Genomic DNA, 144,179 nt, shown 5'->3' with positions numbered 1-144,179 from the left:
CCAAAACGTTTTCTTGTTAATTTTTTCTTCTTCTTTCATACACTATACAATGTGCACAAAGTATAGATAACATACAACATAAAGGAAAGTGGCCTTCTAAGTCAAACAGTGCATAACTGACTACACTAATCGACTGGCGTTATATCTTTGCCAGCTGTAGGTAGGTGTAACAAACTAAATATAATAATTGATAAGTCAGTGGCCATGTGAGTATCATAATGACCACCAACGTGCTAAGTGTAGACATGCAGACTCATCTAGCCAAGTGTTCCATCATCAATGTCTGCACGTGTTGAGCTTGCTATCTCAACACTCCCCCTCAAGCTTAACTCTATCTCTGCAACTCCAATAAAGCTTCGGAACTTTCGAAGCTTCTTTGCACCCAATGCCTTTGTGAAAATGTCAACTATTTGATCCTGTGTGCTGACATATACCAAGTCAATCTCTCCTGCAAGTACCTTCTCTCTCACAAAGTGGTAGTGCACATCAATGTGTTTTGTCCTAGCATGGTATACTGGATTTCCTAGCTAACTGTATGCTGATCATGTTGTCACAATGAATGACAACTGAACCATCTCCCTGCACATCCAAATCACCTAATAACTTTTGCAGTCATACCATCTCACATGCTGCCATAGCATCACTTCTATACTCAACCTCCGTACTCGATAAAGCAACTATAGGTTGCTTTTGGCTGCTCCATGTAACTGCTACACTACCAAGGGAAAACATGAATCCACTAGTAGATCTTTTGTCTGACATGCTACCAGCCCAATTTGCATCTGTGTATCTAAAGACTTGTATATCCTTACCTGCCTCATAAAAAAGTCCATAATGTAAAGTGGACTTCACATACCTCAATATACGTCTAACTGCATCCAAATGAGGCTTTCTAGGCATCTGCATAAACTTACTGACAAGACCAACAGCATAGCTCAAGTCTGACCTTGTGATAATCATGTAAATCAAACTCCCTACTATCCTCCTGAACATAGTAGGGTCTTCTATCTCATCCCCAACATCGGCACTCAACTTCACATTTTGCTCCAATGGTACTGAAAGAGGCTTACACGTTGTCATACCATACTTGGATAACATATCCAAGCCATACTTCCTTTGGGATAGCCATATACCATCATCACATCTGATCACCTCAATACCAAGAAATTATCTCAGCTCACCCAAATGTTTCATCTCAAACTTCTTCTTCAAGAATTCATTAACTTCAGCAATCCCATTGTCACTGTCACCTGTAATAATCAAGTCATCCACATAGATGACTATAATGACCAAATTTTCATCTCCCTTTCTCACATAAAGTGAGTGATCATCATCAGAAATAAAAAATCCAATATTGATAAGATACTCTCCAATCTTGTCAAACCATGCTCTAGGTGCTTACTTTAGCCCATAGAGTGCCTTCTTTAACCTACACATATATGTGGGATACTCTAAATCCTCATAACCTACTGGCTACTCCATATACATTTGTTCTTGCAATTCACCATGCAAGAAGGCATTCTTAACATCCATTTGCTGCAAACTCCAACCTTTGGCTGCTTCCAAGGCAATCACACACCTAACAGTTGTCATCCTAGCAACTGGACTGAATGTCTCTTCATAATCTATGCCATATGTTTGAGCATAGCCTTTTGCAACCAGCCTAGCCTTATACTTGCTAACTTAACCATCTACATTATGCTTGACTTTTTAAACCCCCTTACAGCCAATAGCTTTCTTACCCTTAGGTAAGGGTACCAAATCCCAAGTCTTATTGGCTTCTAATGCAGCCATCTCCTCATCCATTGCTACATCCCAATGAGCATGACCAACAGTATCCTCAAAACAAGTGGGCTCAACATCATCAACTAGTTTCATCATATAAGCAGAATGGTGAGCTACATAAACTTCAAAACCAAATCTTTTAACAGGGTATCTGACCCTGCTAGATCTGCGTACCACCAGATCACTCAATGGAGTCTTTACATTACTATGAGCTCTATGTACACCTGGTGTCGTAACTGAAGGAATACCAATCTCATCATCCAAACTCTCCAAACCACTAGAATCTCCATAAAATCCCAAATGACTAGTAGATGCATCATTACCATCCAGCACTTTATTATTTCCTTTGTCCTTCCTTGCAACACTTATAGATCCACTTGAAGATATGGGGCTACTCCTTAGTCTCCCAGACCAAGGGCTCACTGTAGGTATAGTACCAAATGATGTTTCTGGTCCACTAAGACTCCGTGATTCTTATTTTTCTTTTTTTCACATAGCTATCATGATCATTATCATCATCTAATGCATCAACATTAGGTGTATACTAGCCGCCCATCTCATCAAAGATAACATCCCTGCTCACTCTAAACTCACATGTGACAAGGTTATAACAGTGATTCCCTTTCTGCTCTAAAGAGTATCCAATAAAAATACATTTTTCTGCCTTTGGACCAAGCTTCTTGCGTAGCTCATCTAGCACATGAACATATGCAACACATCTAAATACCTTCAAGTGCGATACATCGGGCTTCTTGCCAATAAAGCATTCTTTAGGAGTCATCCCATGAATTGCAACTGTGGGAGTTCTATTCATAATGTAGACGATAGTATGGACAGTCTCAGACAAAAAATGTTTAGGCATATTCTTTTCATCCATTAATGCCCACGGAACTTCTGCGATATGCCTATTTTTTCTTTCTGCAACCCCATTTTGCTGTGGGGTATACCTGTAAGCAAATTGCCTCTTTATTCCATGAGTCCTCAAGAAGCCACTAAACTCATTAGAGAGGTACTCTCCCCCTCCATCTGATCTCAAGCACTTCACTTTTAAGCATGTTTCTATTTCAACAGCTGCCTTAAAGGATTTGAAGTGCTCAAACACATCACTCTTTTCCTTCATGAAGTATACCCATAACTTCCTTGAACAATCATCAATAAATGTGACAAAGTATTTGCTGCTCCCAAATATCTGTATGCACTACATCAAGTATTTTTCTACTCACTTCTCTGTCATGTGAGAAGGGTTGTCTTGCCTGCTTACCAAACATGCATGCTTCACAAAATTTATGCAATTCTGCAACTCTAAAAGAAGACAACCGTGTAACCAATCATCTGGACTGCATTAATTTTAGCCTTTGCACATTTGCATGTCCAATACGTTTATGCCATATTTCAATATCTGCAACTACTCCTTTTCCTTTAGCATACATAGTAGCATTCATTACACGATGTCCGCACGTGTTGAGCTTGCTATCTCAACAATATCATGGTATTTAGGCTTTAATTTATTCAATTTTGAAGAGGAATAGTAGTAGGGCTTGGCCCGATACTATCCCTTTGCAACGCAATATAACGTTAGATGAAAGAAATCATAGAAAAACTATTTTTTCATAACGCTTGCCTGATTTATTGTTAAAATTGTTTGAGCATAATGAGTCATACATGTTGTATTTGCATTTAAGAATGGCATCAAAAGGAAGACTCATAGATGCATAGCACCTATATGCCTAGTTGTGACCAATGCTGAGCATGTGAGGTTCCTTTGCTATAGGGTAGCATGGTGCTCTTTGGGGAGATGTTATGTGAGGCTAACATATTCTTGGATCATTATATATATCATGAGAGGATTTTATCACACTTGTTCTTTAGGTTTGAGATGGCACATTATGGGGTCAATCCCTAGATGTAGGAGAGTCATAAGAGCCACAACAATCAACTAGGGGGGCTCTTTTTGTGTGTATAAAAAGGTGTTAGTCACTATATGTATGGGATACTCCCTCTGCTTGGAGTGATGATGGGTAATATATTGGACTATAGTTTAAAACTCATTTCTACAAACACATTTGTTAGATAAATCATTTCATAGCATCTAGAGGCTCCTAGTCACGCAAGACCATGGAGATTGTTTGGTATCTGTAGGAGCCTGGCTAGAGCCTTAAAGCTAGTTTGGGCTCATTTTTGGTCATGATAAGTGGTGCATTTGCTAATAAGTAGCAATTTTGGAGCCTCAACTAATAGGTATTTGGTTAGTTAGTGTATGCAAGAAAGGGTTGAGATAGATCCAATATATCTTGATAGAAACCATCAAGTTGAGCTTCAACATCAAGAAAGAGCTGAAAGGGCTAGATGGAGAGGAAAGGTCCTTAATAGGTATTATCCTAAGTGCAATTGAACCAATTAATATCCCAATTAGTCCGTCAAGGGGAGAAGGAAGCTTTAGTGTTTCTCTTTTTTCAAAAAGTTAGTCTACTTTGAGTGGGAGTGTAACCCCCTCGGTACAAGCCCCTAGAGAAAACTTCTTGTTATGATGGCACAACCAATTTGAATATCTATGGGAACGACAGATTTGCCAATGCTTGGTTTTCTCCCACCCCTTTGTAATGGGTTAATATAGGAGGATGTGGAAATCCATATTAGTGAGTTCTAAAAGTTAATGTTTAATTGCTGAATTTAGGAATGAAGAACATCTATGATGTTCCTTAATATGACTTTGAAAGGAAGAGATATAGTGTGGTATCATGGCTTGGAATCTTCAACCATAACTATGATAGATCTATTTTATGCAAATTTTTGAAGAGAGTTTTCCCCTAAGAGATGTGGTCAATATCAGTTGCATATTTTTAATAAGACGTTAAGAGCCTCATGAGAGTGCTCGAGCTTATGCCAAGAAATTGAATGAGGTATTCCGCAACTTGCAAGCCTCTGCTCCCATTCCACATGTTATCCAACTATAGTACTTCCTACATGGATTGAATTTCAATATCCAAGTATAGTTGAGTAGTGTTCATTTTATTAATATTGATACTGCCCCTACATGAGCGAAGGAGAAAGAGAATTACAAGAGGCCTATGTATCTAGGAAAAATCTCTATTCAAGTCTAGGTTCTAATAATAATTTGGCATTACCTAAAGCTAGTGGAGGTCAAGTTGCAATAAGTCCACCCATAACAAACCCTCATACAAGATGAAGCATCTTGTAAAACATACCCATGTTGCCAACTCCTCCTAATTCTTCTATGCCAATGGTTAGCCAAATGTCCCGTTAAACAGTGGAAGCCAAATGATGAATCTCAATATAATCCCAACTAACTAGCCACCAATATGTGACCAAGTGGTTAAGCCATTACGATACCAATGGATGATTACACTTATGATGAGTCTAGTACATCAAATGTTCTTGGGGAAGTCAAGGACATGATGAAGCATTATATTGACATGATAACTGAATAGTATAGATAAATAGCCATAGTGTCCGACCGGCTCGACACTGGCTCTAAGCACTAGCTGAGCCTCTCTATACTCAAAGAACACACCCCCTCAGGCTCACGGCCAGGAGCATCTAAGGGACACACTTCGTTAACTTCTATTGTACATTTTACATTTTTTAAAAGGTGTAGTCCAATGGTTAAGACTTCCCCTTTGATGTACAAACACCTCGTAAGCACAAACAAAAGGAGGCACCCCTCAACTAAATGATGTGGCCCCATTACAGCTCTCCTACACCTCGAGGATTGGCCCCTGGATGCGCCACTAACACAAATAACACATGTGTCACAAACTCCACTCTTATTTTAAAACATTCTAGGAGATAATATATTTTCTCACTTAACAATTTCCCAAGGAACCCAATCCCTAAACCTACAGCTTAGGTATCTCACAACTCAGTGTGGGTCATATGTATAAGAAACTGATTGCAATGCACCCAAAGATTACACCATGTGATATGCGCAATGCAACTATGAATGTTATAGTGATCAAACATTTTATGATGTATAAATCAGCGTAGTGAAGTGCAACAAACATTTCTTTCAATGATTTTAGCCTACACATCATGCTGTGTTGCTAACGGTTAGCAACGAGCATCCTTGTGCTGCTTAACCCCTTTAAACTGAATTTATAAACATTTTATATGGTATGCAAAAACAAATAGATCATAATTTTAAATGTTATCAGCAACTAATCAGCATCAAAACCCCTCTTTCCCCCTACCTTTTAGATTATGCATTGTTGATAGGTGTAAAGAGCGGATTTTTCATGTGTTTTTCTTGTAAAAAGCGGTAAAAATGGACTTTAACATGAAGACAAGCCTGAATTAAGGCTTATCCCTCATGCTCCAGTCATGCCATACATTCCCAAACATAAAGCATGTTTTTTTTTAATTTTCTAGTGCAAAACACTAAATTTTTCTATTTTTTCACTATTTTCTTCATTTATTTAGATAAATTTTTTGATATTTCTAATTTATGGATTGAGACTAATCAAAATTACTGAAAATTGATTTGATATTAATTTCTACTCCATATGAAATCCAAAATCACAACAAAACCCCCAAAATTGATCATTTCCATGAAAACTTTATAATTGCAGATTTTGTGTGTTTTGATATAAATTGTTAAGTGACTAAATTTTCTAGTTTTCTTCAAATTTTTTAATAAATTTCAGCATTATCAAAATCAAAGGCATCCATTTACAAACAATTTCATCAAACATCTTTCATGAAACAGTTGAAATGATTGCTTACACTAGGAACCCGGTTTTGGAGGTGCGTATTTAATGGTTAGGAGGTCACTGACACTCATTTTTGATTGCTGATGCTCTCTCCAACTTTGATCTATGATCTCCTTTTCTCCAGTTCCATTGTTCCATCTGCAACTTGCATCCAACTCCTTCTCCTTCTTCCATAGAATCATGTGTGTGAACAGCCATCAAGAGGAGAGAGGAGAGAGAAAGAAGGATTTTGCAGCTTCTTCATCGAGAGGAGAGAGAGAATCATGCGTGTGAACAGCCATCAAGAGGAGAGAGAAAGAAGGATTTTGCAGCTTCATCGAGCAGCCATTTTCTGATCCGAGACCAGCAATGAAGAGCAAAAAATTCCAGAAGATGATTGCCATTATCTATTGTATGTCTTTCTTTCAGACTTCAATCCCCCCCAAGAAAATCGTCGCCATGTGTGGGGAGGGGGGGCGTCGTTTTTTTTGCACGCCGTTTCAAAAAATGCCCTCCCTCATGATTTTTTTTTTTAAGGGGGCCTTTGGACCGGGAGACTAAAGGCCATGCCCATTGCTTTGGTCACTTTTGACCTTTAAATTACCTGGTCACTTGCATCTCTTTCGTCCTGATGCCCGATTCCAAATCCGAAAAATCTTGCATGTCCGACTTGACATCCTGAACGGCTAGGAAGCTCTCTCTTCAATCCGACTATCAAAAAAATTACTAAAAATTCAAAATCCACAACAGCCAAATCTCCATGTTTCACTTCGGTTGGCTTTAAATTCTCGCATAAAATTTACATTAATCTACTCCTTTTTAGCACTTCACGGGTCTTTAAATGGTGCTCTCATTGGCAACCATGGGATAGGGTGACTCAGCCCATCGAATCCCACGAATTGATCTGCACAAAGAACAACAAAAGAAAGCATCAAGCTGCCAAAAAAAAAACTCAACAAAGCATAAGAGCAACTCTCACCCTACCCCTTGACATAATCAAGGCATGAGAATCCACAAGGGATAGGTCTAGCATAATCTAACAAAAAGCCAGCGTGAGTCGCTAACCAACTGCACTAACACGGACTGGCTAAAAAACCTATCAAAGAGGTCATCGTAGTAGTGGTCTAAACTACCTACCCAACTTAAGACAATTTGAACCAAGACCTCCTACTAGGCAAGGACTACTATAGTGTGGTCATAATATTTTTCTTGTAGCACATCTCCTTCCAATTTTTCCATACTCGAGCTTCTAAAAAGGAGGAAGCTAAGTGTAGAGTGACCCAAAGAGAACAAGGCATCAGCCTCAGGTCCTAAATTAGTACCCAAGAAAAGCTCTCACGAGGTGACACTTAATCCTTTTTTATTTCGCTCACTTTTATTTTGAACACCATATTGGGAAATATGAAAATTTCCCATAAGTTTGGGACACGTGGTCAAATCTTTGGATTTGTCATAACTTGAACGCTATAACTCCAAATCAAGCACTCTATAGCTCAATATATTTCATTTTTCAAGTGTTTTCCAATGATAGGTCACATCATATGGTTTAGAGAAACTTATGGGCATATTATCCGTGTGCCACCTTTTTAGTATTTAAAAAATGGAAATTGGGAGATTCCCAAACTCACTAATATTGTATTTTTGCTCCAACCTTTCTTTTTTTTTCAACTAGATGCTACCCTTAGGAAGGTGGAGCCCCGAGAGGAACACCAAGGAAAAGGGAATTCTCTTGCAAGAAAATCTATCTTGTAACATCAACAAGCTTGTTTATCATGTTTCATATGATCACAATGAAGAAAATAACACCAGGCACAACAAATCTTCATGCAGCATCATGTAGATCTCCCACGGTTTTGATAGAATCAACTATATTCTTCAATATCTTCACAAAATCCATCAATAGAACAAAGAAAGCAAAGGAATACACCATCTTTGAGTGGAAATACATCACATAGTATTCATCTTCAATATCTTCATAGTCTTCTCTCTCAATCTCTCATATACGATCACTCTGTTTCAGTAGAATTGACTATCTCTGACTCTCTCTCTCTCTCCATCAATAATACATCATATCCTCACTACAATCTCTCAAAAATCACTCTCAATGATCCTTCTTAGGTCGTGGATACCCCTCCCAAGAGGTATGTCTGATATGAAGGGTCACCAGAGCCACTATAGTGTCCTTTCATAGCTCACTACTGTTACTTCACTCTAGTCTTCACTTGAGTCTTTGGCAGCTACTTCTTTCACTTCTTTCAGCTCTTTTGCACTTGTATTCACCTCTTTCCAAGGCTAGAAAACTTTCCCAAGCTACACTCTCATTCATCAGAACACATACAGAAGCATACAGAATAGTCACAGAACAGCTACAATACAGAACAGAATAGAACAGAGACAGAAGCTCTACAGAAGACCTATAGAAGGTTACAGAAGATCATCAAAACCTCATAACTCATTCTCAAACCATTCCAAACTCTCATAAACCATTCAATAAGCTTTCACAATATCTCAATCTTCATCAATCAATACTCCATCCCTCCTTACAGAAGACAATCAGAACAAAACAGACCAAAACAGAGCAAAACAGAACAAAACAGAAGGTATACAAAACCTATCAGAACATCACAAAACCACCAACAAACATCATGAACTTCCAAAACACCATCATTATCATCCAAAACACTCTCAAACCACTTCCAAACCAATCAATCATCTCATAAATCAACCATTCAACTCTCAAAAACAAAAAAAATCAGCCAAAAAAAACAAGTCATTTCAACACTCAACATATCCCCACACTTAATAAGGAAACGTCCTCGCGACCCAGGAAAAAGGGAATACAAGTTCGGTTAAAAGCTCAACTTTGATCTTCAATATCTTCTAAAAAAGAATCCATCCACCACGACCCCAACTTATAACCTGTCTCTAATATAAAAATACAAAGAAAGGAAAACCCTTTATACATTAACACCGCTTAGTAAACTAAAAATCACAACAAATTTGTAAAGGATATAAGAATTTGCTTCTTGTTCATCTGCATCTGCTTCAACTCTCCATCCAGGAACCCATCACTACAAATCTCCAAAGCGTAGCTCGTACACAAAATCCAATAGGAAACCACCACGTTCGTTTGACATAAATGAACTCACAACACAAACACTAATACACAACACAACCATCTGAATGACTCCTTCAAAAATAGAGTTTTTCATTAAAAAGCTTCCACCATACATTGGAAAGGTATCAATGAAGATGATCCCTCTTAAAAGATTGATGTTGTCGGAAACGATCCATAGATAAGGATTCATCGACAAAGTTTTTGGGAGGATTTTGAAAAAATTGGAGACATCACATCCTTTCCAACAGGACCAGGTATCTGCTAGGCAAACGGAGGGCATGAAAATACAATATGTCCAGCTGCTGGGAATCAATGCTTACATTAACATTCATGCACAACTTTGGAATAGGCTTAGAATCATTATGAGAGTGCCTATGCATATACGCCAGGTACCAAGTAAAGTGAGCAGTTAATCTCACTGAGGGATCTGCAGACCGTGAATACTGCTGGGCAAAATGAACATAGTTCTGATAAGCTTAACTGGAAGCTGTCCATTCTCCTGGAATTACTGGCCAATTGATATGTGGTCCTGTAAGGCAATCATCCGAACTCCATCCCCTTCTTCTGGAAATCTGATTATCAAACCCGTCACAGTCACTAACCAACTGAGGTGGTTGAGATAAAGAAGTGTTAGGAGAGGGTAGTGGAATAAGGAAGAGTGGATGAAGGGAGGGATAGGAAAAATCATAAAAAGAAGAAAAGGTTAAAGAAGGAGTGGCAGAAATTTGTAAGGAATCACTAAGGAAGGTTGTTAACTGATAAATAGGAAAGGTTGGAAAAGAAGGGGTAAAGTAGTTGTGGAATTAGATTGACAAAGGGAAAGATATATAGCATAGCGGTGAGCCATTTGTTGGTAATAGAGGAGGGTAGGAACAGAAGGTCCTAAGAGAGATCGTCGATGATAGGCATCAAAGAAGGTAGCATCAAATGGATTATATTTTGAAAGATAGGCTAAGAGATCCATCCTCAGTTGATTAGTACTCTGGGCAAAGGTAGGAGCTGTGTTTTGTCTTTGATTTAAGACCACAGAATCAATTATGGGATGCCACGAATTATCATGACAATCAGGTACTTTGGAGGAATAACTCTGAAACATGTCAGCTATGCGCAACTCCAAATGATTGACATACAAAACAGCCTGTAAGACCACATCCCCCACATACCATGCCATATCCACCTCATCTGGAATTAACAAGTCTCCTCGTAGATACATGTATGACATTAACATGGTATCTGGTATGACAGAATCTTCAAAGACCATTCTGACTACCTCTGTCAATAACTCAGCAGACCAAGCCCCACTCCAGCCATCCTCTGGAAAAGGTAAATCCATCGTGGAAAGCTTCATGTAGAAAACCATCTTCTGTAAGTGGTAGTGGATAAAGAAAGAATGGTCGGGTAGAACATATTTCTGAAACTGCTCAAAGGTAGACCATAACAAGTCCATTCTGGACTACAATCTTTCCACTTTATCTTGGAATAGAGGGCACAAAGTAACCTGTCTCTGAAGAGCAGCCAAGTCCTGCTGTGAAAGAGAAGGAATCAATGGAACATTAGGGCTTGGAGGAACAGAGCGGGACTTTGCAAGTTGATCTTGCAATTGCTTGATTTGGGAGGCTTGGGATGCCACTGTGTCATTAGCAGTCTGTAAAGCTGAAAGTTTGTTATCTAAGATAGCTTGGAACTCTGTCGCTTCTCTGGACATCCTCTCCTTCTCTTTTGAAAGGCTAGTAACCTGGGATTGAGCCTCTAGTAACTGGATCTTCAAAGAAGAAATCTCATCGCTTTGGGTGGTAACCAGTTGGGTTTGCTGTTCCATTTGCTTAAATAAATCTGCTAGGGTATCCTTAGCACAAGCTAACTCAGATGTTGCCTTATGCAACTGGTCCTTAGACTGCATGAGCTCTTCATAAAAAGACGCGTACAGCTGTTGAACATAGGCTATCACGGACAATTCAATGGAACTTTGAATATCTTTACAGAGGAAAGGAGTGGCATCTCCTGAGACTAAATTGTTCAGGGAGGGAACTGAGATGTCCAATGATCCTTCTCGATGTGCTCTGAACAGGTTATTGCAAGTGAGATACCCAGGGAGTTCACTGCCAGAAGTAGCAGGAATAGGTACTGAAGGAAGTACGGAAGGAGCTTTATCCGCTACCCTCTTCAAGCGTTTGCGCTGTATGACCAGGGAAGGCGGAGAATCATCATCCTCTATGTCAATAGATTCTGACTCATCTGAAGGTGGAGGAGGAGGTAATGGATCTGATGGAGGAGGTGGAGGCACAGTCTTCTGTAAACCTGAATAGGTCAAGAAGGCAGACAAATATGATCCATATGTGACATTGGTAACATTACCCCTAGTGACTTTGACAAAATGCTGATCCATTTTAGTGAGGAGGTAAGTGCTCCAATCAATAGCAACTCCTTTCAGCACCATCCTGGAAGCTGTGAAAAGCTCTTTGGACAAATACTGGGATGGCGTTTTGGCAGGCATAAACCTATCCTGAAGAAACTGACAGATCGTCTTCCATACGGGATCAGTGATCATAGAAAAGGAAACTCCTGAAGAGTATATCACCTTCTTAACATCGAGGATTTCCCTTGTCTGCTTTTGCAACAGCTTGAGAATCTCTTCATTAGAGAAAAGCTGACGAGTGGTCACAAAAGGTTCACCTTTGAAGGGAAGAGACAGAGCCTTCCCTAAGCCTCGAGGTGTCAAAGTCATAGAAATTCCTTGGACTAGTCCTGTCTTCTTGCTGTAAGAGGCCAGGAACTCATCACATAACGACGGATCCTCTGGAAGCAGTGGAAAGGAAGTAGCCACAAAAGCAGCGAGGCCCGCCTTCGTGAGAGGCTCAAAAGTAAGTAGGGAAGAGTAATCCCTACTAACTAGTGGGACGTAATGGATAGGGGGAGGAGCATGAGAAGGCGCCATTCAGATGGTTACACACACACCACAAACACAGACAATCAAGGAGAATGCCTGCAAAGCAACAGACAAAAAACCAAGGATAAGAGAATAACCAATAAAACGTGACACGACCAACGAACCCCAAGCAAACCACATCCTAGAAAAAAAATTCGACATGACCTTGAGACAAATGCGACCGAAAGCTTCATGCGATGCATCAGACAAACACCCTGAACCCCGTATCAGGCAATAAAAGAAAAAAAATGCATACCGTACCCGTAACCATAACAAAGACAATAAACCAAAACAATACCACATCCGACACATATCAAGACTACATCGGTGATAACCCAGTGTTTGACTATGGAAAATAACTGTAAGGACGGCGCAAACCCATCCCACGAAATGGTTCATTAAAAAGGGGAATTAAGTGCAGTGAGGGGGAATTAATTTAATGAAGGGTTCATTTTAATAAATTATTAAGAATGGGTGAAGTTTTATTAGGTGATAAACCTTAGCAAGAAAATGGCGGTTCCTTATTATAAAGTTAATTACCAATTATTAGGTGAAGCGGTGCATTAATTCGAATCCCGGACTTCGATACCCAGACTGGGTCTCTAAATGCAAGTTCATTGATTACAAGTTAAGGTGATGTGGAGCGCTTTTTTGCCAGCGCGTGCTCATGTGACGGCTCGTTCATTTTAATTAAAAATTAAAGTGCCTCTTTAGCGCACGTAGCGCGTGCTAAGTGAACGACGGGTTTATTTTAATTAAAAAGTACGTGTATGTTGAGCGCGAATGTGCGTGGAAACTGTGGGTGAATAAAGAGTGGATTTTAACAATTAATTTGTGATTAGGGGGGAAATGAAAATAAATAAAACACATAAAATAAATACCTAGAAGGGGTGTGTATGTAATGCAGAAAATGCGCACGGAAGAGTCTCCCAAAAGAAGTGAATCCAGTAAAGGAAAAGTAAAGACCATTGATGAACAACAAACACAACACATTAGCGAATGTGTTAATGTGGTTTTTGTTGGTTTTTTAATTTTTGTAAGTTGTGATTATTTATGGTTGAATAAATGAAAAATGATCAAGGGAGGTGAGGGGAATTTTTTAGAATTTTTATTAGAATTTTTACTATTTTTAAATGAAGTTTCTACATTTGTTGGCAATTTGGGGGTAAAATTAGGAAATGTTTAATTTTCAGAAATTTTAGGGTGGGTAATTTCTAGTGGACAAACTCCCAAAAATTGGCAAAAAGCAAAGGAAATTTTTAGAATTTTTTTTGAATTATTTTGATGGAAAATTTAATTTAGAAATTAATTAAATCATATAAATCATGTTAATCAGATAAGTCAATTAGAAGTAAGTCAGTTAATTCTGGTTAATCTGGGTAAGTCATGTAAGTCTGCCCAAGTCAAGTCAAGTGAGGTTAGTCAGGTTGGATAAGTCAGATAAGTCCAGTTAGTAGAAACTAACCTAAAGGGGGTTAGGTAACCTAAGGTGGGTTAGGGTTAGGGTTAGTGGGATCCTAGTTAGGGTTAGGGTTAGGGTTAGGGTTAGTGGGGTGGCAACTAAGGTTAGTAACAACTAAATAGGGTTAGTTGGTTAGGGGGTGGGGTTAGGGGTAACTAACCTAACTAGGGTTAGTTGGAACTTAAGCAAGGTTAGTTTAACTAAAGCTAGGTTAGTTTTAACTACAGCTAGGTTAGTTGCTAACCTGGTAGGGAGGTGGTGGAGGAGGTGTAGGTGGAGGAGGAGAGGAGGAGGGAGGGAGAATGGTGGCGTGTCCGGCAGCGGGTGGCATCGGCGCTGCAGCGGCGGCGTCGGATGTGTCGGCGGCGGCGCGGTCCACTCCAAGCGGCGGCGCGTTTCCAGGCGGCGGCGGGGCAGTCCGTAGGCGGCAACGGCGGCAGGCGTGGAGCGGGCAGGAGACGGGGGAGGGAGAAGAGGAGGGGTGAAGGTGGAGGAGGCGTGGGCAGGCGGAAGAAGGGGAAGAAGGGGTCGGAGGCGCGTGAGGCGCAGGTGGAGGCGGTGCTGCAGGCGGAAGAAGGGGAAGAAAGGGAAGAAGGGGTCGGAGGAGTAGGAGGAGGGGAGGAGGAGGTAGGAGGAAGGTGGGAGGAGGAAATGGGGCAGGGCACGCAGAGGGAAGGGAGATGGGGAGGGAGGTGGTTGGGGGTCGGGGAGAGAAAGGGGGGTGGGGGGGGGATAGGGGAGGGTGCCCATGGGGGAAGGATGCCCATGGGTGGGGTAGGGGTCATGGGGTGGGTAGGGCCAAGAGGGTAGGGGGTTGGGCAGGGCCAAGGGCGCGTACCCCCATCGCGCGCACGTGCGCGGGGCGGGGTAAAAAAAATTTGCCGTGACGGGATTGAAATGGCACCGGGATGACGGTACGGGTCATGCGGACACGACCAGGGCGCGTGGGGATGCGTAAAATCGAAAAAGGGCGCGTTCACGCGCAAGACGGAGCGCGTGAAAACACGTAAAAATAAAGAAAAATTAATAACTCCCAATCCGGACATCAAAACGAAATAGCGTAAAAACAAAAAGTGGGCCGGACGGTAGGCGAAAGAGAAGAAAAATATACGACGGAGATTCCGGGAGGGGTAAAGGGTGGTCACGTGCAAAAAACCCAAAAAAGGAACCAAAAAACGCAATTAAAAATTAATATCGAAAAATCCGTGCATCGGAATGAGGTGCAGAAAAAAGAAAAACTGTACAAAAAGATGTGCCCGACAATCCTATCTCATCAAAACATAATTCCGACGGAGATAAGACGCATTCACGTGGGAAAAGCCCAAAAAACAAACCCGAAAATGGGATCGGAAATTAATATCGGACGAACCGTACACCGGAATGGCAGGCAGTAAGAAGGAAAAATGTCCGCGGGAAGGAGTGGCACAGAGTTATCACGTTAAACCACAGTTCTGGTGGAAATAGGAGGGGTTCACATGTGAAAAATACCAAAAATACTCCCGAAAACGTAATTAAAAATTAATAAGTAAAAATCCGAAAGTCGAAAGAGGGAGGAGGAAAAAGGGAAAAGGTAGGGAAAGATACGGAGGACATGACGGTCAAATCAAATTGGATTGTCGATGCCAAGAGGGCAGGTTCACATGGAAAAATGTCAAAAATACGCACGAAAAAGTTGTGAAAACTCGAAAAATTAATAAGGGACAAACCGTGTATCGGAATGATGCGGAGGAAAAATAAAAAATGTCAGGGGAAAAGTGGTTGGCAAGGCTATGATGTCAGAGCATGGTTCCGAAGTAATAAAAGCGCGTTCACATGGAAAACCGGCTAAATTATGCAAAATGCTTCAAAAATTAATAACTCAAAAACCGTGCACCAAAACAAGGGTAGGTAAAAAGGAAAAATGGTCAGTTCAACAAAAGGAACAGGGCTATAAGGTTGGATTTGGACTTCGGTGAATGTAGGGTGCATTCACATGGTAGGACCTCAAAATCAGGGAATGAAGGAAAACTGCAAGGGAACAGTCCCAAGGGTGGGTGGAACATGAACGGTCGGGTGGGAAGGGACCCCATTAGGGTAAAAGCAAGTCATGGCATACATGCATGAACAGGGTAAGGCATATGCAGAGGGGTATGCAATGTAGACGCGCAGGGACGCGTCCCCACACTTAAGACCTTAACGGATAGGGTTAACCGAACAACACGGACCTAGGACCACACCACAAACCATCCACTAACGTCCCCACACTTAAAACATGACTGTCACAAAGAAACAGAAGTGGGAGGGTTAGAAAAACTTGGCCCATTTCGTCAAGAAGCAGGGTTGAGTGTCGATGGCACGTCTAGTGTGGTTGTCGGCGCTGGAGGGACCAAGGCATCTTCTCGGCACCCGTTCGTCATGGCAGGGACCATGCGGCAGCACCCAGGGAGGTAGCTGGTTGAAGGAATCACAGGAAATCCGTCGATGATGAGGGATACTACACTCAACTCGCAGTCACTCAATTGGAATGAAAGAACAGTCACTCGCTCCATGACTAATATCACTCAAGGAAGAATGATTAAAACCCATATCTCGTACCCGATTGAGGAATCAACAAGGGGGAAATGGTGTAGAAAGAGTATGCCAGGGTGCACATTTGATGGTGCATTAGTGCGTCCAACCTGTCTGGCATAGGTGCAAGGAGGAAGGCAAGGGAGCCTTACAGTGCAGTGTATAGAATAGGGTGGCGTGTCTTGTGATGACGGCAAAGACCCATCCCGTGGGTGCACAGAGAAAGTGGAACATACTTGACTCCAAGTGTCGTAACGTCCCTCAATCTCACCTCTCGATATTTGATTGAAGAAACTCCAGTCACACTCAACCCACCCTCTGTCTCACTCTCTGTTGATAGATATAAGAGGGCAGCCTTTTCCTGAAACCCGTTGATGTAATCCTCACAAGCACTTGTGTAAAGGTTGTATGCCTTGTGCGCATTTGATAGTGTAACAATGCATCCCGCCCTGTGCCGGCATACGGTGCAAGAAGGAAGGCCAGGGAGCCTTATGGTGCAGTACGCCGAAACAAATTGTGCTTTGCGCATTGAGAGGTCCATCCCGTGCGTGCAACACTTCATTCACACTTCTCACCTCTCATTTGATTTGAAGGGAAAAGACTAGTCTCTCGCCCCACCCTCTGTCTCACTCTCTATCGATAATTATAGAGGGCAACCATACTCACTTCCCCATCCGGTTAGGATGAAAGCTCACGTCACTCGATTGTTTGTCGATGAGGATCGCGTCATTAGTTGTTGAAGAGGCGCACCCAGGGAGGTAGCCACCAAATCGAACGTTGTAGTGGACAGGAACATGTCGTCTGCTAGAGGACAGGTAGTCACTTTGCAGAGAGACCCAGGATGCAACGTACCAAGGGAGGCAGCTTCGGAATTGAATCCTGGAAATATCAATTAATGAATCCACTTTTTGGACTGCTGGGTGTTACCACCTTTTCCACAGCCAGCTTCCCGCCCAAGGGTGTTGACCACCTTTTCTTGGAACGAGGCCTGCTATGACAGGGAATTGCTTCCTTTTCTCTCATAACGGATTTGTTTTTCTTTTGTTTTTTTTTCTTTTCTTTTCTTTTTCTTTTTCTTGTTTTCCCCTATTCCCGAGGGTGTTTCCACCTTTTCTTGAAGAATAGGTCGGCATGACAGGGGCCTTAGTCCTTTTCTCCCATAACCGATATGTATATTTTTCTTCTTTTTTTTTCGAATTGAGCAAGGGAATGGTAGAACTACCATTTGTCAGAACCAACCTCGCCACTGTCGCTGGTGGAAAATAGAGGATAAGAGATCAAGGCTGGAAGGTGGAGTTGAGGGGACAGAGGGTTGCATCCACTTCATCAGGAGTGACTGAAGAACGGCTATCAGAAGTAGCATCATAAGAAGTACAGTGCCGCGCCAATGAGGGAAAGGATCAAGTGTCCGTAATTGTCAAGATCCCCAAGGAGGGAAGTACTTCTTCAGGCGATATCCATTGATCAGAAAGGGATCATCAGATGCATCAACAGTCTGCACTTGGACAGAGCCATTAGGGTTGACGGAAAGTACCTTATAGGGGCCCATCCACCGCTGTTGAAGCTTGCCAGGAAACTTGCCAAAGCGTGAATCATAGGCTAGGACCAAATCACCTTCTTTGAACTCCTTGTGCTTGATAAAGCTATCATGGTAAGCCTTACGTCGAGCTTGCGTGGCTTCCATGCACTGTAGAGCCATCCTACGAATTTCGTCCAAACATTCCAGGTGCAGGAGACGGCGTTGCAGTGAATCATCATCCCCCAAACGCTCTTTGATAGCTACTCTCAAAGAGGGTAGTTCCAATTCAACAGGAAAAACAGCTTCTGTACCATACACCAACTAGAAGGGTGTCTGTCCTGTTGCTGCTTTATGGGAGGTTCTGTACGCCCAGAGGGCCTCTGTAAGTCAATCATCCCAATCACGACGATGTGCGGCAATTGTTCTTGTCAGAATCGAGTAGAGGATACGATTGGTGACTTCGACTTGGCCGTTGGCTCTGGGGTAATACGGAGTGGACTTGCGATGGCGAATCTTATACAACTCCGTTAACTCTTCCATGACTTTGTTGAGGAAATGAGTGCCTCTGTCACTTACCAGCTCTAAGGGACTACCAAAACGGGTGATGATATTCTCATACATGAACAGGGCCACGCTGTTACCATCGTCCCGCTTTAGGGCTTTAGCTTCACACCACTTTGTGACATAATCCGTACATACGAGGATGTATCGGTTCTGTTTCCTTCTGGTGGGAGGATCGATCAGACCTACGAAGTCAATGCCCCACTTCTCAAAAGGCTTCAAAGGAAGGATAGGTTGCAGTGGCATGGCACTTGTCTTCGTGGGTTTCCCCATTCTTTGACAAGCATCGCATCTTTTACAGTAATCATAGGCATCCTTGTGAATGGTAGGCCACCAATAACCTGCTAGCAGAGCCTTCCTGGCTGTAGCTTCTCCTGCAAAGTGACCTCCACATGGCTCGTCATGGCAAGCCTTCAGAACAATCCCAATCTCATCTCCTGCAACACATCTTCTGAGCACTTCATCTTTGCCTTTCTTGTACAGTGCGCCACCTAGCAGGGTGTAGGGGGCTGATTCTAGCATGATCTTCGTCCTTTCCCGACTAGAGATACCAGGAGGGTACTGCTGGGTTGCCAGCAGATTGGCAATGTCTGCATACCAGGGAGTTACAGTTTCTACCAAAAATAGGGAAGCATCAGGGAGGTCTGGATCATCTTGCTCCTCGTCTGTAGTTTGTGGGATCCGCGACAGATGATCAGCCAGAACATGGGAATGACCAGGCTTAGTAATCACCTCAAAATCGAACTCCTGGAATAAAAGGAGCCATCTCATCATTCGTCCTTTCACATCTGCTTTGTTCATCAGGAAGGATAGGGCCTCATGATCCACATAAAATTTAAAGTGGGTGGATAGAAGATAGTGGCGAAACTTCTCCAGGGCAAACACCATTGCCAAGCACTCCAGCTCTGTCACTGTATAGTTCCGTTCCCTATCAGTGACTTTTCGACTTGCGTAATAGATTGGTTGATCCAACTTCGAGGAGCCCTTCTGGCAGAGGACAGCACCTAAGCCTTCAATTGATGCATCCGTGTGTACATGGAACTCTTTCGTCCAATCAGGAGGTTGCAGAATGGGTGCCTCAATCAGACACTGCTTCAGAGTGTGGAAGGCCTTGTCACATTCTTCCGTCCAAATATACTCTGCATCTTTCCTCAAAAGCTTGTGCAAGGAAGTTGCCTTTGTTGCAAAATGGGCTATAAACCTTCTGTAGTAACCCACATGGCCTAGGAATCCCCTCAACTGTTTGAGGTTGGTGGGTGCTGCCAGAGCTGCGATCTTTTCGATCTTTGCAGGGTCTGTTGATATCCCTTGTGCAGAGACAATGTGGCCCAACAAAACTCCAGAAGAAACCCCAAAGATGCATTTTTCAGGGTTGAAGGAAATCCCATACTCCCGGCATCGGTCAAAGCATTGTTCCAGGTGTTCCCAGTGTTCACGGATCAAACTATAGACACAGAAGTCATCTAGATATACCTCAATAAAGTCATGCAGATGATTTTGAAATGCGGCCATCATGACTCGTTGGAAAGTAGCAGGGGCATTGCAGAGCCCAAATGGCATCACTCGGTAAGCGTAGATCCCCCATTCTGTGGTGAAGGTTGTTTTGGACTGGTCTTCTTCTGCTATCTGCACTTGGTTGTATCCGCTGAATCTATCCAGAAGAGAATAAAGCTCATGTCCTGCCACTGTGTCCAACAGTTGGTCTGTGAAAGGGATAGGAAAGTGATCCTTCTTTGTCTTGGAATTAAGCTTTCAGAAATCCACACATATTCACAATTTGCCATTCTTCTTGGGTACAACCACGATGGGTGAAACCCATTCACTATTTGCCACTGGATAGATGAACTCGGCTTCCAGAAGCTTCAGCAGCTCCGCTTTCACCAATGTGGAATAATTGGGATTCATTCGCCTCTGTCGTTGCCGTACTGGCTTGGCATCAGGCTCCAAGTCAATATGATGTTGACATATTGTGGGATCAATCTCCTTTAGGTCTTTGTAGGACCACGCAAACACGTCCAAATTTTCTTTCAACAAGTTGTACAAGGTTGACAACTCCTCTTCTGGGAGGCTGCTACCCACCTTCAAGTGGCGTTCAGTGCCTTCTGCATCCACATAGGTTAACTGCCTTTCACCTTCTACTTCACGGATGAAGGTCCCGCGGACTGCTTCTGGGTACAGATCCGACTCCTTCAAGGGAGTAGTGTCCTCTTCTGATGTCCCACTAGAACCAATTTCTTCTTTTGGTGGAGACTTAGGTTGCTCTTTAAGACGTTGGAATGGGATTAGAGCCGTTTCGGGTTTGGTTTCAATAGTAATTACCTCTTGGCTTGAAGATTCATCTTCTGATGATACATCCAGGAATGTCACATAACAGGGACCCTCTGATGCTTGTTGGATTGGTGGGACTGGTGCTTGTTGGCACGGTGCATCATCATCATCTTTCTTTGGCAAAAATGGGTTAGGACGGCATGAGCCACTGCTAAAAGATGGTTTGTTCTTCTTAATCCACGTCTTATAAAGATTTTGTATATGAGAAGATCCATTTACCAGCCCAAATGGTACCATCACCATTCTGTCCCATAGCATGAGCTCGTCTGTTTCTGATGCTTCTGGAACTTCTTCTTCAAATGTATCCTCTGCAGGTGGGATAGATTCTTCTGGCTCACTTTCATCACCTTCTTCATCCATATCATATTCATCCTCTTCTGTCTCTATCTCTGTCTCTGCTTCTGCTTCTGTAGGAGCTCTGTAACAGAAGAACAGATTCTCTGTTTCCTCTCCTGTCTCTGTCTCTGTTTCTGCTATGGCCATGTAACAGGGAGAGCAGTACATCCATGCTTCTATCTCACTATCAGAAGTGATTTCAGAAGTGATTCCCGGTTCAGGCACGAAGTATTCACCCATTGATAATGGCTTTGCATCTTTTGGAAGTCGGCTTACAGTATCCACTATTAAGGAATATGCCACTGTTTTCTTGGGAAGGATCTGTTTGACAGCATCTTCGTCTGCTGATGTTCCATCTGTAGCCTCATTAGGGGAGTCAGAAGATAATTCCAAGGAGGTGGATCCATGTCCTTTTTGAGAACCATACAGTTTCAGCACCACTTTATTGGGTCCTCTACCCAAGGTCAAGATTCCTTTAAACCAATCCATCCTTGCTCGGGCTTCAAAAAGCCATGGTCTGCCCAGTAACAGAGGATAGGATGTACCATAAGAGTTTGGATTCACCACCAAATAGGTTAGCCAATAATCTTTTCCAGCCACTGTAGTCTTCACATATGGAAGAATGCCCAAAGGCTTGATTCTACTCTGATCCGCCAGTCTGATGAGCCATTGGGTGGGTTGCACACCTTGTAGGCCTAGATCTTTCATTGTCACATCCGTCATAATGTTCACTGATGAACCACCATCAATCAGTGCATTTGAAATGAAGCAACCTTCTATCCATACGCCAGTCTCTAGAGTACCTGGATCTAGGAAAGCATTAGCCACATCCACTTCTTTTACAGGCTCTGAAGCTTTGTTGAGCTTTGTTGTTGTTGAGGGAGCAATCCTTAAACCACGTCTTCTTGTTAGTATACTTTTGAACCTTTTCCGGTAACTGGGAGACAACATCAATAATTGTCGGAATGTAAGATTTGGTCTAAAGGTATCTAGATCTCTAACTAGATCGTATTCCTTAATAGGATCCACTGGCTTCTCTAACCGGTTAGGGAATGGGGCAACACCCATTTTCATTTTCCCTCTTTCTTCCAACAGAGGAATTACAGGAACTTCTTCTGCCACTTGTGGCACTTCCTCCTCTTCTATCTCCTGGACCTCTGGTCCTGTCTCTGCAACTATCTCTGTAACTCTCTGTGGCACTCTAGAGCTCTGTACGGCACTGTTAGGCTATGTTCTGTTCTGTTCTTCTGGTGGAAGATTGAACTTCACTGTTTTGGCTAAAGGGTTATTTTCTTTCTGGACAGGTGGTTCCTTCTGCTTTGCACGAGTGATGGCAGCAACTTCCAATTCCACTAAATTGGAGGTAGGCTCTTGAGCCTTGGCCGGACTGTCAGTAGCACAGTTTTTCACTGGGGCTGGGCTTGAACAGTCCTTTGCAGTGTGGCCTTCTCCTTTGCATAGACTGCATAAGGGCTTGTAATCCACTGACCTTCGAGGATTTGGACAATTTGGTGAGATGTGTCCCTTTTCTCCGCATCTGTAACATTCCACTTCTGATCTCTGACCACCGCCAGACTGTCTTCCTCTGTAACTTTGAGAGGGAAATCTTCTGGGTCCGAAATTAGGACCAAACTCTCTAGGCTTGGGTCCAATATCTTGTGTTGTCATTTTGGATTCTAGCAAGTTAAATCTTGCGTCTTCTTCCTTCCTTCTCCTATCATGCATCTCCTTCAGAGAGCAAATGTCCTCGGTATGGTTCTTCCGCAAACAGTAGGAACAAAAGGCTCCAGGGATGGTTGGTTTTCATGTACATTCAGTGGCTAAATGGCCTGCTTGATGACACTTACCACACCAAGTGTTTGACTGCATCACATCTCTTCCTGCTCCTGCAACATTGGATATGCTAGCGGTATTCACTTTCAGCGTCTGTAGTTGTTCTGTAATTACATCCATCAACTCCTTTTTTATGTTTGCAACTGAGTTAGATAAGTAGTCCTTCAAGCTTTCACCTCCTGAGGCACTGGCAGGAGGGTTTTGAGGAGTCTCTGCAATCACTGCATAAACGGGTTGGGCTGGTACAGAGGGATCTTTGTTCTAGTTCTGATTCAGAGCTCCTGTTTGAACTGTTGGCTATTGGCTCCAGTTGGTAGGATTCCACTGTTGCTGCTGATTTGGCATTGAGAAAATTGGTTGGGACCATTGTTGTTGTGGTTGAACCACCATTTGAGGCATGGATTGTGGCCACTGTGGATTTGGTGCACTGTACTTTGATACCGGGGACATCTGTTGGTAGGGATAGGGAACAGTCCCTGGGACTGCATTTGGTGAATACATCATTCCTGGCATCAGAGGAGGTAGGACTCCTCTTCCTGTATTCATCGCTAATCGAGCTTCCACTTCATCGTACAATCTTGCACCTTCTGTTGCAGTTTGCAGTGTGGCTGGTCTTTGCAGCTCCACAAACTTACGGACTCCTGGTTGTAATCCTCTGAGAAACACCCCCTTCTAAATGCCATCATCTAGATTATGGTTAGTCCATCTCTTCAGGATGGATTCCATTCGTGAGACATAAGCTTCCACTCTTTCTCCAGAGGATTGACTTAGATTCATAAATTCCTCTCGCATCCGCTCTTCAAAACCTTCACGCCTGAATTTCGTGAGGAAGGCCAACTTCAGGTCATCCCATGTGCCAAAAGTTCCTGCTGCTTGTCTCTCATACCACTGAAACGCCGCACCCTTGAAAGTGGCGGGGAATATCGCTAACCAATGCTCAGGGGTTCTGGCATTGTTAGCCACACATGCTACCATAAACTCTGCTACATAAAGATCGGGGTCTTCATTGTACTCTCCCTTAAAAACTGGCAATGGGACTACATTCGCTGGCCTGTCATCAATATTTCCAGGATGGATCTGGCTTGGAAGTGGACCTCCAGCAGGAGGAAGGGCTTGATGTGCCATTGGGACTTCTGTAAAGAGTTCCGCAAGGGCGTCAAAGGCGGATTCTGCTGCGAGCTCGCTCTTGGTTCTGATTTTTGCTTTCTCTCTTCTCACGTACCTCTGGACTCCTTCTAACGCTTGCCTCTTTATTGCGTCATTCATCAGGGGGTTGGCTCCACTAGGTTGTTAGTGCTCCACAGAGGGTTAACAAAAGGCTTCAGTCTCTGGAGGATTCTCTTGCCAACATTTCTTCTACTTCTTTCTTTTCAACGTCCCTGAATTCTGCTTTCATGCCACTGCACAGGGGAAGGTATTCGGTTCGGAAGGTGTCAAAATGCATACGTCTGAGCATTGTGGTGGTGCCATCATCATAGTAATGCCAGCTTCTGATGGTTTCAACAGTGTATGTTGTGAAAAACACTCTATCTACCAACTTCCAGTGGGTTGCTAATTGAACAAACAGAAGATTATCAATACACCAAGCATCCCATGTATCTTGCTATTGAGCGTCCACGAACAAATTCCAACTTTTTTCCTTCTTGTCTTTGTGAATCTCTACAGACCAAGACTCCTGAAGCTTCTTCACAATCTCCCACTTGATGTTGTCTGGAAACTTTTCAATGAATGCCAAATCTTTCATGGATGGTCATTCTCTCTGTTTCTGCTCTTTAGTTTGTTCCCAAACAGTTTGCCACCAAGATGCAAGTTTCTGCTGCTTCAACAGGAAGAGGAAACTGTCCACCACATAGAGCATGCATCATGATGGTGATGTGTTTCCGCCATTGTGGGATGAACTTCTTGTGGAAGGTGGCTTTGATTATGAGAAATTCCAACTCTTCAGTGAAAGAAGGAACTTTACAAACATCCATTGAATACTTCTCTTCTTGGCAATGCCATTTCCTTCATTTTCAGCCTCTTCTGGTGCTTGTTGATGGCAAGTTTCCCCGGCTGCGCACCAAAAACATGGAGCCCCGAGAGGAACACCAAGGAAAAGGGAATTCTCTTGCAAGAAAATCTATCTTGTAACATCAACAAGCTTGTTTATCATGTTTCATATGATCACAATGAAGAAAAGAACACCAGGCACAACAAATCTTCATGCAGCATCATGTAGATCTCCCACGGTTTTGATAGAATCAACTATATTCTTCAATATCTTCACAAAATCCATCAATAGAACAAAGAAAGCAAAGGAATACACCATCTTTGAGTGGAAATACATCACATAGTATTCATCTTCAATATCTTCATAGTCTTCTCTCTCAATCTCTCATATACAATCACTCTGTTTCAGTAGAATTGACTATCTCTGACTCTCTCTCTCTCTCTCCATCAATAATACATCATATCCTCACTACAATCTCTCAAAAATCACTCTCAATGATCCTTCTTAGGTCGTGGATACCCCTCCCAAGAGGTATGTCTGATATGAAGGGTCACCAGAGCCACTACAGTGTCCTTTCATAGCTCACTACTGTTACTCCACTCTAGTCTTCACTTGAGTCTTTGGCAGCTACTTCTTTCACTTCTTTCAGTTCTTTTGCACTTGTATTCACCTCTTTCCAAGGCTAGAAAACTTTCCCAAGCTACACTCTCATTCATCAGAACACATACAGAAGCATACAGAACAGTCACAGAACAGCTACAATACAGAACAGAATAGAACAGAGACAGAAGCTCTACAGAAGACCTATAGAAGGTTACAGAAGATCATCAAAACCTCATAACTCATTCTCAAACCATTCCAAACTCTTATAAACCATTCAATAAGCTTTCACAATATCTCAGTCTTCATCAATCAATACTCCATCCCTCCTTACAGAAGACAATCAGAACAAAACAGACCAAAACAGAGCAAAACAGAACAAAACAGAAGGTATACAGAACCTATCAGAACATCACAGAACCACCAACAAACATCATGAACTTCCAAAACACCATCATTATCATCCAAAACACTCTCAAACCACTTCCAAACCAATCAATCATCTCATAAAATCAACCATTCAACTCTCAAAAACAACAAAAATCAGCCAAAAAAAACAAGTCATTTCAACACTCAACAGAAGGCAAGGCATCAACTGACTCATCCCCAGGAATATACCAGCCCTCCACAAGGCTTTTATTGTTGCTCCAACCTTCATTTTTTTAAAGCTAGCCGCTACCCCTAGGAAGACAAGGCATCGGCCCTGGGTCTTTGACTCATCCCTAAGAACCTACCAGGCCTCCGCAAGGCGATAATCAACTACTTGTAGGAATTTCTTTCCTTTTTTTCATTTTCTAATTAAGGGCTTAGAATTCATTTACACACCTCTATAATTTTCATTTTTAGACATATTCAAAACTTGCTCTTTGTTTCTATTTTGGCAGGCTTCTCTAACGGCCTCACACTAGCAGGGACTCCTAGGATAGCTACCTAGCAAGCATGAAGGAGAGGGTCACAAGGACTACCCTCTATCATAGGTCTTGAATGCTTGACAATGTCCCAACAAGAGGTAGGACAACTACTCAAATCCCCCCCAAATATACCTAACCAAACCCTACTTCATGCCTTGATTTATGGTCCGCACAAATGAAAAGAAAATAATCCCCACATACACATGTAACACTATTAGCTTAAGGGAAAACTCAAAAAGGTGACAATACCACCTAGAATGGCCACAAGACGCTCCTACGTAGGAAAGGCTCCCTCCAAGCACTTCATCCAACCTATGTGATGCAATCACTAAAATAAAAAGCCATTAAACATACCCACACAAAATAGACGTATGGCCCTCTTGGCCTAAAGAGATATGAAAATTCATAAAGGAAATGGCCCTCTTGGCCTAATATAAATCATTTTGTTCTAACCAAATATTGTCTACTTAGCATGTAAATTGTATCTTGTCAAACTAACCAAGCTAAACCAAAGTCACAAGTCCAAGCCTTCCTACTGATATAACCTCAGTATGGGCTATTTGATGGGACCTGAAATGGGCCGGCACTGGCTATGGCACTAACCGGACCTCATACTCATAACAGACAAACACACCCTCACGGCCTCGCGGACCAGGAGCATCTATCTACTACTAAGGACAACCTACCCTAAAGCCTAATCTATGCGTTTATAGTTTTGTAGTATTGTAGTCCAACGTTTCCCTTTCTATAAAATCCACAAAGGGAGAACCCATACACATTGGCATTAAATGCCACGATAATCCCATACATGGAGGCAACCTCTCGGTAGAGACACCATGGCCCCACTGCGACTCTCCTCCATCTTAGGGATTGGCCCTCCAATGCGTCGCTAAAACATATAGAACATTCGAACACAAACTCCTCTCTTTTATATTTCTCATATTTCTAGGAGATACCATGTGTCCTTACTTAACATCCCCTTAGGAAACCGACCCTCTATCCTACGGCAAGGGATAACCTTATGCTCTCAATCGTGGGTCAAATTCCTAAGAAAACAAGTGCTATGCACTCCAGGAGCTTTTCCGTTGATACCATGAACTATGCATAGTGCATAATGTGAACGGTTTAGTGCACAAACAGAAGAAAATCAGCATTGTGCAACGTGCAAAACCATTCTTTTCATGATTTTCATGCTAGCGTTTATGTGCTGCAATGAGAAAAGACACCGAGCCTTACGCTCATGCTACCTTTCCCTTTATTTTAAAACAACGTCCTATAGGCATGATGCAACACATAAGCTAGATTTTTGTTTATGTTTTGATGCTTAACCTCCCCTCTCACCCTACCGTTTAATGTTTTGCATTCGTTGATAGGTGAAAGGGTTGTTTTATGTGTGTTTCCTTACAAAGAAAGCGATAAACATGAACAGAAACATAGAAATGAGGGTAAACCAAGGCCAACCTTGTGCTTTACCTTCATTCTACGTTGCACAAATACACATGTAATTTTCTGGAATTTTCCTTTTACCGTTTCCTAATTTTCTCCTATTTAAAATCCGTTTTTCACCATTTTTTGGTATTTTTTCTCTATTTTCTTCAATTAAAAAATGACTAAAAATTAAGATTGATTGTGGGTTGTGGTCCTTAGGTTCCTTGACAGCAAAATTTCAGGTTTTGTAGGCGTTATGTCTCATCTTTCCCATTTATTTTGCAAAAGCCCCATTTTTACCCCTTAAACGCGTGTTTTTCGGGTTTTATAACATTAATTGCAGCTATATCGCTTATGATTTTCTGATTTTCTGATTATAAACTATTGAAACTCATAGGAAACAACATCAAAATGTATATTCAGCCCATGGGAACAATGTTTCATCAATCAAATGGCATAAAAACTCATTTTTCTTCATAAAAATTGAATTACCGCTTAGGTTTCGTGTTTCAGGATTTCGGTTTTGCTGCGGGACTGCGGGTCAGCCCACGTTCAATGTCTAGCATCTTCACAATCAACAATCTTCATGTCTTCATCGACCCAGAAGCAATCCGGTCCGGACAATCTTTCCTTCACCGTTCTTCATTTCCTCTTGCACGTAGAAACAACCCTTTAGAGGAGAGAGATGGAGGAGAGAGAAAGACTAGATATGGTTCTCTTCATTCAGTCCATCATTCCACTAGTGAAGGGCGGCAATAAGACTAGCAAAGGGAGAGAAGTTCAGCCCCATGATCAGTTGTATGGGTTGCATTCAGCCTGCATACTCCATCTTCATGAATGAGGGCACATTTTTCGGGGCGCAGCCTATCACCATATCTCCACGCCTACATCCCACGTTTTTCCTTCATCTTGATCATAAAATTTTTGGGGGGGTCCAAGGCTCCAAAAGGCACCACCCCTTTTGCCAAACTTTGGTCCACCTTTTCGAATCTTGATCGTTTGTTGGCCTCTTCCTCGTCCGGCATCCGAATCGAGCTCTGAAAAATCCTGGGATTCGGTTTGACATCTCGCATTGACTGGTAGCTCCTGACATCCCACACTGCAATCGGAAAAATTATCAAAAATCCACAAGTGTCGCTCTGATGCCTTTTAAAAGTCGTCTTTCACTTGGTGCTTAAAATCGTCTTAGAGCTGCAGCCGCCGCCTTCAATATTAAATATTTTTCCCCTAAATTCTGGATTTTTTGGCAAATTTTAGACACATCACGGGCTCAAAACTCCGCTCTCACTATTCCTCTTTGTGTGCAATTCCCTGAATGACTAACCTCCTTAGTCTCGAGTGTCTTATCATCCAAATAGACTACTTGTTCCAGCTTTCCAAAGGCCTCTCCTATAGAGAGATCCATGGATTTTTACTCATTTAATCCTTTCCTATTTGGATTTTTGAATGTGTTGTAGGGATTCAATCCTAGGCCCATCACAAGATGCATCCTAGAGTAGTGCACATTGCTAGATATATCATTATGGCCTCTAGACTCATCCACTTGGGAATTGATCATAGTATATCCACCTGGGACTCTTTGATTTTGATCCAGCACACTAGCCACATTGTTAGTTTTTGGGGGCTCCAAACCCATCTCTTTCTAATCTTTACATGGCTTGATTGGCTGCCACCACTCCTTCTATTTGTGTGATCTTCCATAATGACCGATCTATCTTGGCTCACTTGCTATCTATCACTTCCCTTGAAGTAGATCCTTCTACTAGATTCAAATCTAGGTGGATCTTTACCATTGTATATCCCAGGTTCCCTATTACCTTGGTTCTCAATGGTTGAGACAACCTCCACACGGTAGCACATATCAGCTATGTTTTGGGGCGACATCCCATTGACATGATTTTGTTTCAAACTTAGGCCACTAAGGGTTTCTTAACTACTCTGCTTTCCCTATTAGGTCTACACCAATTTCCATCTAGCTCATGGCTTTGGAACATGGGATTGGCTACACTAGGATGCCAAGGTTCCTGGGCCTCAAAATCATTATAGTTAATGCCAAGATTCTCCCTAGTATACTTGTCATTTGCACCTGCAACATGACTAACATTCAAAAAATGTTGCCAATCCTTATGGATTTCAAGGGTGCAGGGAAAACTCCAATTTTTCTCCAAACATCTCTGAATACATTGCTCATAATCTCTTGCTTGAACCTTTGTCTCCTTCAGTAACTTAAGGATTCTCATCCTAACTTGGAACTTCATATTTGTTTCCAAGCCACTCACAAAGAGTTCACCAAGCATGTCTTCTAGTAATTGACTAACTTTCCTTGGCCAAAGCTTCAGAATGTCATCAAAGTCTCTTGTGTACTCTTTGACAGAGGTATACAACTCTTGCCAAGTATGCATAAGCTATCCCAAGACCTGAGTCATGGGAACCTTCTTCTCATATTCATCCAAAAATCTATCACATAATTCCTCGAATGTTTTGAATGACCCTCTTGGGAGGCTCCAATACCATTTCTTGGCCTCTCCCTTTAGGGTATTTGAGAACATAAGCATCTGATGTAGATAGTCAAACCCACTTGCAAGGCAAGTCATGCCATACTCTTTCAAATGTAGCATCAGATCCTCATCTAATAGCCTGTGAAATACTGAGAGATCCCTCTAATGAGAAGGACATTTAGTCGTCTTCTTTGGGATCACAACGGGGTCATCAAAATATTCATATTCATCTTGACTTAATACCTGCATGTCAAGGTCTCTAATCTCTTCCATTTCCACCTTTATTGGTGTAGAAGATTCAATAGTTCCTTGGGCTTCCTTTTTTGCCAACTCACAAAGTGGTTTAGGGAGTCCAACATGATGCAATAGGGAATCTACCCTATCATTGACTAGTGGTACTTTAGGAAGGCTATTCTCATCTACCACTACTTTGCTAGAACCTAGGGCATGTCCCAATAGAACCTTTCTTGCTAACAATGGTCTTCCACATACATAGACATCATCCAATGCTTTATGGATCTTAGCAATTGCATTAGGGTACCCAACTATGTCGGCACTAGCATCACATGTATTCTCGAATTGGAGTCATATATTATTGTGTGCATATTACCTATTTTTATCACAATTTTTTCATCTAAAGAGTCATCATCCTTAGTGGATGATTATGCCCTCTTAGCCTCACTTTTGCTTTCTAATGTTTTCTCTAAATCCCATGACCTATTAATCTCAAATGTTGTTCCATGGGTACTTTCCCAAAGTGGCCCATGCTGCATTGCTAAGGGTCAGCACCCAAGCATCCTTGTGCTGCTTAACTCCTTTAAACTTAATTTATAAACATCTTATATTGTATGCACAACAAATAGATCAGAATTTCAAATGTTATCAACAACTAATCAGCATCAAAACTCCTCCTTCCCCCTACCTTTTAGGTTATGCATCGTTGATAGGTGTAAAGAGAGGGTTTTTCATGTGCTTTTCTTGTAAAAAGTGGTAAAAATGAACTTTAACATGAAGACAAGGCTGAACTCAAGCTTATCCCTCATGCTTCAGCCATGCCATATATTCACGAACATAAAGCATCAAATTTTACAATCTGTGCCTCGTAATTGTGTACCTATGTGGCATCCATGAGCCATTCAAACCTTATCTCATTCACTAATTCATTTTTCTTTTAAAGTCTTTAGACCACCAATACTCTGAAGAAAATATTTTCAACATTTGACCTCCTCTATGGCACATTCCCATGGCATTCTCTTTCTATCCTAACATGACCTTCCACTAAGATCATTATGTTCCAATCACACGACTATTTTTCTTCATTTTTTTAGTTTTATCTTCAATAAAACCTACTATATTTGCTTTCTTCGAAACATATATTTTTCGAGTGGGAGAACTCAAATGTTGTAAGGGTATGCTTCAATTCTATATCTCTTTCAAGTTTCTTTTATTGAGTTTAATGGATTCGTTGCATTTCAACCTATGCTAAGTGTGATGTTGCTTTAGCATGCGAAATTGTTGAAAAGATCTATCTTTCGTGTTTTGATTGTGGTTTTCTTTGGTATGCTCATGACCTAGGCTCAACACTCTAGTTGTGCATCTTCCTTTTATGTGTTATTTTTCTCTTTTCCCTTTCAAGCGCAATCAAGAAGACAAAGATCAAAGAATTAGTTGAAGGATTTTGTTCAAGAGCTGATTGTGGTTTTGCTCCAAATTTTTCATAGGGACGCTTCACAATCAAGTGTTGGAGGAATGATAACTATGAAATTTGTGTAACTACATGCATAAAAATGTGCTCAACATGGAAAAATATTTTGTAAAAGTGAAACTTTACTTTTGTAACTCCTGGAAAAAATCAAATATGAAGCAATGTAATAATGTGGGGCCAAGGCTCACAATTTAAAATGTGAAAGGAAAAGAAAGGTCAACACTTTTTGTCCCATTGCCAAAATTGAAGGGTCTCCAAGACCTTAGTCCATGTATGCAACTCAATTTTATATATCAAGAAAAGGAAAATGAAAAGGCTTGTCAAGTGATTTGAGGACATGGAGGTTGAGGTGGTTACAACCTCTCTCTTCCTTTGTCTTCTCCTTTCATGTTTCATTTCTTTCCCTTATTTGGCACAACTCTTGGTCTCTCTCTCTCTCTTTTGTTTTCTTGTTCTATTTACTGCAAGAAGAGAGTGAGAGTGAGGATGGTGATAGTGACAAATTTCTTGCATGCCTTTCTTGTGTGTATTGACAGCATGTTTTCTTGGTGAGAAGGAGAGTTTTCTTGCATGTTTTCATGGCCAACAAGTCATTTGCAGCTTCTCTTGGCTGGTTCATGGTTCTCTTTGTGACGTGGCAGGATGCTCTTCAATGGCCAATACATGGAGTAGAATTAGTTGACTCCATCAAGGCTAGGGCTAATGAATCATCATTCAAATGATGCGAAACCTCGAGGGGAGGGCTCTAGGCAAATCTTGCAAAGGGAAAAAGCCACGCTAGAGGAAGTGTCCAGTGGGGTTAATCTCATAGAGGTGTTTCCAATTGATGGAAACATAGCCTTTAACAATGTAAGAGTGTTTATTAGGGGTCAAAAAACGAGAGAGATTCAAAATGATGACCCAAGTACAAGCAAAGCTATTCCTAAGCCTATCGTGGCTGACAAGAAGGTTGCAAATGCCCAGGTGTGTCCTCTTAAATTTGGTGTTTTAGAGGAGCTCATGGTTAAGAAAGCACAAGAAAAAAATGAAGTTGGTTGTTAAGGCTATCAAAAAACCAAAAGAGAGGACGGTGTGGCAAGAAAAAAAGGCTATTGCAAACTTCCATGAGTTTGATCTAGTGAATTCTCCATGTGAAGTCAAGCCAAATGTGAACTTGCTACAATTAAGATAGTTGTCACCAAACATTCGCAGCGAGGATTTCAAGAAAATCCTACAAACGGGTTATGTTGTACAACTTGATGGTGTCAATCCAGTGGGCAACAAATGGTGGGAACATGTGGAGAAACACTATCCTAGGGTATAGATGTATGTTGATGGCATCTTGATAGAAAGTGTTGTGGCCTCCATAAACATCATGAGTATGGACTTACTAGAGAGGCTTAGTTTACCCATTCAAAATAATGTTACAACTATCCTAAAAATGGCCCATGATAGTTTAAGATATCCAACAGGAATAGTCTCTTGAGTATATGTAACAATAAAGCATATTAAGTGTGTTCTTGATTTTTGTGTTACCCTATTTTTTGGGAGACCAAGGTATCGGTTGCTATTGTTGGGACATCCATGGATATTACACTCTAATAATTTGGTAGACATCCTATTGAACACATTGAAAGAAGAAGAATAATCAAATTTTCCTATGCGTAGATATGTTAAGGAGTTGAACAAGTAGAAAGTAAAGGATTACTATCCTTTGCCCTTTATTGACCAAATTTTAGATGAATTGGAAAGAGATATACTCCTCCATGGATTGCTTTGCAGGCTATAATCCGATGGCCATAACTGAGAAGGATATGTTGAAAATGGCATTCATTATAGTCTTTGATACCTTGTGTACCATGTCATGGCTTCCAGTCTATGCAATGCTCTTGGTTCTTGGCAAAGAACAACTAACAAGACATTTACTGATATCTCCCTTGAAGAACTTAATGCTTTTATACATGATTTGGGGATGACTACCTCAACCTGTGATAGAAAACTCATCATTCTATGTAAGTCCTTTGAGGGTTGTCATGAATATTGCATAGCATTAAATTCTCAAAAGTGTGTATTCAAGGTTCCTTATGGGTTATTATTGGGTCGTGTTATGAGTGTGGCTAGCATTGTCATTGATAATGAGAAAGTAGCAATAATTGTGACCATGAGCCCACCCACCAGCCCTAAGGAGATTCACAATTTTTTTTCATTTGTGGGCTATTATTATCGGTTCATTAATGCATTGGCCGAGTGCTCCATTACCTTTGAAAAATCTACTAATGCATAGGCATGTTCTTGAATGGATTGAACCATGTGTAGGGGTGTTTAAGTATGCTAACATGAAATGATCTAAAATGCCAATGTTGAAATCTCCAAAATGTGGTGAGGTCTTCTATATTTTTATAGCTACAACAAGGCATAGTATTAGTTGTTGCCTATCGTAGATTTGGGAGGCACAACTTTATTATTGAATCACTTTTGCCAGTCAAAAATTAGGTATTTTAGAGCTTTGTTATAGTTATTTAGAAAAATACTTTTGGCTATGGTGTTCACCACCAATAATTTTAGACATTACATTGTTTATGAGAAGGTGGTGTTTCTCACACCAAGACTAAGGGTCTACACTTGTTGTTGAATAAGCTTCAATCCCCTAATCACCTAGCCAAGTGATTAATCTCTTTTCAAGAGTTTGACTATGAGATTTGAAGTAAGCCACCAAAATTGCAAGGAATTGCTGAATGTTTAGTAGATTTTGGTGAGCCTTTGGAAGAGTGGATTGATATTACTGACTCTGCAAGGATCTATGAACGATTGATGCTACCTCAATCCCATCATGGTATGCACCTATTACACATTATCTATCCACAAATAACCTAGCATAAACTTTTTCTAAATCTGAGAAGAGGAAGATTAATCAATAAGCAATTCACTTTTCCATTATAGCTAGTGTCTTGTACAAAAGAGGAGAGGACTAGGTGTATCATCGTTGCATGGTGGCTAATGAGGTACCACTCATTTTGGACGAATGTCATGATTCAACATGTGGGGTTCATTTTTTTGGATAGCTTACCACCTAGAAAGATTTACGTGTTGGCTATTGGTCATCAAAGATTTTCCATGATACTTTTGCATATGTTAAGCATTTTGATATATGTTAGATACATGATGCTAGCAAAAATCATAAGAGGCTGCTAAACCCCATTCTAGTGATATTTCCCTATGAGAAGTGGGGCATTGACCTTGTTGGACATGTGCATTCTTTGTCTACTACATGAAAGAATTATATCATTGTGGTAACAAGCTATTTTATAAAGAGGTCTAAAGCTCTTTCTACAATGAAGGATAATATCAAAGAGATGGCTATTTTCATTTTGGAGCAAATTATATGTTGTTTTGGTCCTCCTAAAGAGCTTGTTCTGACAATGGGATATATTTTTTGAATAAATCAATTGAGGCTTTGTGAGGGAAGCTCTAAAGATTAAACATAATAAGACCACACCTTATAACCCCCAAGAAAATGGGAAAGCAGAGAGTACCAATAAGTAGCTTGTGGGTATTTTATTTAAGAAAATATCTAAAGGTAAGTGCGATTGAGATAAAAGATATATGTGGTTGTTTGGGCTAATAATAGGATATTTAAAAGAGCTATAGACCACACCCTTTCAAATTATTATATGGGAAAGAGTATATTTTTCCTTTGGAGATTGAGCTGTTGACAATAAGGTTTGCAATAATGGTTCACTTCCCTTGCATTCCACTTAGGACAATCTCCTTTGGAGATTGAGCTGCCGACAATAAGCTATCAAAGGAGTTATCCTAAGGAGATTGAGTTATTCTTTGGGTGAAGAGAAAGCATTGCAATAACGGTTCACTTCCCTTGCATATCTTAATGAGATTAGATTACAAGCCTTGTTACATCCAAAAGTAGGGAAGGTATTGTCAAGCATCCAAAGAGTTATTTTAGAGGGTAGTCCTAGTGACCGTGTTCTTTTAGCCTACCACAAAGCTCTAATCTTGGTTCTAGGAATCCTTATTAGTTATGAGGTAGCTAGGGAAGCTTTCCAAATAAAAGAGAAAAATAATAAATATATCTAAAAGAGATATAATATGGAGGTGTGTAAAAATGAAATCTAATCCCTACAGTAAGAAAAAAAAAAGAAAAAAAAAAGAGCTTATATTCATCACCTTGCAAAGACCTAGTAGGTTCCTGGGGATGAGTCACAGACCCCAAGCTGATACCTTGTCTTCCTAGGGACTGCATTTTACTAGAAAGGAAATAAGGATGGTTGAAGCGAAAATAAAAGTGAGCTGGAATTTTAAAAAAATTCATGTCACCTTGCAAGAGCTTGGTAGGTTCTTGCGTACCAAGACTGGTGGACCTAACCCCAATGGCCTATTCTCCTTGGGTCACAATACGCTTAGCTCCCTCCTTTTTGCACATCCGAGTACAAAATAATGGAGAATAGAGACTGAGATAAATGAAAAAATTTATATAAATGAGATAGTCTATAGGAGACGTTGCTTGGTAGGAGTTCTTGGTCCAACTATCCTAGGTTAGGTCGATGGATCACACCACCACTTAGGATAACTCCTTTGATAGCTCTTTTAGCCAGTATGTATATTATAGTAGTTGGTTGGCAACTAACTTTTTATATCTTTGTTTGATTGTGCTTGGCCTATCCCTTATAAAATTCATGCCCTAATTTTATCAAAGGGTAGGGTGAGAGCTTTGTTGTGCTCTATTGCGTATTTTATTTGAAGTAGCTTGATCCTGTGAAGGCAATTGATAAATGGAGGTTGTAAATGCTCTAGAAAGAGGGAAGAGAGAGAAGAGGCAAAGTGATCTCAAAAGGAGAGGTGTCCCTTTTCTAGCACACATTTTGAATATGTTTACTTCCCTTGCTTTTTCTAATTTGGGGTAGATTGACCCTTAATTTGGGAAGAACCTTTCTAAATGAACTTCTTTTGGGCCCCATTTCCTTATTGGCACCTTTACTCTATACTACACACATACGTGCATGCGCATTCACACACACACACACACACACACACACACACACACACACACACACACACACACACACACACACACACACACACACTTATGTTTTGAGTTCATGGGTTCAATGGGGTGAGTTGCCCTATCCCGTGGTCGCCAATGAGAGTTGATTTTAAGAGTGAATTTGAAGTGCAAAAGTGGATTGAGAGCTAATAAGTGGTGATTTTTGCAAAAAAATTGTCAATCATAAATGAAAAAGTTGGAGTTTTTCTAGGTGCATTTCGACATCAAAATCCAACACAAGTGTTCATTTATATATTGGAGTCCGTTTGGTCCCCCCATTTAATAGTCATAATGTTTGGCATTATAAAGCAGATACCTAATCTAGAAGTCGAAAAGTAAGTGATTGAGGCCAGGATAATAGTTTTTTATGTGCCAGGAAGTTTCTCATCCGGTCAGATCATGAATTCAAGCTCGTTTTCCCCTCCATTTGGCCCAAAGTTACTTTGCCAACAATGCAAAGGAAATAGAGTTGAACTAGTTATTTGGCAAGTTAGTAGTTAATAAGGTTTAAGAAGCCTTAATGATTAAAAAACTCAACGAATGGGGGGGACACATTTTTTTGAGGGCCCCATTTTTAATTCAAAATTGGGATTTGGCAACCCTTCGAATCATGCCTTCTCCTTGTGGCTGTGAGATCTATGATTTCCTCACCCCATTTCCAGATAGTAAGAGAAATGATGCATCGTATGGAAATTTTAGATTTTATTCTTTCTCTCTCCTCTTTCTCTCTTGCCATAATTGATGTTCATATGGGCTGAGAGGATGAGGGGTAATGGATGCCAATTGGTAACAAAATGCAAGGAATGGAGTGAGAAAGTGCAAAGGTGAGCATCACCAGCTGTGTAATAGCATCAACAGCCTCATTTTTTGAAATATGATGCATCATATGTGTGAGATTTAGCTTAAGTGCCAATTTGTTATACATATAATGTCATATCACTTGTGTCTATCATGAAAAATAGTTGAAAAAGCTTGATTTATGTTTGCAAATGTATAAAATCATTAAAAAAATATATTCACTTTTAGTCATTTATATTTAAAATTTTTAAAATCTCAAAACTCGAGATGCAAGATTTAATGCGAAAATGAAGATTTTGATGGGTTTTGAGGATTCAATATTATTCGCATGAAATACTAACAGATCTGTCGATGGACCACAATTCATACTAATTATAAAAATCAGAAAATTAGGAAATTTTAGTAATTTATGTTCAAATAAATGAAAAAAGCCATGACAAATATTCCTTTTAAAGAGAAAAAAAATTAGTTCTAGCATGCTAAAAATTATCAAAAAATAAGAGTGCGTATGCAAATATATAATGAGGATAGGGCATGAGTATTTTCCTCATCCTACCTCTATCTATATATGAAAAGTGTATATTTACTACTTATTTATACAAAAAAATGATGACAAAATCCTTTTACACCTATGCACGAAAGCAAAACCTAAGTGGTAGGAAAAAAGGATTGAAAAGAGATAATATTTGAAAATGTTTTAATTGAATTGTATATCATGGCTTTTGGACCTAGGTTTATTTAAGTTTGAAGATGAATAGTAGCACAGATTAGCCTAGTACTGTCCCTTTGCAAGAAACATATTGTTAAAGGAAAGAAATCATGGAAATATTATTTTTGCATAACACTTGGCTAATCTATAGTTAAAATTATTTGAGTACAATGATTCATACACATTGTATTTACATTTAAGCATGTTATCAGAAGAAGAACTCCTAGATGTATAGCATGTACATGCCTAGTTGTGACCAATGCTGAGGGTGCGAGGTTCCTTTGTTGCTATAGGGTAGTACAGTGATCTCTGGGGAGATGTTATGTGTGAGGCTAAAATATTCCTCGATCATTGTATATATCATGAGAGGATTTTGTCATGCTTGTTCTTTATGTTTGAGATGGCATATCCTAGGGCCAATCCCTAGGGTATAGGAGAGCCATAAGAGCCACAGCAATCAGCTATTTGTTGATAAGCATGGATCTAAAACATGGCTATGGAGGATGGAAAATAAAGAAAATACTTATGAAGACACAAATATGACAATTGATTGTTACACAAGTGAATTAAGCTCCAAGATTGAAGCTTGGACTCATAAACACAATCTTGTGCAAGTGGACAATGACACTTGACTAAAAGGACAAAAGTACTATGTCATTGCATTCAAATGATAGGCAAGTACTTTATAGTCTTTTGGGTAAGTAGCACATTCCACCACTGTGCTGATGGGATTCAACAAACTTGCATATCCTTAGCCCAACTACTCCATACAACGAGGCTACACTAGGTGTGTTTGCCTAAATTCTCAACACCCCTCCTCAATCACAACCAAAAAGGCACAAAGTGTGTAAAGACTTTACTGAGCAACCACCTACAAAGTGTGGGCATAGTATAAACATGATAATCATCCAAAGGATATCACAAACAAAGCTAAGTGTGGATACCGAAAACATGGTGGACATCCAGAGGCTGTAACAAGGGCTTCACAAAGTGTACATAGGCTGTAGTGCTAGGTTACATGAGGAGTTTACAAGATTATGAAAGGAACATTAGGGCAAGGTTATACAAGACTTCAAAAAAGTCTATCAAAGTAGTGTGATAGAAGGACCGGTGAGGCTTGTCCTTCTATTCCTAATGGTCTTCTTCTTATTATCCTTCACCTTAATGATCTTCTTCTTCCTTCATAGTAATAAGGTAGGCCATCTAATACCTCTTTTTGCATGACAGAACTTTTTAGTATGTCTGATCCTTTTGCAAAAGTCATAAACTAGCTAGTCCTTTTTCCCTTTGTACTTGTTACTAACATATAACACTTGTTCATCCTTAGAAGTACTTAGCTCTTTTTTATTTTTGATCTTCTTCTAAAAGAGAGGCTTGAATGCCAACAAGTTTAGGATTTGGCATGTTGATGAAAGTACTGGAGAAATTATCATAATTTGGAGGTAAAATGTTTAACAAAACACCAATGCATATATCTTCATCCATTTTAATGTTGATCCCTGTAAGCTAGGTTAAGAGGCTTTCCATGTAATTCAGATGTGTTTCAAGAGATGTGTTAGGTTTCATGTCCAGTCTGAAAAATTCAATTAATAAGCCATACTTTAAAGACTTTGAGTGTGCACCAAATAGAGTATCCAATCTTTTTCAAGTGTCATGGGACATACCACATGTATCCACATGGTGGATATAATCAAGTCCAAATTGCAAAAGAGGACTAATCCAAAACAACCTTCACCACAAAATGGGGGACCTATGCCTATAGAGTGATGCCATTTGGGCTCTGTAATGCTCCTGCCACCTTCCAATGAGTAATGATGGCTACCTTCCAAAATCATTTGCATGATTTCATTGAGGTGTATCTTGATGACTTTTGTGTCTATAGCTTAATCCGCGAGCATTGGGGACACCTAGAGCAATGTTTTAACATATGTCGAGAGTATGGGATTTCTCTCAACCCCAACAAATGTGTCTTTGGTGTCTCCTTGGGAGTTCTTTTGGATCATATTGTCTCTACACAAGGGATTGCAACAGATCTGGCAAAGATTGAAAAGATTGCCGCCTTAACAGCACCAACAAACCTCAAGCAATTGAGAACAGAGCGTGAGACATAGGGTGGGCTGAGTGTGACTGGTGTTTCTTCAATCAATTATCGAGAGGTGAGGATTGAGGGACGTTACGACCATTGGAGTCAGGTACGTTTCTGTTTCCCTATGCACCCATGGGATGGGTCTTTGCTATCAGTACAGGACACGTCACTCTGTTCTGTGCACTGCACTACAAGGCTCCCTGGCTTTTCTCCTTGCACCTATGCCAGACGGGTTGGACGCACTGATGCACCATCAATTGTGCACCCTGGCATACTCTTTCTACACCACCCCCTTATCGATTCCTAAACTGGGTGCGAGCTATGGGTTTCATCATTATTTCCTTGAGTGATGTTAGTAATGGGGTGAGTGATTGTTCTTTCAATCCATTTGCGTGATTGTGAGTTGAGTGCAATATCCCTTGTCATCGACGAATTTCTTGCGATTCCTCCCACCAGCTACCTCCCTGGGTGTTGCTGCATGGTCCCTACCACAAAGGACGTTGGACGTGTGCTGTGAAGACACTTGGGTACCTCCTACAGCCAACAACGATACAAGACACAACCTCGACAGTCGACATTCCTCCTCGGCAATATGGGCCAAGTTTTTCTAACCCTACACCTTCTGTTTCTCAGTGACAATCATGTCTTAAGTGTGGGGACATTCGTGGTTGGCCTAATGTGTGGTACTAGGTCCTTGATGTTCAGTTTATCCTTCCTGTTAAGGTTTTAAGTGTGGAGACGCGTCCCTGCGCGTTTATGTTGCATACCCCCATGCATATATCCTACTATGATCATGCATCTACACCATGACTTTATTTTATCCTGCTGGGGTCCCTTCCCTTCCCCCCTTCTCCGTTCTATTTCACCTTGTCCCCAGAGCTGTTCCTTGATCGTTTGCATTTATCCTTTGTTTTGTGATTTTTCCATGTGAACGCACCCTACGTTCACTGAGACTCACATCCAACCTTTTAGCCCTGTTTGTCCCTTTGAACTGTCCATTTTCCCTTTTTACCAACCCCTATTCGAACAGACGGTTCTAAAGTTATTAATTTTTGAAGCAATTCCCGTAAATTAGATGGTTTTCCATGTGAACACTTCTTTATTGCTTCGGAACCCTGATCTGATATGCCAGCCCTATCCTAGCTCTTCCCCCTGACATTTTTCCTTTTTATTCCGTGTCATTATGATGCACAGTTGATCCACTATTAATTTTAACGAGTTTTCGAGTCCTTTGCGTGCCTATTTTTTACATTTTTCCATGTGAACATGCCCTATTTGCACCGGAATTCCAGTTTAACTTGACAGTCGTGTCCCACAAGTCTTTTTTCCACTTTTTCTTTTTTCCTCCCCTCTCTTTCGACTGCTGGATTTTTAGTTATTAATTTTTCCGAGTGTTTTCGGGTGTTTTTTTGTGTTTTTTCCATATGACTCCTTCCTACTTTCCCCCAAACTGAGTTTTGATGCACCAGCCCTGTGAATCCCTTTCTTCCAGACATTTTTCCTTTTTTTGTCCTCTATTCCGGTGCCCCGTGTTTCCCGCATTAATTTTTGACTTCGTTTTTAGGTCCTTTTTTGGGGTTTTTCCCATGTGACTGTGTCCTATCTGGATCGGAACTATGTTTTGCCATGATAGCGTGGTTGGACGCATTATTCTGCACATTTTTTCTTCTTTGTGCACTTCATTCCAATGAGCGGATTTTCCGATATTAATACACCTATGTGTTTTCGGGCTTGTTTCTTGCATTTTTCCCATGTGAACACCCTGATTTTTCCCCAAAACCTGTGTCCCATTTTTCCATCATCTTCCCCTCGCTCCCGGCACATTTTTCCTTTTTATAGTTTTTTGATCCGATGTATGGTTTGGGTTTTATTAATTTTTTTCCTTTTTGCCGTGTGGCCGTGTTTCTCGTGTCGCGCGTAAACGCACTTGTTTTTGGTTTTATGCGCCTCGCGATGCCCCCATGGTGTCTGTGGCTCGCGCATCGCCATCTCTGCCCCGTCTGATCCCATCGATGCAAATTTTTTTACTCCCGCCCCGCACATGTGCGCGGGATGGGGGTGCGCCCCTTTTTCACACCCATACCCAATTTACTTTTATTTTTAAAAAAAACACCCATCATTAAAATAAAATTAAAAAAAAAACAACAACAAAAAACAAAAACACAACAATAATTAACAAAACAACCCCAATTAAAACCAAGCACAAAAAACCCAAACAACAAACAACACTTAACCAAAAAAAAAAAAAACAACAACAACACAACCAAAACAATAAAATTTAAACAAAACACTAAAAAAATAACATTAAAAAAACACACCCACAATAATAATAATAATAATAATCATCATCATCATAATCATCATAATAAACCTAAAATTTTAATTTAAAAAAAACAAAAACACACACACACACACACAAATTGAAATTAAAAAAAAAAACAAAAAAAGGAAAAAAAACCACAAAACACACATACACACACACCAAAATACACAGCAAAAGAGAAAAAAACACCAACAACAAACCCCAAACCCATAAAAACAAAAAAAGCAACAATCGGGAACAAGAAAAATGCCATTTCAACAAAGATGGATGAAAAAAAAAACAAAAAAAAAACAACGAATGTCTTACCTGCGCGCCGCATGCCGTTTTGTCCTCTCCTTCCTCGCACGGCGTGCTGTTCCCCTTCGTCCTCCCTCTCCTTTGATCTCCTCCCCTCGGCCCAGCGCCCCGCCGCACTCCCACGCGCCTCCCTCTTCGCTTCCATCCCCCGCTTCGCCCCCCCACGTCTTTATTCCGCCTCCTTCCTCGCCCCTCCACCACCATCCTGTCCTCTTCCCCCACCGCTGCCTGCCCCTCCTCTCTCGACTCCCTTCCCTCCTCTCCGCCAGTGCCCCGGTCTGCGCCCCCCCTCCACCAACTGCCTCCTCCGCCGCCTCCTTCCTCGCCCCTCCACCACCATCCTCCACCTCCTCCCCTCCACCACATCCTCTCCTCCACCTCCTCCCCTCCACCTCCTCTTCTCCACCACATCCACATCCACCTCCTCCCCTCCTCTCCTCCACCTCCACCACCTCCTCTCCCCCTTCTCTTCTCCACCTCCGCCTCTCCCTAGTTAGTCTCCCCGGTTACCCTCCATTAATCTCATTGACTTGACACACTCCATTAATCTCATTGCCTTAACACACTAACTTACTTTAATTGACTTAAATTACTAACTTAACCTAATTGACTTAAATCACTAACTTAACCTAACTAACTTACATTACTACCTTAACTTAACTTATTACCTTACTAACTTCACCTACTTTACTTACCTTACTAACTTAATCCCTTTAACTTAACTTACTACCTTTCCCTACTTTATTTAGGTTACTCCACTAACTTAATTATATTAGGTTACTACCTTAACCTCATTTCCTTCCACTAACCCCCGTTTTCCCCCATGTAGCCCCCGTTTTTGGCCTTTTGCCCCTCTTTCTCCCTTGTTCCTCTGTTGCGCGCGCATGTGTTCGTGAGCTGCTAGCAAGCGTTCACACGCGAGGACGCGCTTCCGGTTTGTTCGTGCGGTGGTGTGTTGCAGTCAGTCGTTCACACACAGTCATCCTCTGTTGTTCACACGCAGCTCGGGTACCGACTTTTAATTTCAAAACCCGCAAAATATATAAAAACACATAAAAATAAACATAAAACACCTAAAAAACTTCAAAAATTCATTACAATTCATTTAAAATCCAAAAAAAATACAAAAAATTTCTTAAAAATTTTCAACAATTTTAAAATCATTTGGAATATTTTTTAAAGTGGGAATTTTAGAATATAAATTGCTAAAAATTCAAAACTTCAAAATTACTTCAAAAATACATGTAAAATGAGTAAAATTCATTAAAAATTAGTAAAAATTCAAAAATATTTTCAAAAAAATTCCAAAAAATTTCACAAATCTCCTTTCCCCTTTTGCTAATATTTTCTCACTTGAAAATACTTTCGTAAATGGCTAAAGTATCATTTGAAACCAAAATCCTAAATTTAATACTTCACCTCATGAAAATTCATTTTAAATTTCAAGAATCAGCTGAAAAATCATGGATAAATTCAAACATATTGTTGACACTTGTTGGATTGCTGAAATTCCACCCTTACACTTCACAACATATTTATGTGTCCTATATCATGTTTTAATTATTTAAAAACAAAAAAAATAACAAAACAAACAAATAAAACCAAACACTATACACAATACAAACACACCTAAAATACAATTGAAAAAACAAAGAAATAAACAAATAAAATAAAAAATATATAATAAAAATAACACAAAAACACTAAGGTACTTTATTTTTTCCAATCACAGTGGTGTTTGTTTTTTTTACTGGATTCCTTGCATTTGGGGACTACTTATTGCGCCTTTAGTCTATTGCATACACACCCCTACCAGGTATTTATTTTTTAGCTTTATTCATTTTCATTATCCCTTAACCACAGTTAATTGCTAAAATGAACTATATTCACCCACTTCTTCACGCGCACTCGCGCTAAACACACAATGTTCTAATAATTTAAAAATCAACCAGCCGTTCACTTTGCACACCCTACATGCGCTTCAGAGGCACCTTAATTTTTAATAAAAATGAACCAGCCATCACAAAAAAAGCACGCACTGGCAAAAAAACACTCCACATCACCATTAATTTTTAATTAATAAATTTGCATTTAGAGACTCGAGTGTGGGAATCACAGTTCGGGTTTCGTTAAAGCACCGTTTCACCCTAATAAATTGTAATTAAAATTTTAAGAAGGAACCGCCGTTTTCTTATTAAGGTTTATAACCTAATAAAATATCACCCATTGTTAATGATTTCTTAAAATGAACCCTTTATTAAATCCATTTCCCCTCACTGCACCTTTTTTCCCTTTTAATAAATACGCTTCGTGGGATGGGCGCGTAAAGTCCTCTTAGCTGAAATTGTTGGTCAAAGTTATGGTTAGGTCCTGATTAGATTTTTATGGTATTATGGTTTGCTTATGTGCTATGATTACGGGTGCGGTTTGTAGTTTTTCTTTCTTTTTTTGCCTGATACGGGGTTTTGGGTGACTGTTTGTTGCATCGCATGAAGTTTTTGGTCGCATATGTGTAGAGATCATGCTGAATTTTTTCTAGGATGTGGGTTGTTTGGGGTGGTAAATTGGTTAGTTACGTCTATATGTATGTGCTTCTTTTGATTGATTTCTTTTTTATAGCTATTTTGGTTGTTTTGCAGGCATTCTTTGTGATTGTCTGTGTGTTGTGGTGTGTTTTCCATCTGAATGGCGCCTCACGCTCCTCCTCCTATCCGGTATGTTCCATTGATCAGTAGGGATTATTCTTCCCTACTGGCTTTTGAGCCTATAGCGAAAGCAGGACTTGCGACTTTCGTGGCTGCTTCACTCCCATTGATTCTAGACGATCCATCCCTGTGGATGAGTTTATTGCATTATATAGTAAGAAGTCAAGCCTAGTTCATGGTGCTTCTATGGTATTGACACCCCAGGGAAGGCTTTGTCTCTTCCCTACAAAGGAGAGCCCTTTATTATAGCCAGACAATTATTTTCCAATGATGAGATTCTCAAGCTATTACAAAAGCAGACCAAAGAGATTCAGGATGTTAAGAAAGTGATAAACACTTCATAAGTATCTTTTTCCATCACTGATCCTCTTTGGAAGTTAGTCTGCCAGTTCCTCCAAGATAGGTTTATGCATGCCAAAACACCATCCCATTATTTGTCTAAAGAACTCTTTATAGCTTCTAGGATGGTGTTAAAAGGGGTTGCCATTGATCGGAGTACTTACCTGCTTAGAAAGATGCACCAATATTTTGTCAAAGTGACCAAAGGGAATGTCACAAATGTCACTTATTGTTCCTACCTATATGCTTTCTTGACATACTCAGGCCTTAAGAAGGGTGTCCTACCACCTCCTCCATCTGATCTAGTTCCTCCCCCTCCACCTTCAGAAGAGTCAGAACCTATTGACATAGAGGATCTTGATTCCCCTCCTCCATTGGTCATTCAGCAGAAGCACTTGAAGCATGTGGCAGATAAAACTCCCTCAGTACTTCCTTCAGTCACAATTCCTACTACATCTAGTAGTGACCTCCCTACTTACCTTACATGTAACAATTTGTTCATGGCACATAGAGAGGGTTCTTTGGAAATATCAGTCCCTTCACTGAACAGTTTAGTGTCAGGAGATGCTATTCCATTCCTTTGTAATGACATCTAGAGTTCGATTGAACTTTCAGTGACAGCTTGTGTTCAACAGCTGTATGATTCTTTCTATGAAGAATTGATGCAATCCAAAGACCAGTTGCATAAGGCAACCTCAGAGTTAGCCTTCGTTAAAGACACTCTTGCAGATCTGTTTGAGTAGATGGAGCAGTAGACCCAAATGATTGAGACCCAGAGAGAAGAAATATCTTCTTTGAAGATTCAGTTAATAGAAGCTCAGTCAGAGGTCACTAAAGTCTCAGAGGAGAAATAGAGAATGTCCAAAGAAGCTCAAGAGTTTCAGACTCTTTTAGATGCACAACTATCAGCTTTACAGACTGCTCATAATACAGTGGAATCACAAGCTTCCCAAATTAAGTAGTTGCAAGACCAACTGGCCCCAATGTTCCTATTATTCCTTCTATCTCTCAGCAGGACTTGGCAGTTCTCTAGAGACAGGCCACATTGTATCCATTCTTTCAAGATAAAGTGGAAAGATTGCAGTCCAGGATAGATTTGTTATGGTCTATATTTGAGCACTTTCAGGAGTATGTTCCTCCGGACCATTATTTCTTTGTCCACTATCAGTTGCAGAAGTTGGCCTTCTATATGAAGCTTTCAACGATGGATCTTCCTCTTCCAGAGGATGGTTGGAGTGGGTCTTGGTCTTCTAATTTGCTGACAGAAGTGGTCCGTATGGTTTTTGAAGATTCTGTGACGACGAATACCATGTTGTTGTCTTACATGTATCTACGAGGTGATCTGTTGATTTCAGATGATGTAGATTTGGCCTGGTATATGGGGGATGTGGTTTTGCAAGCTATTTTGTATGTCAACTATTTGGAGTTGAGAATAGAATACATGTTCCAGTGTTATTCCTCAAAAGTGGCTACTTGCGCTGACAATTCATGGCATTCAATGATTGATTCTGTGGTCTTGAATCAACGTCAGAATACAGCTTCTACTTATGTGTAGAGCACTAACCAACTGAGGGTGGATCTCCTAGCTTATCTTTTCAAGAACCATCCATTTGATTCATCCTTTTTTTATGCCTATCAGAGAAAATCTATCTTAGGTCCCTCTATTCCTAGCCTATTATACTACCAACAAATGGCCCATTGCTATGATACTTATTTTTCCCTTTATCAATCTAACTCAGCAGCTATCTTACCTCTTCTTTTCCAACCTCAAGGTTTTCCTAAAATTCCTATATTCACCTATTGTTCTTTCATCAAAGATAGATTTTTTTCCCCTTCTCCACCCTGTCCTTCTCCATCTATCCATATACCTTCTACTTTTCCTGCTTATCAATTGACACATTTCCTAACTGATTCACTTAAATTTTCAGCCACTCCTTCTTTAGCTTATTCCTCCTTTTATGATTTTGCATACCCATCTCTTCATCCTATTTTACTTATTCCACTTCCATCTCCTACCACTTCTATTTCTCAACCCCCTCAATTGGTTAGTGAGTACGATGGATTTGATTAGCAGATTCCAAGAAGAAGAGGATGGAGCTTGACTGATTCTCTCATAGGACCATAGATTAATTGGCCATTAATTCCAGGGGGCTGGACTATTGCTAGTTAAGCATACCAGAATTACATCCATTTTGCTCACTAGTATTCACAATCTTTAGATCCTTCAGTGAGATTGACAGCTCATTTTGCTTGGTATCTAGCATATATGCATAGGCATTCCCATAACGATCAAAAGGTCATTCCAAAGCTTTGTATGAATGTCCATGTGAACATTGATTACCAATAGTTGGATGTCCTCTATTTTCATGCCCTATGTCTCCCTAGCAGATACCTTGTTTTGCTAGAAAGAATGTGCTGCCTGTAATTCTTTCAAAATCCTCCAATTAAGACATTTGTGGATGAGTCCTTCTCCATGGATCGTTTTCGAAACCATCAAGCCTTCAAAAGGGATCACATTCATTGATACCTTTGCAATGTATTTTGGATGATTCTTGATGATATATATCTCTCTTTTTGGAGGTGTCATTGAGATGGTTGTGTTTAGTGTTTGTATTGTGGGATAATTTTATGTGATGAGATCGTAGTGGTTGCCTATTCGATTTGTTTTTGAGAGATACATTTTTAGAGAATTGCAGTGATGGTGATGCTGGTTGGATAGTTCGAGATGATGAAGAAGAACCTCTTATATCCTTTAAAAATTTGTTATGACTTTTTATTGTTTATCAGATGAGTTAATGAATAACGAAGTTTTCATTTAGTAGTTTTTTTTAAAGAGATACAGGTGATAAGTTGGGGTCATGGTTAAGAGAGATTATTGAAGATCCTGCGGAAGATAAAATTGAGCTCTTTAGTGAACTTATATTCTTATTTTCCTTAGGTCATGAGGATGCTTCCTTTCTAAGTGTGGGGATATGTTGAGAGTGGAAAAAGACTGAAATTTTGACTGGTTTTTGTTGTTTTTGAGGTCTGAATGATTGATTTTTGATGGATTTAGAGTGATGTATGGTTGTTAATGGAAGTGTTTGAGAGCGTTTTGGATGATATTGATTATGTTTTGAAAGCTCATAATGATTTTTAGTAGAGATATGAAGCTTTGTGATGTTCTGATAGGTTCTGTTGAGGTTCTGATTGGTTATGTATACCTTCTGTATAGCTTCTATTTTGTTCTGATTTTCTTCTGTATGAAGCATGGATTGATGATTGATGAAGATTGAAATCTTTTGGAAGCTTATTGAATAGTTTTTGATAGTTTGGAATGTTTTTAGTATGAGTTATGAGGTTCTGATGACCTTCTGTAACCCTCTGTAAACCTTCTATAGAGCCTCTATCTCTGCTTTGTAACTGTTCTGTATTTGCTCTGGTATTGTACTGTACTGTTCTGTAGATCTTCTGTAAGTGTTCTGTAGAAAGTATGTGTGAATTTGGGAAAGTTTTCTAAATTTTGGAAAGGATGAATCTAATTTCAAAAGAGCTAAAACAAATGGAAGAAGCAATTGCTGAAGACTGAAGAGAAGATTGGAGTGACAGTGATAGTAGTGAGCTATGAAGAGACACTGTAGTGGCTCTGGTACCTCTTCACATCAGACATACCTCTTGGGAGGTGCATCCATGACCTAAGAAGGATTATTGAGAGTTATTATGAGAGTATTGTAGTGAGGATATGATGTACTATTGAGAGAGAGAGAGAGAGAGAGAGAGAGAGAGAGAGAGAGAGAGAGAGAGAGAGAGAGAGAGAGAGCCAGAGATAGCCAATTCTATCAAAACAGTGTAACTGTATATGAGAGATTGAGAGAGAGAACTATGAAGACATTGAAGATGAATACTATGTGATTGATTTCCATTCAAAAATGGTGTATTCTTTTGTGTTCATTGTTATGTTGAAGAATTCTATGAAGATGTTGAAGATTATGGTTGATTCTATCAAATCCATGGGAGATATCTACTATGATGCTGCGTGAAGAATTGTTGTTTTCTTTGTTTTGGTCATCAAAAGAATGAAATAAAAGCTTGTTGATGTTACAAGATAGATTTTCTTGTAGTAGAATCCCCTTTTCCTTGGTGTTCCTCTTGGGGCTCCAATGGCAGATGCGGAAGCTATGGAGGTTGAAAGAGGAAGAAGAAACTCATGAAGACATTGACCTTAACAAAGACAAATTGTCACACAAGTGAATTAGGTTTCAAGATTGAGACTTGGACTCATAAACACAATCTTGTGTGTGGACAGTGACATAGATACTTTACTAGAAAGAAAATAGTACTATCATTGCATTAGAAAAAGAGTGCAAGTACAATGCTTTATAGGAATTGAGTGGTGGCACTTTCTCCTACTGTGCATATGGGATTTTGATCCTGAGACCTCACTGTTCCTTACAAAGGGACTGAAGTAGGTGTGATTGTAAATATCTTAACACCTCTCAATCACAACTAGAAGTACAAAGTGTGTAGAGGATTTAGTGAGAGCAACACCTGCAAAGTGTGGGCACACCATAAACATAGCAAAACACTAGAGGCTCGTAGGAAAGGCTAAGTGTGGGTACCACAAACATGATGGTCATCCAAAGGCTGTTAGCAGGGGCCTCACAAAGTGTACAGAGGCTGTAGTATAAGGCTACTTGAGGAGTTTACAAGTTTATGTTCGAAGAATTAGGGATAGGAAATACAAGGCTAAAAAATTCTATCTGAATAGAAGGACTAGTGAGGTTTGTCCTTCTTCTGGTGGTCTTCTATTTCTTCTTCTTCCTTTGCTCCGTTTTCCTCTTCTTCTTTGACTACAACTAGATAGGCCTTTTGGGACCTCTTTTTGGCATGGCAGAACTTCTCAATGTGTCCAATCCTTTTGCAGAAATCACAAAAGAGCTTATCCCTCTTGCCTTTGTACCTATTGCCAACATATAATGCATGTTCATCTCTAGAGGTGCTTGGTTTTTCCTTAGTTCTTAGCTTCTTTTCCTCCTCTAATAATGATGCCTAGATATCAAGAAGTTCAAGGTTTGGCATATTTATTAGAGTTGTTAATACATTATTATATTCAGAGATAGACTTTTAAGTAGAACACCGATGCAAACATCTTCTTCCAATTTAATGTTGATTCCTACAAGTTGGGTTAGAAGTCCTTCCATGTAATTTAGATGTGTGGCAAGTGATGTGCTGGACTTCATTTCAAGCCTAAAAATTTCAATCAAGAGACCATACTTTGATGATTTAGACTGTGCACTGAACAAAGTGTCAAGTCTCTTCCATGAACCTGTGAAGTATCACACTTATCCACATGGTGGATATAGCTGTCGTCTAGCTCCAGTTTGATAATGGCCTAAGCCTTATCATCCTTCTTTTGCCAAGTGACTGCAAGGTCTGCATCATGAGGCTTCTTTTCTTTTCCAATGGTAATGGCCCAGAGGCCCTTCTTCATCAAGATGAGTTTGATGCGGGTTGAGTGAAACTCAATTCCTTTGAAGCGAGCAGTTGGAGAGTCTTTTCCCATGTTAGACTTGCAACAATAGCAGCAAATCAACTTTAAAATTATCAGATTTGAGCAGCAGAAGAGTTAGTTGAGATGGGTCAAAAGACACAAGTGCTAAAAGCACTAATGTGTGTCAATGGACACTATGTTTCTTCCTTGAGTTTTCCAAGTATGCCAAATCCTTCCAATTCTTTCAAATAAAAATCTTCCCCTTCTTGATTTGATGTTGGGACCTTCAAATCCGAGCGACATGACCTTTAGTGTGTTGGAATCAATGAGTAGATGAAGTAAAAAAGAGCTTCAGTGAAAGTGAGCTACGGCAAATTAGGGTTTTTAGGAACATGTGACTTGTATTTTACTTATTGCTACTCATAGAGGTAGCCATTTGAGAAACCCTCTAAGGGGGAGAGAGTTTATATATATAGCTTCAAAATCCCTATGATAATGATCAACATTGTTGTGTGTACGAACTGAATGAACTATACGCTCAGAGACATGTGCAGATAGGACAGCGAGCTAGAATTCACGTAATTCTGAGCTAGATGATCATCAATGTCTTAGTTTGAAGTGCTAGGAAGAAGCTCCTTAAGTAAAGGAAGATATCTCGAGAAGGAATCTCAGTGAGATATGGCTTGGTTTGAGAGATATGAAGGCTCCAAGCAAGATAGGTACAGGTTGCTATTGCTACCAAGAAAGGTCAAGTGGAGATAGAGGTGGAAGATGAGACCTTCAGTTAGGACTTGAGCTAAGAAATGATGAATAAAAGCTAGAAGAGCAAAGAAGGAAGCTGAGCTAAGCTAGGCCATGCCCAACTGGGCTCTGATACCATGTTAAAATATGCAAGATCTTGAGCATGGTAGATGCGAAAGCTATGGAGGTTGAAAGAGAAAGAAGAAACTCATGAAGACATTGACCTTGACAAAGACAAATTGTCACACAAATGAATTAGGTTCCAAGATTGAGACTTGGACTCATAAACACAATCTTGTGTGTGGACAGTGACATAAACACTTTACTGGAAAGAAAAGAGTACTATCATTGCATTAGAAAAAGAGTGCAAATACAATGCTTTATAGAAATTGAGTGGTGGCACTTTCTCCTACTGTGCATATGGGATTCTGATCCTAAGCCCTCACTGCTCCTTACAAAGGGACTGAAGTAGATGTGATTGTAAATATATCAACAAGATATTGACTATACGAAGAGATTTGAGAGCTCCAAGCAGGGTAGGTTGTGGTAGCTATAGTAGACATGAAAGGAAAAATTATGGAGGTGAGAAATGAGCTCGTTAGCTAGAGATAAGGTATAGAGAGGCTAGAAGAGAGGTTTACTTAACCGATCCATGCTCAACTAAGCTTTAATACCATGTTGATGAGAAGCATGTATCTAGAGCATGGCTATGGAGAATGGAAGATAAAGATAAGACTCATGAAGACATAGATATGACAACTAACTATTACATAAGTGAATTAGGTTCCAAGATTGAAGCTTGGACTCATAAACACAATCTTGTGTAAGTGAACAATGAAAGGACAAAAGTATTATGACATCGCATTCAAATGATTTTCAAGGAACTATGCAAGAAAGCTCAATAACTAATTTATTTATCCATCTCAAGTAATTATACTGCATAAATTTCAATAACAAATTTAGTTATCCACAAACACTCTCAAACCAAATATGTATTCACTCTACCAACTCATTTTCCATTAGTCCATCCCTTTCATTTTCTTAATCTAGATGTCACGGACATGGCATGATCAAGTGTATAGATTAATTCTTGATCATGCCATATGAATCCAAACCCCATGCAATTGCATCCTTATTATAGGACATCCTCAATCCAACCATGCGAACCAACCCTTGCCATGTCATCATAGAACCTTCTAGAAGATATGCCATGTCATCACTTGCATCATGAATGATGTCATCATGAAACATTCTAGAAGATCTTTAGCCATCCTCAAACACCTATAAAAGGAGGGGCTTGCCATAGAGCTCCTCAATCTTGCCAATGCCAATCTTGGGAGATTAAGGAGTCGAGACCTCCAAGTAAGTAACTTCGAGTTCTAGTTCTAGTTCTTGTCTAGTCATCGTACCTAGCCTTGTCTTGTCTTCCATTATACTCATGTTCTCTTATCACCTTGTAATCTTTAGTAGGAGATCTTGTCGATTACTGTCTTATATCTTGTTCATCCCCCTATAGAGGCGAGCTCACGCTCAATTGCCAAGACCCACAGACCTTATTGTTCAAGCACTTCAAGTGAATACCTATGGCTATATCTCACCTAGCCGATGCACCTTTGATCCAACTGAGGTGTAGTGAGCTTACCTTGATGCCCAAACAAGTTGCCTCCTCCCTCAAGCACACTGGTTGCTCCACGATTTGTGATGCAAACTCAAGAAACCTCAAGCCTCCACCTTCAAGCTTGATCCTCCATAGCCGCGTGCAAGACAAGAGAAGAGAATAAGAGAGGAGATGATGGAGAGCTTCTTCTCCTTGATTCCTCACCCTCACACACTCACTCCCTCACACTCACACACTCACTCCCTCTCTCAAGCACACACAAGCAAGCAAGAAGGAGAGAAGAAGAGAAGAAAATAAGTCCACTTTGTCATACACCAAAGAATGAGCTTCTCATTCACTTGTCAACTTTATATACAAAACCCTAAATCCCTTTGGGCAATCATCCCCTTATCCCCTTTTTTACATGATCGAAGCCCTTTTTCCCATTGTCCTCCTATCTTCCTAGCGTCCTTCCTACTTCCCATCTACTTTTACAATTTACATAGGAGGGAGCCTAGCACTCTTTTACAAGAGGTTTTGGGGGTGCTTCACATTTAAAAGTGCACTTTTGCCTTTGCCTTAGCTTTTGAAACTGCCATGTTCTTTTGATTGTTTCCCTTCTTGCTTCTTCTATTGTGTTCAATTTCCTTTTGGGCCATCTCTTTTAGGACTTGACTTGCACTTTTTTACTTTTTCTTATGTTGTTGTTAACATTACCTCCCTCCTAGCCTAGTGCAAGTCTCATGGCGTTGAGATGGTTAGTAATTGGAAGGTAGGATGGGTGTAGCTAGATAGCTTTTTTGAGTTTGTATACAAGCCCTTACGTGGGATGGTGTCGGGTAGATCAGCCCTTGAAGTTGAATATAGTGTTGGGCATGGTCCTTGTTGACGCTGATGGTAGGGGGATTTGTCCTTTGAAATTGAAGATAAAGTTGGGGCAGGTCCCTCCCTGCTGACACTGACCTTGAGTGGATCTATCCCTTGAAATTGAAGATCGTGTTGGATGGATCGTTTTTGGGGAATAACAAGTGGGTGGATCCTTTTTTTGAAATTAATGATGGTGTTTGATAGATGCCTCCCTGCACCCTCCAAGGTTGTGATGACGCGAGCTAAACATGGCTATTCCTTATTCCCTTCAAGTTTCCTTATCCCTTCACATATGTCCATGTAGACTTTACCACTTGCACAAGAGAAAGCCCATCATTTTTATAAAATGAATTACATTGCACCTTGTGCTTTCCTTGCAATAGCCTTCGGAGGCTCTCCCTCATCCTTGAGAGAGCATTGCTAGAACATTCGGTGCTTTCTTCCGTCCTTGAGAGAGAATCCTTCATCCTTGATAGGACTTCCCTCATCTTTGAGGGGACCAACTCCCCCATGTTGTTTCTGAGGTTGTCATCTTCTGTCTGTTTGCCATTCTGAGCAGAATGAGCTCCTTCATTCACTTTTTGACTTGGGCTTCCTTGGTCATCCTTTGCTTCATTTTGGCTCCATGGTGACATGTACAACAATAGTAGTGTAAGTTGATGACAATGTGGTTGCAGGGGAATTGGTCTTTTGAAGAAACTGATCAACCAGTTGAAGGGGTGGAGGCCAAGAGCATATTGCATGGATGATGGGGCCTCTGAAGTTGGTGGGTTACAGCATTGGTTTTTACCTGAAAAGAAAAGAAGGTGCACTATTTGGGGCATGTCTATCTTACCATGTGGTACATAGTGCTCATGCGAGTGTAAGTGGGAGCTGGGTCTGGGTGTTGTCCCAAACTTGATTACCCAGTTAGTGTATCGTTAGAGGTGCAGTCTCCAACTTAGGGAGACATGCTTGGAAGTCCTGCTCTTGAGGTGCCCTAAGCATGAAGTGGAGAATCAAAATGGGCTAGGGGGTTAGAAACAGAGTTGGCCGACTAAAGCCATCATATGTATCTAACTTGAGGACCCCTAGGTACAGTGATTGTGATATGTGGAGCTAACTACTTTTTTTTTTTGGCCACACATCGATCTAGTCATTTCACAAATATCTTTGTCAAAATTTGAGGTCAAAAAGAGGGGTGGTGGGCAATAGCCTGGTTATAAAACCTCCCACTAAGGAGCCGTGGCTTGCTGCCCCCTTTCAAAACTTAACCCTGTGTCTTTATCTAGCCATGGCCTCTCTTCTCCCCTATGCTTTGGTGGATCTGCTACTATGGGCTCGGCAATTTGCATTTGGACGTGTAGCCCATGATATAGTGCCCTGTGGGTGATCGCCAGCTTTTTCCTTAAGGACTCAATAGCCTCCTCTTCCTCAGATTACATGGCATCCAAGAGAGTGCAGAGGAAGGCACATCATTGGGCTTCCAAGGTCACATGTGTAGCTTCTGCCCTGCTCTTTGCTAGCACCTTGTTGCCTTTTGCAAGGGCTGGTTGGTCGACTAAGGTGCTCACTTTGTCTTTTCTCCTGTTCATCCAGTCAATTACTTTTTCTTCATTTCTTCCAGGATTTCGTTGTGCATTTAGGCTAATGCCCTTAGACTCTTGTGTTGTTCTTTGATTTCTCTTTTCAAGCGCTGTTGTTCTTCAAGCTTCAAGGCTAGTTGTTGTTCCAGATTTGCTATATGCTTTTGGTGCTGTCGATTTTTCTCTTCTTCTACTATTGCTAGCTACTCTATGACATCTTAGATTTTTTCATTTTCTTTTTGCATATCCTTTTACAACACCATAGCTCATCAAAATTGCATGGTAGGATCATGAAGCTGTGTGTTTCCGCCACGAGTTTTACTTGCCATCTCTCGTCTTTTCCTCCTTTGGCCTTGAGCTTTGCTTTTAGCTTCTTGATTTCTCTTTGATAGATGGCCGCTTGATGGGTTCTCTCTAACTAAGAGGGTGCCATCGTTGCCCTTTCAGCATCGAGCTCAGCTATAGCTATCTTCTTTTTCCCATTTTAGCTATGATAAGAGTTCCTACACATAGGCATCATAGGTTGTGGGGACAACGGTACTGTAGAGGGACTAGTGGTTGTAGATACCTCTATCTTTGGCAATTTTTTGTCGCCTGCATTCCACTTCTGAAACTAGTCTTCTTGCTCTCGCCACAACGGTTCCTACACTTGTGCCCTGAGTTGCCTCCTTGTTGACAAGGAACTACACCCATGCCATAAGATTGCTAGCATCCACCATGGTGGAGGAGTCTTGGGTGGGTGTAGTGACTAAAGTGGTGGATAGTAGGACATGTGGTATAGGGTGGATCAAACCCTTGCCCTTTCCCTCAATCACTAGTGGGGGCGGCAAGTTTTTGGGTGTCTTGGAGCTGGTGCTTGGACCTTTGTGTTAGGGTGGGCTCATGGCCATAAACTCTTCTTGTCTTGAAGGTTGCTCCCCTGAGAGGCCGATAGTGAGAGATATATCATCTTCCTCTTTCTTCCCGAGCTCCACCTCTTCATCCTCAGCTCTCTCTATCTCTCTTCCTCAGCTCTTCTGGATTCCTCCTTTATTCTCTTTGTGTCATCCCTTTCTTCTTTCCTTCATTTTTCTTTTGTGCTTTTGGACTCACTTTGTGCTTTGTGTAGGTTTGTCTCCTCCTTCTTCCCCCTCTCTCCTTGAACCTTCTTCTCTACGAAGTCTCTTTCTTTGACTTATTGGCCCTTCCTTGGCCAGATTGTGCTTCTTTCTCTCCTTTGTCCTCACTCACTGTCCTTTTGATGGATTGCTCATGTCCTTAGTGTGGAGATGACCTATGTGGCATCTCACCAACTGCCTCATTGTCTTGTGCTTTTCCTAGTGCCTCTCTTATGATGCCTGTCAAGATTGCTCCGAAGCCAATGGTGAAGGCCTTTGAGGATGACAATTTCCTGGCTTTGGAGGCCGGGAACTCTCTCCTTGCAGTTCTTCCACCGATGGCTAATGCTTTTGCCGACATCTCTATCGTATTTCTATCAAAGCCATTAAGATTTACCTTGCCAAAGGCAGTAATGTTATCCAACGTTGGTACGCTGATTTTGTTCATTAATGCATTATATCATTGATTGGAGAACATTGTGTGCACCATTTTGGCCTGAATTTGAACATCAGGGTCAGGGATATTAGCTAAGTTGATGCTGCTATTGGTATGGACCATCACCTTGTCCATTCACATCATGTTGTACACATCTTGCTTTGGCCATTTTTTCACTTTGTTTGGTAGGCCTAGTGCTTTTTGTATGAGCTCAGGGCTTAGCTCAATTTGTACTTGGCAGACTTCATTTTCTAGGTGCACCATGATAGTGCCTTGATTTTTGTTGAGTGTTCGAAGGAACTTGGCACACTTCTCATAGTTGATGGCTTGGCCCACCTTCTCCATGGACTTTTGCAGCTTGCATTGCTTCACCAGTTGATTGATTGCTGGTTCTTCCACAATGATGTCTTCTAGATTTAGGATATACCTGAATTTGAATTGATTATAAGCCCTTGTTTCCAATGAGAGGCCATACTTTTCCTGCTGCTCCTCTTAGAATGAAAGTTTGCTGCTTTTCTCTTGACCTACCATTGTGGGTACCTATTATGATGCCATAATTCACCATTATCGTCCTTAAGGTAGCTTCTTACTAGAAAGTAAGCAGGAATTGATTATGCTTTCTTAGGAAGAATAACATATTAATATACAAAAAGAGTATTTTTTTCTTCAAGTAGTCCATTCATTCCAAAACTTTACAATATTTTTCTTAGTCATGAGTTGATTTATATTCACTCTTTTCCACTCCTTGGACTCTGATGGATGGTCTATTTCATTCACCTTATCTATTTTCATGTTTGATTTCACCTTACCCCAGAATCCTTTTTTCTAGCATTAAGGGTTAAGTGGTCAAGGGCATTTAGCACTGGCTTGTGACGTTTTACTTCCGAATGATCCAATCATAGAAGTTTGAATTATTTTCTAGATTGGCATCGTAGTCCATATCGAAAGGGAGGATGCCAACTTGAGTGATGTAGGTGAGAACATTCGCAAGAAAGTCATCGGAGTCGATCTTGCTAGCAATGTGTAACTCTTCCTCAGTTTGACTTTGGTCTAAATGTGGGTGGGTTTTACAATGTTCTCTTCTAGGGGTTGGTTACAGATGTTGGTCAACACCCTATAGGAGTTGGAGCTACATAAGTGGGATCATACTCGGAGCTCTTAATGGCACATCACTACTCAGCATTGGTCATGATTTGGCAGCCTTCTTATTCCCACGAGAGTTGGAGAGCATACCACTTCCTCAAGAAAGGTGAGTCATTATTGGCTAGTCTACGAAGCTCGTCCAGCTTTTGGCTTGTGGCAATAACTCTACTCTTGCCATAGGAGGTGATCAATCATTGTCTAAGGGCTTGTTCTCGAGATATTTTGGCATTGGAAATCAATTCCTCTACTACCATGGGGGTTTTAACCGTCAGGAATTTGTATTCCTCCTTGGTGTACGGCATGGAGTGAACATATGATGCTAAGGATGGATCAAGCAGACCTAGGTCCAAACACTCTTAGCTCTTGTGAGTAGTGTGAACGTAGCATCCAAGTGCTTGATGCACGCGATCATGTCGTCTCTTGTGTTATCACAGCTTTGTCTTTGGCCAAAGTGAGGATCGATTGTCATTCATAGAACAAATCAAGACTTGTTGGTGGGTAAGGTTTGATTGAACTAGATAACTTGGCAGTAGAAATAACTAATGGTTGTGGCTTTATTTGCTCCAGTGTGGTTGGGTTTCTTGTGTGATGGGATTGGTTAGAGTCACCTGTGCCATGCTACTAGATGCTAGTAAGGTCTTAAGAGCACTAGTAGGATTGGGCTGAGGCAATGTGTGAGTAGCAGGGCGTGGCTTTGGTCGATAGAATTGTTTAGTCTCTGCGAGCTTCTATGTTTAAGGCTCTGTGGATTTTGCAGCTTGATTTGTTTGTGGCATTGGTGCCATTTGTGGCATTGATGCCTTGTCTGTCATGTGGCTTTGTGTGGTTAGGTTTGGGAGTAGTGTTGGAGTAGTATCCTTGACCGTTCTAGCTTTAGGTACCCAAATCTAGGTGTCCCCTCGTAGTAGTGTTGCACTTGCAATAAGGTTTTAGGGACCCCTCATGGCTTGACTGATTATCTTTACCTATAATTTCCTATTCTGTGGTCTCCTAGCTCTCGGGTGTGATTCATTTGCATTTCGAGGTCATGTGTGCCTGCCTTTAGGAGTTGGGCCTTTGGGCTTAGGCATCCAATTGAGCTATGGTTCCCGTGCCTTGGTTTTGACTTCTGGGGTTTGTTGGGATTGAGGTTTGGCGGGTTGTGATGAGTCGTGATCTCCCTTCTTAGGCTTGATGGCGGGTTTCTCTATTGGTGACTTGGCAGATGTGATGGAGTCACACATCCCTTTGTTGAAGGTAATGACAGTTTATACATCAGCGATGGCCAAGTGAATATGTTGTGACTGGTAGTTGCAACATTACAGTGAGCCTACTTCTTAAAGGTTCATCCTAACAGTGATTCTGTGCCTACATCTTTCGTGTTTGGCAACACATGAAAGACCATGGAAAAGCTTTCAAACTCAATAGAGATTGCAACATTGCACTTTCCCAAAAGTGTATATGATCAATCCCCAAATGGGCTAGGTTTGGTATTAGCGGGCTGTAACTGTGGTTTGTGGATTTGAGTCCAATGATCATGAGTCAAGATATTAAAGTCAATGCCCTCATTGATCAATACATCAATGGAATGTGTCTGTTGGGGTATAATGGGCCATGCGCACGTAAGTTGGAGTTACAGCCTCCTCATCCTCCTCTTCAATTTTCGTGATGGTGGTCACTCATACCTTGACAGGGTTGGGTTAGGTTGTCTATGCAAGCTTTTGGCCATCATGCAAATTGGTACTGAGGGTGCACCTCTAGGCTTATTATTTGTCTTGGAAGCTTGTACTTCAATCTCTAGTGAGCATGTGCATCCAATCTCTCTCATCCTCAAGATACGGGATATATTTGGTCAGTGGCCTGTAAGATTTCCTAATCTTCATGTCACCTTTCAAGATGGTGGAGATGGCATCCAAGTCAATTGGTGTGGTCTTCCATGTATCCATCTCTACTCTTACTACCTCCGTTTGATTTCCTAAGAAGATCAAACTATTGCCCCAGTCTTCTATGACCCATGCATTGCACATCCAGGGTCGTCCTAACTGTGAAAAATGCGGGATCTAGAGCATGGCAAAACCGGAAGCTATGGAGGATGAAGAAATAAGTGTAGACTCATGATGGAAAGGACACTGTTTGTTACACAAGTGAATTAGGTTCCAAGATTGAGACTTGGACTCATAAACACAATCTTGTGTATGTGGACAATGACATTGACACTTTACTTAAATGAAAAGAGTACTATCATTGCATTAAGAAAGGAAGCAAGTACAATGCTTTATAGGAAAGTAGGAAACTGCAGTAGGCACCATTGTGCATATGGGATAAGTTAGCCTGCATGTCCTTGACCCTGAGATTCCATACAAAGAGGCTGTTTGAGTGTGATTGCTGATTCTCAACACCCCTCCTCAATCACAACTAGGAAAGGCACAAAGTGTGTAGAGGCTGTAATGAGAACCACTTGCAAAGTGTGGGCATACCACAGACATGGCAAAACACCAGAGGCTATTGCAGAAAAAGCTAAGTGTGGGTACCATAAACATGGTGGACATCCAGAGGCTGTAACAGGGGCCTCACAAAGTGTACAGGGACTGTAATGCCAAGTTACATAAGGAGTTTACAAAGCTTATGGCAAGAAGCATTAGGGCAAGGAAAATACAAGGCTATTAAAACAGTCTATCAGAATTATGAGAGTACAAGAACTGATGAGTCTTGTCCTTCCGATCCTGGTGGTCTTCATCTTCATCTTCTTCCTTTGCTTCATTTTCTTCTTCTTCTTTGACTGCGACTAGATAGGCCTTTTGGGATCTCTTTCTTGCGTGGCAGAACTTCTCGGTGTGTTCGGTCCTTTTGCAGAAGTCACAGAAGAGCTGATCCTTCTTGCCTTTGTACCTGTTGCCAACATATAATGCATGCTCATCTCTAGAGGTACTTGGTTCTTCTTTAGTTTTTAGCTTCTTTTCTTCTTCTAACAGTGATGCCTGGATATCAACAAGTTCAGGATTTGGCATGTTGATTAAAGTTGTTGATACATTATTATATTCAGGAGGCAAGCTCTTAAGTAGAACACCGATGCAAACATCTTCATCCATTTTAATGTTGATTCCTGCAAGTTGGGTTAGGAGTCCTTCCATGTAATTAAGATGTGTGGCAAGTGATGTGCTGGACTTCATTTCAAGCCTGAAGAACTCAATTAGGAGACCATACTTTGATGATTTAGATTGTGCACCGAACAAGGTGTCAAGTCTTTTCCATGTATCCTGTGAGGTCTCACAGTTATCCACATGATGGATATAACTGTCGTCTAGCTCCAGTTTGATAATGGCCTGAGCTCTGTCATCATTCTTTTGCCAAGTAGTTGCAAGGTCCGCGTCCCGAGGTTTCTTCTCTTTGCCATTTGTGATGGCCCAGAGACCCTTCTTCATCAGGATGAGCTTGATGCGGGTTTGCCAAGTGTGGAATCCGACTCCTTTGAATCGAGCATTTGGAGAGTCTTTGCCCATGTTAGATTTACAGGAACAGGAGCAAATCAACTTCAGACTTTATTAGATTTGAGCAACAGAAGAATTGATTGAGAGACACAAGTGCTAAAAAGCACTAACTGAGTGTCAATGAATACCAAATCTGCAAAAGTCTTTTTACTCCAAGTAACTCCAAGTAATCTTCATAAAGGAATTCATTTTGGTCATTCCCATAACTGAGAATGAGCTTCAAATTTTGAGTTTTCACCGCAAAAGAGTTACACTTTAATGTGTCAATAGACACAAGAAGACTAGTGTTTATCAGCACTGAATGAGTATCAAAAAGATACTATCTTGAAGCTTGGTGTTGAAACTGAGTTTGATTTCTTAATTCCCTTACTGAATTGAATTGGAAACTGAGTAGAACAGAGTGAATTAGAACTGCAGAGGGTTGGTTGAGCCCAAAGGAGTGAGAAATTGAAGAATTTTATGAGCTTGAGTTAAAAAGCTATGGAGGACTATTAGGGTTTGAGGTGCAGGCGACTGATTTTTTCAATAATTCAGCAGCTACGATGGATCATTCCGTCGCATATTTGATGGAGATGAAGCTTAGGAGTCCTTCTTCAAATGCCCTATGCCCAGAGGTGGAATCGCAGCGCACAGACAGAGATCCAACTGTACGAACTGATACAGGCGCAAAATTTCCAGCGAGCTAAAATTCACGCAATGCTGGGCTCAATGATGGGTAATCTTGGACTGTGATGTACCAGAAGCTTCACCACGAGTAGAGAAATGTTTTTCTAGAAGGAATCGTGGGATGAAATGGCTTGTAGTGTGAGATCCAGGGGCTCAATCAGAGCTATGTGCTGTTTGGCTATGGCTGCCACAAGCTTGGCTGAAGATGAAGTTGAGAAAAGAAGTCATATACTGACACTGAGCTGGATGGAGGTTCAGAAGAATCAAGAGAGGCTGGAGAAGCAATGCCATGCCCAACTGGGCTCTGATACCATGTGAAAAATGCGGGATCTAGAGCATGGCAAAACCGGAAGCTATGGAGGATGAAGAAATAAGTGTAGACTCATGATGGAAAGGACACTGTTTGTTACACAAGTGAATTAGGTTCCAAGATTGAGACTTGGACTCATAAACACAATCTTGTGTATGTGGACAATGACATTGACACTTTACTGAAATGAAAAGAGTACTATCATTGCATTAAGAAAGGAAGCAAGTACAATGCTTTATAGGAAAGTAGGAAACTGTAGTAGGCACCATTGTGCATATGGGATAAGTTAGCCTGCATGTCCTTGACCCTGAGATTCCATACAAAGAGGCTGTTTGAGTGTGATTGCTGATTCTCAACACTAACAAGATGTCATAGTCCACTCCCTTCATGACTATAAAGTCAACAGAGAATTGGATCCCTATGATCTTCAATGGCTAGTTCTTTAATACTCCTAATGGCTACACTTTCACTCCATTGGCTAGGATGACATTGAGCCTAGCATTCTCAAAAGGCAGGTTACCCCAATCCCAGAGTACTGCGTGGTTCAACACACTAACTCCTGCTCCTGTATCCACAATTCCCTTTCTTCTGGTGTCTCCTAGAGCTAGGACCAGTAATATTGCATGCATTTTGGTGCTTGCCAAAAAGTGTTAATGTGCAAGGACTTTGGCACTGAGCCCAGCTTCAGGCTAGGTATCTAAGTCACAACGTCATGATCATGTAGATTAGCTACCCCTTGCTCCATTGGTCCTTCAACCCATTGCTTTAGTTCTTGTCATAGCATTGGATGCTCCCTAGGCAGATCTCCTAGGCTTAGAGTCACCAGGGTGGTCACATGCATTACTTGCCTCTCTCCTAACACAGCATTTCTTGGCCAATGGCCCTAACTAGTTTGCTAGCCCCCCTGTAGCATGTAGGCTCTGTTTAAGTAGCACTGTTTGTGGCACAGCCGCGTCTCACGACTTTGGTCGTGAGGAGGCAAGGCTGGTGTGCTTACGCTTGAGAGATCATCACTCCCATCTTCCAATATGGGTTGAGCATCCTTCAAGTGCTCCTAGGATTCTTTTACCCACTCCTTGAACTTTTGGATGGCCTCGAGTTGGCACTTTGGGTTGGGGTACTCCCCGACCTTTGCAATCCCCTTCTCAGCTGTCTTTGAAGCAAATCTATGCCTATCACTTTTTTCCTGGCAGGTAGTGTTGTGGCACTCTTGATTTTTTGCATGACCTTTGCATCAGCTCTCTTTCTCCTTTGCCTGCAAATTTTCTTTCCAATTGAGGCTACATCTAAGTTACTAAGCCTTGGCAATGATATGCCGACCTGCTTTGTCTATGTGTGGGTCATGATATGCAATGGGATGGGTGTGTCCTCTCCGTTAAATGTTTCAAATCCAAATAGTCCCAATGGTATAGATGGCTTGTTTTTTGCACTAGAGGATGGCCTTTGTCTAGGGAATTTGGTAAACAAGTGAGTTATTCCACACTCTAGACATCTACTTTTCCCAATTAGTCTAGGGCAGTGTGAGGAGATATGTCCTGGGTGTTCGCAAGTCCAACGTGAGATTGGTTCTTGGGTTTTCCCTCCCAAGCATTTGCCTCTACCTCTACTGAAAACCATCATCAGTACAGGTTGGTAATCCATAAGGTTTGCATTGCCCTCTTTGTCATACCATACATATAGGGATGTACATAAGGCTCTTTGTTGTTCAACTCCTCCACATAGTGAATTGGACCATCACTGGATGGATGGGTTACATAGGGTCCATGTGGTCTAGGTATGCTTGTGGGGTTTATCTCCATCCTAGGAATTGCCGGTTCGTCATCATTAGGTGTAGGGAGAGCCAATGGGACTTGTTGAGATATTTGCAATCACACCTACTATAGTCTCTTTGTATGAGGCAGTTCTAGGATTGGGACATGCATGCAAACTGAATCCCATATGCTCAGAAAGGGAAAACTACTACCATCCAACAACTATAAAGCATTGTACTTGACTACCACTTTTAGAGATATGATGAATGCAATAGCATGATGTTTTCTCTTTTAGAGATATGAGTTCAAGCTTCCATCTTGGAACCTAATTCACTTGTGTAATAGTCAAGTCCAGTGTCTTTGTCATCATGAGTTCATTCTTCTTCTTTCATCCACCATAGCTCCTAGCCATGATGTAGATCTGCATCCTTTCACATGGTATCAGAGCATAGCTGAGCATGGCTCAACGTGTCTCAAGTATCATCTCTGCTCTTTCAGCTTCTCTTCATCTCTGGACAACTCAGGATTGGTGTATGACTCCATTTCCAACTTTATCCTCACTTTGCCCTCTTTTCTGCCATATCCACCAGACAGTACCCAGCTCACTTGGAGCTTCTTGATCTACTCCTATAGCCCATATTTTCCCATAGTTTCTTTTGGAGAAACATTTCTCTACTCTTGGTGCAGCTCCTTGGTACATCACATTTAGACATTGGTGATCATTCAAGACAGCATTGCGTGATTTTGTCATCGCTGCCAAAATTGCGCATGTGAGAGGTTGTACTGCTGCTGCCATCATTATAGTCCATGATTTGACCTGCAAGCTTAGGGAAAAGTAAGCTTGCTATATAAGCTTCTTTCTCACCCAAGGGATTATCAAATGGCTTTTTCTACAAGCTACACAAATCAAAAAACCAATCAGCCACCAGAAACCTTAAGTACAGGTCCACCATAGCCATTGCAACTTCAAGCTTATCTATATCTCATTTTCTCTCTCATGCCACTTAATCACAATCATTGACACCTTGATTTACTAATTTACTCAAATCCACACATCAAGGAGGAGAAGTTCTTGGAGATATTTAGAGATTTTTGGAAGGTTTGTGAAGATTGGAAGACTAAGCATTCAACATCAAGATCTTCTCCCACTTCACTTCTCTCAATCCTCTTGACTCAACAAAGTTGTTGCCACTTTGCTCTAAGTTTCCACTCAGCTCCCAACAAAGCATCAAGAATCATCGTCTTCAAACCAAAGTATCTCTTGTGTCTTTTGACACATTAAGTTCCAACTCTTTTGCTACTCTGAGAATCAAATATTTGAAGCTTATGACAAACATGAAGGTTTTCATGAAGATGACATTCATAAAGAGTAATACAATCATTTTTACTCACTTGTACCACATAGAATATGTACTTGCTCCACTGGCAGGGAAGGATGGAGTTAGCCCTCAAGTGCCATCAATATTTCCATTTGAAGACACGCCTGCTACCTTAGAGATAGTGCAAGAAATTGAAGTCATTTACCCTGCCTCAAAGATGATATCTTTGCTTGAGGGGGACATGGACATAAAGATCGATGCAACTGTTGCAAGAAAAGTCAATGAAGAAGAAGACTAGGAGAACCTAGAAGAAGAGGACCAAAAGATCAAAGTGGTGGACACTGAAACTGCAAGAAAAGTGAAGAATAAGCACAAGATCAAGCTAGACTACATCAATAAGAAGACCTGCAATGAATTGAATATCTATGCCAAAAGAAATGTTGAAAATTACAAGGGTCTATCAGTCCTTGACCCAATTTTTTACTAGACCTTTTCCAGCCTTGTAATGCCTAGGCCAAATGCCTTTATCATAAGCTTGTAAACTCCTCATGTAGCCTTGTATTACAACCTCTGTACACTTTGTGAGGCCCCTGTTACAGCCTCTGGATGTCCATCATGTTTGTGGTACCCATACTTAGCCTTTTCTACGACAGCATTTGGTGTTTTGCCATGTTTATGGTGTGCCCACACTTTGTAGGTATTGCCATCAGTAAACCTTCTACACACTTTGTACTTTCTAGTTGTGATTGAGGAGGGGTGTTGAGATATTTGCAATCATACCTACTGTAGCCTCTTTGTATGAGGTAGTTCTAGGCTTAGGATATGTAGGCAAACTGAATCCCATATGCACAGAAAGGGAAAACTACTACCATCCAACAACTATAAAGCATTGTACTTGACTACCACTTTTAGAGGTATGATGAATGTAATAGCGTGATGCTTTCTCTTTTTAGTCACTGTCTTGTCATTGTAAGTCTATACACAAGATTGTGTTTATGAGTCCAAGCTTCCATCTTGGAACCTAATTCACTTGTGTAACAATCAAGTCCAGTGTCTCTAACATCATGAGTTCATTCTTCTTCTTTCATCCACCCCCACAGCTCCCTGCCATGCTGTCGGGACCTAAAATGGGCCCGACACTAGCTCTCTAGCACTAACCCTCTAAGACACACAAGACACCCCACACGGCCTTGCGGCCATGAGCATCTAGGGCTCCTGCTACATTAAACTCTAATATTGATTTTGTGTTTGTAATAGGACACAGACTAATGTTTACCTTCCCTTCCTCCCCAAAGGGAGATCCCATAACATATAGGTATAACACCTCATATCACATACACAAGAGGCAACCCCTCGGTTGAAACACAGCGGCCTTAGTGCAACTCTCTTACATCAAGGGGATTAGCCCCAAGATGCGCTGCACAACATAAAGAACAAGCGTACCAGCTCCACTCTTTGATTTATTGAACGGTCCAAGAGTTGATGTTTCCTCACCGAACTTATCCCAAGGAACCGCTCGTCTAACCTACAACAAGGACTTCCTCACACTCTCAGCGTTGGTCAATGTTTGGCATATAGGTGCTATTCAACCACGAGATTATACCATGTGGTATGCAAGATGCAAAAGTGAATACTTATTGTGAACAAACATTTATAATTAAAAATCAGCACATTGGAGTGTAAAATCACTCCTTCAATGATTTCCAATCTATGTGTTATTGTTGCGTTGCTGCTCGAGACTAGCACGGAGTTACCTCGTGCTACTAGCCTCTTTAAACTTAAATTATCATCGTCCTATATGATGTGCACAAACAAAAGATCACAATTTACCTCATCTTCAGCACTTAAACGCTTCCATAGCCCTTCTTTCCCCCTACCACTTATATGTTGCATCATTGCATAGGTGTAGGGTTTTATTTTTTGTCATTTTCGATGTATAAAGCAATAAAAGCGCACTAAAACATTAAAACAAGGGTGAAATAAGGCTACACCTCATGCCTCAACCTTGCCAAATATGCACACACATTATCCATATTTTTCACATTTTTATATCTCAAAAACACTAATTTTTTCCATTTTTGTTATTTTTTACTATTTATTTATCAAGAAAATAGAGTATTTATTGGTTTTTCTAGTTTTTTTAATTATGACAATTGAGAATCACTCATTTTACACATTTCATCCCTCATGCATCATTTTTATCTAACCCAAAATGACAAAAAACTCCATTTTCTTTGTAAAATGAGTGTTTTATGAGTTTTAAGTAATTAGTTATGACCATAAATAATCACAGGTTCTACATTTTCCCATGTGCAATCCTCAAACATGATGCAAGAAAGGCTCAAACAAATTTCCAATCCATGTGGAGATTTTCTCCCACTCGAAACATGCAAAATCCCATTTTTCCTTTGTAAAATGCGATTTTCCGGTTTTAGAAAATTATTTTCAGCATTATGGCATTATGTATTCTAAATTTTTTGACATAAAATAATCCAACATACAACAAAAAACATTCCTACCAATTTTCATTAGATATAGACATCATTTGGCCAACCAAACCTAAAAAAGAAGCATTTTTTCATTGGTTTTTTATGGTTGCGGGTTTCTAAAACCAGATTTGGGAGAGCAAAAAAATCCACCATTAATGCTCAGCCCACCATCTCCAATCATCCATCTCTAGCCCCAAGTTGACTCAGAAGTGATCTGGTATACCACGCCAGACAAGAATTCTTCAACCCCTCTTCTTGATTTCTCCCACATGAATCGTTGCTTGCAAGAGAGAGGAAGGAGAGAGAAATACTAAGTTCTAATCAAGCTACTTGAGCAGCCATTTTTGAAGCCAAGAGTGGTGATCAAGAGCGAAAAGATCATGCATCTTGTTGTTGCTATCGATTTATAGGGGTACATTAAGGTGGATGGTTTATAGTCCCCCCTCCCCATCAAAAACATGTTGTCTGCAGTCGCCATCTCTTTTTTTTTCCATGACCATTTAAAAAAATGCCCCCCCTCAATTGCGTGAAAAATTGGGGGGGTGCGAGGCCCCAAGGGTCACCCCCCTTCCCTTTCAAGTCCTTTTATACTTATTTTGCCCATTTTCTGTCTGCCGTTCGATTCACAATCCAGAAAATATTGTGTGTTCGTCTCAAAGTCCCCCACTATTGGGTAGCTGCTTTGACTCGCTCAGGTGCTCAAAAATTACTAAAAATCCCAAAAAAAAAGCTCGGGCGGCCTTCAAGGAACATTTGAAAACCGTCTTTTGCTTGCCACTTAAAATTGACCCAGCTGCATCCACCGCCTTTGACGGAGTTTAATTTTCCCTTGAAATTGACAAATTTTTGGCACCTCTCGGGCTAAAAAATCAGCTCTCATTGGTGTCCACGGGATAGGGCAACTCAGCGCGTCAAATCCCACAAACAAATCCGCACATCAACACAACCACAAATAGCATCAAGCTGATACAGAAAATACTCAACAAAACATATCATAGCTCTCACCCTACCCCCTGTCAAAACCAAGGCATAAAATCCACAAGGAGTAGGTCTAGCATAATCTAACAAAAGCCTAAAGCTAGCCACTAACCACTCCAACATAGTCAAGCTAAAAAGAACTATCAAAGAGATCATCCTAAGTGGTGGTCTGAACTACCTACCAAACTGAGGACAACTCAACCAGGAGCTCCTCCTAGGTGAGGACTCCTATAGCCCAATCAACAAATATTTTCTTTTAGCACATTTTCCTTTTAGGCCTTTATTGTCCATACTCAGCATGTAAAAAGGAGGGAGCTGAGCGTAGTGACCCAAGGAGAACATGGCATCAGTCTCAGTACCCAAGAACCTACCAAGCCATCGCAAGGCAACACTTAATCCTTTTCTGATGCTCACTTTTATTTTCGCTCCAACCATCTCTGATTCTTATTTTTTGAGCTAGATTCCACCCCTAGGAAGACAAGGCATCGGCCCCCCTCGGGCCTGTTGACTCAACACTCAAGAACCTACTAGGCCTTTGCAAGGCAATGAACAACTGCTCAAGGATTTTTCTTTCTTTTTTTTTTCTATTTTTGAAGGGTTTAGGACCCCTTTTTACACACCTTAGTATATGTATTTTTAGATAGATTCAGAACTTGCTCTTCTCTTGATATTGAAGTGTAGTCTTCTCTAACTGTCTGACTACTAACAAGAACTCCCAGAACGGCCGCCTAGCAAGTTAGCAGAACAAGGTCACTAGAACTACCTTCTAAAACAAGTCTTTTAGTGCCGGACAATGCCTTTGTAGGAGGCAACGACTACTTAGACCTCCCTCAAACATACCTAACCTAAACCTAGGACTTCATGCCTTGGTTGCCAATCCCCAACAAACAAAAGAAAGTAACCCTTACATACACATATATCATTATTTGCTTAAGGGACATGACTCAAAAAGGGGACGAAACTACCTAGAATGGCCATAAGAAGCTCCTCCGTAGCAAAGGCTCCCTCCAGTGACTTTATCAACCTGTATGATGCAATCGCTAAAATAGAAAATCATTAAATGTACATGCACCAAATAGACATACGCCCCTCTTAGCCTAAAGAAATAGCACATTTCACATTGCAAACTAACTGGCCCTTTTGGCCTAAAGAAATAAACCATGTAGACTCGACAAAACTAGCCCTATTGGCCTAAAGAAATAAACCATGTAGACGCAACAAAACTAGCCCTCTTGGCCTAATGAAATTAAAAAAACCAACTCATATATATCCTCCCTTGGAAAATTTTATTAATAGCCAACCAAATGCTCCATCCCAAGGAAAAAAGAAGGAATCTTGCCTAAATAGCAAGAGGGGTATGCATAACATGTTGTCCAGCCAACCTATGGATCCAAGATAATAGAGGCAAATGGCTTTCATCCACCCTTTGCATTACCCATATTAACCACCTACCATATTGATGCCAGGAGGCATATTCCACGGTGGATTCCGTGAGGTTTTACGGTGGATTCCGTAAACTTAGATGACCGGGGCTCATACACAAAGAGGATTCTTTGTGCGAGAAGTTGATGGGGACACCTGTCCTTTTCGGGCATTTCATTAATTTAGTGTGTACATGGGTGATTCCATAGCGGGTGATTCCACAAAATGCATATTAAATTAATAAACGTTTATGAGTTTAGAGTGCGCACTCGTAATAAATTAAGGTTAGGATTTATTTCTAACCAGTTGATTTATTTATGTAGCTGAAGACTGCTAGGTATTCACTTTTGTCGGTTTAATTGTATTATTTTACTAACGATTGTGAATGCTTCAGTTGATGTGTAGAGATAGCAGCAATGGCGGAGGAAAGCATTGGAGTCTAGCGAGTATTTAACCTATGGATTATATTTTGATAGGCGCCACGCCTATATTTTGTCATGTCTATTGAGGCATCGATTATTTATTATTATTTTGTATGCGCCTATGCGGACGGATATGTTATTTCTATTTGGACATTGTGTTGGGCGTGCCAGACTCAATGGGCACCGTCCATTAGCTTTATTTCCTATTTTTGTAGAAAGCAAACTCAAAAGCTAAAAGCTTGTCATATTTTTGTAAATTGGGCTATTATTGAGCATGAAGATGGAAATATACATAAAATACATGCTTTGTGAAGCGCTCACACAAGGCATGGGGGAGATTGAACCCAATTGGTCTCTTGCTTCTTGTCGTTCATGCTTTTACATTGTTTTTTGTGCAAAAAGGTAGAGTTCATTGTTCTTGGGGACCTTCCGGGATTCACTACGTGAGCATACTGCGTCCGATCTACGCACCAGTGGTATCAGAGCGGAGCTGAGATCAAGAGCTTCCAATCGCTACCAATCTCGGGCGAAGGCGGAGCTCCAGGAACGATCGGGCTCTACAGTCAATCTCGTCGCGAACCGTCGATACAGGCAGACTTCTGGCGATCAAGAACCCCTGTTTCTACTGTCAGATCGTGAAGGACCAGGCTGTGTAGGCAGAGGACCACGCATCCATCTCCTTCATCAAGTCGTGGAAAAACCAGAGATAAGCTTCATTATTTTTCTAATTATTTCTTTCAAAAAGCTTAAGAGAAAGCTTAGAAGCTTGGTGAACAGCAAGAAAATCAATCGATTGATCCAGGAGGAGGCCCGAAAATCTCGCGACGTGAAAAAACGCCCCCCCCTCACGATTGCGCCGTTTACAGATTGAAAAGCCCCCCCATATTAAGCTTAATCTATTAAGCTTAATTCCTTAAGCTTAATCAAGTTCTATAAGGCAGGCAAGTCACCAAACTCCGGGTCCTGCGCATCAAAAGTCAAGTTCTGCAAGTCAAGTGGAATCAAGTCCTGCAAGTTCATCAAGTCGGCCTAAGTTCTACAAGTCTGTAACTCTGCAAGTCGGCTAAGTCTGCAACTCTGCAAGTCAGACTAGTCAACTGGAGTCAGAACTGACTAGTGCTTAAAACTCCTAGAAGGCTTGTTCCTATGTAAAAACTCTGAACTGGAAAGTTGTTCGTGGCAAAGTGTTCTACCTATCTATAGGTTCGCTGAAGTATTTTCAGCAAACGAAGATGGAAATATTGCAGATTTTCTGAAAATTGAGAAAGAAATACCCAAAAATGCATAGCCTTGTAACCCCGAATTTGAGCTACGCTCATCCCGCTAACCTGATTTTGAGTGAGAAAGATTTATTGAGTTTTACAGGATGACAACCCCACATATGGATGATCCTATGGCTGAAGACGACTTACCTGAGCCTACCATGGAACAAAAGCTGGATCTAATTATGCTGCAATTGGAAGAAGAACAAAGGGCTAGGCAAGCATTGCAAGCGCAATTGACAAAATTACAAAGAGCGTTTACCGACAAAGAAGAACCTCAAGCTGAAGATTTGATTCGACGTACCATCGACGCCACTCTTGAAGCACAAACCATTCGCAAGGAATCAAAGATAAGTAAATGAAGTTTCAAATTTCGCACTTTCAATGGCATACGAGAAGGAAAGACTGTTTTATAATTCATTAGCCAGTTTGATGACTATTTCCATGAGGAAACTTATCTAGAAAAAGATAAAATCAAGTGTGTTACTAATCATCTGATAGACAGAGCATCACTTTGGTGGACTGTAGTACGCGAGAGCATAGAATGTCCTGCTACTTGGGAAGATTTCAAGAAGAAGTTCATGCAGAATTTCCTTCCACCGCAATTTCATGAGAAGGCTATCAAGCAATGGGATTTACTTCAACAACGGGATCGTGAGCCTATTCCACAGTATACAGAGCGTTTTTGGAATGCACTCTTACAGCTACGCATGCTTGAAGACGTACCAGAGACGACACATAAGCGGAAGTATATATATGGACTTCTTGGACATTACTACGCTGAAGTGAACATGTTCAAGCCTGCTACCCTTGAAGACGCCATCTCACTAGCTCACGACACTGAAGATAAGTTACGCGGAAGAGACAGACGACCACAGCAATTCCAAGCCAATGGTAATTATGGATCTAAACAATTCAATTCCAATTTTAGAAGGTTTAATCCAGGTCGTTTCTCTTCACCATCTTTCCGCAAGAATTGGGCTAAACCACCTGCATTACCATCCAATGTCAATCCAAATCCTAAGCCTATTCCACAAGCAAATCCAAATGTACCCAGACTTCCAGCCATTGCAAATAATGTAACCAAAGTCAAGCCAATAGTATGCTATAAGTGTCACCAGCCTGGGCATCTCGCAGCAAATTGTCATTCAAAGAAGCCACCAGCACATATCAACTATCTTGGAGCCATGGACGAAGACGAGCATGAGGACATGCCTGATTTCACTGAAGATGAGGATGACATTACTACTTCCGACACTTTACCAGGTATGCCTACTCCACATTCATTATTGACTATGAAATGTTTGGTGCATGGAAAGGAAAGGACTATCTTGCATGATGACGGTAGTACTCATGACTTTATTTCAGCAAAATTGGTAAAGGAATTGAAATTGCAGACTGTACCTATGCATTATCGCATAAAAGCTGCATTCTTAGGCAGTAGGTACAATGGCACACAAGAAGTTCAAGATTTAGAGATTCAAATTGGTTCATACATTGAAAGAAGAAATTTCTTAGTTGTTCCATTACAGTCAAGCGACATTATTTTAGGAATGCCTTGGCGACACCAATATAATCCAAATATAGATTATTCCACACACACAATGAATATTAATTTTCAACGAAAATCTATTACATTATATGGTATGCATGCATCCAATGTTTTTCCACTGCTTTCGCATACTCAAGCAAAACGTGCATTACGCAAGAGTACTAAATCATATCTCATTTGGGTGAATGAATTGCAAGCAAAGGAAAATCATATGCACCCTAGGCATAAGGAATTTCTTGCATATTTTAAGGACTGTTTTGCAGAAGACCTACTACCAGGTTTACCTCCTTCACGTCCAGAAGACCATAAGATTGATTTAATCCCTGGCACACAACCACCTTGCAAAGCACCATATAGGCACAATCAGATAGAGCAAAAAGAAATCCAGAGTCAAGTTGAAGAATTACTAAATAGAGGCTTAATTCAACCTAGCAGTTCTCCATTCGGTGCACCTGTACTCTTAGTCAAGAAAAAGAATAATACTTATCGTATGTGTATTGACTACCGAGCTTTAAATAAGATCACTGTAAAGAATAGGTATCCTATACCTAGAGTTGATGACCTTATGGACAAACTGCAAGGATCTTCTATATTTAGTAAAATTGACCTTAAGTCTGGATATCATCAGGTGAGGCTAGATAGATCTGATATATTTAAGACTGCATTCAGAACACAGTTTGGCCATTACGAATTCTTAGTCATGCCATTCAGATTGACTAATGCACCTGCCACTTTCAGTAGAATGATGAACTGTATCTTTCTGAAATATCAATATTGTGTGATTGTTTTCTTTGATGATATTTTGGTGTTTAGTCAAAGTGAAAAAGAGCATTATGAGCATTTATCATTAGTTTTTCAATTACTGAAAGAAAATCAATTGTTTGCAAATCCTGAAAAGAGTGAATTCTTTAAGACAGAAATTAAGTATTTAGGTCATATTGTATCAAAAGAAGGAATTAAAGTTGATCCTAAGAAAATTGATGCAATATTGCATTGGCCTGTTCCTAAAAATGTGCATGAATTACGCTCATTCCTTGGTCTTGCTAGTTTCTATAGGAAGTTTGTACGTAATTTTTCATTACTTGCTTTACCATTAACAAAACTTCTTAAGAAAGGAATTGTTTATCAATGGACTGAAACTCAGCAGAAATCCTTTGACTTACTGAAACGTGCATTAACTAATGCCCCTGTTCTACAGTTGCCTGACTTTAATAGACCATTCTTTCTAGTTGTGACCGATGCTAGCGGATCAGGAATAGGAGCCGTACTAATGCAAGACAATCATCCAATAGCATATTCTAGTTCTAAGCTGAAACCCTCTGAGCTGAAATATTCCACTTATGACAAAGAACTATTAGCAGTTGTACACGCATTAAGACAGTGGAAACACTACTTAATGGGTTCAGAATTCATGATAAAAACCGACCAGCAAAGCATTAGACATTTACTTAGCCAACCCCAAATTTCTGACCGTCATATCAAATGGGCTTCCTTCATTCAAAGTTTTCATCCTATCATTCAATACCAACCTAGAAAAGAAAATGTAGTTGCTGATGCATTGAGTAGAAGACCTGCAATTCATAATATTTCTGTCATATCTTTTGATTCTTTGATTGCTATGAAAGATACATATCACCAGGATATTACTTTTCATTCTGATTGGCAAAAATTAGTTCAAAATAATTTCATTCCTGTTGATTCATTATCATATAATGATGGATTTATGTTTTATGAAAAGAGACTGTGTGTTACTATTCCATTCCGATCTTTTGTTTTGAATGAAATTCATTGTTCCCCATATCAAGGTCATAGAGGTATCATATCTACATTACGCATGTTAACTGAATATTTTTATTGGCCGCATATGGATGCAGATGTATCTAATTTCATTTCTGAATGTTTGATTTGTCAAAGAATAAAGAGACATCATGGTAAACAGTATGGATTATTAATGCCTTTATCTATTCCATCTAAACCTTGGGAACATATCTCTATGGATTTCATTACTGGTTTACCAAATACTAAATCTAACCATGATATGATTTGGACATTTGTAGATAGATTTAGTAAGCAAGCATATTTCATTCCATGTAAGAAAACTTTAACAGCATCACAAGCAGCACAATTATTTTTGAAAACTGTTTTTACTAACCATGGATTGCCCAAAGTTATCATTTCAGATCGTGATTCTAGATTTTATAACAATTTTTGGATTACACTCTTTGCAAATCTAGGCACAAAGATTGATTTCTCATCTGCATTTCATCCAGAAACAAATGGACAAACAGAAGCCACAAATAGCACCATTCTAGATCTTTTACGTGCATATACTATCTCTAAACCTCAGACATGGGACACTCATTTGCATTTATTACAGTTTGCATATAATAATACACCGCATACATCTACAAAGAAAGCACCTTTTGAAGTCATTTATGGATATAGATTGTCTACACCTGTTGCATCTTTGTCTAATAGAATTCAGAGTGCTGATGATATTGCTACTATGCATAATAGTATTTTTGATGAGGTTAAGGATATGATTGCTAAAGCTCAACAATCATATACCAAACAAGCCAACAAGAAAAGACAAGCCATGAATTTCAAACTTGATGATTATGTTTGGCTGAGAATAGAAAAACGTAGACTGCAAAGTGTAGATAGACATCCAGTTGTCAAATTAGCTCCTAGATTCTATGGACCATTTAGAATCATTCATAAGATTAATGATAATGCATTCAAATTAGAATTACCATCTCATTGGAAAATTCACAATACATTTCACATTAGTTTATTGAGACCATTTAGAGGCCAATTACCTATCCACCCTGTTTATGAAAACCCACCTTTATTAGAGGAAGAGACTGAAATACTTGAACCAGAAGCCATCATAGACACTGACTACATGACCACTAGAACTGGCCGAAGGTATTCTAGATATCTAGTAAAATTTAAGAACCATCCTGTAGAGGAAGCACAATGGATGCACGCTAGAGACTTAAATGCTTTCCCCACTCTATTAGCTCCACATTGAGCTAATAGCAATTGAGGTCAATTGCTATCCCACCTCGGGGGTATGATGCCAGGAGGCATATTCCACGGTGGATTCCGTGAGGTTTTACGGTGGATTCCGTAAACTTAGATGACGGGGGCTCATACACAAAGAGGATTCTTTGTGCGAGAAGTTGATGGGGACGCCTGTCCTTTTAGGGCGTTTCATTAATTTAGTGTGTACGTGGGTGATTCCATAGCGGGTGATTCCACAAAATGCATATTAAATTAATAAACGTTTATGAGTTTAGAGTGTGCACTCGTAATAAATTAAGGTTAGGATTTATTTCTAACCAGTTGATTTATTTATGTAGCTGAAGACTGCTAGGTATTCACTTTTGTCGGTTTAATTGTATTATTTTACTAACGATTGTGAATGCTTCAGTTGATGTGTAGAGATAGCAGCAGTGGCGGAGGAAAGCATTGGAGTCTAGCGAGTATTTGACCTATGGATTATATTTTGATAGGCGCCACGCCTATATTTTTTCATGTCTATTGAGGCATCAATTATTTATTATTATTTTGTATGCGCCTATGCGGACGGATATGTTATTTCTATTTGGACATTGTGTTGGGCGTGCCAGACTCTATGGGCACCGTCCATTAGCTTTATTTCCTATTTTTGTAGAAAGCAAACTCAAAAGCTAAAAGCTTGTCATATTTTTGTAAATTGGGCTATTATTGAGCATGAAGATGGAAATATACATAAAATACATGCTTTGTGAAGCGCTCACACAAGGCATGGGGGAGATTGAACCCAATTGGTCTCTTGCTTCTTGTCGTTCATGCTTTTACATTGTTTTTTGTGCAAAAAGATAGAGTTCATTGTTCTTGGGGACCTTCCGGGATTCACTACGTGAGCATACTGCGTCTGATCTGCGCACCACATATAGGGCATGTTCTGATAAAAGCCCCCATAATCGAGCGGGTCCTATCTCATCATCCATAGAGATATCTACACTAGGACCACAGTCAAAGAAAAGGTCTTCATAACCAAAGTTTGCTAATGAGTCCGCAAACTAATTCCAATAATGTGGAACAAACTAAAGAGACACTCTCTTAAACTTGTTGAGCAAGGTCATAGCAGTGCGATGATACATAGAGAGAATAGGAGTTGAAGGTATTTATCGATGATTAGGGGCAGCCACCATAAGAGAAAGGCAATTGATTATTTTGCGGAAGTGTTTTGAGCATTGCAGACAATTCTGCATAGCTCTCAACCCACGAAAGCGCGTCTTTGGAGTGCCTTATGGCCTATTGTTAGGTCATGTGGTCAATTCCGTAGGAATCACGAGACTGATCTTGAAAAGATCAAGGTCATAGTTGCCATGAGTCCACCATGTACTCCAAAGGAAGTACATAGCTTTCTATCATTAATAGAGTATTATCAAAGGTTTATAAATGCCATGGAAGAAAGAACGTTGCCACTGACAAACCTATTGTCCTTTAACTGCCTGTTTGCATGGAGTGATGCTTGCAAAGTATCTTTTGATTGGCAGGAGCTTGCCAAAGCACCTATTTTAAAAGCACCTAAAAGGGGTAAAATGTTTTATATATTTTCAACAGCAACAATGCATAGTATTAGTTGCTGTTTGGCCTAAATTTGAGAGGAAAAATGGTACCATCCGATAGCCTTTACTAATCAGAAGTTAGGCATATTGGAAATTAACTACACCTGTATGGAGGAGTTATGCCTTGCGATGGTATTTGCAACCCAAAAGTTCAAGCACTACATTCTTTATGAGAAGGTGGTTTTTTATATGAAGGTGGAAGGACTTAGACTATTGTTGAACAAGTTACAAATGCCTGATCATTTAGCAAAGTGGTTAATCACTTTGCAGGAATTTGATTATGAGATTAAGAGAAAGCCACAGAAGTTACAAGGCATTGTTGAATGTCTTATGGATTTCAGAGAGCCAAAAGAGGTCTTGGTTAAAGGAAGTGACATGGAACATTGTTTAAGATTGATACATCGTCTATTCCCTCTTGGTATGCTACTATAACACACTATCTATCTATAGGAGAGACTGGAGCTACTCTATCAAAATTCGAGAAGTGAAAAATTAAATAGCAGGCTTTAAAATTTGCGTTAATCGCACAAACACTATATTGGCAGGGGGTTGATGATATCTATCGCTGATGTGTGATGCCTAATGAGGTTTCATTTATCCTGGAGGAGTGCCATGACTCTACTTGTGGGGGGCACTTTGCTGGGCGTTTGACGGCACAGAAGGCTTTAAGAGCTAGACATTGGTGGCCATCCATCTTCCAAGATTCATTTGACTATGTTAAGAGACGTGATACTTGTCAAACGCATGATCATAGGGAGAACAGGAAGCGACCACTTACTTCGATTATGGCTATACTTTCATTTGAAAAGTGGGGTATCGATTTTGTGGATCCTATTACTTCGTTGTCCACTACACAAAAGTGATATATTATTGTGGCGACTAACTACTTTACAAAGTGGTCAAAAGCACAAGCGACAAAGAAGGATGATGCAAAAGAGACTACTAGTTTTCTATTAGAGCAAATTATATGCCGATTTGGTCTACCAAAAGAATTAGTATCTGATGGGTAGTAGTCCTAGACCATTTGCTTATTTAGCTCTCTAAAGTTCACGCAAAGTCGGATTTGATTATTTTTCTTCTTCCTGATCACAACTGATGAACACCATTCAGTATGCTAAATAGGGAAGACCAAACCCGCTTTTCACAACTTCTGTAGCTCCTCGAATAGCTTGTCCCTTAATTCAAAAGGTATGCACCTTACTTTCTAACGTACGGGTTGACTTCCTTCCTTTAGAGGAATGGTATGCACAACTAGGTTGGAAGGAATGCCTCTAATTTCATCATAACTCCAAGCAAAGATGTCCCGGAACTCTTGAATTAAGGACACATGGTCCTCTCTTTCTTCCAAACTGAGCATGGATCCTAATTTGATTGGCCGCGAATCGTTTGGCGTACCAAGGTCCAATTCAATTACATCTGCATCTCTTATCCTATCCTGCGGCTTTATCGAATCATTCAAAGTTATCTGATAAATGTCCTGTGTAGTGGATCCTTCTTTAGATCCATTGCTCGATGATGTCTTATTACCAGATGGATTATCTACTATTTCTAGTTCAATAGAGGATAAAGGAGATCTCTCACTATGAGGAGACTCAGGGTAAGCATCCACTATTACACGATTGACACCTCTACCTAGAATCACTCGACCAAAGGGTATATCGACTTGACAGTCTATTCGTAAAATCCATGGCCTGCCTAGCAAAACTCTATAGCTAGGATGTCCTACAAACCTTATCATCCTAAAGTCCAGATAGCATTCCACGCTTGCAACAGTAATGTGGACTTTGGTGATGCAACCTTCTGGTTGTCTTAGACTGTCATCAGCCATCCTAAGAAGTGTGGAGCCATCTTTTTGGATTTCTAGACCTAGCCTCTCTATCAAGTCTGAACTCATGATATTGACAGAGGATCTAGTGTCCACGATAGCATACTCCACTAATATTCCATCCACATAAGAAGTGTGGAGCTGTATTTTTGGATTTCTAGACCTAGCCTCTCCATCAAGTTTGAACTCATGATATTGACGGAGGATCTAGTGTCCACGATAGCATACTCCACTAATATTCCATCCACATAAGAAGTGTGGAGCTGTATTTTTGGATTTCTAGACCTAGCCTCTCCATCAAGTCTGAACTCATGATATTGACGAAGGATCTAGTGTCCACGATAGCATACTCCACTAATATTCCATCCACATATGCTCGAACCCTGGGACAATGCTTTTCATCATGTTTGAACCAATCTTCTCCCACTCGTGCTATGCCCAAGGGTTCTATAATATACACAATATGCAGGATTTTCTTAAATTCCTTGTGTACTCCTGGATATAGTTTAATCAATTGTAGGAGGTTCACGTCTAGTTTAACTTTGCAAAGAGAACTTGCTAAATCAAAGTCGTGATAGTTAGCCAAAGCTCTCTTCTCTTGCCAAACCATTCTCTCCTTTGGTCTTTGGACTGGCTTTAGTGCCTTTTTTTAAACTTTTTCCTTCTTTTTTGGCAATTCTTTATCCTTCTTGGGATTAACTTTACTATCAATAGACCTTAGAGGTCCACCTTCTATATCAAGATTCAGGACTTGCTTTCCCCTAGCATCTTGCTTAAGGTTTCCCTTGACAGGTTTTACATTTCTATTGTCACCCTCTCTATTCCTTTGACCTCTTGTTATAGCTTGTAGATGAGAATTTTTAGCATCATTGACACGTACAACCTCAATAAGACTAATTCCACTACCGTGAGGAAACCTTATGCAAGATGATTAAATAGACTTGGCTATTTACTTCCTTGTTGGTGAGAACTGATTTTACTCTAAAAGTAGTAGCTAACTTTCCACAAATATCACATTTGACATTCGGACAATTCCTAGGGAAATGTTGGCCACCACACCACTTACTACTAAATCTTGAGGGGGCACCCTCTTCAAGGCATCGACTCCCTATCAAATTCTACTTCTTCTTAAGGAAATTGACATCAATAGCTATTTGTCTATACTGTTTGGTAATCGTGTCAATGTAATGCTTCATCATATCCTTAACTTCACCAAGGACATTTGAGGCACTTGACTCATAGCTGCGATCCTCTATCTATCGTCACATCAGCCTAATCACTTGATTAGGAATCGGCTGCTGACTTACTGGGACAACATTTGGGTTTGTTGTTTGGCCTCCACCATTTAGTGGGGCCATTTGACTAGCCATAGGCATAGTCACATTGGGAGGAGCTGGTAACATAGGCAAATTCGGCATAATACTCCCTCTTCCATTCGCATTTGACATGGGGTCCCCTTGACTCCCGTTGGTCGGTGCCAAATTATTGCCGTTCCAATTTACCCTTCCTGCATAAGCCACTTGTAAGGATGACTCTACGCCTTTTGCTTGGGTAATAGCAGTGTCAATGTCAACCAAAGTGACACTACTCAGCTGCACCTGGATATTGACCATGTAGGAAATATTGCAATTGTGGAGCCATGGTGGGATGGGAATATAAGTATCAAGTTTGTGAAGAACTTGCTTTAGTTTCTTGGCATATGCCTAGACATTCTCATTTGGATCCTGGCATATAACATTCAAGACATGCAACCAATATAGTCCACCCCTCTCAGGGGAAAACTCTCTATGGAAGGCCATGAAGAATTGGTCAATGCTAGTTATGGTTCCAACCTCTAGACCGTGATACCATACTACTGCCCTTCCTTTTGTGGTCATGTTGAAGAACATCATTAAGTGTCCTTCATCTTAGATTTGATAGTTGAACATGAGTTTTTGGAACTCATTAATATGGAGTTCTCCATCTTCTTTTGCTAACCCATTGAAGATGGGTAAATGTGCTCCCAATGCCGGTAAATCCAGTGTCTCTATTGGAATTGCCATGGGTTGTGGCATGGCTACAACTGGATTGACAATAGGAGTTTGTGTAGGTAAAACTACACCCCCACTTGAAGTGGGTTGATTGACTAGAAGAAGGGAAGTATTAGGACTTCCTATTGCACTCAAAGGGCTACTTGTGACACTTGGGTTATTAAAACCACTACCCCTTATGTGTATCAGGCTGCTTCTTTGAGGAGAATAACACCTTAGAATCTTAGCCTGCCATCTAGCCCTTTCCATACGTTTCTCTTTTTGTATTTCGTCTTGATGGTTCTTGTCAAAGGACATAAGCTGACTATTTGTTCCCTGGAGACCCTAGATTCAGAACCACCACTTATTGAAGGCTCAGACAAATGCACCATCTGTCAGGACCTAAAATGGGCTCGAATTTGGCTCTCTAGCACTAGCCAGACCTCTAAGACACACAAAACACCCCACACGGCCTTGTGGCCACGAGTGTCTAGGGCTCACGCTACACTAAACTCTAATATCAATTTTGTGTTTGTAATAGGACAGAGTCCAACGTTTACCTTCCCTTCCTCCCCAAAGGGAGATCCCATAACATATTGGTATAACACTTCATATCACATACACAAGAGGCAACCCCTCGCCTAAAACATTGAGACCTCACTGCAGCTCTCCTACATCAAGGGGATTGGCTTCAAGAAGCACTACACAACATAAAGAACAAGCGTACAAGCTCCACTCTTTGATTTATTGAATGATTCAGGAGTTAATGTTTCCTCACTGAACTTATCCTAAGGAACTACTTGTCTAACCTACAACAAGGACTTCCTCACACTCTTAGCGTTGGTCAATGTTCGGCATACATGTGCTATGCATCCAAGAGATTATACCTTGTGGCATGCAAGATGCAAAAGTGAATGCTTACTGTGCACAAACATTTATCATTAAAAATTAGCACATTGTAGTGTAAAATCAGTTCTTCAATGATTTCCAAAGTGCTATTGCTACATTACTAGAGACTAGCAACGAGTTATCTCCTGCTACTAGCCTCTTTGAACATAAATTATCATCATCCTATATGGCATGCACAAACAAAATATTAGGCTTTCCCTCATCTTCAGCACTTAAACGCTTCCACAACCCTTCTTTCCCCCTACCAGTTATATGTTGCATTGTTGCATAGGTGTAGGGTTTTATTTTTTGTCATTTTCGATGTATAAAGCAATAAAAACGCACTAAAATATACAAAAAGGGTGAAATGAGGCTATACCTTATGCCTCAACCTTGCCAAACATGAACACACATTATCCATATTTTTTCACGTTTTTGTATCTCAAAAATCCTAATTTTTCCCTTTTTTGTTATTTTTCACTACTTATTTAACAAGAAAATAGAGCATTTAGTAGTTTTTCTAGTTTTTTTAATTATAAAAACTGAGAATTACTCATTTTTCACATTTCATCCCTCATGTATCATTTTTATCTAACCCAAAATGACAAAAAAACCCCATTTTCTTTGTAAAATGAGTGTTTTTCGGGTTTTAAGTAATTAGTTATGACCATAAATTATTATGGGTATTGCATTTTCCCATGTGTAGCCCTCAAACATGATGCAAGCAAGGCTCAAACAAATTTCCAGCCCATGTGCACATTTTTTCCCACCTGAAACACACAAAATCCCATTTTTCCTTTGTAAAATGTGGTTTTCAAGTATGACATTATGTATTCTAATTTTTCTAACATAGAATCATCAAACATATAGTAAACAAAATTCCTACCAATTTTCATCCAATATGAACATCATTTGGCCAACCAAACCTAAAAAAGAAGCATTTTTTCCTTTATAAAATAGAATTACCAATTTTTTATGGTTGCAGGTAAAACAAGATTTGGGACAGCAAAACAATCCATCATTAATGCTCAGCCCGCCGTCTCCAATCATCCATCTTCAACCCCAAGTTGACTTAGAAGTGATCCAGTATACCACGCCAGACAAGCATTCTTCAACCCCTCCTCTTGATTTCTCCCACACGAACCGCCACTTGCAAGAGAGAGGGAGGAGAGAGAAAGACTAAGTTCTAATCAGGCTACTCGGCCAACCATTTTTGAAGTCGAGAGTGGTGATGGAGAGCAAAAAGATCATGCATCTTGCTGCTACAATCAATTTATAGGGGTACATTGAGGTGGGAGATGGCTTATAGCCTCCCTCCCCATCAAAAACACATCATCTGCAGCCACCATCTCTTTTTTTTCCATCGCCATTTAAAAAAACGATGCCCCTCCCCCCATCACATTAAAAATTGGGGGGTGGGAGGCCCCAAGGGTCACCCCCCTTCCCTCTCAAGTCCTTTTACACTTATTTTGCCCATTCCGTCGGCATTCGATTCGCAATCCGAAAAATCCTACGTGTCCATCTCAAAGTCCCCCACTACTGAGTAGCTGCTCTGACTCATTCAGGTGCTCAGAAAAATTACTAAAAATCTAGAACTAATGATTGATCGGCCTTCAAGGCGCTTTTGAAAACTGTCTTTGCTTGCCGCTCCAGCTGCATCTGCCGCCTTTGGCGGAGTTTAATTTTCCCTTGAAATTTGTGTTTTTTTGACAAATTTTTGGCACATCTTGGGCTCAAAAATCAGCTCTTGCATGCTCTAGATCCGCATCCTTTCATAGGGCTCCCCTTCCAAAGAAATTTTGCGGCCTATTCAATAGGTAAGGCTGTCCGTATGGATGCAAGTATGGGAGTCTCCTTGGTAGTCTGAAATGCATGACATATTGATCAAACCTACCATAGTTGGCGCAAGGTCGAGACCTTAGGTCCTATCACTTGACTAGTAGGTGGTTTTTGCACCACAATACACGCATTGGACGTGAGGTCGTGTTGGCCATCTCATTATTTCTTATAATTTGCCTAGTTTTGTCTTCATCTCTGCTAGCTCCTAACTTACATCTATGCCCTTTCCTTAATCCTGAGTATTTGGATTTGATCTTTCACAACCTTGAAACTCTCTTAGAGTTTCTAGCATTAATCTCCTCCCACGTCAAGCTCTTGGAGATTCTCTCTTTGAGCTGGTTGTCCACTCTGATTGCCTTGTCAAAGACCCTAGCTAGTGCTTCTCATTGCAAGCTTGAAATGCTTGCCAAGTCCTTGTAGAGTTCCTCACTTTGTATCCCATTGATGAAGACTGTGGAGACTGCTCTTTCGGTAGGTCACTCACTAGTTGGGATTCTCTTGAAGAGAATCCGCACGTGGGTGACGTAGTCTCTGATGTCCTCCTTGTCTTTTTACTTGATGTTCATTAGCTGTATGAGAAGGTTATCAGAGTACCCATGCTCAAAGAATCTCTTAATGAAGAGACTCTTGAGGTTGTTCAAGTTAGTTCACTCAGCAATGTCCAGATTCATGTACGAGGTCGTCCTACCCTTATCTCCTAAGCATAGATCGAAAGCTTGCCAGCATTGAGTAAGATCAGTGAAGCCGTTGGCCTCATAGACTTGCTTAACTGCTCTATGAAGCTATATGGGTCATCATTTGGCTAGTACTTGTCTAGTTGATTAGCAACGACAAGGATTCTTGATTTGCTCTTAGAGCCCTAGTTAACTCCTAAACTTGCAAGCAACGAGGTAGCCATTACAGTGGTACTCTTCTCTACTAACAAGTTTTCTAGCAGTTGCTTGGTAAGAAGCTCGCTCAATGTGAGGTTGCCTTCTAGCGCTCTTTTCCCTTTTGCGTTAAGACATGTTCTATTTCTACTTGTTGCTAGGGCTAGCACTCTCGCTGAATCTCACGCATTTTCATGTTTTGTCACAAGCTTCTAGCTTTCTATTCTTGATTGTAGGCCACTATGCCCTGCAAGGCTTCCCGTATACCTCTAGTCCCCGTTTGTCGAATCCTTCATATCCTATCGAGTCTTGTTGTCTTACACCTATGGTCTTTGGTTGTGGGATATTTCGTATCTTGTTAAGTTATCATTGTACCTTGTGCCCCTATGTGGGATTATCTTGTAATCAAATTTCTTGTAATAGATCTTGCATCTAGCCTAGTGGAACAAGTATAGTCTAGTGCTCTCATAACTATTCACATTGTCCAAATCTAAAACAAGCCCGACACTAGCTCTAAGCACTAGCCGGGCCTCTCTACACTCAAAAGAAGACACCCCCTCGGCCTAGTGACCAGGAGCATCTACGGGACACCGCACTGCCCTAACTTCTATCTCATTAATTTTGTGTTTGTTTTGGATTGTAGTCCAACGCTTAAACATTCCCCACACTCCTCAGAGGGAGTCCCTACACATATCGGTGTAAAAACACCATGTAAGCACTAATAGGAGGAGGCACCCCTTGACTGAATGTCGTGGTCCCACTGCGGCTCTCCTACACCTCGGGGATTGGCCCCTCGATGTGCTACTAACATAAATAGCATGTACGTCACAAACTCCACTCTTGTTTTCAAATGTTCCAGGAGATGTAAATATTTTCCTTACTAAATAGTCCCCAAGGAAACCGATCGTCTAAACCTGTAGCTCAGGTATCTCACATACTCAACGTAGGTCATACGCATGAATACAATTGCAATGCATCTAGGAATGACACCATGAGTTGCATGCAATGCAACTATGTATGAACCATAGTGATCAATCATTTTATCATTTAGAAATCAGCATTGTGAGGTGAAAATACATTTCTTTCAATGATTTCATCCTACACGTAATGCTGCATTGCTAAGGGTCACACACAAAGCATTCTCGTGCTGCTCGATCCTCTTGAACTTAAACCATGAACGTCTAATATTCCATGCAAAAGCAAATAGATCAAAATTGTGAATATTATCAGCAACTAATCACCCTCAAAACCCTTCCTTCTCCCTACAGTTTAGGTTATGCATGGGTTGATAGGTGTAGGAAGCAGGTTTTCCATGTGTTTTTCTTGTAAAAGCAGTAAAAACTATACTTTAACATGAAGACAAGGCTGAACTGAGGCTTATCCCTCATGCTCCAGCCATGTCATACATCCACGAGCATAAAGCATGTTTTTTCTTAATTTTCTAATGCAAAAACCTAATGTTTTCTATTTTTCCACTATTTTTCTTCATTTGTTTAAATAAAATGTTTGATGTTTCCGATTTATGGATTGGTACTGATCACAATCACTAAGAATTTATTTTATATTAATTTCTAATCCACATGAATCCCAAAATCACAAGAAAACCCCCAAAATTTATCATTTCTATAAAAATCGCACAATTGCGAATTTTGCATGTTTTGGTATAAATTATTATATGCCTATTTTTTTTTCTTCAAGATTTTTGGTAGATTTTAGCATTATCAATCAAAGACAACCATTTCCAAACAATTTCATCAAACATCTATCATAAGACAAAGAAATCTACTACTTACACATATCACGTTTTTGGAGACACGTATTTCATAGTTGGGAGGCCGCTTATGCTCATACTTGGCCGCTTATGCTCTCTTACAGTCTAATCTATGATCTCATTTGCTCCAACACCATCATTCCATCAGCATCTTCCATAAAACCCCACCCCCTTGTCTCATGAATTGATCCATAGAAACACGTAATAAGAGGAGAGAGGAGAGAGAAAGACTAAAATAAGATCTATTTGTTTAATGCATCAAATTTGATCATTTTTGGAGTGATGATGGGCGAAAAAATTCAAGATCTCATGCGGGAGAGCATTCCTCCTAATTCCCATGATTAAAAAAACTCATTTTTTGGTCATGAAAGGATGCGCCGAAAAAATGGCGCCCCCTCCTCCCCAAAAAAGTTTTTTGTATTTATGGCCCCCTTAATCAAGTTATTAAGGCTTAACATTAAAATATATTGTTCAATCCTCAAGTTTTCACACTATAAGCAAGTGGATTTTTCAGTTTCGAGGGGGCAAACTAGCTCGGATTCGAGATCCATCTACACGGCTAGCTTCTGACATTGAAATCTATGAAGCTAAAACATGGGACATGCTTTTCGGCTCTCAAATCATGTAGTTGCTTTATAACATGAAACCTTGCAAGGATTAAATGGAGGGTCAAACAAACTTTGATCAATGAACCGAGACTTGCGTTGGGTTCTTGGCATCGAACTCCATCTAGGAAAACTCCAGCTCATCGATCCACAACCATTTCATTTTGCATGAAAATTTGGTTTTTGATGCCTCCTAGGCTCTTTTCTGCTTCAAAAGTGAGCTCCATTGCTTTAAGAATGGGTCCCAAATTTTAGCTCACACATCAATATCACCTCTTAATCAAACCCTCTTGAAAATTACCTATACTAAATTTTCCAAGAAATTTGAATGAATATTCAATTACTTAAATAAGTTAAGAATAAGACAATAACATCTAATGTTGCTCAAAATTTTATTTTCATAAAATCCTACACTCTAATAAACTTTTTCTCTAATGCCACATATGACATATCCACCCTAGCTAAGCTAGTGGTGGTAATATTTAGTAGTCACTTAAACACCTCTCTACAAGCATCACCATTTGGACTCAATTTGTATGCATATTTTTAATTGGTCACATAGTCATTAAATCTACCAAAAAATCAAGGCCTCAAGTCAAAGGATTGACTTGAGATTTTCTAAACCATGAAGGTATCCAAGACAACATTCCAACATCCACCTAAGAAGGGTCAGCCAATCAAAGGTAACACTAGGCTAACATTGCATTTAGTTCAAAGAGAGTAGAGTTGTCTTCTAAAATTTCATGTCTATTAGGACTTTTACTCAAATGCACCCTTCTCCCCTAAAATGATGCTAAGCCAATTAACTATCCTACCAAATTTGTGGGTCACATTCTAGGAGCTCTATCTAGTGTTTAGGAAATGTATCTAACGGATTAGCTCTACCCAACCATATATTTATTGGAAACAAATCCTTCCAATCACAAGAGATAGTTCTTAGCTAGGGGAAAATAATATATGCAATTATCTATTATGTTACTATTACACTTTCCTAGCAATGTGAAATGGCCTATAAAAGAGCATGTGGATCCTCACTTTCTATTAGAATTGTATCATAGTTATGAGAGAGCATGAGAGCAAGTTAGTGCATTAGTATTGCTACTTCTACCTTGAGAAGAGCTCATCCATTGTATCTTCTTTAGTCATTTATATGTTTTCTATTTATCACATCTCTACATTTCAATTTAGTTGCATGTCTCATTAGTTACTATGACATCAGGAGTTGTACCTATAAGAAATCATCTATACAATATGTGTTCAAAGGGTATTATCCTTTCTTTACATGCTATAAGGCCATAAAATGATCCCTTTTATTTTAATAAAATTACCACGTTTTTCAAATTTTAATTAATCATTTTTGTAAATATAATCCTATTAATTTTACTAAATTAAATACAATTTCTTTAAAACTCATATGGTATCTTACATGTTCTATAAGATGCTCCCCCCAAGATTATGACTAAGTTTCATTTCTTTCCTCCATAAGTATAACTAGTCTTAGTGTAGTTAATTTCAATGAGGATCCATGCTTCCAATATGGCATTAGAACACATTTATTCATGGAGCATGCATTTTTAGCTAACATTTAGGAGAAGAATCCCTATCCACCTGCTTAGCATTTATACTCAACTTTTTCATGCTAAAGAATAGGCAACCAACTATACCACCCCCACATGGAAGCCTTGAATCTCTCCAATCACAAAACTATTTGAATCAACGCTTTACATGCATCTCATATAATATCATGATGCCCCTCTCCGTCACAAAAATCAACATGTTTGGTTCATAGAGAGGGAGGCATTGAAGTTTCCTCCAATCAAGAGCAATTTTTGATAGGTCTAATTTGAGTTGATCTAGCTACCCAAGCTATGCATAGTACGAAGTGCTATCTTAGGTTTTCTATATCTTGTATAGTCTCTTGAATTTATCCAAGAGGGCCTTGGAAAATTTCACTCATACTGTGTGATGAGGTCATATTACTTAGACCTTGTCTAAAGGGAGCCATAGCCAACAAGCTTTACAAAAGCTTATTTTCTCTCATTTCTCTTTGATAATGCTTTTTAATAGATAAAAAATTCTTATATATCTTTTTTTTAAAAATCACTCTCTTGAAGCCTCATCATGGACTCAAAGACCAATAAGTTTGATGGAACAACCTTCCATTCCTAGCAAGTAGAGATGAAGGGTTACCTCATGAAGGAGAAGCTATGGAATATTATATCCTCCTCTCAAAGCTTATAATAAACTACATCAAGAGCTATATCAAACTGCCAATCTTAGAATGGTAGTGGCATTCTACTCTAATCAACTACCATGATATGCATTACTTGAAATAATCATTTAGCTCATTCCATGTAATGTAGTAGAATGGAAATAGAATCAATCAAATGGGTAGAAAGAGGATTTATCATGCACTGACTTACTACTTGACTTACCCTTTACAATGGATTTTCACTTATTTTTCCATCAACAACAAATCATTAGCAAGATATTGGATTACGACAATAAATCCAATCAACAATTGACTCTAAAATACAAGGGATTTAATACAATACCACAATGCTAAAGAAAGGCTTCTAGTTCTCTGATTTAATGAAAAGAATGACTCAATCACAACAGATGGGCTGAAATTTGATAAAAGTCTTTAGTTCTTTAATATCTCAATCAATTGGATTAAGCTCAACAAGTGGATAAATAAGGGAGATCAAGAATTGACGAGAAATACCTCTTGTATTTACTTCAAGAAGTCTTAAATGCTCAAATGTGTTCTCGATTGAATAATATTTCTCAAGTAATCTTCAATCCTTGCTCCTTAAAGGCTTTGAATTAATCTTCAAGCATTAGTTGTTTCAGATTGAAGCTTTTAACCTATTTATCCCAAATTTTGACTCAAGATTGGACTCCATAGCTCCATAATTCTCCCTTATATCCATAATGCTCTAATGTTGGTAATGAAGAAGTAAAACCATTTGAAATCCCTTGGACTAAGAGTCTTTAGTTCTCTTAATGCTTCAGAAACAAAGAACTCCCGTTCTTGATGAAGAATTAAGAAGCTCTTCTTGACAAACTCCAATAATGCCAATAAACTTCTAATCTTTCCAAGTTATTAAAAAGCCTTGCTATAGATAACCTCTAGGGATGATAAAGATCAAAAGCCTCTTGAAACTAATGAGCTTGAATGAAGCTTTAATGGTTGCCTTATTTATGATAGCTAGGGTTTCTAAAGAGAGTGAAAAGATGAAAGATAAGCTTCATGGTTGAAGATCATAGCTACCTTCGAGCAAGATCCTAGAGGGGAAAGCATTATAGAATGCTACATAAGAGTTGTGTTGAGATATCGAGCTCCACTCATGATATGCCAGGGTGACCGTTGTGCATTTATGTCATCGACGTGTCACTTGCAGATGCGGTTGGTACACCGCCCATGAATAATAGCTACATGACAGCTATCCTTATCTACTCTAGTTCGTAGCTCAGTTAGTATGCCACCTTAGTTAGTTGAGTTTGGTTTTGAGACCCATATATAGGGTTCTTCTATTTCTTTGTACTTGACTTCTTTTTGGCTTACACAACTAAGAAGAGGAAAACTGTTTTTCAGCCTCCACCTTTGTGTGTATTCCCCCATTGTGCAAGCAAGAAAGCTACAAGTGAGACTCCTTCCTTCTCTCCCACAATCTTGACATGGTATCAGAGCCTTGTTCGTGGTAAGGAGCTCAAGAAAGCAAGCCAAGCTCGCGGTGTTCTGGTAAGAGGAGCAGTGTTGCCTTTCATTTTCTGTTTTGGGAGTAGATCTTTGCAAGTAGCACAACCAAAAATTGCAAGAGTGCATTGTCTCAGGTTGAGACGCCCTTCGCGGGGCCTGTTTTGGAGGCAGAAGTTTTCTGCACGCACTCAAGAAAAGGCCTAGTTTTATGATGTGCGACCACTGTTCTACAGGTCGGTGAAAAGTTACCACAGAAATTGCATCGTATGCTTGTGTGCAGAGACATTGGGAGTTACAAAATCATCCTTGGTTCTTGTTTATGCAAAATCGTCACTAGGAAGTGACTGTGTGGTCAAATACCACTTTCGCCAGTTTTGCAGATTTGCCCTTGTGAGGGTGAAGCTGTGTTTTTTGCAGTGACAGAATTTTTTGCAGTGTTCTGTAATGGCGTCTGATTCTCTTTCACGGATTGTTACTGAAAAGCTTGACAAGAACAACTTCCAAGCATGGAAGTTTAGAATGACGAATTTCCTTATTGGAAAAGGATATTGGGAATTTGTTGCAGGAAATAAAGAAGAACCAGTTCTTCTTGATATTCCCAATCAACAGCAAATGCAGGCATTTAAAGCATGGCATGAGAGAGCCAGGAAAGTTATGTATTGGCTGTCTATCAGCATTTCAGACTCTATGATTGTGCATATTCAGGATGCAAGTATGCCAAAGGAGGCATGGGATACTTTGTCAAAAATGTATAGCACAAATACACAAGCCAAGAAAATGCAGCTCAAGCAAGAGTTGCACAATGTGCAAAGGGAAGTATGAGCATCAATGACTACCACATGAAGGTGAAGAAGATTGCAGATGCACTTGCTTCCATTGGGTCGCCAGTGGAAGATGATGATTTAGTCTTAGTGACCTTGAATGGTCTAGGAAAGGATTATGCATAGTTCCGAACATCCATTTCCGTTCATGAAAGATTTCCTGATTTTGAGGAGTTGATTGCTCTTCTAATTTCTGAGGAGCAGAGAAATGGTGGTACATCTTCTTTAGGAGGAACTTCAAAAGAAGCTATCTTCTACTCAAATGCTGGAAGAGGTAGAGGCAGAGGTAGAGGAGGCTGATTTGGAGGCCGTGGTAGAAATCAGAATATGCAGCAAACTCAAGAAAATCAGTCCTATGGAGGAGGATGTGGTAATTCTAGAGGCAGGGGGAGCCAAAGAGGTCGTGGTGGATGACAAAGAGGCCAAAATGCAAGTAGTAATGTTGAATGCTACTACTGTGGTAAAATGGGTCATATGGCTAAAGACTGCTATAAAAAGCAGAATGACATCATGAATGGAAAGCTGCAACAATGAAATTATGCATCTTCTAGTAGACAGGGTGATGACAGAAATGAGCATTTGTTTATGGTGCAGCACATGAACAATTCTGTGACAAGTGCAGAAGAAAGCAATGATGTGTGGTATGTTGACTCAGGTGCATCAAACCACATGACAGGTCATGCAGAATGGATGGAGGATGCAAGGAAAATGGAAAACCCAGGATTTGTGGAGACTGGTGATGATACTGCACATGCTATTATGCAGATTGGAAAAATTTCTTTGTCTATGCAGGATGGGAAAAAGAAATACATGTCCGATGTATTTCATGTCCCGAATATCACCAAGAATCTGGTTTCTGTTGGTCAAATGGTTGAGCAGGGCTTGCAGGTCAGATTTAATCCTCATGGATGCTTTGTTGAGGATATGAAAAATAAAGGTCGCTTGATAGCAAAAGGAAAGAAGAAGGGAAGAATGTTTACGTTGGATGCAGACATGCCTGAATTGAGTGCAGCAATGTTTGCACATGGGACTGGTGTAGTTGCAGATATTGATACCTGGCATAAGCGCATCGGTCATGTTAATGTACAACGACTTAAATCAATGCAGGCCCAAAATATTGTTGCAGGATTGCCAAAATTCAAGGTTGCAGAAATGCATAAGATATGTGAAGCCTGTCAGTTTGGAAAACAGGCAAGAAAACCATTTCCTAGACATGTTCAAGAGAGTGAGAAGCCATTGGAATTAATCCACTCTGATGTGTGGACTACTAAAGCTGCATCTCTTGGAGGCTGTCATTATTTTGTCACTTTTATTGATGACTATAGCAGAAAAGTTTGGGTGTATTTTATGAAAAAGAAAAGTGAAGTTTTTGGGCATTTCAAAACTCTTAAAGCTATGGTTGAAAAAGAAACAAGCCTGCAAATAAAATGCCTAAGGTCAGATGGAGGGGGAGAGTACCTCTCAAATGAGTTTGCAAGATTCCTGCAGGAGCATGGCATAAAGCAGCAATATTCATGCAGTCATACCCACAACAAAATGGAATTGCAAAAAGGAAAAACAGGCATATTGGAGAGGTATCTCGTGCCATGGTCAATGAAAAAGACTTGCCAGATTTTTACTGGGTTGAAGCAGTTGCTACAGCAGTCTACATAATGAATAGGACTCCCACTGCAGCAATACATGGGATGACTCCAGAGGAGAGGTATACTGGTAGGAAACCAGATATTTCTCATTTGAAGATTTTTGGTTGCATTGCCTATGTTCATGTGCCAGATGAGTTGAGATCCAAGTTGGATCCAAAAGCTGAGAAGTGCATCTTTATTGGTTACTCTTTGCAGCAGAAAGGGTATAGATGTTATAACCCTTCTACTCGTAAGTTTACAGTGAGCAGAGATGTTGTTTTTTATGAGATGAGTAGCTGGTATAAACCAGTAAATGTGATTGATGATGTAGATGCACAAAATGGTAATGCTGCACAGAATTCACAACAGTAGTCACAAAATATTAGTGGACCTGGAGCGTCCTCTAGCAGTGGTTCACATTCTTCGCCATGGACAGGCAGATTGAGATCAGGAGAATCTTCTCAAAGCAATGTAGATAGTGGTATACAGGTATCACGAAAAGGAAAAGAGAAGGTAGATCAGCCCATGTTTGATGTGAATGTAGGTCACTCTTATGTGGATCGTGAATCCAGTGGCTCAGAACAGAGCATTGATGATGAGTTGCGTATTCCTTCTATTGTTACACTTGGAGTAAGGAAGACCATGTATGTTTTGGGAGCACCTGAGAGTGAACCTACTTTGCACAAGTCTACCAGAGCTAGGTATCCTGTGGATAGACTGAAATATGATGGATTTACAGCCATTCACTATGCCTATATGGTCAAAGTGATACAGGAACCAGAATCCACTTCTTTTGGGCAAGTCATGGGAAAAGAAAAATGGGAGAAAGCCATGGATGAAGAGATGGATGCCTTGGAAGCAAATGCTACATGGGAATTGGTACCTTTGCCTAAAGGTAAGAATGCAATTGGCTGTAAGTGGATTTATAAGGTGAAGCACAATGCAGATGGTTCTGTGAACAGATACAAGGCAAGATTAGTAGTCAAGGGATATGCACAAACATATGTCATTGATTATGAAGAAACATTCAGTCCGGTTCCAAGGATGGCAACCGTAAGAGCAGTCATTGCTATGGTTATATCAAAGGAATGGTCTCTACATCAGATGGATGTAAAGAATGCCTTCTTGCATGGTGATTTGCAAGAAGAGGTATATATGGAGCAGCCACCAGGTTATGTGCATGTTGTTTATCCTGAGTTTATTTGCAGGTTGAAGAAAGCATTGTATGGCTTGAAGCAAGCACCTAGAGCATGGTCTGACAAGATAGGACAGTATTTTGTCACTATTGGTTTTCAGATTTCCAAGGCAAATTTCTCACTTTATGTGAGAAAAACAGAGAAAGGTATTATGCTACTTGTCATTTATGTTGATGATTTGATTATGACAGGTGACAGTCATGAAGATATCCTTCATGTGAAAATGCTATTGAAGCAGAAGTTTGAGATGAAGGATTTGGGAGAGCTGCGTTATTTCTTGGGCATTGAGGTGATTAGATCACCAAGTGGGATACAGCTCATGCAGAGGCAGTATGGATTGGACATGCTGTCCAAATATGGGATGACATGCTGTAAGCCTATTTCAGTTCCTTTGGAGCAGAATGTGAAGCTGAGCGTAGATGCAGGTGAGCTTCTGGAAGACCCTACTATGTAGAGACGCATAGTAGGAAGTTTGATCTATATGACTATTACTAGGCCAAATTTGAGCTATGCTATTGGATTGGTAAGTTAATTTATGCAGGCTCCAAGGAAACCGTATTTGGATGCGGCTAGACGCATACTTAGGTATGTGAAGTCCACATTGCAGTATGGACTATTTTATGAGACTGTATTCAGATACAGTTGCATGGATACACTGATGCTGATTGGGCTGGTAGTATTTCTGATAGACGATCTACCAGTGGATATGTGTTCTCTTTTGGGAGTATTGCAGTCACTTGGAGCAGCAAGAAACAACCTACAGTTGCCTTGTCGAGCACAGAGGCTGAGTACAAGGGTGCAGCAATGGCTGCATGTGAGGTAGCTTGGTTGCATAAGCTACTTTATGATATGCATTAGCCTATAGATGGGCTAGTTGTCATTTATTGTGACAACATGAGTAGTATACACTTGGCAAATAACCTAGTCTATCATGCTAGAACAAAGCACATTGAGGTGCATTATCACTATGTGTGGGAGAGGGTTTTACTAGGTCTTATTGATCTAGTTTATGTCAACACAGAGGATCAGGTAGCTGACATATTCACGAAGGCATTGGGCGTAGAGAAGCTGCGCAAGTTCAGAGACCTGCTTGGTGTGCAAGAATTGGGATTGAGCTCGAGGGGGAGTGTTGAGATATCGAGCTCCACTCGTGATATGCCAGGGTGACCGTTGTGCATTTATGTCACCGACGTGTCAGTTGCAGATGCGGTTGGTACACCGCCCATGAATAATAGCTACATGACAGTTATCCTTATCTACTCTAGTTCGTGGCTCAATTAGTATGCCACCTTAGTTAGTTGAGTTTGGTTTTGAGACCCATATATAGGGCTCTTCTATTTCTTTGTACTTGACTTCTTTTTGGCTTACACAACTAAGAAGAGGAAAACTGTTTTTCAGCCTCCACCTTTGTGTGTATTCCCCCATTGTGCAAGCAAGAAAGCTACAAGTGAGACTCCTTCCTTCTCTCCCACAATCTTGACAAGTTGTTGGGTAGGAAAATAATGATTTCAGCCTTGAAATGTAGTGCACTTTGTGCATGCATCTGATTATCTACGTGGCAATTAATCCTCTAATCAATGGTTATGAAATCCATAAGGTATGAAGAGTCAAGCTAGGACAGTAGTTGATGCCTTTGATGCATGTAGAGAAAGACCTTGAATAAAATCCACCATTGGATCTAAAGAAAGCTTTTAGGAAGAAGAAGAAGACTCTCTCTCCAAAAATTAACTAAGGTTTTAGTCTTCTTTAAGTTCAATTACCTCTTTTTTCACAAAGTTACCTTCAAAATGGCCTGAAACCTGGCCACGACTTGCTAGTTTGGCCATGGTTTGTCTAAATCTCTCCAATATCATTGTTAAAGCTCCAAGATTAGCCTCTTCTTTATGTAAAAGGCCTATAACTACCTACCATGTGGCTATTTTCCCTGCTGCCTTAGATTTAGTGGTGGAAAATAGGGAAAATGTATGTGAATATTGAGAAATTCAAATGGTCCACCAAAAGCCTAAGGTCTAATACCACTTGTAATGGAGGAGACAAAGAGGTGAGAGAAAGTAAATAGACGAGAGAGAAATACTAGAATTAGAGAGAAGAAGTTGGAAAGAAGATAGAAAAAAGGAAGGAAGCTATAAAAGTTGAAGGAGAAGCTTGGAGGGCATGAAAGAGGATTTGTTATGTTATGATTAAAATTGGTAATGATTGAATAACCTCTTATATCTTATACACTTGTGCCATCTTCACAACAAGTATTATTAAAATATTCCTAAAACATACCTCTAATTTCTCTTCATTACAATGCTAACCTAAAAAAATGAGTGCCCATGGAGGATTGGTACTCATCTAAGAGGGGTTAAGAGTTAGCAAAGATAATAAAATATGTAAAGGTAAAGTACTAAAAATTATTCCTAGAAGGAGAGAATTTTTCAGACTACATTGTATTAATCTAGACACCACTTGTCTTTGTAAGTTACAATTATCATTATTCCCATATATTACTTGTGGATGAGATATCATCATGAACTTATAGAAATTATGTAAGAGTGGGGCTCACTCCCATCTCAGAGTTAAGCTAGAAAGCCCACAACAGACGTGAGAGTTGCAAGCAACCTCTATTCTCTTTTAGTTAGAGTATGTTCAATTAAGCTAAGGATAGCTGATTAAGAGCCACAAAAAAGGGGTGGTTATCCAAATTTAAATGGGAAACCCTAACCTGACCCTAACCTTAATCTAGAATAAGTGAAATAGTGAATGAGTAGCCTAGTATTGTGTATGCAATTTTCTATAACCCTAATCTATAACAAGTGAAACAATGAATAAACCAGTTCATTCTTATATGTGCAACTTTTTGATTCCACTCTTTCTTCTCCTTCTCTTACTTCTACCATAGCTAGTGAGAAAGAGGTAGAGAAGAGGTTGATAGAGAGTGAGAGATATGAGGGACTTGGATAGTGAAGCTTCCTCTTGCCTTGGGGAAGTTACAATATGTATATCCTCTACATCACGTGCATTCAAGGTCTATTTATAAATATCCTTGTTTGTGAACTTTTCTTGAATAAAACATAATCCTTTTCTATTCATTTTGTAGATAACCCCTTTATATTACACCCTTCTGTATGTAAAAAATGTATAAAAATGGCATTTTCAAAATACTTTATTTTGAATCCACATGATGCACACATATATTCATGAGTAACTTACCCGAGCCTCTTGCACTTTATTCATCTTTTCTCATTTTTCTTCTTCTTCTTCCTCTTCTTCTTCTTCTTCTTCTTCCATGCTTCTTGAGGTATCCAAAGCCATTTGAAAGTGCAAAATAATGAGAGAGTGAGGGACTATGAAGGAGAAAATTCTTCTTCTATTTTGCTTGCCCACATTCTCCTCGCATTTTGGAGAGGACCATGATGGTGGTAATCAATACCTTAGGTTGTGGAAAGATAATTAATACCTTACCTTGTGAAAAATATTTACTCATTTTTTAGATATGTAATGCTTATTGACATTCACAAAATTTTACCATATTTTCATTAACTATTATTTCAAGATCATTGTGCCACTCATGTGATTAACAAGAAATGATAAATTTATGTGGAACACTAATGCAGAGAAGGATTTTCAAACACTTATGCAAGCCTTTACCAGGGCTTGTCTTGATACATGTGGATCCATCCAAGAATTTCTTCTTAGATACATGTGGATCCATCAATATCTAAGAATTTCTTCTTAGATATTGGTGCATCAATGTGTTGCCCTTGTGTGCTGATATCCTTTTCTAAGATGGCAATGATGGGTTGAATGTATTTAGTCACTTTTTATTTTGGAAAAATCTCAACACTGCTAAAATACATTATGTAATCCATGGTAACTCTTTCTAGATTAGTCCATGATTTCTTGAGTCTTGAATATATGACAAGAAAAATGGAGAGTTGTCCTTTTTAGATTTGATTTTATCATAATATATTGACTTGATAATCAACAAGGGAAATCAAATGCATTGCCTCATTGCTCTTATCTTGCACCTTAAAAATGAGATGTAGTTCATAAAAAATTTGACTATGTTCTCTTGAAACCAAGACAATTCCAACTTTGCACAATAACAAATGCTCTAAAAGATCCAACCTTTCCTTCTACAAGTTAAGAAATAACTTTCGAAAGATTCACTTTTCCCAAAATATCAATTTAAAAAGTCAAGAAACATGTACAAATGTTGAATACTTCGATGAAGTTGAAGGCCTACTCTATTATCAAGGGCTATTGTATATATCACTTGAATCACTTTAGTTACATATACTCCAAACAAGGCATGACCTTCCAAATGTAGGATGCTTTGGGGTCAATAAAGTAATAGAGATAATCTCTAGAGACTATTAGTGGGGCTAAAAATGTGAAAATTTAATGAAAGAAATTTGTATGCACATGTGATATGTACAACAAATCCAAAGTCCCTTGCCCATCGATCTCATGGGGGTTGCTCCATCCCTTTCCTTTTACTAATCACCATTGGTTATCTATATCAATGGACATCTTCATTGATCTACCTTCATCTAAGGAATTTGATTCCATTCTTGTGGTGGTTGATAGATTTACCAATATGGCACACTTTATCCCCACCCATAAGGCAGTTACAAATGAAGGAACAACCTGACTTTTCCTTGAACATATCTGGGTTACTATATGACATTGTTTCACACAAAGGAACATGGTTTGCAACAAGTTTTTGGAGAGAAGTGTTCTTAAGCTCCTAGGCATCCAATTCAATCTCTTTGGCCAACCATCCTCAAAGTAATGGACAAACAAAGAAAGTAAATAAAGACTTGGAAGAACAACTTTGATGTAGAATCAATTACCATCAAGATATAATACTACTCATACCTTCACTAGGCAATAGCTACAAATCTAGATGAACACCTATCCAATATCCATAAGAAGCTAAAGGCATGTATTTAGCAAGCCAAGGAAATATATAAAGATAATTCTAATCGAAAATGGATGCAACATCCAATTTGCAACATTGAGGGCTCTGTTCAGTAAACTGCCCTTTGTGGTCGTCAAGCAACTCCAAATCAGGGCCTTCCTCCATTAGTGGTTCTACTTGGGTGATTGTGGTTGGTTGTTCTTGTTGTCCTTGGCCTCTAATTTCCAACTGCTCTAAGTCTTCTCTAGAGAGCCCTGCTTGCAATAGAATCTGCCTTGTTGTTTCTCTAGACTTGGGCTTGAGCTGGTTTTAGAGGTGTGTTCTTGGAGCCCATACTTTATGACTCTTCTTGTGATTTCCAGTTTTTTCTTTAGGCCTTCTATGTCTTCCTCATATCCTACCTGAGTAACATGAAGTACAGCATTTAGAAAGGCCTGTTGTTGGACTTCTAGCACCACCTTCACTGCTTCAACCCTTTCCTCTGCCATGATCCTTTCACTTTCTGCTAGAGCAAGGTGTTTGGCTAGGTCTCTAATCATTCCAAGGTTTCTCTCTTCCTAGGCCTTGGCCTTCTCCTCCATCTTTCCTTGACTCATTTTGCAGCTCTTGTGATAGTGTTGTCACCACCTCTTCTTGTTCTTTCCGTATTGACAACATTTTTTCATTGTCTTCTTTATGGTGATTCAGCTCTTCTTGTAGCCTTTTCTACTCATGGAGAGTCTCAAGGAGTCAGTTCTCCACCTCTAGCAACTTTCTGGTTGACTCCTTGTCCTTTTGGGCCTTGACCTCTTGCAACTCCTTGGGCAGCTGTTCCTTTTTCCTTCTCTATTTATGCTATTGTGCACGAGCTTGAGTCTTCACTCTTTTCACCTCCTCTGTGAGCTCATCCATGGTCTTTTTCAATTGCTCAAGGACCTCTCTCATGTCCTTTTGTCGCTACACGAGACTCGAAAAATCCATTTCCAAGCTTGTTCCATCCTCTACCATCTCCAAAAATTGGAGCTCCTCAGCTTGCTCTTTTGTGCTTTGCAACTGGAGTTCTTGTGTGCCTTCTTCTTCTTTTCTCACCTCCACCTCCTTCTTTGCTTCTAACTTCTTCTTCCGGTCATTCAACTACCTCTGATAAACAGTCATATGCTTTGTCTTCTCAAGTTGATAGGCAACGAATGCCTCTTTTTCAATCTCCAACTCTGCCATAGTGGCCTTTCTTTCCTCCTTCACCTTTTCCAGTTGTCCTTGGAGATCCTATACATATTCATCATAATTAGCCGCTGGTGGCAAGGCTAGTGGCATGGATGTCATTGACGTTTCTACTTTGGGCTTCTTTGGGTGCTTTCTAGATTTAGCTTCCACTGTTGTTCACGACCTAAAACGGGCCCGACACTAGTGTAATAACTTGCCATGGCCATGAGACCCCCCCTTTCAAACAAATTTAAATGATTTTTTTTAAACGTCTCCCCCCTATTGGCACTGCCAGCTGGTGGAGGGAGGGGGGAGATAAACATGTAGTTGGCATAGGTAAAGGAGGAGATCGTGATGGCAAGGGGGAGCTGCAGTGACCATCAACCATAGTAAAGGCGAGACAACGGGGAGTTTTGAGGCGATGGCAGCAAGGATGCCGATGAAAATGAGGTCGTCGATGAAGCTGAGGACATCGGTGATAACAGGGAGGAGGGGCACATGTGTGCCACCTCCAACCCCCTCACTATCTCTCCTTCTCCTCCAGAAGCCACAGACTGCATGGCGGGGAGGCCATTTTGGCCACATGGGTGGAGGCAAAGGGAGGGGCCCCCTTGTCCCCCCCAAATTATTACCCATCTTCCCCTTATAAATTCCCCCCCTTAAGCAAAGGGGTACAATAAACTCTTCTTTTCCCCCCTACTGCCAACTTGTGATAGAGAGAGAGAGAGAGAGAGAGAGAGAGAGAGAGAGAGGGAAAAGGGCTTAGGAAATCTCCTTCCTTCCCTCTCTTGAAAATAGGTGACAACTACCCTTCCTCCCTTGCAATCCTCGTGATCTCTCCATTAGCTACCCCTCTATGTGGCAGAAGGTTGTGGAAGTCAAGCAAGCATGGGAAACTCCAACACAAAGGAGTGCTCTGGGAGAAGAGGAGGGTCACATTCCAAGCTCTGAAATGGCCCCGAAGCGCAAACTCTCCCAAGTAATCAGAAAGACTGCAACTATAGAAGGAGGATCAGGCAAAGATACCACCGCTAACACAAACACGTTTTTGAGTTTAAATGCTAATTCGACACTCCAAAACCATGTACCATTACGATGTCTATTCCTATGAACGGAACAACAAAGCACAGTTAATGTAAAAAGAATCATACTTTTGCATCCCGTGAATTGCTTTACTAGAGAGGTAGTTGTAAGGCTTAATGTCCATAATTTTCCATGAATCGATTAAGCATCTATGGGTTGTTGCAGTGCTAAGCCAAGTATTAGGCTCAAATTTTTGCAAGTGCATCTTAGGTTGTCAATGTATATAAATATACCACATAAGTCAAGTGCATCCTATAGACCATTAGAATTAGTTAACTTGCATTTACATTAAGTATGATGAAATCATGTACACTCACACTTAAATACTTAGGTCACACTTTATGATTTGCATAAATTCACTAGAAGGAATTTTCATGAATGAGAATCCCATATCGTATCATCAACTCACGAAAGACTTGAATCTAGATTTGCATGGCATCATGGACAATTTCGATTGCACTACATAATAGGGATTCATCTTAAAAGATAGATTTAAGATGCGCTTGTGAATTGCTAAACTTAATTGCAAGAGGGAGCTTGATAAATGAAATCCTATATGATAAGTAAGGCTAGGGTTTAATTTAACTGAGTTAGGATTTAATGGTAAATAATTCAAATTATTGTTACCATTATATGATGATTTAGAGTCAAGCAAACACGCTCTTTGGTCTCTATCCTAAAAATTAGCTGCGATGAGTCCAAAACACCCTTGGAGATATCATTTTTAAAATATGATACAACTCGAAGCCAATACAAGAAAACTCGAATGTCATATCCACAAGGAAGAATGACCATTCACCATGTGACATTTGATGCTCGCAACTATTTAAGGATTGCAAAAGGGCTTAGTTTACTCTTGACTTGCGAGAGGAATTAACAAAAGTTCCTGCTATCTTGAGGGAATAAAACCCTAGGTTAAACTTAGAAACCCTAATAAAGTTGTAAGGTGGGAAAATGGTTGCCAAGTGACCAATTGAAATCCTAGTTTGAGTCATCTAAGACTTGTGACCTTAAGATAAGAAGCCTGGACTAAAGGTTATAGCAAATTAGGGAAACTAACATTTGAAAACTATAAGATATAGATCTAATAGAGTAATTTCTTGCTCCTATCACATAGGATTGAGGTCGGAATGAGGGTGTTCTTTATCCCTCAGAAGGTTATGGAAGTTGATATATCAAGGCAAGAAAAACCCAAAAAGGGGTGAACGCTAAGCGTTCAAAAATAGAAACTCCACCTTAGCAGATGTCCCAAGCACTCACCTTCATTATTGTTTGTGCTTGTTAATTTAGGAATGTTGTTTGTGAAAGGATTATATGGTCACAAACTCACAAAAGAAATTGGAACAATGAATCAGGTTAACTTCATGGAGGGCGCACCAGACCACCCCTAGAGCTGGTCGCCAACACTATCCAAGGGGGTTCTAAATAATCGTGACAGGAACGCAGACTGAACCCGCTATGAGAGGTCTCTTCGTAGGTTAGTTTGAATGTAGGAGGATTCTTGGATGCTAGGGGGCTCTGGCTGTAAATTCCCTACCTTGCAGGTTCTACTCAAACGATCTACGTGACTCAGATGGATTCTCGAGGCCTTGTTACTAGTGCAAGGGTGGGAACTTGGAGGAAATAAGTGCATCCTCATGGATTGCAAGAATCATATTTTTTTTTACAATACTTGTATCTCAACTAAAATGCTAATATAAAGTCTACTTCCAAGGGACTTGTCTGAACTATTTTCGTGTTAGTGCTATAAGTTACACGAATGAACCATGTTCCTTAAAAGGCCTAATTAAAGAAGCTGATGTTAAATGTCACGCATAAATGTGGTAGGACCTAATTAGATAACTAAAGAATGCCTATTGAGGGAAGTGGGTGGGCGGAACCCTTGACGGCCCAGGTCCGCCCAGGTCCTGTGCCATCCTACGAAAGGGTGGTCCCAGAGGACTAGGAGGCTTCTCACAAGATTCTACAATTGTATGATGTTTAGATATTGTTAGGTTAGAAACCGATTCATGTTTTTTTAGGGGACCAGAATGGGACTATGCCCTACGGTGTCAGAAAGTTTATTGTTCATAATATAAATCATGGAATTCTTATGAACATAGAAGAAATTTACTAGGATTCATATGAGGAATTTTCATACATAACTCAGTCATTGTTACCCAACAACCAACTTAGATATCACTAAGTTACATAAGTTCTTTTGTATTTGTCATACAATTTTCAGCTGTACCATGTATATTGATAAAAAATTAAGTCTATGGGAACCCACAACTTGATCAGCTGGAAGTAATTGACAGTTTGCAGGCTAAGCCACATTGGTTCAAGTGGAAAATTTGGTTAGAGATTAAGAGAAGTTCCAAAAGTCCACTAGGTTCATGGGGAACCTGAAATAATGAACTAAAATGACCTGTAAGTGGCCTAAGTGGTCAAATTGATAAGTGGGAGCTGACTAGGATGCAGCCCACATTTTTCGACGCAAAAAGCAGGCCTGCATACCTATGGCAACTGGAGAAGGAGCTGTGGGCTATGGTGCATGCTCCAAAGTATGCAAACTCAAGACAAACTAAAGTTGAAGATGGAGTTACAAACAAGGAAGGTGAGAGCTCTTCTTACCCGTCCATTTGGTGTGACAAAAATGAATGGTTTGGCAGTCCATAAAAGGGGGAAACTTGAGAAAAAGTATTCAGCTTGCTCTTATGTACGTCTTCTCTCTTTTTTTTTACCTTATTCATGGTCCAATGAATCCCATCTTGTACCCAAGTACTTGATGACTTTGGGGCAAGCAAAGGGGAGGATTTTGAAGGTGTATGGGCTGTTATGGGCTGAAAAAACCAGTCATAAACAGGGAAGCCCACTGTTCTTGTCCATTTTGATGAGTAAACAAGAGATCTATGTGGTTGTAATAAAGGAAATTGACCTCTTGACATCAGGGCTTTACTTGTGAATGATTAGAGGAGCTTATTCTTGAGATTATGTACACTTTTGGAGCTTGATTATGGGCTGGAAATTACTGTTTTAAAACAGGGCTGAAGTTAAATTTATGCTTTATCAATGCATCTCATGTGCTTTTGAACTATGTCTTGAATGTACTTGAGTCTACCATAAAAAAACTTGTTTCTTGGAGTTGTTATCCATCCATGTACATGAAATGAAAACCATTTGAGCTTGCATTTGGAATATGGATTTGGTTTAAATCTAAGATTATCCCTTATGTAATGACTTATTATTCCCATATGCATTTGATGTGATCAAGACAAAGTCATTCATTCCATTCATGTATGCTAAATATACAGAAAAAGCTTGATATCTTCTTCTTCAACTAAGTCAATTCTAAAACCCAAATCTTGTCAAATCCCAATCTTTCCTCCTTCTCTAATCCTTGAATCCCACACTCTTCTTCTGCTCTAAACCCCGGTGGTAGGCCTTCAACCCCCAACAATGACAGTGGTGAACCTGACGTGAAGGTCAGCTGTGGAAGAAGAAGTACAATGGGAGAATTGTCAAGTGTGGGAGGAGATGCCTTGCAACAGTTGGTTCGTTTGATGCAAGAAAGCCAACAACAACAATTGCAATTTCAGCAGCAGTTCCAATTGCAACAACAATGGAGACAAGAAGAAGAGCGGAATGATGCCGCTGCCATTAAAGCTTTGGAAGCAGTTGGGCAAGAGCTCAAGCAATTTAATGGGCAAAATGTGTCCTCTCTTATCCACCTCTATACTGACAAGATGGTCTTCTTTGGAGTTTCTCATCATGCCTGGAGCCGATATTTTGCCCGTTTGGCCGTGCATGGCCTCCAGGACCGAATTCATGGTCTTTTCCAAAAAGATGCAGGATGGTCCGCATTCAAGAAGACTCTTCGAGAAGAATATTTTCTTGAAGATTTTGGCCTCATGACGAAGAAAGTCTTCACTGAATGGGTCGAAAGGCCCAATAAGGGTCTAACCGCCATACTGCTCTTCACCGCAAATTTGAAAGCAAATTTGCTCAACTAGATCCTGACGACCAGTAGGGTATGGAAAGCCAGAAGATTGAATTATTTCTAAATACTGCAGATCCTTTCCTTCAAGAGAAGCTAACTGATCGGCTTGAAGATCCTGACTTTGAGACGGGATTGAAGACTGCTTGGAGTGATGTCACTGAAGCAGTTAATATGATTGCTCGAAGAGAGCGGATGCTCCTAAGATGGGGATCTACCTCTGTACCAACTGAATCCATGAAGAAACCTGTTCCTATTTCTCGACCTCCTGTCTCTATGGCCGAGCAACCAAGAAATCCTGATGTTCCATCTCCAAAGAAGGATGTCATGGACGAGCTAATTAAAGGGGACGGTCAACTGCCCAAAGACCCGTACGAGAAGGCTTCAAAAGACACTATATCTGGTGTGATAGCCTACAGCATGATAAAAGGGAGTGCGGTGCATTCCATGAAGCTGAAGTGCAAAAAATTTTCTTTTGGAAGGATGGTAAAATTCATGCAACCGAAACCGGGCTTCCTCTTGAGCCTAATTTTGGTAACAATGGCATGAAGAAAAGACTGGAGGATTTGGCAAGAAGAACAGCCTATGCAGTTGTTGATGCAGCAACCTATGGGCTGCAAATTGAGCCAATTAAAGAAATTGTTAAAGCATGTAAAACTGATGCAAAATCTAAAGTGTGGATGCAGGCCTTAGATCGCATGGAGCAAGGCAAGGCAACCAAAGATGATTTAACTACCGCCAATCATGCATCTGAGGAAGAACCGAATGGACCGAGCCAGTTGATTCATTTTTAGCTTTCGCTCGGTTGGCTGAAATTAATAATCATGAAGCTATGGTAGAAGAAAAGAGAAGAAGAGATGAAGATGTTGCCGGTCCCTCCTCTTCGGGCCCAACTAAATGTGTGACAAGAAGCAAACCGGATCAGCAGAAGGCTGCTGAAAATCCACCACCACCAGAGCTTGATATGGGAGATGCCCCTCAAGCAAAGAAGACGGAAGGAAAAAGAAAAGGCAAACATCCCGACTACAAGTTGCAGTCTGACATAGAGACTGCGACGGATCCTAGAAGAAAGGATTCTTGGAAGTAGAATTGAATTTACATTAGCAAAAATTCTCCGAATTGCAAAACGAGGATTTCATGATGTAATAATTGATGTAATTAAACAAAAATGACAATATGTTGGCGAGGAAACTAAAGAATCCGTGCATGCTTTTTTGCAAGCACTTCATGTGTATTTGCAGGATGAAGAGAAGCTGAAAACTCAAGGGATTTGATTTGAGGCAATCCAAGAATTGATTGCAACCATAAAAGCCAAAGATGAAGACATCTATGAAGTAGAAATTGAAGAAGCTATTGCAGAAAATGTTATGGTGGGGTCTTCTCAATCCAAAGTGCAGCCTATGCATAAGAAAGAAGCTCATCTTCACAACATGCAAGAAGAAAGTGATGCTCACTTTATTCCTAGTAGCCACTACTCCCGTACCCATTGGGCAAGGGCGACCACTGAAACCGTTGTTAAGATTGGAGAAAAAGAGACTCCATGCATTGCCCTTATAGACCATGGCTCGGAAATCAATGTTATGTTAAGAAGTCTCTACGAGAATGGCGGATGGCCCATAGATGTGGACCCAGGATGGCGCATGAAAGTAGCAATAACTCCTCTGGCGATCTCTATGCGGCATGCCCTTATGTACAAGTTACTATTGGTAATGTAAAAGATGAATTTCATTTCTTTGTTCAAGATTCCTGTAGCTATCCTATCATTCTTGGACAACCTTTTATTTTTGAATCTCGTTTGGCGACAAAGGCCCTTGATGATGGTTCATCATATGCTCGGATAAGAAGTAAGAATAATGACAAAGCTGTCCAATTTTTGACTGTATGTGTAAATCATCATCGGAATAGAGATCGATTGAGAGATCATCCTGTACCTCCTAATGCCCGAGAATTTAAGGGTTTTCGGGTAGCACTGCTATAAGTGGAGGCTATGGCGGTGCTTCATGTCATAAAAATTTGCCTCCACATATAAAGGGGGCAATGCCAAAAGCTGACTTGCAGGTTTTTACGGCCAATAGTGTGGGCTGTTATAAATAGTTTTCAGCCATGAATAGGGCTGAAAGAAAGCATTTATGTCATGTGGAATGAGAGCTGAAGCAAATTGATGTTTTGGCTAAAGATGAAGAAATTTCAGGGCTATTTCATGGGCTGATTTATAATGATACATTGGCTGAAATATATGCAGCTATTCATGCAGAAAATCAAGCTGGAAATCAGTCCATGTAAGCACATTGGATATGTATGACATAATTCAAGAATTTACAAATCAAGAAGCTTTTGGACAGCCAAACAAGGATGAGGTAAGAGTAGAAACAAAGTATAAGACAGTTGACAAAAAGTTCAAGTCGGAGGCTACTTCTCTACCTCCTGAAAGTGAAGGACTGGCAGAAAGGGCATCGAAATAGCCAAGCCTTCGTGATCCCAAAGATATTGGTCACCAATTTACAGCTAAAAGTCTACAAGAGCTGAAAATTGGTGAAGACTCTTTTCTCTTGCCAGCTCAAAAGAAAATATTCATGCAGTTGTAAAAGAAACATGGAAAAGCTTTTTCATTTCAGCCACATGAAATTGCCTGTGTGGATCCAAGTGTTGTGGCACCAATGGTGATTTTCACAGTCCCACACGTTCCTTGGAATCTTAAACCAATTCCGGTACTAAGGGCTCATTTGCCTAAGTTACTGGAGCTTTTAAATGAAAAGATAAAAATGTAAATATTGGAGCCATCTTCAGCTCCATATTCCAATCGATGGTTTACCGTGCCTAAGAAGAATAGATCTTTGCGATTCATTCAAGATTTACAGCCTCTCAATAAAGTCACTATTAGAAATGCTGGTTCGAGGCCAATTGTTGATGAATTTGCTAAGGCTTTTGCAAGTAAAGCAATTTATTCCATGGGAGATTTATATTCGGGCTATGACCAATTTCTGCTTGCTTTGGAGAGCCCAGACATTACCATAATGAAGATGCCTCTTGGTTTAGTCCGCATGTGTACTCTACCTCAAGGAGTTAGAAATTGAGTAGCTCACATGATGAATGCCATGCATAAATTATTGAGAGATTATATTCCCCAACTAACTCTTCCTTTCCTTGATGATGTACCGATCAAAGGATGTGAAGTTCATGAGAAGAATGAAGAACTCAATGAACTTGGATGTCGCAAGTTTGTTTCCGATCATATTAATGATTGTGCTCAAATCTTGTCTAAATTGGAAGAAGTCCATCTTACTCTTTCACGTGCTAAATCTGTTTTTGGAGTCGAAGAAGTTCTTGCGGTAGGGCATATGTGTGGTCCATATGGCCGAAAGCCTTCTCCAACCAAGATTGATGCTATCAGCAAAATGCGGGAAATATGCACAAATGTTTCGGATGTGAGAAGATTTCTTGGAGCATGTGTCTTCTACCTTATTTGGATTCCACATTTCGCTCATGTTGCTGAAAATCTTTATCAACTGCTAAGAAAAGGCCAAAGGTTTATATGGGAAAAAGAGCATACTCAAGCTATTTGGAAATTGAAGAAATTGCTGATTTCAGCCCCCTCCTTAAAGAGGGCTAATTACTCTAATGGAAAGCCTATCATACTCACAGTGGACACAAGTCCTATTGAAATAGGATGGGCAGTTGGTCAAGACGACCTTGAAGGCAACAGATATGCAATTCTCTTTGGAGCGAAGGTTCTTAATGAACGACAAAGAAGGTATGCTAAAATTAAAAGAGAACTTTGGAGAGTGGTGACTACATTGAAATGTGACCAAGAGTACTTCATGGGCACACATGCAATAGTTGAAACAGATTGTCTTCCACTCTTGGGCATGATTGCCAACTGTTCCACTCCCGACATAGCTATGCTAAGATGGATAGCCTATATTAAATCCTTAAATCATGATTTGAAACATATTGCAAGAAGAGATAATCTAGTTTGCTGACATGCTTTCACGTGCCAGATATAAGGATGAAGAAGAGATGATGGATAAGGAAGAATCAGAGTCTATATTTGCTAAAAACGATGCTGTAATTGCAGGTTCAGATTTGAAAACAGCAAGTACAACTGTACCTAATGATGGTTCAGTTGTCAAAAATGTAGGTACAACATTAATTATAGCAAGTACAATAGGTTTAGCTGTTGAAACAAATTTTACATCAACAAAGAAGAATATTATGTAGGTGATTGGCTAAAAATTGGCCAAGTTCTGAGCACTATGACAAAGAAGGAAGATTGGACTAATGAAGAGTTCAAGAGAATCAAGAGAAAAGCTTATGGCTTTTTTCTCACAAGAGGTGGTTTTTGGCACAAGGTCAAGATGGACCTAATCGCTCCACAAAAGAATGTCTTCATGCTCTATAGTGTGCTGCAGAGGCCTTTTTAGTCGACTTGATGATTGATGCTCAACGTTGTGCAAAACATGCGAAGCGCATCACTGCAACTCCTAAGGACTTCCAACTTGTAAGAAATCTTCAAGCAGTGAAGGATGCATTCGTTCCAATAGAATGAACACAATTTGTAATGTTATCTTTTTTGGCATAGTGTTCTCCTCATGCATTGGACATATGATTATGTCCCAGTACAAAATTGTTGTATGCGCCCTTAAAATATGAATTAAATTTTTACACTTGTACTTCGCTCTCAACTTTGAATGTGCATCTTCGCTGTATTTTCAACTCTTACTTACAGTTTTTGCTAGCATTGTCGATTTCAATAGGAAAAATATGCAAAAATTTACCATTTCTTGTTATAGACTTTACTCTTGATGCCTCTGTATAGTCTATGTGGTGTGAAGTTTCTAAGGGCCAGTAGTCATGATGTTGATTTCTCGATTATCAATCCATCCATAATTTTTGTGTGGGAAATTTTTTAAAATACTTAACATGTATCGGAATGCAACGAAACTTCACATGTGCACTCATTATATGGCCAATAGCCCTTTTTTTTGGGAAAAAACCTACATACCCTTGGTCCGAAGTCAACGTCTAGGCCGGAAAGTGGCTTGAGACGTTGACTTTGGACCAAGGGCCTGCATGTATTTTTTTTCCAAAAAAAAAGGGCTCTTGGTCACATAATGAGTGCGTGTGTGAAGTTTCGTCGCATTCTTGATAGGAAAGTGGCTCCACACGCTAGACTTCAGGGGTCTGCAGGCACTGTTTTTCCACAAAAAAGGGCTCTTGGCCACATAGCGAGTGTGCGTGTGAAGTTTTGTCACATTCTGATAAAAGGTTATGGATTTATAATCACATGATGGATAATGCATATGAAGCTGCATTAACATGCTTTTGGGATTTAAATGGGTTAAAAGTTCATTCTGTTTCTCATTTTCACATCTTGCTTTCTTTGCTTCCTCCATTCTCACACCCCCAACCTTTGTCTCTTCTCCATCTTGCCCTCCTTGAGCTTGCATGGCACATACCAAGCAAGCATGTCACAATTTTGTCGGCCACGGGAAGGCCTTATGCCAAGGCCCGCCACCTGGAGCACAAAGTGGAGCCTCCAATAGTATAGTAGTAGGTGCTCCCCATAGAGCACAAGGACCACCATAGAAGAAGAGGAGATGGAAACCGGGCATTGTCACCCTTCGAGAGATAAGAAGAATCCAGCATGGATATGAGCTTCTCGTCCTAAAAAGATCTTTTCATAAGGTTGTTTAGGAAGTCATGCAAGACTTGGAGCTGAAAGGAATGGGAAGATTTTGGGCACGAGTGCAGGATGGGCCACTAGCAAGAAGGTGGACTACTGTAGCTATGGAGGCCTTGCAAATGGCTACAAAGGGGTTTCTCATCGACTTGTTTGATGATACACAGCTAGCGACTATCCATGCAAAGCACATCGCAATCACAAATAAAGATATGAACTTTATCGTTCTCAGCTTTGACATGGCAAGGGGGCTCCTCCATAGGTTATGAGATTAATGATGCAAGGTTTTGTAATGAGTGTTATAGCACTATAGCATCTTGAAAGGCCAAAAAATTTTATATACTCTGCCACATTGGAATATCTATATATATATATATATACATAATTTCTCATGCGATGTGTACTGAATTCAAATAATTGAGTAAAATTGTTTTGTTTCTTGAAATGCACAACTCTTAATTTTTGTTTAACGTATGTGTGCATCAAAAGTAGTAATGCGTACGGATACGAGTTAGGCTGATAGTGATGACAGATACAAAAAGTTGATAGCCAACAAGAACTCTCATTCGTTCCTTGGATTTTTTCATCAGTGGAGAGGAGGGGCCAGCTTCCAATGAAAATAGAAGTTTCTTCTTTGCTTCAAAAATGGCATGCTCCCCTTCATCTCTTTCTCTAGGAGAAGCAGATCTGACACTTTAGCAAGGTTACCTAATGTAGCAAGCACACACATTGCTCCACCACGTGTTTGGTCAAACAAGTAAAGAAGCTTTGACCACTTGATTAGCACCACCTTCTCCAAGTTAGATATCACAGGTATCACTCAAAAAGGTCCAAACTTGGTCAACAAAGCTCGAATTTTCATGATTGTTTCTTGCCCTCGTGATGAGCACTTCTTATGGAAAACCACCAACTTTGCAACAAGGTTGCCAATATACTCCTTCAGAGCTAAATCCTTCCATTGATCCGCATGCTAAGCTCCTCCTTGCCTTGATGCAAACTCATCTATATACAATATGTCTTGAATGACAAATTCAAATCAAACAATATGTTTAGTAACTAACCTAGGGTTATCAAAAAGCGATGAAACTTGGCAGTAGGGTGCATCGGGTCCCCCAAAGTCCACCGGTGAAATCTTGGCCAAAAATGATGCATGCAACTACCCTATCCGAAGTTTGTGTCTGAAGTCTAGCATTTGGGGCCACTTTTTGGCCTAGAAAGTGGCCCTAGATGCAAGACTTATGACATGGCAGCTGGAGTCTAGGGCCAATTTGTAGCCCAGAAAGTGGCCCCAAATGCTATACTTCGGATAGGGCAGCTATAGGCATCCTTTTTAGCCAAGATTTCACTTATGGACTCCAGGGGACCTGATGCACCCTACCGTCAAGTTTTGTCACATAAAAATATATGGTAGTTAAAATCTCACCTTCTCTAGATAATCTTGTATCTTCATTTCCTCATGTGTCAACGAGGCACCTCTTTGGGCAAAGGGATCTACAAACTCCTTGGTAGGAAGCTGGGGCCTTGGTCCAAACAAATCATGCTATAGTGCTTCAAATTCAACATCCGGCACAAGGTAATCTTCTTCAACCAAGGTAATATGCTCTTGTGCTGCTGCTATGATGGCACTCATTGTATCTAAGCTTGTGCATCATATCTTTCAATCTATGCCATCATCACATGCACATCCATGTAATCATAATCGATCAGGTCTTCCATTGAATCCATGAATAGGATGGAAAACAACTCTTCTTCCTTCATTTCCAAGTATTGCAACACATCTAATAAAAGCAAGTATTGTACACCATCTACTTCAATGGGATGTCAAGGAGGCAAGGTTGGGTTTGTTGACTTATGGCTATTCAAAAGAAGATGACACCATGAGAGCCAACTCTTAATTTGCCACCACCCGATGTTCCTCCTCAACATTTATGATCTCTTCAATTGGTTCTTCTCCCATGTATGTGATAGCAACAACCTATGGAGTTGTATCTTCATCGCTCTCCTCCTCTGGGGGTGTATCCAACGCGAGGTAAATTGCCAATACGCAATCACACTCCACGAGTTCCAAAGGTGTTGCACCTGGTGCACTGCCCATGGGAACAATGCATACTTTGTGCAAAGGATCCACGTGGTCCGAACAACTACTCACCACTTTTTGATGATTCTTCCTTGCATGAAATACCATGAGCTATTGCAGAGGCACCCAAGTCATGGCAGATCCCTTGATAGAGTATGTGTAGGTAGCAATGGTACTCACAAAGTCTTCCAAAACCTGAAGGGGGGGACCCAGCGATGAGAGTATGCCTTCAAGGTTGAAGTTCTTAGAGAAAACCTAAAATATCTCTTTATGCTAGCTGGCAAGGATAGTCTCGTGGATCCAGTCATCAAAGTGTGTGAGCATCCATCATAACAAGTAGGAGGGATGTGGTGGATATAAAGAAATGAAGAGAGAAAGTGTGAAATGAAACAATGAGAGCTAAAATTTTACTCTTCCAGTGCTTTGATATATCAGCAATTGTAAATGCTTTCACCGTGAAAGCTCCCTGCATACTTTAACGCATATGTACCCACCAAGACGAGCAATGATATGTATCAATGATCCAATTCCCTTCTTCATATTTTCTATTACGTACTAATCGACAAAATTCTTGTTCTTCTCTCAGGCATTATAACCTAGGCATTAGATATAAAAAAGTATGTATTAACCCCTAAATAATAAGCATTTTAAGTTTGTCAAGTAATCACCAATACGCCATACAAATCAACATGGCATTAAGAGATGTTTACACTTTTGTAAACAGACACAAACATTGATATTGAAACACATGTGGATATGTATATTGACACAAAGTATAGATTCAATTTCAAGGCATCACTTTAATCACACCATTTACATGAAATATAATGAAAAGAATGGCACAAGAATACTCAGAGAATTTTGCCAAAATAAATTTACATTGACACAAAGTATAGATTCAATTTCAAGGCATCACTTTAATCATTACATTTACATGAAATATAATGAAAAGAATAGCACAAGAATACTCAGAGAATCTTTCCAAAATAATTTTTATTATAATGAATAGGAGTCTGATCTGACTCAATACATTGTATGAAACGTAGATATTATAGAGTAGATGTTACAAGGATAGTAGCCACATGGCATGCAAATCTTAATAGGCACATTGGATTGACACTTGAGATATTCTATGACTCAACACATTGTGCATTATATAGATGATATTATACAAGAGTTTTATGGATCATTGCCAATTGGCATGGAGATCCAAATGGACACACAAGACCAATAAAGCATAGGATTTTTGAACCATCGACTTCCAGCAGATCCATATCATCTAGCATAAAGGAATCACTCACCACATCAAAATAGTTGATCTAGAATTATGTGCTTCACCTAAATCTTGTACAATACTTGCATGTACAAAAAAATACATGCATGAATTCCTTTTTCAAAAAATACTTGCTTATGAATCCCTTTTAACAAAAAATATCTAGATAACTACATGAATAGAAATAACACAAAATATGGCCAATTTACCAATAAGCTTATCTGTTAAATATAAGATTGAATCATTGCTGATCAAAACCCATTGCAAATGATGGACAAAAGAAAACATCAATCCCATCAAACATAAAAGTTACTAATTAAATGAATAAATTTTAGCACCACAAAATATGGTAAATTTACCTGTAAATTGAGCTACAAAATCTCTGCTCTACCTTGTGTTAAGTGCTACAACAACAATTGATCCTTAAGTTAGAACTAGCATCAAACCCTATTATAAAGATAGTAGAAAAGGGAAAATGTAGAGAGGAAGAAAGAGAGAGAATGTGAGTACGCGGGAAGAGAAAGAAATGAGTACATGTCCAATCTTGCCCAAATTGATCTCTACAAAAGATAATAGCAAGAGTTAGTATTTACATAAAGGTATACTGAAAAAATAGTAGAAAAGAGGAAACATAGAGAGAGAAAGAGAGAGGGAGAGAGAGAGAGAGAGAGAGATGAGCACTTATGCAATGTCACCCAAAATGATATCTCCAATAAAACAATAGCAAAGGTTAGAAATAACATCATGTTGTATTGAAAAGATAGCAGCAAAAAAAAAAACAAAAAGAGAGAGATATTAACACCTTTGTCTCTTGCTCCAAATAAACTTTGCAAGAAAACAACAATTAGAACCAACATCAAATTCTATTGAAAACACAACATAAAAGAGAAACAACACATAGAGAGGGGGGGAGAGAGAGAGCGAGAGAGAGAGAGAGAGAGAGAGAGAGAGAGAGAGAGAGAGAGAGAGAGAGAGAGAGAGAGAGAGAGAGAGATTAGCACCTCTGCCTCTCCTACCCACAACAATCTCTACAATAAAACAACAATAACAATAAGAAATGACATTAAACCCTATTGAAAAAATAGCAAACAAGAGAAAATGCAAAGAGAGATGGGCATCTGTATTTTGCCCAAAATCTAGAGTTGCATGGAGAAGAAAGTGCAGAGGTAAGCAAAACACTCAAAACCCTAATTACTCTCGCCAAGGAGCTTAAATGGAGACAAAAATTCACTTAAAGAGAAGAGGGGAAAGGTGATCTGTTGCTCAACTTTTGGGTCAAACTGATTTCGTGAGAGGGAAAAAAACCGAAATTGAAAATTCTCCAAAAAAGGGGGAAAATACGAGGTGAGAGAAACTCAAATTTTGTATACTATTCATTCTCCCTTTTTTTAAATCCCCCACTCCCCCTTTTTTAATAAAAAACCCAAGATTTGGAGAGAGAAGATTCACCCTCCATGGATGTCAACATCTAGCCTTCCTATTGGACAATCCAAACGGCCCACATCTTAAACTATATTATTTTTAAGGGCCCATTTGTGAGTTCATTTTTTTCCTAATGACTCAAGAATCCCTTGAAGCTCAAGTCTGTTAGAAGAAATATGAAAAGGGGCAAGAGTTTGTTGTCTGCTGAGGGCTTCTAGCCATCATGCAAAGTGGCATTGATGATGGGGTCTTACCCTTTGGTAGCTGGGATGTGGTTGCTTTACAAGACTTACCCGTTGTCCTTGCAGCCTGCTTATAATCCTCTTCTTTGTTTGAAAATGGCAAGTCTTGATGATGGCTAGCACATGCATCCAATTATCACACTTGTCTTCAAGATAGGGAATATACTTTGTTAATGGCCCATACAAATTCCTAGCTTGTGAGTCTCCCTTCAAGATAGAGAAGATGGCATCCAAGTTGTCCGGCGTGGTTTTCTAAGTGTCCATCTCGACTCTTACGGCCTTTGACCTTTTACTTAGGAATATAAGGTTGTTACCCCAATCTTTGATTACTTGTGCATTCCACATCCAGGGTCATCCTTGCAGAATGTCATAGTCTGCTCCCTTCATAACTATGAAGTTCATTGAGAACTGGATACCCACTATTTTCAAGGGCTAGTCCTTCAGTATTCTGAATGGCCTAAATTTCATACCATTATCCAATGTGACGTTAAACCTTGCGATCTCCACTGGGGCGGGTTATCCCATGCCTGTAGGACTACATGGCTAACCACGCTGACTCTCACTCATGTGTCTACGATCCCCTTTCTTGTAACACCTCCTAATGCTACCATTGGTAGGATTGCATGCATCTGTGTGCCCTCCTAGAAAGCATTTACAAGCAAGGGCTTAGGCACTGAATTTAGTGTTAGGCTCAATATCTATGTGGTTGTGACATGGTCATGCAAATCGGCTACTCTTGGCTCGTCAAATCCCTCTATCCACTACTTCAACTCTTGCCATAATGAAGGAACTTTGCCTAAGCAGATCCCCCATTGGAAGAGTCATAGGGATCAAAATCAATGTTGTAAATAGACTACTAGCTACTTGCCTTTTATTATGCTCTACACTCTTTTTTCTCTTGGGCAATCTTCTCGCTTGTGGTTCCTAGGCTTCCTCTGCCTTCAAAATCAAATTTTGATGCCGATAAGACAATTTAATTTCTCACAGAAATTTAATTTAGCAAGTTGTTTACTGCCCCGTTTATGAACTGTCCTCTTGCTAAAGCCATGAAAATTGTTCCAAATATAATGCTTGTTGCCATGAAGACTCTTCAATAGGCAAACACTTCCATTTGATAAGGTATTCCACAAGAATACCGTTCCTTAGAACCTTCTCCCACTTGCCAATAATCTTCTCGGGCTCATAGATTATCAAACCATCATCATCCAAAGGAGGTAGTTCTTCAAGAACTTGAATTTGAGATCCCACATACTTTTTAAGCTGAGACACATGAAAGACATTATGGATTCTTATGTTTGAAGGTAAGTCTAGTTGATAAGCAAGATCCCCAACTCACTTGACAATATGATAAGGACCATAAAACCTATAAGCAAGTTTGTTGTGTCCTCCTTTAAGAGAAGCATAACGTGACTTGGGAACCTTCATCAAGAATACCCATTCATCTTCCTCAAACTCCACGTGTTCTTTTCTCATCTGCATAGACGTTCATTGTCTCTTGAGCTTTATGAATGTTGTCCTTGCATTGCTTCATCAGGGCCTCCATCTTTTCCAACTCCTCAGGTGCTTGTGGATTTACATCTTCATGAATCAATGCAGAGGGTACTTGTACTTTGTAGCCATATAAAGCTTCAAAAGGAGACATTTTAATGCTCATATGGTAAGTATTGTTGTAACAAAACTCCACAAGATGAAGCCATTGGTCCCATGCATTTTGTCTCATGGCAAAAGTGCCTCAAATAAACTTCTAGCCATTTGTTAACTCTTTCGGTTTGCCCATCCATTTGTGGGTGATATGCAGTACTAGGAGTCAAAAGAGTACCCATTGAAGAAAACAAACTCCTCCAAAAGCTACCCATAAACTTAGTGTTTCGATTGAACACAATCTTCATTGGCAAACCATGAAGCTTGAAAATACATTCCATGAATTGTTGAGCCACTTGGTTGGCTGTAAATTAGGCCTTAGTAGGGATGAAATGGGATGATTTAGTCAACCAATCAACTACCACATAAATGCTATTCCACCAATGCTTAGTTATAGGCAATTCCACAATAAAATCCATAGAGATATCAATCCACTTGCCTTGAGGAATAGGGAGTGGCTAAAGTAAGCCGATGGGTAGAAGAGATGAGTCTTTATTTAGTTGACACGGAAGACATTGCATCACATAATCCTTGACATCCTACCAAATGCCCTTCCAATAGAAGCTCTTATGGATGTTGTCAAATGTTTTTAATAGCCCATGATGACCCACTAAATGTGAATAATGCATCTCATGCAAAATACGGTCTTTGAAAGAGGATTGCGGTATCAAGTAGACTCTACCATGATACCATACAAGACCGTTGTGCCAATTGAAATTGGGATACTCTTCTCCTTTTCCTTGCTAAAATTCCTTCATCATCTTTGATGCTTGCTCATCAAGAAAATATTCTTCTTGGATGTCATGAATCCAATCCTTATGTACAATTGAAATTGAAGATAAAGAACATGCCCACATACATGATAAAGCATCTGCCACAACATTATCTTTTCTAGCCATGTAGGATATTTCAAAATCATAGCTTTGAAGATTAGCTAGCCACATCCTTTGTTTAGGGGACAAATTTGGTTGGGAAAGGAAGTATTTCAACACACGATGATCGCTCTTCACCTTGAAATGGCTTATATATATAGTGATGCCACTTTTTGATAGCATTCAAAATTGCCAACATCTCTTATTCATAGACATGTAGTTGACGTTCCTTGTCATCAAGCTTGCGACTTTCATAGGCTATAACTCCATGGTCTTGATACAAAATAGCCCCAACTTTTCTTCCACTAGCATGTGCACATATAATGAATTCCTTAGAGAAGTTTGGGCATACAAGAATAGGTGCTTTTACTAATAGAGATTTTAGCTCATTGAAGCTCTTGTCGACTATGGAGTCCCAAAAGAAGCCTCTTTCTTCAACCTATCGGTCAAAGGAGTCGCGACATGAGAATAATTTTTTATAAACCTCCTATAGAATGAAGATAATCTAAGGAAACCTCTTAAGGAAGTAGAAATCCTAGGAGTAGGCCACTCTTTGACACATTTCCCCTTGTTAGGATCCACACAAATGCCTTGCTCTCCCACAATGTGACCCAAGTATTCCACTTCATCTTCCATAAAAGAACACTTTGACATTTTGGCAAAAAGTATGTGTCTTTGTAATGTGTCAAAGACCTCTCGCACATGTATCAAATGCTCATCCTTGGATTTGCTATGATGTCCAAACCTCATGGGATTCTTGGTTACACTTGGCTGAGTTTGCTTATAACAATTCTACTCATGCGAGCATAAGAGTTTCACCCTTTGAGGCTTTGTATGGTTACAAGGTGCCCTTACTCACAGTCACCTTTAATGAAAAGATTAATCCGCATGGAAAGGAAGAGTTGGAAAGAATGCAGACCCTTCTTCAGCAATGTAAGGTGAATCTAAGGAAGGATCAAGATCAAATGAAGATGTATGCTGATGAGAAGAGGAGGCCTTTAGAGTTCCAAGAAGGAGAGTTGGTTTTGTTGAAGGTGCCCAAATCCAAATACTCTACATTAAAAGATGGATCTAGTAATAAGCTTGCCCACAGGTTTTATGGCCCTTACCGAATCCTTAAGAAAATTGGAGATTTGGCATACAAACTAGAGTTTCCCTCTTCTACAAAGATTCATAATATCTTCCATGTTAGTTAGCTCAAGCCCTATTATGGTGATCCAGTGGATATAGTTGATGAGCTGCCACCTAATGATGAAGACGGTCTTATTCAATACATCCTAGAGGCTGTTATAGGTCAGTGTGAGAAGAAGCTTCGATCATGTTCTATTGTGGAATATTTGATCAAATGGAGAGGTTTACCACCTGAAGAAGCTTCTTGGAGACCTGATTCTATATTGGATGAGTTTCCTTTCTTAAGGGATACATTGGTGGCTGAAGCCTATTGCTTATGGAGCTAGTGATGATGCAGACAGGTTCAGGACAACACGCTATTTTAGAACAGTTTTGGTCCAGCACACTAGTGATGATGCAGATTTGGTCTAGCAGGGTCTAATTACACAGCAAGCTATCTACTTTGTTTTGAGATTATTTGTTGAAGACTTTATGGCTCCATATGCTTCTGAAGTACTCCAAATCATGTATATAGCGGGGGCTTACTTCCGTTCTTCAATTTCAGCTCATGTAGTTGGTCATACTTCATTCATTTCCCATTTGTAAAGCTGTAAAAATAGAGTAGTACTCTGTTCTATCCATCTTTTTCTAGTTATTTCCAGGTTTGTTTTTTAGGGCAAAAACTTTCAGGAAGGGATGGATTGTAAGAAGCTGGGAATAAGGATTTAGTATAAATAACATTGATATTATGCCATGTCACACTGACATTGGTATAAAAGGAGAGGACATGTAATTTTACACATCTTTTTGACACATTAATACAATTACAGTCTTTCTCTCCCATCTTGCTCACAGCTTCTATGGCTTCTCCCTCTTTCCTGTCTTTCTCTCTCTAAATCTAGTCTTTCTCTCTCCTCATCACTCTTCTTCTCTCTCTTCCTGCAGTCTTCTATCTCATCTTTCTCTCTCCCTAGTTCTCTCTTTGACAAAATGATGAGAAAGAAAATGAAGCAGGTTATAAAAGTGCAGATGAAGAATTCCCTCTGATAGAGGATGATCTTATTGATGTCCCTACAGAGATCTCAGAGGCCCAAGATCTTCGGGTGCTGGATGGAATGACTATGGTTCCATTTGGGTTGATCAATGGACCACAAAGTATGCAAAATCTGTATAAGCAATGGATTAAAGGCATAAAAATTAAGTTCACCAGTGGCTCCTGTCACCCTAACCGTTCAGTCCAAAGAAAAGATGATGATGATACCCCTTGCCAACAGAAGTCAGAGTCATCAAAGTGATGGGACCTCAAATGGGCTGGCAATGGCTATGGCACTACCCGGACCTCATGCTCATAACAGACAAACACACCCTCACGGCCTCGCGGGCCAGGAGCGTCTATCTACTGCTAAAGGACAAGTTGTCCTAAAGCCTAATCTATGCGTTTATAGTTTTGTAGTCCAGCGTTTCCCTTTCTATAGACTCCACAGAGGGAGAACCCATACACATTGGCAATAAATACCACGATAATCACATGCATTGGAGGCAACCTCTCGGTAGAAACACCGCGTTTCCACTGCAACTCTCCTACGCCGTAGGGATTGGCCCCTTGATGCGTTGCTCAACATATAAAATAAACGAACAAACTCCACTCTTCATTTCAAAAGTAGTCCAGGAGATACCATGTGTCCTTACCAAATAACCCCCCAAGAAACGAACGTCTACCCTACGGCTTAGGATGCCTTTCCACCCTCAAGTGTGGGTCATCATTGAAAACAGGTGCTATGCATCCAGTTTTTTTATTCTGATACCATGGTTTACATGCACATGTAAAGTGAATGATCCTAAAGTGCTCAAATATCATTTTAAATTAGAAACAAGTGGTGTACAACTAGGCTTTCCCATGCATTTACTAACTCATTGTAGCGATGTAAGGATGGCACCAAGACAACACTCGTGCTACTATCCTCTTAATTAACATACCACGAACTCTATGACATGATGTGTATCAAAAAATCAGCAACAATCAGCACGCAAATCACACCATTCAAACCTCCCAACCCCCTACGTTTAGGTATTGCTTTCGTTGCACAGGTGTAGAGGTTCATTTTGTCATGTTTTGATGTATAAAAAGCAATAAATCACAAACTTTGACAAAGAGATAGGGCAAACTGAGGCTAAACCTCATGCTTTGCCACTACCATATATCCACAAACAATCATCATATTTTTCATTATTTTTTCAAGACGTATTTCTATTTTTTCCCTTATTTTTCTCATTTTCTTGATTTATTTAGCAATAAAATATACTATTTTCTGGTTTTTCTTATTCCAATCATTTCAGCACACTAACATTCAATTTATCTTCCATATTCCCCCCATGGGAACACATTTTACCCACCCGAAACAGAAAATGGCGACTATAACCTTCCCCGGTTTTTCTTGTTCCAATCACTTCAGCACACTAATGAAGGAGAATGAAGGAAATGGCGACTGTGACCTTGATCTTTTTAGAGTCAGTTGCGATCCCTACTGAATTGATCACATGGCCTAGCAATAGCCCATAAGGCACTCCAAAGACACACTTCTGTGGATTAAGAGCGATACAAAATTCTCTGCAGCGCTCAAAGCACTTTCTTAAAATAATCAACATCATTTCCCTCACTGTGGCTACCCCCAGATCATCGATAAATACTTTCAATTCATCTGGGGAGATGTCACCAAAGGTCTTGTCTGCTGTTCGTTGGCATGATCTAGGTGCATTGCACAAACCAAAGGCCATTACATGGTACGCAAAAGTACCAAAGACAGTAATAAAAGTTGTTTTCAACTTGTCCTCTTCGGCAATTGCCATCTGGTTGTATCCTGCAAAGCAATCCATAAACGAATATATTTCCCTACCCCCTAATTGATCCAAAATCTGGTCAATAAATGGCAGCGGGTAGTAATCCTTAACCATCTGCTTATTCAACTCTCTAAAATCTACACATAGTCGAATCTGGTTGTTTTTCTTCTTCCTGATAACAATTGGTGAACACCATTCTGTGTGCTATACAGGGAAGATTAAACTAGCTTTCCGTAACTTCTGTAACTCCTCAAATAGCCCGTCCCTCAATTCAAAAGGCATACGCCTTACTTTCTGATGCACAAGACGACTGCCTTCTTTTACAGGAATAGTATGAACAGTTAGGCTGGGAGGAATGCCTCTCAGCTCATCATAACTCCAAGCAAAGATATCGCGGAATTCTTGAATCAAGGACACATAGTCCTCTCTTTCTACTGAACTAGGCATGGAACCTAATTTAATTGGCCGTGAATCATTCGGCGTACCAAGGTCCAACTCAATCACATCCGCGTCTCTTATCCTATCTTACGGCTCTATCGGCTCATTTAAAGTTATCTGATAAATATCCTCTGTAGTGGACCCCTCTTTAGATTCATCATTGGATGATGTCTCACTACCAGATGGATCATCTATTGTTTCTAATTCAGTAGAGGATAAATGAGCTCTCTCACTCTGAGGAGACTCAGGGTAAGCATCGACTATTACTCGATTAGCACCTCTACCTAGAACCACTCGACTGGCGGATATATCGACTTCGCAGTTTGTTTGTAAGATCCAAGCCTACCTAGTAAGATTCGATAGCTAGGACGTCCTGCAAATCCTATCACCCTAAAGTCCAAGAAGCATTCTACACTTGCAACTATAACATGGACTTTAGTAACGCAACCTTCTGGTTGCCTTAGACTATCATCAGCCATTCTAAGAAGGGTGGAGCTATCTTTTTGGATGCCTAGACCCAACCTCTCCATCAACTCTGAACTCATGATATTGACGGAGGATCCAGTGTCTACGATAGCATGCTCTACTAATATTCCATCCACGTATGCTGGAACCCTAGGGCAATTCTTTTTAGCATGATCAAACCAATCTTCCCCTACTCGTGCTATGCCCAAAGGTTCTACAATATACCCAATACGCAGTATCTTCTTGAATTCCTTGCGTACTCCTGGAGATAATTTAATCAACTGTAAGAGGTTTACATCTGGTTTGACTTCGCAAAGAGAACTTGCTAAATCAAAATCATGATAGGTAGCCAAAGCTCTCTTTTCTCGCCATACCATCCTTTCTTTTGGTCTCGAGACCGGCTTTGGTGCTTCTCTTTTAGCTCTTGCCTTCTTTCTTGGCACTTCCTCATCCTTCTTAGGATCGACTTTTTTGTCAACATGCCTTAGAGGTCCACCTTCCACGCCAGGATTCAGGACTTGCGTCCCTTTATCCCCTTGCTTAGGGTTTCCCTCGACCGGTTTGCATTATCTTTATCACCCTCTTTAGCCTTTTGGCCTCTTGTCACGGCTCGTAGGTTAGAGGTTTTAGCGTCATTGACGCGTATAGCCTCGATAAGGCTAACTTCATTGCCTTGTGGCAACTCTTCTATAGTGGTCTTTCCCCTTTGCAATATGTGTCTTGCTCCATCATTTTGCTACAGGTTATTACCTTGCGCTCTATGATTAATTGGACCTGGCTATTTACTCCCTTGTTGGAGGGAAGTAATCTTACTCCAACAGGTAGCGGCTAAGTGGCCCGACTTCCCACAAATATCACATTTAACATTTGGATAGTTTCTAGGGAAATGTTATCCGCCACACCACTTACAGCTGAATCTTGAAGGACCGCCCTCTTCAGGGCGTCGACTCCCTATCATAGTCTGCTGCTTCTTCAGAGAATTGACGTCAACAACTATTTGCCGATACTGTTTAGAAATCATGTCAGTGTAGTGCTTCATCATATCCTTAACTTCGCCAAGGACATTAGATGCACTCGACTCATAGCCTTGATCGTCTATCCGTTGTTCCATTGGCCTAACAATTTGATTGGGAATTGGTTGTTGACTCACAGGAACAACATTAGGGTTTGAAACTTGGCCTCCAACATTTGGTGGAGCCAACTGACTAGCCATAGGAATAGTCACACTGGGAGGAACTGGCAGCAAAGGTGCATTTTGAACCATGCTTCCTCTCCCATTAGGGCTATTCATAGGCATCCATTGACTTCCATTTATCAATGGTAAATTGCCTCCAGGTACTAAACCCGCATTCAGATTTATTCAAGAGGAGTAGATTGTTTGTAATGTGACTCTACTCCTTATGCCCACGTGATGGCGGTGTCTATATCAGCCATAGCCACACTGCTCAATTGTACCTGAATATTGAAATCCAATCCATGAAAGAAGTATTGCAATTGGGCAACTAGAGGAATGGGAATGTAAGTTTGTAACTTACGAAATACTTTCTTAAGCTTCTTGGCATAGGCTTTCACATTCTCATGGGGGTCTTGGCATGTTACATTCAAAACACGCAACCAGTATTGGCCACCTCTTTCGAGGACATATTCTCCTCGGAAAGCTGCATAAAATTGGTCGATTGTGGTTATGGTTCCAGTCTCTATGCTATGATACCATACCGCAGTTGTTCCTTTCAATGTCATGTTAAAGAACATCATGAGATGTCCCTCATCTTGGATGCGGTAATTAAACATTAATCTTTGGAATTCACAAATGTGAAACTCCGCATCTTCTTCACCTAACCCATTAAAAATTGGCAAAGGAACTCCTAAAGCTAGCAAATCCGGCATCCCTGCAGGAATTGCAATGGGTTGTGCCATGGCGACAATCGGATTGACAATAGGAGTTTGGACCGATGGGATCACACCCCCACTTGAAGTGGGTTGACTTGGTGGAAGAGAGGAAGAACTTGTGCTGCCTCTTGCACCTAAAGGACTATGTGCAGCAGTTGGGTTACTAAGACCACTGCCTCTTATGCACATCGAGCTACTTCTTTGAGGAGAATAGCGACTTACAATCTCCAACCGCCGTCTAGCCCTCTCAACACACTCTTTTTGTATTTCGGCTTGACGGTCCTTGTCAGAGGACATAAACCAAATTTTTGGTCCCTAAAAACCCTAGATTCGAGAACCACCACTTATTGGCAGCTCCCGTCAGACGCACCATTGATGGGACCTCAAATGGGCCGGCACTGGCTATGGCACTAGCCGGATCTCATGCTCATAACAGACGACAAACACACCCTCACGGCCTCGCGGGCCAAGAGCGTCTATCTGCTGCTAAAGGACAAACTGTCCTAAAGCCTAATTTATGCGTTTATAGTTTTGTAGTCCAACGTTTCCCTTTCCATAGACTCCACAGAGGGAGAACCCATACACATTGGCAATAAATACCACAATAATCACATGCATTGGAGGAAACCTCTCGATAGAAACACCGCGTCCCCACTGCAGCTCTCCTACGTCGTAGGGATTGGCCCCTTGATGTGTTGCTCAACATATAAAACAAACGAACAAACTCCACTCTTCATTTCAAAAGTAGTCCAGGAGATACCATGTGTCCTTACCAAATAACCCCCCAAGAAACGAACGTCTACCCTACGGCTTAGGATGCCTTTCCACCCTCAAGTGTGGGTCATCATTGAAAACAGGTGCTATGCATCTAGTTTTCTTATTCCGATACCATGGTTTACATGCACATGCAAAGTGAATGATCCTAAAGTGCTCAAACATCATTTTAAATCAGAAACACGTGGTGTACAACTAGGCTTTCCCATGCATTTACTAACTCATTGCGGCGATGTAAGGATGGAACCAAGACAACACTCGTGCTACTATCCTCTTAATTAACATACCACGAACTCTATGACATGATGTGCATCAAAAAATCAGCAACAATCAGCACGCAAATCACACCATTCAAACCTCCCAACCCCCTACGTTTAGGTATTGCTTTCGTTGCACAGGTGTAGAGGTTCATTTTGTCATGTTTTGATGTATAAAAAGCAATAAATCACAAACTTTGACAAAGAGATAGGGCAAACTAAGGCTAAACCTCATGCTTTGCCACTATCATATATCCACGAACAATCATCATATTTTTCATTATTTTTTCAAGACGTATTTCTATTTTTTCCCTTATTTTTCTCATTTTCTTAATTTATTTAGCAATAAAATATACTATTTTTTTGTTTTTCTTATTCCAATCACTTCAGCACACTAACATTCAATTTATCTTCCATATTCCCCCCATGGGAACACATTTTATCCACCCGAAACGGAAAAACTACCATTTTACTGCTTAAAGACCGCATTTCGAGTTTACGAGAATTAAATAGAGCATGTAAATCATTGAAAAATCCAAATTTTCTGATAAACAGTAATTAATCATCATGCAAACAGCACACACACAAATTTTCATCCAATAAGAACACAATTATCATCATAAACTATAAAAAATCCTTCATTTTCTTCATAAAAATGGTCATACAGTGTTTTTACGTAACCTGAGATGCCTTGAATGAATTCATAACCAGTAGATAGAGCCTCCATTTTTCTCAATCCAATGCTACACTTCAATCTTCAGCATCTCCATCAATCTTCATCACCATTTCCTTCATTCTCCTTCCCTGGTTCCTTCATCAAGATGGTACACATGAATAACCCATAGAGAAGAGAGAGAGGGAGGAGAGAGAAAGACTAGAATTTGTTCTCTTCATCCGGACAGCCATTCCTCGCGTGAAGACCAGTGATATCATCAGCCAAGAGGGAGAAGTTGAGCCCCCATGTCAGTTGCATAAGTTCTTCACAGTCCACAATCATGATCATGAGGGGATGATGGCACATTTTTCGGCCATTGTTGATCACACCATGCTTCCACGTTTAGCTCACGATTTTCTTCATCAAAAATGAAAAGGGGGGTTAAAATTCCCAAAGGGCACCCCCCCCCCCTTTGGTCTTCAAAGTTGTCCACCTCTTCAAATCTTGCCCATTTTTTGGCCTTTTCCCTGTTCGGACTCCGTTTCAAGCTCTGAAAAATCTTTCGCGTCCGGCTTGACATTCTGCACTGACTGGCAGCTCCTGACATCCGGCACGGCAGTCATAAAAATTATCAAAAATCCACAAGTGTCACTCGGGCGCCTTTTAAAAGCCGTCTTTCACTTGGTGCTTAAAATCGTCCTAGTTGCAGCCGTCGCCTTTGATGTTAAATATTTTTTCCCTAAATTTCCGATTTTTTGGCAAATTTTAGGCACATCCCGGGCTCAAAACTCCGCTCTCACAAAGCCATGGCCCCTAGAAGGTCCGTGCTATGTGACATTCTTGGACGCATCCTTTGAAGATGAATCCCTAAGTCGAGAAGAAATTACCACTCACATAGAAGCAAACAAAGCTCTGATACCCTTCCAGCAACCTCAACAAACAACTAAGTCATCTGTTCAGAAGGAGGACACTAGTTCTAGTGGAACATCAGATGAGGATACTACTCTCTTGAAAGAGTCAGACCTCCATCCAGAAGCAATCCATGGGATGCTTATCCGTGAAGTGGAAGGTGAAAGGCAAGTAACATTCCTGGATACTGATGGTATTGAATGTCACCTAAAAGTGGGTCTCAATCTTCCAGAAGAAGCACTAGTGGTCTTGTGAGACCTACTCAAAGAAAACTTAGATGTGTTTGCTTGGTCATATAAAGACCTAAAGGGGATTGATAACACAGTATGCCAACATCACATTGATCTAGAGCCTGATGCCAGACCTGTAAGGCAAAGACAAAGGCGAATGAATCCTAATTACTCTGCTCTGGTCAAGGCCGAATTATTGAAACTTCTTGAAGCAGAGTTCATTTATCCCGTGGCTAACAGTGAATGGGTTTCGCCCATTGTGGTAGTACCCAAGAAGAATGGGAAACTTTGAATATGTGTCGACTTTCGAAAGCTCAATTCGAAGACGAAGAAGGATCGTTTCCCTATCCCTTTTACAGACCAATTGTTGGACACAGTGGGCAGGCCATGAGTTGTATTCCCTCTTGGATGGATTCAGCGGATATAACCAAGTCCAAATCGCAGAAGAGGACCAATCTAAAACAACCTTCACCATAGAATGGGGGACCTATGCCTATAGAGTGATGCCATTTGGGCTCTGTAATGTTCCTGCCACCTTCCAACGAGTAATGATGGCTGCCTTTCAAAATAATCTACATGATTTCATTGAGGTGTATCTTGATGACTTCTGTGTCTATAGCTTGATTCATGAGTACTGGGGACACCTAGAGCAATGTTTTGACAGATGCCGCGAGTATGGGATTTCTCTCAACCCCGACAAACGTGTCTTTGGCGTCTCCTCAAGAGTTCTTCTAGGCCATATTGTCTCGGCACAAGGGATTACAATAGACCCGGCAAAGATTGAGAAGATTGCTGCCTTAATAGCACCAACAAACATCAAGCAATTGAGAGGATTTCTTGGCCATGTGGGCTACTACAGAAGATTTATTGCACATTTTACAACCAAGGCAGCCCCTCTGCACAAGCTCCTAAGGAAAGAAGCTAATTTCCTTTGGACGGATGACTGTGAAGAGGCCTTTAATGCCCTAAAATAGTGCCTGATCCAAGCACCTATTTTCAGCCTCCTGATTGGATGAAGGAGTTCCATGTGCACACAGATGCATCAGTTGAAGGGCTAGGTGTTGTCATATGTCAAAAGGGCCCCTCTAAATTAGATCAACCGATATATTATGCAAGTCGAAAGGTCACTGATAGGGAATGGAACTATACAGTGATAGAGCTTGAGTACTTACCAATGGTGTTTGCACTGGAGAAGTTTCGACACTATCTACTATCAATACATTTCAAGTTCTACGTGGATCATGAAGCCTTGTCCTTCTTGATGAACAAAGTAGATGTTAAAGGACGACTGATGAGATGGTTGCTCCTATTCCAGGAGTTTGACTTCGAAGTGGCCACTAAGCCTGGTCGTTCCCATGTCCTAGCTGATCATCTACACGGATCCCTCAAACTGAAGAAGAGGAACAGGATGATCCAGACCTTCCTGATGCTTCCTTGTTTTTAGTTGAAACAGTTACTCCCTGGTATGTAGAAATAGCCAATCTCCTAGCAACTCAATAGTAACCTCCTGGCATCTCAAGCCGTGACAAGAAGAAGCTTCTATTAGAATCAGCCCCCTACACTTTGTTAGGCAGTGCACTGTACAAGAAAGGCAAAGATGAAGTGCTGCAAAGATATGTTGCAGGGGATGAAATTGGCATAGTATTGAAAGCATGCCATGACGAACCATGTGGTGGACACTTCACAGGAGAAGCGACAGCCAGGAAGGCTTTGTTAGCAAGATACTGTTGGCCGACCCTCCACAAGGATGCATACAATTACTGTAAGATATGTGATGCTTGTCAGCGAATGGGGAAACCCACCAAAACAAGTGCCATGCCACTGCAACCCATTCTTTTCCTAAGGTCGTTTGAGAAGTGGGGGATTGATTTCATGGGTCCCATTGATCCACCTACCAGACGGAAGCAGAACAGATACATCTTAGTATGTATGGATTATGTCACAAAGTGGTGTGAAGCTAAAGCTCTGAAGCGGGATAATGGTAATAGTGTAGCCCTGTTCATGTACGAGAGTATTATCACCCGTTTTGGCGGTCCCCTCGAGCTGATAAGTGACAGGAGTACTCATTTCCTTAACAAAATCATGGAGGAGCTGACGGAACTGTATAAGATCCACCATTACAAGTCCACCCCTATTACCCCAGAGCCAATGGCCAAGTTGAAGTCACCAATCGCATCCTCTGCTCAATTATGACAAGAACGATTGCCGCACATCGTCGTGACTGGGATGATCGACTTATAGAGGCCCTCTGGGCGTACAGAACCTCCCATAAGGCAGCTACAGGGCATAACCCTTTTCCGTTAGTGTATGGTACAAAAGTCGTCTTCTCTGTTGAATTGGAATTGCCCTCTTTGCGGGTGGCAGTTAAAGAATGCTTGGGAGATAATGAGTCACTACAACGCCGTCTCATGCACTTGGAATGCTTGGATGAGATACGATGGATGGCCCTATAGTGCATGGAAACCACTCAAGCATGACGCAAGGCCTATCATGACAGTTTCATCAAGCACAAGGAGTTCAAAGAATGTGATCTTGTTCTAGCCTATGATTCTAGATTTGGCAAGTTTCCTGGCAAGCTTCAACAATGGTGGATGGGCCTGTACAAGGTACTTGCTGTAAATCCGAACGGCTCTGTTGAGGTGCAAACCGTTGATGCCTCTGATGATCCTTTCCTCATCAATGGCTATGCCTGAAGAAGTACTTCCTCCCTGGGGATCTTGACAATCACAGTCGACCTACCCCTTCCCTTTTGGGCGTCGTATTGTCCTTCTTGTCATGCTTCTGATAGCCATTATGATTCTCCTCATGAGGCGGTCTCGTTCCTACTACCCCCTTGCAGAAACATCTCAACCCAACATTGTTCTCTTCTCGTCTTATCCAACAACGATGGTGATGTTGGTCCTGATATATGGTATTTCTATCATTATCTTTCTTAAGAAAAAAAAACACAAGAAGAAAAAAAAAGAAAAAGAAAACAAAAAAAGAAAAGAAAAAGAAAAAGAGAAAAAGAAAAAAAAAGCAACAAAACTGTTATGGAAGAAAAGGAAGAAATTTCTTGTCATAGCATGCCTTGTTCCAAGAAAAGGTGGAAACACCCTTGGGCGAGAAGTTGACTGTGGAAAAGGTGGTAACACCCCGCAGTTCAGGATAGCTAACTCACCAGGAGAACCTCTTTAGCAAGTAATTTGAAGCGACCTCCCTTGGTGTGCTGTTTCTGCAATATCAGTCCCCGTCTGCATGGTCTCCAGGACCGAATTCATGGTCTTTTCCAAAAAGATGCTGGATGGACTGTGTTCAAGAAGGCTCTTCGAGAAGAATTTTTCCTTGAAGATTTTGGCCTTATGACAAAGAAAGTCTTCACCGAATGGGTCGAAAGGCCCAATAAGGGTCTAACCCTACTGCTCTTCATCGAGAATTTGAAAGCAAATTTTCCCAACTAGATCCTGTGTCAAGATTGTGGGAGAGAAGGAATGAGTCTCACTTGTAGCTTTCTTGCTTGCACAATGGGGGAATACACACAAGGGTGGAGGCTGAAAACAGTTTTCCTCTTCTTAGTTTGTGTAAGCCAAAAAAACTCTCTTACAAAGAAATAGAAGAACCCTATATATGGGTCTCAAACCAAACTCAACTAACTAAGGCGGCATACTAACTGAGCCACGAACTAGAGTAGATAAGGATAGCTATCATGTAGCTATTATTCATGGGCAGTGTACCAACCGCATCTGCAACTGACAAGTCGGTGACATAAATGCACAACGGTCACCCTAGCATATCACAAGTGGAGCTCGATATCTCAACACTCCCCCTCGAGCTCAATCCCAATTCCTGCACACCAAGCAGGTCTCTGAACTTGCGCAGCTTCTCTGCGCCCAATGCCTTCGTAAATATGTCAGCTACTTGATCCTCTGTGCTGACATAAACTAGATCAATAAGACCTAGTAAAACCCTCTCCCACACATAGTGATAATGCACCTCAATGTGCTTTGTTCTAGCATGATAGACTGGGTTATTTGCCAAGTGTATACTACTCATATTGTCACAATAAATGAAAATTGGCCCATCTGTAGGCTGATGCATATCATAAAGTAGCTTATGCAACCAAGCTACCTCACATGCAGCCATTGCTGCACCCCTGTACTCAGCCTCTGTGCTGGACAAGGCAACTGTAGGCTGTTTCTTGCTGCTCCAAGTGACTGCAACACTCCCAAAAGAGAACACATATCCACTGGTAGATCGTCTATCAGAAATACTACCAGCCCAATCAGCATCAGTGTATCCATGCAGCTGTATCTGAACCCCAGTCTCATAAAATAGTCCATACTGCAATGTGGACTTCACATACCTGAGTATGCGTCTAGCCGCATCCAAATGCGGTTTTCTTGGAGCCTGCATAAACTGACTTACCAATCCAACAGCGTAGCTCAAATCCGGCCTGGTAATAGTCATATAAATCAAACTTCCTACTATGCGTCTGTACATAGTAGGGTCTTCCAGAAGCTCACCTGCATCTGTGCTCAGCTTCACATTCTGCTCCAAAGGAACTGAAATAGGCTTACAGCCTGTCATCCCATATTTGGATAGCATGTCCAATCCATATTGCCTCTGCAAGAGCTGTATCCCACTTGGTGATCTAATCACCTCAATGCCCAAGAAATAACGCAGCTCTCCCAAATCCTTCATCTCAAACTTCTGCTTCAATAGCATTTTCACATGAAGGATATCTTCATCACTGTCACCTATCATAATCAAATCATCAACATAAATGACAAGTAGCATAATACATTTCTCTGTTTTTCTCACATAAAGTGAGAAATCTGCCTTGGAAATCTGAAAGCCAATAGTGGCAAGATACTGTCCTATCTTGTCAGACCATGCTCTAGGTGCTTGCTTCAAGCCATACAAGGCTTTCTTCAACCTGCAAACAAACTCAGGATAAACAACATGCACATAACCTGGTGGCTGCTCCATATAGACCTCTTCTTGTAAATCACCATGCAAGAAGGCATTCTTTACATCCATTTGATGTAAAGACCATCCCTTTGATGCAGCCATAACAATGACTGCTCTTACGGTTGCCATCCTTGCAATCGGACTGAATGTTTCTTCATAGTCAATGCCATATGTTTGTGAATACCCCTTGACTACTAATCTTGCCTTGTATCTGTTCACAGAACCATCTGCATTGTGCTTCACCTTATAAACCCACTTACAGCCAATTGCATTCTTACCTTTAGGCAAAGGTACTAACTCCCATGTAGCATTTGCTTCCAAGGCATCCATTTCTTCATCCATGGCTTTCTCCCATTTTTCTTTTCCCATGGCTTGCTCAAAAGAAGTGGGTTCTGGTTCCTGTATCACTTTGACCATATATGCATAGTGAATGGCTGTAAATCCATCATATTTCAGCCTATCCACAGGATACCTAGCTTTGTAGACCAGCGTAAAATAGGTTCACTCCCAGGTGCTCTCAAAACATCCCTGGTCTTTCTTACTCCAGGTGTAACAATAGAAGGAATACCCAACTCATCATCAATGCTCTATTCTGAACCACTGGATTCACCATCCACATAAGAGTGACCTGCATTCACATCAAACATGGGCTGATCAACCTTCTCTTTTCCTTTTCCTGATACCTGCATACCACTATCTGCATTGCTTTGAGAAGATTCTCCTGATCTCAATCTGCCTATCCATGGTGAAGAATGTGAACCACTGCTAGAGGAAGCTCCATGTCCACTAATATTTTGTGACTGCTGCTGTGAATTCTGTGCAGCATTACCATTTTGTGCATCTACATCATCAATCACATTTACTGGTTTATACCAGCTAGTCATCTCATAAAAAACAACATCTTTGCTCACTGTAAACTTACGAGTAGAAGGATTATAGCATCTATACCCTTTTTGCTGCAGAGAGTAACCAATAAAGATGCACTTCTCAGCTTTTGGATCCAACTTGGATCTCAACTCATCTGGCACATGTACATAGGCAATGCAACCAAAAATTTTCAAATGAGAAATATCTGGTTTCCTACCAGTATACCTCTCCTCTGGAGTCATCCCATGTATTGCTGCAATGGGAGTCCTGTTCATTATGTAGACTGCTGTAGCAACTGCTTCAGCCCAGTAAAAATCTGGCAAGTCTTTTTCGTTGAGCATGGCACGAGATACCTCTCCAATATGCCTGTTTTTCCAATCTCCAATTCCATTTTGTTGTGGGGTATGAGTGCATGAATATTGCTGCTTTATGCCATGCTCCTGCAAGAACCTTGCAAACTCATTTGAGAGGTACTCTCCCCCTCCATCTAACCTTAGGCATTTTATTTGCAGGCCTGTTTCTTTTTCAACCATAGCTTTAAGAGTTTTGAAATGCCCAAACACTTCACTTTTCTTCTTCATAAAATACACCCAAACTTTTCTGCTATAGTCATCAATAAAAGTGACAAAATAATGACAGCCTCTAAGAGATGCAGCTTAGTAGTCCACACATCAGAGTGGATTAATTCCAATGGCTTCTTACTCTCTTGAACATGTCTAGGAAATGGTTTCCTTGCCTGTTTTCCAAACTGACAGGCTTCACATACCTTATGCATTTTTGCAACCTTGAATTTAGGCAATCCTGCAACAATATTTTGGGCCTGCATTGATTTAAGTCAATGTATATTAACATGACCAATGTGTTTATGCCAGATATCAATATCTGCAACTACACCGGTCCCATGTGCAAACATTGCTGCACTCAATTCAGACATGTCTGCATCCAACGTAAACATTCTGCCCTTCTTCTTTCCTTTTGCTATCAAGCGATCTTTATTTTTCATATCCTCAACAAAGCATCCATGAGGATTAAATCTGACCTGCAAGCCCTGCTCAACCATTTGACCAACAGAAACAAGATTCTTGGTGATATTCGGGACATGAAATACATCGAACATGTATTTCTTTTTGCCATCTTGCATAGACAAAGGAATTTTTCCAATCTGCACAATAGGATGTGCAGTATCATCACCAGTCTCCACAAATCCTGGTTTTTCCATTTTCCTTGCATCCTCCATCCATTCTGCATGACCTGTCATGTGGTTTGATGCACCTGAGTCAACATACCACACATCGTTGCTTTCTTCTGCACTTGTCACAGAATTGTTCATGTGCTGCACCATAAACAAACGTTCATTTCTGTCATCACCCTGTCTACTAGAAGATGCATAATTTCCTTGTTGCAGTTTTCCATTCATGATGTCATTCTGCTTTTTATAGCAGTCTTTAGCCATATGACCCATTTTACCACAGTAGTAGCATTCAACATTACTGTTTGCATTTTGGCCTCTTTGCCATCCACCACGACCTCTTTGGCTCCCCCTGCCTCTAGAGTTACCACGTCCTCCTCCATAGGACTGGTTTTCTTGAGTTTGCTGCATATTCTGATTTCTACCATGGCCTCCAAATCGGCCTCCTCTACCTTTGCCTCTACCTCTTCCAGCATTTGAGTAGAAGACAGCTTCTTTTGAAGTTCCTCCTGAAGAAGATGCACCACCATTTCTCTGCTCCTCAGAAATTAGAAGAGCAATCAACTCCTCAAAATCAGGAAATCTTTCATGAACTGAAATGGATGTCCGAAACTGTGCATAATCCTTTCCTAGACCATTCAAGGTCACAGAAACTAAATCATCATCTTCCACTGGCGACCCAATGGAAGCAAGTGCATCTACAATCTTCTTCACCTTCATGTGGTAGTCATTGATGCTCATATTTTCTCTTTGCACATTATGCAACTCTTGCTTGAGCTGCATTTTCCTGGCTTGCGTATTTGTGCTATACATTTTTGACAAAGTATCCCATGCCTCCTTTGGCGTACTTGCATCCTGAATATGCACAATCATAGAGTCTGAAATACTGATAGACAGCCAGTACATAACTTTCCTGGCTCTCTCATGCCATGCTTTAAATGCCTGCATTTGCTGTTGATTGGGAACATCAGGAAGAACTGGTTCTTCTTCATTTCCTGCAACAAATTCCCAATATCCTTTTCCCATAAGGAAATTCGTCATTCTAAACTTCCATGCTTGGAAGTTGTTCTTGTCAAGCTTTTCAGTGACAATCTGTGAGAGAGAATCAGACGCCATTACAGAACACTGCAAAAAGTTCTGTCACTGCAAAGAACACAGCTTCAGCCTCACAAGGGCTAATCTGCAAAACTGACGAAAGTGGTATTTGACCACACAGTCACTCCCTAGTGACGATTTTGCATCAACAGGCAACAAGGATGATTCTGTAACTCTCTCTGCACACAAGCATACGATGCAATTTCTACAGTAACTTTTCACCGACCTGTAGAACAGTGGTCGCACAGCATAAAATAGGGTCTTTTCCTGAGTGCGTGCAGAAAACTTCCGCCTCCAAAACAGGCCCCGAAATGGCCGTCACTCAGACGGGCCGAACGTGGTGCGATTTTGATCGAGGCAACAAAAAATCATTCGAATCACACGATTTAGGTCATAGCATATCGCACACACCTCCATATCAAAGCTATGGATAGAGTGGAAGAGTTGTATATACTTGGAATAGCAAATAAACTCCAAAATGCAAATTAGTAAACAAATCAAACCCTCATGCCCTATTATGATAGCAGAAAACCTATTGCTTATTTTTCTTTGTTTTTATGAGTTTTTTCCTACCATAATGCATCCAAATCATGAAAAAAAATACCTACACTACTCCAACATGCTTTTCCGAATCCAAAAAACCAAAAATCTACTTGCTAAGGTCATGGGATTCTTATGAACACAAAAGAGTATCACTAGAAGTTATATGAGAAATTTGCATACAAAATTCAGACATTGTTATCCAATAACCACCTTAGTTATACAAGTTCTTTTGTATTTAGCATATAATTTTCAGCTATACCATGTATACTTATGAAAATAAAGTCTATGGGAACCTACAACTTGGTCATCTGGAAGAAATTGATAGTCTGCACGATAAATCACATTAATTCAGGTACAAAAATATGGTCAGAACCCAAGAAAGATGCCAAAAGCTACCAAAAGTCCACTAGGTCCACATGGGACCTGGAGTAACAGACTTAAGTGACTAGAAAGTGACCTGCGTAGGTCAAAAAGTGACTAGGGACTGAGCACGAAGCAGCCGCATTTTTCGGCACAAAATGTGGGTTGCACAGTCTGAGGCAAACTGGAGAGAGCTGGAGCTATGGTGCATGATATGGAGCATGCAAACTGAAGATCAACAGGCCCAACTATTGAAGATGTAAACATGGTGAGAGCTCCACTTCTTTGCCTCTTTGGTCTGACGAAAATGCATGCTGAAACAGTCTATAAAAGAGAAAAATCTGAGAGAAGAGTATTCAGCCTGCTCTTATGGACGACTTTTCTCATTTTGTCTACCATATTCTTGGTCCAATGAAGTCCAACTTGTACCCAAGTACTTGAGTGATTTTGAGGCAAGCAAAGGGTGAGGATATTGAAGACATACGAGCTGTTATGGGCTGAAATAACCAGTCATAAACAGGGCAGCCCACTGTTATGGTCCATTTTTATGAGCAAACATGGGATTTTTATGGTTGTAATGGAAGGAAATGACCTCTTTTCTTCAGGACATTGTTCATGAATGATCAGAAGTGCTTCTTCTTGAGTGTATGTACTCATTTTGAGCTTGATTATGGGCTGGAATTTTCTGTTTTAAAACAGGGCTGAAGCTAAAATTATGCTTCTTCAATTCATTTCATGTATCTTTGGCCCAAATCTTGGTTGCATTTGAATCTAGCAACAATATACTTGTTCCAAAGGGTTGAAATCCATCTATGTACTTGAAATAAATGCCATTAGAACTTGCATTTGACATTCATAAATGAATTGAGAATCTGAAAATATCCTTTATGATATGATGTATGTATCCAGAGGCATTTGATGTAATCAAGATAGACTTATTCCTTCTGTTCATGTATGCTAAAGTACATAGTAAAAAAAAAGCTTGAACTCTTCTTCCGTACCTAAATCATTTTCTAAATCCCGGATCTTATTAAACCCCAATCTATTTTCCCTTCCCGAATCTTGAATCCTAAACTCTTCTTCTGCACTAAAAGCCCCAGTGGTAGACCTTCAACTCTTAACGGGACGACAGTGGTGAACCCGACGTGAAGGTCTGCTGTGGAAGAAGAAGTCCAATGGGAGAATCATCAAGTTCGGGAGGAGATGCTTTGCAACAGTTGGTTCGTCTAATGCAAGAGAGCCAACAACAATAGCTGCAATTTCAGCAGTAGTTGCAATTGTAACAACAACAGAGACAAGAAGAAGAGCGGATTGATGCTGCTGCCATTAAGGCCTTAGAAGCAGTTGGGCATGAGCTCAAGCAATTTAATGGGTAAAATGTGTCCTCTTTTATCTGCCTCTACATTGACAAGATGGTCTTCTTTGGAGTTCCTCAACATGCTTGGAGCCGTTACTTTGCCCGCCTGGCTGTGCATGGTCTCCAGGACCGAATTCATGGTCTTTTCCAAAAAGATGCTGGATAAACTGTGTTCAAGAAGGCTCTTCGAGAAGAATTTTTCCTTGAAGATTTTGACCTTATGACAAAGAAAGTCTTCACCGAATGGGTCGAAAGGCCTAATAAGGGTCTAACCCTACTGCTCTTCATCGAGAATTTGAAAGCAAATTTTCCCAACTAGATCCTGATGATGACCAACAAGGTATGGAAAGTCAAAAGATTGAATTATTTTTAAAGGCTGCAGATTCTTCTCTTCAGGAGAAATTGATTGACCGACTTGAAGACCCTGACTCTGAGTCGGGATTGAAGACTGCTTGGAGTGATGTCACTGAAGCAGTTAATACGATTGCTCGAAGAGAGCGATTGCACCTAAGATGGGGATCAACCCCTGCAACAACTGAATCTATGAAAGAGCATGTTTCAGTTTCTCGACCTCATGTCTCTATGGCCGAGCAATCAAGAAATTCTGTTGTTCCTTCTCCAAAGAAGGATGTCATGGACGAGCTAATTAAAAGCATGCGGGATCTCCATCTTAATTTAACAAAAATTAATTCTAAAGTAGAAAGGCTTGATGTAAAAGTAGAAGAAAGGGGTCGGTCAATTGCCCAAAGGCCTGCACGAGAAGGCTTTAAAAGACGTTGCATTTGGTGTGATAGCCTTCAGCATGACAAGAGGGAGTGCGGTGCATTCCATGAAGCTGAAGCACAAAAATTAGTCTTTTGGAAGGATGGTAAAATTCATGCAACCGAAACTGAGCTTCCTCTTTAGCCAAACTTCGACAACGGTGGCATGAAGAAAAGATTGGAGGATTTGGCAACAAGAACGGCCTATGCAGCTGTTGATGCTGCAACTTATGGGTTGCAAATTGAGCCAACTAATGAAATTGTTAAAACATGTAAAACTAATGCAAAATCTAAAGTGTGGACGCAGGCCTTGGAACTCATGGAGCAAGGCAAGGCAACTAAGGATGATTTAACCACTGCCAGTCAATGTATTTGAGGGAGAACCGGATGGTTCGAGCCTATGGATTCATTTTCAGCTTTTACCCGGTTAGCTGAAATTAATAATCAAGAAGCCATGATAGAAGAAAAGAGAAGAAGAGATGACGATGTTGCCGGTCCTTCTTCTTCAGGATCGACTAAACGCATAATAAGAAGTAAACCAGACCAACAAAAGGCTGCTGAAAATCCGCCGCCACCAGAATTTGACATGAGAGATGCCCCTCAAACAAAGAAAACAGAAGGAAAAAGAAAAAGCAAACATCCTAGTTACAAGTTGCAGTCTGACATAGATACCGCAACGGATCTTAAACGGATCCTAGAAGAAAGGATTCTTGGAAGTAGAATTGAATTTACATTAGGTGAAATTCTCGGTATTGCAAAACGAGGATTTCATGATGTAATAATTGATGTAATTAAACAAAAAAGATAATATATTGGTGAGGAAACTAAAGAATCTGTACATGCTTTTTTGCAAGTACTTCATGTGTATTTGCAGGATGAAGAGAAGCTGAAAAATCAAGGGATTCGATTAGAGGCAATCAAAGAATTGATTGCAGCCATAGAAGCCAAAGATGAAGACATTTATAAAGCAGAAGCTGAAAAAGCCATAATGGTGGGAACTTCTCAATCTAAAGTGCAGCCCATGCACAAGAAAGAGACTCTTCTTCACAATATGCAAGAAGAAAGTGAAACTCACTTTATTCCTAATAGTCACTATTCCCGTACCCATTGGGCAAGGGCAACTACTAAAACTGTTGTTAAAATCGGTGAGAAAAAAACTCCATGCATTGCCCTTATAGACCATGGATCAGAAATTAATGTTATTTCCAGAAGTCTCTATGAGAATGGTGGATGGCCCATTGATGTGGACCCAGGATGGCACATGAAGGCAGCCAATAACTCTTCTGGCGATCTTTATGCAGCATGTCCTTATGTACAAGTTACTATTGGTAATGTAAAAGATGAATTTCATTTTTTAATTCAAGATTCCTACAGTTATCCTATCATTCTTGGACAACCATTTATTTCCGAGTCTCGTTTAGAGACAAAGGCTCTTGATGATGGTTCATCATATGCTCGGATAAGAAGTAAGGATAATGATAAAGTTGTTCAATTTCTAACTGTCTGTGTTAATCACCATCGGAATAGGGATCGATTGAGAGATCATCCTGTTCCTCCTAATGCCCGAGAATTTAAGGGTTTTTGGGTAGCACTGTTATAAGTGGAGGCTATGCGAGTGCATCGTGTCACAAAAAATTATCTCCATATATGAAGGAGGCAAGGTCAAAAGCTGATTTGCAGGTTTTTTCAACCAATGGTGTGGGCTGTTATAAACAGTTTTCAGCCATGAACAGGGCTGAAAGAAAGTATTTGAGTCATATGGAGCAAGAGCTGAAGCAAATTGATGTTTTACCTAAAGATGAAGAAATTTCAGGACTATTTTATGGGCTGAATTATAATGATACAATGGCTGAAATTTATACAGCCGGTCATGCGGAAAATCAAGTTGAAAATCAGTCCATACAGGTATGTACATTGGATATGTATGACATAATTCAAGAATTTGCAGATTATGAAGCTTTTGGACAGCCAAACAAGGATGAAGCAAGAGTAGAAACAAAGTATAAAACAGTTGATAAGAAGGTCAAGCCGGTAGCTACTCCTCTACCACCTGAAAGCGAAGGACTGGCAGAAAGGGTATCCAAACAACCAAGCCTTCGTGATCCTAAAGATATTGGTCACCAATTTACAGCAAAAAGTCTACAAAAGCTGAAAATTGGTGAAGACTCTTTTCTCTTGCCAACTGAACATAAAATCTTCATGCATATGTTAAAGAACCATGGTAAAGCCTTTTCATTTCAGCCACATGAAATTGGCTGTGTG

This window comes from Lygodium microphyllum, chromosome 12 (assembly GCF_053477565.2).
Source record: "Lygodium microphyllum isolate KBCC chromosome 12, Lygodium_microphyllum_v1.1.10, whole genome shotgun sequence".
NCBI lineage: Eukaryota > Viridiplantae > Streptophyta > Polypodiopsida > Schizaeales > Lygodiaceae > Lygodium > Lygodium microphyllum.
This window is presented reverse-complemented; position numbering follows the sequence as displayed.